At 40.6% G+C, this 139,818-nt stretch overlaps 4 protein-coding genes across 6 annotated transcripts in view; 3 read left to right on the top strand and 1 right to left on the bottom strand.

Annotated features, from left to right (window-relative positions):
- The first annotated feature begins 19,893 nt into the window (after positions 1-19,893).
- HABP2 (hyaluronan binding protein 2) lies at positions 19,894-43,288 on the top strand. 3 transcript variants are annotated; one of them, XM_084265005.1, is made up of 14 exons: positions 19,894-20,016; positions 28,099-28,135; positions 33,146-33,274; positions 34,329-34,439; positions 34,850-34,966; positions 35,290-35,409; positions 36,111-36,282; positions 36,714-36,808; positions 36,937-37,183; positions 38,040-38,182; positions 38,498-38,632; positions 40,161-40,306; positions 41,171-41,371; positions 42,918-43,288. In XM_084265005.1, the coding sequence occupies exons 1-13, from the start codon at positions 19,936-19,938 to the stop codon at positions 41,330-41,332; spliced, it is 1,695 nt and encodes a 564-aa protein (XP_084121131.1). In that variant the 5' UTR covers positions 19,894-19,935; the 3' UTR covers positions 41,333-41,371; positions 42,918-43,288. The 3 variants fall into 3 exon arrangements, with proteins under 3 accessions (XP_084121131.1, XP_084121132.1, XP_084121133.1); XM_084265006.1 differs by having other exon boundaries at positions 34,332-34,439; XM_084265007.1 differs by having other exon boundaries at positions 33,146-33,236.
- NRAP (nebulin related anchoring protein) lies at positions 42,556-92,942 on the bottom strand. The gene is made up of 42 exons (XM_084265004.1): positions 92,706-92,942; positions 92,353-92,447; positions 91,582-91,669; positions 88,442-88,546; positions 87,841-87,945; positions 87,068-87,175; positions 86,205-86,309; positions 85,532-85,639; positions 83,918-84,022; positions 81,128-81,232; positions 79,125-79,241; positions 77,266-77,370; positions 76,258-76,365; positions 75,452-75,556; positions 73,310-73,408; positions 72,699-72,803; positions 71,039-71,146; positions 70,130-70,231; positions 69,520-69,717; positions 69,226-69,330; positions 66,905-67,003; positions 64,989-65,093; positions 64,441-64,548; positions 63,497-63,808; positions 62,339-62,443; positions 60,099-60,197; positions 58,187-58,291; positions 57,697-57,804; positions 56,814-56,927; positions 55,661-55,858; positions 53,719-53,823; positions 52,189-52,287; positions 51,315-51,419; positions 50,845-50,952; positions 48,845-49,156; positions 47,566-47,670; positions 46,823-46,921; positions 46,602-46,706; positions 45,389-45,496; positions 44,461-44,772; positions 44,087-44,239; positions 42,556-42,977 (listed from the first exon to the last, which is right to left on the bottom strand). The coding sequence occupies exons 1-42, from the start codon at positions 92,775-92,777 to the stop codon at positions 42,876-42,878; spliced, it is 5,214 nt and encodes a 1,737-aa protein (XP_084121130.1). The 5' UTR covers positions 92,778-92,942; the 3' UTR covers positions 42,556-42,875.
- Positions 92,943-100,634: 7,692 nt separating this feature from the next.
- On the top strand, positions 100,635-120,056 carry CASP7 (caspase 7; the record flags this gene model as incomplete). The annotated part of the gene is made up of 6 exons (XM_084264816.1): positions 100,635-100,747; positions 116,046-116,191; positions 117,032-117,160; positions 117,652-117,827; positions 119,238-119,376; positions 119,704-120,056. The coding sequence occupies 6 exons, from the start codon at positions 100,635-100,637 to the stop codon at positions 119,925-119,927; spliced, it is 927 nt and encodes a 308-aa protein (XP_084120942.1). The 3' UTR covers positions 119,928-120,056.
- A 6,477-nt stretch (positions 120,057-126,533) lies between these two features.
- Positions 126,534-139,818, top strand: part of PLEKHS1 (pleckstrin homology domain containing S1) — a gene marked incomplete at both ends in the record, with an annotated part of 15,928 nt that continues 2,643 nt past the window's right edge. Inside the window, 11 exons of the mRNA XM_084265119.1 lie at positions 126,534-126,564; positions 127,819-127,910; positions 128,016-128,122; positions 129,415-129,549; positions 130,886-130,961; positions 131,608-131,715; positions 132,393-132,488; positions 135,996-136,106; positions 137,417-137,532; positions 138,779-138,988; positions 139,072-139,173. Of these exons, the coding sequence (XP_084121245.1) occupies positions 126,534-126,564; positions 127,819-127,910; positions 128,016-128,122; positions 129,415-129,549; positions 130,886-130,961; positions 131,608-131,715; positions 132,393-132,488; positions 135,996-136,106; positions 137,417-137,532; positions 138,779-138,988; positions 139,072-139,173 (1,184 nt within the window). The remainder of the gene's footprint in view (positions 126,565-127,818; positions 127,911-128,015; positions 128,123-129,414; positions 129,550-130,885; positions 130,962-131,607; positions 131,716-132,392; positions 132,489-135,995; positions 136,107-137,416; positions 137,533-138,778; positions 138,989-139,071; positions 139,174-139,818) is intronic.

Below are 139,818 nucleotides of genomic sequence, written 5' to 3' on the forward strand. Positions count from 1 at the left end.
GCTAGGCATTTTTTTACAGCATTTGAACTGAGTGCAAGCTGTAAGTCTTGTCTGTGCACCATGTCTTTTATTGCTTCCTTGCTTGTACAGTGCAGCTTGGGGATTTTAAGACAGAGGAGGGTATATAAATTGTACAGCTCTGTACTGCAGGTGAAACTGATCCCTGCTGTAATACTGCTGAAGGTAGGAGAGCTGTAAATGAAAAGGACTTTTGCTCAGCGATTAGTATAACCGTTTCACGGAGCAGCACGTTTGCCCGGCCCCTGAAGCCTTGTGCTGAGAAAGAGACAGCAGGTGGAGAAGGCTTGTTGCCTTTTAGAAAAAAATAATTGAGCAAGAGTTGTCTTTCCTTCCTCTGTTTTTCAGGTCTCAATCTTTGTGAGATTGTGTAGTCATCACTTTTAATTTTGAGGGAGAAAGCAGGTCTGGGAAGAGTGTTTCCTCGGTTGCCCATGTCCTCCAAAGGTGTGGGAATTTCCCAGTGAGATGCTGTTGTATGACTGGCTTTATATTCTGCTGATACTGAACTAATGTTCCTGGTGTGGGAACATTTCTTATAAAGGTCTTTTTGTGAAGAGAAGGAGGAGAGGTACTGGGACTCTCCATGCCTATGCTGATTTGTACTAGTCAAGTATTATAATGTATCCGTGGAACTGAGTCAGGGCTGGAGGTATACTTGGGTGGTATCCTGACAGCAGCAGTGACTTGCAGGTAGCTGCCACTTTTGCCTACTTTCCCCAGGGAAAACTCAGTTCCTCATGAGGTGACCAAGGAAGGGGTCCACAGTCCTGCACTTGTGACCCACACCCACCTCTGCTCTCCCGTGATGTTCAGTGAGAAGGTTCAGATGACTCCACACAATCATAATCTAGACTCTCTGCTAGCACATAGTTACACTCCTCTGCTTGCACCTCAGGATGCAAGAACCGAGATTTTAGGTTAAGGTACTAAACAAAGCCCTACTAGTAACTTTGCTATGTTCCCCTCTGGCAGAAAATTGCATGACTGGTTTGCTCCTGGAGACAGAACCTCAAGGTGCCTGGTGAGGTTAGGGGTCACAGCAGAGATGCAGACTGGAGTTGGGAGCTGGGGCCCGGCAGCACCCATCTCTGTCGCTGCATGAGCTGCTGAGCAGAACTGGTGAGGGGAGCATTGTCAGGCAGCTTAATGGTCTGGGCTAATGTAGGTCAGAAAAGAGGAATTAGCACCATCAGGTCTTCTGTTTTCACCAGCCCTGAGTCTTGGCAGCCATGTTAAAAAGAAATTTATTTGGGCTTTGAAGAGCGCAGAGGGGAACAGATGGGCCACAGGGACAGGACCATCCAACAAGCCTGGCCAGACAGCTCTGCTGCAGCTAATAATATTAAATAATAATAATAATAATAATAATAATAATAATAATAATAATAATAATAATAATAATAATAATAATATGCACGAGCAGTTATCAATCCTGTATTCTGTGAATCATAATACAGGGGGACATACCCTCCTAGGTACATACTAGGGTACCTTCCTTTGAGACATCACTATTTCACTGCCTCTAGTGTTGAATCTAGAGTGGATGTGGCTGGAGCGAGGAGTTGCACCTCTGCATTGTGAATGAAGTCCCAAAAGCCCAATGGCTAAAAGATGCTGAGCACCCATTCCAAGAGGTCATCCCAGTGCAGACCAGGCAAACTTGCAGGTCATGTCACTGAAATGTCAAGTGTGTGCCCTGTGATGGAAGAGCAGAGGCACTTTGTGGCCACAGCCCGTTCCCATGGCTCTAAGCTGACGTGCAGATACACCATTGCCCTGCCAGTCCCTGAGCATCTCTCTTCGTGCAGATCAAGCCATTGAGAGGGAGTTTCTTTATTTGCCCAGATGGGAGTGAAGTCTGTCGCCGTGACCTTGCTTTTCTGCGACTCCCGTTCTAGCGAGCCCTATCTTGTCGCTCACTGACATTTCCTTGAATGCAACTGTTATTTACAGAACGAGAGGTGAATGCTCAGAAATGTATCTGGGAAGCCAGCAGCAAAGGCCAGGTTAATGGTTACTCGTGTGCTAACACAGACTCTGACCCACGCCGTGCAGCCAGCGCGGCGGAGAGCGTCACTATCGTCTGCTCACACAGCGCAGGATGGCACAACACAGAGACTACCTAGAGCAGTGCCGTCTCCTCGCTTTGCCACATCTCTCATTAGCAGCAGCCTCTACAGCAAGAGACGCTTCTTTCAAAACTTAAAAAGTGAGCGTGAATGCTGTTCAAAAGCCTGCTTGTTAGAAGACTAGAAACGAGTGGCAGCCTGAGCTGGAGAGATATAGAGGACTTAAAATACATATATATGAATCATATATGCCAGCCTATAAGCCAGGGTGTATAGAAAATGACCTTTCTCTTTCATCACCAGAGAGTAAACAAACTGCATAATTTGCTCCATCCCACGAGTACTTGTCCCCTTGCTGCTGCCTGTCCCCATGTCACGCGCTGCAGCTGCATTTGGCAGCTTCACTCCCTCCCTCTTCCCTCTATTCCTCCTTCCGCCAGCACAGCGGGACACCCACTTGTCCATCTTCACCGTTTCTTCACTGAAAATACGCTCCAGTTCATTTGGGTGCAGAGATGAATCCTAATCAGTTGGGCAGAGGCAGTGTAGATGGAAAACATAGGAGTACCTTGTGAGAGGGTGGCCAGAACAGTTCTGTATCACTGTGTGTCTGACTTAGATGCAGAAATTTAGGTGGCTGAATGCCTATCTCAAAGGGAAGAGTTCCTGCTTTTGGTGGAGGAAAATGAAGCCATGTCTGAGTGGAGAGATGAATGCAGTGGTCTACCTCTCAAAAAAAAAGCATGAGAATGGAGCACTCAGACCTGGGCTAGTATGTGTTCAAGTACTCAGCTTTGAGTTCAGACTCAATGTCATCACATTTTCAGAGTCTTTTCTGAGGATGTGTCTGCTCCAGCTTGAAGAAAGTCCTCAAGAGTAAACATGCTTCTACGTTTGCTGGCTAAATTGCACAAAAAGTTAATGTTCTCCAAGCTGACAATCTACATTTAGTTTGTCCTTGAGGTAGGCAATCTCTGTCAGAAAACCTGTGTTCTTCACTTATAGAAGGAAACAATTATTTTACATGAAGCTGATGCATAAAATAAGCTCAAAAAGCACCCTTCTGCAGGTACAGCAGCCTGCTAGAAGTCTTGGGTAAGCAGTACTAGAGATCTATTACTTCGTGGAGGCTGGAAAAGATTTGCCTAGTGTTTTTAGCCCAGATGACAGTTTTGCTAACCTCTCTCCCTTTTGAACATTTTTCATGTAAATATTTTTCAGTAGTAAGTGTATAGAAACAGTGTCATGGAGGAGCAGGGAAATGTAAGAGGAGCACGTGAGACTGGCGATGCTGAAACTGAGACCTGCCATAAAATACCAACTCTGCAGCCTGATATCCTTTTTCTCTTAGTTTCTGCTCTGAAAGACTTCAAAGTTCCCCCGTGTACAAATGAATTTGATATCTGCTGAGCTGCACACGCAGACTTCATACATAATGGCAACACATAGTCCATCTCAATGGATTTAGCTAGGAACTCCGTCCCTCTAAACATGCCTACGAGTGGGTGCACGTGCTGGAGACATGCACCTCTGTGGTGCCTCTGAGCATCAGCCCCATGGTGCCTTTGTGGTCGAAGTCTGAAGGGCCCCGGGTACCACTGACTTCAATGTAACACTGAGATCTAGACGTATGAGCTCTTTATCTGTACTTTACTGCTGATTTCAGGCATTCACTAAGGGATAACCATTCTTCCTTTTCTCACATACCCCAGAGGCCAATGGGCAGTTATTTTATCAGCCTTTTTCTTGTTGTTCCAACAGACAATTCTTCCGATAAATTTCCAGATGAAGATGAAACCATGACCACAGAGAATTACAGATTATAGCAAGGTCAGCCTGCAAGAACGCTCTCACCTGCATGCCCTGGATCCTATGCAAAATATTTCCTAAGCCTAAAGAGCAGGAAGAACAGTAAAGACTTGCTGTAATGGAAATACTGAAAGTGTACTAAACCACCAGGTGTTAAGGGACCTTTTGGTGATGGGATTACAGAAAAGTGTAATTTGTGGGGAAGTTATGTCATAACTGGAAAAAACATCCTTGATCCTTCCTTTGTGCTGAGGTCTGGCATTGAAGGGAGATCAGAACTACTGGGTCTGTGCTGGGGGGCTGCAGAGCCTCCACCATGCAAGGTCTGTTAGAGCTGGATAGAGGAGGCTCCAGCAGGGATAGGACAGGGGACAGGTTGATGAAGACTGCAGGAATTTGTGCTGCTCATTTGGGTGGAGATTAGATGACCTGGTACCCTCAATTCATGAAAGAAGACCCATAATATGTGTACATTTGTTCTATGTTCATGGAGATCATTTCTTTTTGGTAAAATGTGCAAAGAAGCAGAAATCTTCCATTTTCCTTCCCACTGCAGAGTCACTGTCCTGCAGGATTGCCTCCTGCCTCGCCTCGAACAGCCGGGGCTGTTTCAGCTGCTGGAGCGGTCCTTGGCCTCACTGAGACCAGCAAAATGGTGCCAGCCCAGTGGTAGACTTCACAGTTTCCCCTACCTCCTCCCAACCATAAATCTGGTGGGACAACCAAATTTGTCTCTGGGGAACTATAGAGAATCACAAGTTGGTGGCTCATGTCTTCCCCTTCTTGCTGCCCAGTTGTAACTCACAGGCAGAGGACTTGCTGGCTTCAATACAAAATTAAAAGGTTGTTTAAAAACCAGTTAGCCATCCTTCTTACAGCGGGAACTATCCCCTGTTTAATTGTGAAACTTAACACCATCAGAAAATCCTTGTTTATCCCACTTGAGCTATTATGCAACTTCTCAGAAAGAAACCACATTCATCACTGGGGGATAATAAGTCTTATTTATAGAGTAGCCCATGCATGAAATCCTCTGGGCAACTAACAAAATATAGTCTGGCTTTTTTTTAAAAACAAAAAAGGTCTGAAAAAAGGTCTGAAAAAACCACCTCTGTGCAGTCCAATAAATGCCAAGAGGGATGAAATAATTTCTTAATGTTTTTAGACCAAACGTGTTCAGTGGTAAAGGAATGTCAAAGGGATTTTTAACAGACATTTTCTGGAGTTGCCTTGCTATCCTCCTCCAAACAGTTGGTAGCTGTGGGGGATGATGAGAAAAAGAAGAGAGAATGCGGTTGAAGAGGTGACTGTGTCTTGACCCTCAGCTCACCAGAGCACCCCTTCTGTCTCTAAGCAGCTTTCATCTAAAACTACTGAAAAACCTAATATGGAGGTGGCTCTGCTGAACACCAAGCGACCTTAATTTTACCCACAGATGTGGCAAATTAGGAGAAAAGGCCTTGGGTTTAAATTATTCCCTGGTGAAGCCTGTATGTCCCATCAGGGCACAGCTCAGACAGGACATCTTGCTTTGTCCCTTCAACCCATGTGAGCAGGACAGTCTCTTCCCCCAGAGTGGCTGAAGCCGTGAGGGCACCCAAGGTCTGCTGTGTCACCCTTGAAGATCTCCTGGTCCCTTACGTCAAGGGTCAATGTCACTGAGCATTACCCAGCCACAGCACTGGGGAAAAAGAAGGACAATAGTATCCTTCCCTGTTTCCCCCTGGCTGGAATGTGTGTGAAGCCCAGGGAGGAGACTGGGGACCAGAGCCAGCGTTGGTCTCCATGCTGAGGTTCTCACTGGTACTGGCTTTTTTAAAGGGAAAAAGAGAAAATTCAGGATGCTGTTGAAAACCAGGTAATAATTTATGCAGGTACAATATATCTCTTAGTATCTTCCTTCCAACTACATTTCCTGTATGTTGCAGCTTTTATTTTAATTATTGCATTCCAAATGACTTGCCTTTCAGTCAGCAAGACTGAAAGATCTTGAAAGACCCCAGAAGTAATTTATGAGCAATTATCTGATTTTCATTTTTAGCAGGCTGTACTGTTCCAGTTCCTGTCACCTTGGAATATTCTTCGCCACAGTCTAGATAATTTAACTAATAGGAGGGACACCCGTTTTAAAAGGGGGCTTTCTAATGACAGGCCCTGCTGAGCCTGCTGACACTGGTGAGGGTAGCTGGAATTATTATGGTGATTCTCAGCATTTTCATTAATCTCTTCTACATTCTCTGGGGTTTCTGAGCTGAAACTAGCCAGGCAAGGTCTTAGCAAAGTAACAATTTTTATTCTCTTTCCTTAGGGTCTTTTTTTTATTATTGTGAGAGTCTATTAAAGAAGGTAAAAGTAGTTCACAAAACTACAAATGAAGATGGTGACAACAGGCTTAAGGCATGTATGAATGCAGTGAGCGGTGAATTCCCCCTTTCCCATGCCTTCAACCAGACAATCAGGGTCCAGCAGGGAAAGACAGGGTCATTTTTTGGATGCTGAGCTGCTACTCACTCAGGATTATGGGTTTGCTAAGGATTGCTCTGCTGGCTCCACAGGGAAGAGACTGCAGAGAAGTGCCATGTCCCAGGTCCACATGTGTGGCTTGTGACATGGTCTGACAGCAACCGTGCTTACCCTGGGCTTCTCAGAGGCAGAGGAAGGTGATGGAAAGGCAGTGCATGAGAAGAGAGGAACAAAAGGCATGCAAAGATGCAAAGCACCATGTGAAGGCCTATCTGCTGTGGTTCCACCCCTGGGCAGGACACGATGCAGATGACACACCTTCCCTTTGTGCTTGCCCAGAAACTGCTGAAGTTTCCTCCAACATGTGTGGGCAGCAGGGCAGGTTTGCATAGCCATGTGAGCTCCCATTTTCTCTGTGTCCACTAAGCTAAGGAAATGATCCAGTTTGATTGCATTTGACAAGCTCTCAGAGGACAGGGAGCTCATGGAAGAGCTGGTGGAATGGATGATCTTGCGTTCCTGAAGCACAGGGTCTCCAAAGGGTTCCCTTATGGATGGCAGTGGGATCCAAATATCTCTTGTCACCACGTCAACAGCCAGGGAAAGGGTGGCCACAGCTCTTGCAAACACCCTAGCAAAACAAGCATTTTTCCTCATTCTGGTCACTGTTAGAAATTGCCTGGTTTCATCCCCCTTGGGTCCAGTTTTACTGTGGAGACTGTTTGCTCTTCAGAAGACTAGAAAATCCCACTATTTGCCTGTACAGCACTGACTGCAGGAGGCCTCGTTTTTGTGTGGAGCATTTGGGCGCTACCACAATCTGAATCACAAACATCATTTTGTGTTTAGGTTCTCTTCTCTTTGATCTTTCCCACACTTTGATTGCTGGTGGATTCAGCTAGCTCAGAAACAAATATTTATTGCAGCTACACTCTTCCATAAATAGCGATTGTATACTTTTAATCAGAACAACTTTTATTGGGTTTTTTTTTAAAGCAAGTATCTGGAAGCTAAAGGGAAGGAAGGCAAAACCATTTAGAGAGACAGAGGATGTGTCCCAGTCCTCTGCACTACAGTGTGCAGAGCTGAGCATAAAAATGACTGCCGTTCTCAGCAAACATCAGAGTCTTTAGACGTTTAAACATCCAGCAAGCAGAGGAAGAAAAGACATGGCAGCTACCAGTTAGCTGGGAGGTTTTGTTTTATTTCTCTCTGTGTTCCTCTTGAATGCACTTAGAGGGAATGGCTCAGGATTCAAACTTCATGGCTTGCTTGCAGGGAAAAAAAATTGTCCCTGCTTTGGGAACCCAACTTCTCTATCCAAGCAGGAAGTCACAGATCCAGCACATCAGTGGGTAAGAGCAATGCTTGCCTTGCCCCCACCCCGACACATCAGAAGTGAAACCTAGGTCAAGTCTTTTCATGTGTTGCTCATAGCTTCTTTAAAATAGTGTTTCCACTGATGCACACCAACGTGATGAACATTTTTCATGTATTATTAATGCATTTCTTTGTACCATGTTCCCAAAAAAAAAAAAAAAAGTTTTGATTTATTCCACACCTTAAACCCAATGTGACAAACTAGCGAGATGGCAGCGGGCTGTCTCTTTCTTTCTCCAAGATTTGAAAACTGAACTTAAAAGTCTGGAATTATACTCAGATGCATTCCACTCTTGTAATATTAACATTTTTTTTATTACCTGAACTATTTTCCCTGTCTCCCTTGACTCCCACAGCAGGGACTCTCATATTATTTCCTGCAGTGTTCCACCCCCACTTTCAGAGACCTGGATTTGAGGAGCTGCCCTACCGTTTATCAAAGCTTTTCCCTTGGTCATCAGAGAGAGTCTTGTCTGGTTTGGGCTCTATGAAATTGTCTGCTTCTACTTTTTTCCTTGCTTTTTCTTCCTCTTCTTTGTATCGAGTTATCTGTTCACAGCTGAGTAATCTCAGTAGAACTGCGGGGATGGAGATCTTCTTGCCTCGCGTCAAAGATACAGAACCTTTTTCAGCTGAGCCAGGGATTGGCGATACGGACAGGTATTTATAAGTGCACACACAAAGTAGGTATGAGGTGTCCTCTGTGGCAATTCCTGTGCAATATTGTATTGATCATATATACCTCTGACCTTATTTTCTGCCCTCTAACCGTACAGTTCACCTCCTCCAAGACTAACTACTTCCAGCCTTCTTTACTGCTCAGTGCCTCTCAAGCAGCAACCATCTTTCTGGAAAAAACAAAACCAAACCAAGCCCCAAAAATCCCTTCACTAGTCAGAGAAAGAAAGTCTTTGTTTCTTTTCTTCAAGCTGTAGGATTTTCTCCCAAACCAGACCTGTAAAATTTATATTATCCTTTCTTAGGCAAGCTGACATGTTTAAAGCTCAATAGGTTGTCAGGCAGATTAAATCATCACCATGTTTATCCCACAGAGATTTGGGAATCGTTTATTTGAGAAGAGAGTGAAAACTCAGTTTTAAAACAAAGGTGGGTTGTGAGATAATAGACTTTAAATTGTCTGTGTTGTTACACACAGAAAAATCACCCAGCGAAAATACCCTGGCACCGAATTTGTAGATACACTCTGTCATCAGCGGGTATTTTAAGTATCCAGTATAAATACAGGTGACCCAACTGCAGACTGGTGGGGTATGACTCTACGCAAACATTTGGTGGGACATGCTTGGGCATTAAATTCTTTGTGTGCTTTCAGCTGTCCTGTTCGTGCTTTCTTTCTCGCAACGTAAAGCCTCTATCCTGCCTGCACTCTACTTCTTAAGCTCTTTAAATACATTTCTCTGCAATCCTTTTTGTAGTGCAGTGGGTTCACATATGTAGATACTGTCAGTTGTCCCTAATCTCTGTCCATTTGTGTGACAGTCCTCTGAGTAGGAGCCTCTTGGAATAGAAATGAGTCTCCCCTTCCTGAGAGTTTGGAAATCATCTAGCCCAAATCAGCATCTATGATAAAGATGCTGACACCAGTGTAGCGGGTGGCTATTACTTATTTATGTTCTCATGACTGGGTAATGGAGTTCTCTCACCTGATATTAATAGAAATACCTTTTTTACAGCACTGTTATATACATGAGTACAGATGATGGGGGCATTTTAAACTTCACTAATCAGTTCCATGAATATTTGCTTGTGCAGAAATCTAAACCTACTTTCTCTGTTTTTTTTGGTTATTTGGGATTTTTTTCCCCCCCCAAGCATCATTGCCACATTTTCCTCAAAAGATAAAATAAATAAGAAAGAAAGAAAGGAGGAGAAAGAGAGAGAAAGAGAGAGAAAGAGAGAGCAGACCTCTCTTCTGTTGTGTTTGCATGTTGCAGCCCTTTCTGTGTGCATGCACTTGTGGGGATCTAATTCCTTTCTGTGGCGACCCATGCTGATAACTGTAATCATGAAAACATTGATGTTTGCTTGAGATCCTGGGCTACACACAGAAAGCAAATTTTGAATGTTAATGTGGAAGTAAGGGATCAAAATATCATTCTAAGAGAAACACTCATCAATCTGCTTATCAGGCAGCTCAACGGAAAGTCACACGAGCTCTATAGACCACACCAAGATTTACCAGCCTGGCTTAATCCTTACCAGAGGGTTCTAGGAGACTGTTCTGCTGATGGGTACAGAACACAAAACCTGTAAGGTATTAATGCACATCTTGTAAACAGAAAAGTGGGCGAATCTATAGAATAAATGATACACAATTTTTCCCCACTTCTTTTGCCTGCCAGCATAACTATGCCCATACTGTGCTGAAAAAAGGGTTTTCATAGATTTGTGATGTTAACCGTTGAATCTATATTTATAAGTTTCCATGATGTCTCTGTAATAAGAAGATTATTAAAGTCTTTTTTACTTAGTATGAGGCAGTAAGGCAATCAATGCATGAAGCTCACCCGCCTGTAACAGTAGCTGGTTCATTAGCAGGGTTCACTGCTGTAAAGACTGTTGTCAACATTAAGGAATTTGCATTTATTTTTTATCAGGCACTCGATATTCTGTGCAAAGCCAGCATGGGAAAGAAGAGCATTTATAAACACCTCATTGGTAAAGAATCCTTTCCAGAATAGTACCACTCAAACATATATAAATGTGTGTATATATGTACACGTGTGAGTATATATGTGTGTGTGTGTGTATGTGGATATATAGAGACACACACCTCTTCTTTCTAGACTTTACCCTGAGGTGCTGGTGAAAAAACATGAATAGTGCAAGCCTTAAGGCAGACCAAGAGATGGGTTGTTGGTCAAACGGGTCCTCCATTTTGAGTGTTGTACCACCTGCTGTGCCCATATAATATCTCATTTAGTTCCCATTTTCCCAACCAAGTCATAAGAATGACATGTTGGTCTCTTCCAAAAGCAAAAGCCTCATGCCATCTTCAGAGACACCCTCTGTCTTTAGTATCTCTTTCAAGTGAGACCAGGTTGGGTGGAGAGGCGGTCCTTGACATGACTGACAGAACCTGCATCTTGCACGCCTCTGAGAATCCCCAAATGTGATGACAATCCCAATCCTTTGGTGGGGATTTGGTGGCCTCACCACTCCTCTATGGTCAAAGAGGCCAACTTCAGCACCCAAACCAAACCTTGTCACCATGAGGAATAGTTGCATACTGACAGCATAGTGCTGAATACGTTGTTTCGACTAGGATGGTGTGTGAACATATTCAGCTCTTAAACTTTATTTAATCAGACTGGAAGTCTCCTTGCTCAACTGAAGAGCTTGCAACAGCATGTGAAAGTGACAGCTAGGGAAAATGCCATCATTAGGAGTATTTCTGCAGTGTCTGTGGCTCTCCGTCAGCAGGCAGACATGCTGAAGCTGTGCACATGGTATTTTCAAATTAATATAAAGTGTATATGAGTGGCTTTTGTAAGTTTGCTGTGTATTCAGGGGAAGCTCAAACTGAAGATCTGACCTGAATTTGGAATTGAGTGGTCCTTTCAGTTAAGGAAAAGCTCATTTTTCATGACAAGAATCCATTTATTAGGTGAACCAAAAACCCCATAAGCAGACAGTTTTAGGATTTCAAAGTGCCTTCATACAGGTTCTAGGAAACAACTTGCAAAACATGCAGGAATTTATACAGAGATGTTTAATAAATCAAAGAGACACTTACAACAATGAACATCACTCAGTTTAGGTGATTAGTTCTTTGCAGTCATTAGGATTGGAGACCAGAGTGTGTGGACTAGTCTCTTTTTATAGATGATTGATGGGATGAGAGAGATCAGAAACAATATTGTAGACAACAGATGAACAGAGAATATTAAAAAAGCAATGGGGGGAGGATTGAAGCCCTGCTGAAAGATTAAAGAATAGAAAGAAGTACAAATGAGCAAATCAATTATTGTGTGAAGATTTCTAGGATGTTGTTTAATTCATATTGGCCTGTTCTATATTTAGTTTCCTCACAGTTTCTCTTTTTATTGATGTTTCTTTTAGTTCCCTCTCTGGAATCTGATTCTAAGATGCATCATTGAATGATCCTTTGAGGGGAAATGTTACAAAATGAGACCCAATCTAGCAAACATTTTCTGACATGAGCCGTCTTGCCTTAACTAAGCAAAATTCAATGATGTTCTTTTGGAGTATGAAAATCACTGAAAGAAGCAAAAAGTTTGCAAATGTGGGGCAGGTACATCTGCTTGGGGAGGGAAGGAAAGGGAAGTAAAGGGAAAGGGGTAACTTTATACATGTGTTGCCCTTCCCTGGGAATTTATTTTAGCACTGAGTGTATGGGATGGGTTGTTGGAAGGATGATCCCAAAGACACGTGGAGTAAAGGGGGTTTATGTGCAGTGCCTGTCTGTCAGACCCCTCGCTGGACGGATCTCCCATGGGAACCTTGGCTTCAGGAACAGCTGCAGGAACCAGGGCAACTTGTTCTCCTGCCTAGAGCCTCCTCTCCCAAAGCATCCTGTACATGAAGTGAAAGCTCCTTCCTTCATGGAGGTCATTTGCTTTGACTTTTTGGGTCCCAATCCACCAGCTGCACAAGCAAAAGCACTAACATGGGCAAGGACAATACCTGACAGGTCTCCTCTGGGAGCTGGAGAGGTAAACTGGATCTGTTGCCTCCCCTTGGCCAGTCCTTGAGACAGCCCAGTGAGGACAGCTTCAGAGCAAGGTGTGGGGAGCAGCAAGGGGGACCCAGAGGAGAGGGACTGAGGTACTAGTGCTGTAGCAGAGGTACAGAACTGTGCACAGGGGTGTGTTTGGGGAGAGGAGAGTGGAAGAGAGGATGTTTCAGAATGGGTGTCAGGGTGGAGAAACCTTTGTGTTTATGGGATGCACCATGGGAAAGGGAAAAGAGCAAATAAATGCACATTTTAGAAATGCTAAAAGCACAGGCCAGAGAATTTAAAATAACTGTATTGCTTTGGTGGATTCAGGATGTAATTACAGAGCTGAGCTCAGGCTGTTCAGGAATCAGTTCCACTTTGGAGCATGTTTGACTTAAGTTTAACAATAAATTATTCAGTTTCGCATTGCCTGGCTTAGGGATGATTATAACATCACTGTAATTATTTTTAATGTAAACACTGATACATGCTGCCACCCATACCGGCACCTCAGCATTCAAAAAGTTAGGTGCCTGTCTAAACATACTGCCTGAAAAGTGCTGCTTTCCAAACAGAACCTCAACTCCTTCCCAGAAAGATCTTTTTAACAACAGCCATAAGGATTCACTGATACTCTTCCTGCGAAGCATTTCATATGAGCATGGTGACTCCTACCTCTTCTCTGAGGACAGCTGCCCTGTACAGTGTCTGCATCTCCCTTTATGAACCCCGGAGACTGATTTTTCATGGTGCCAAGTCCATCCCCTCCCAGTCTGGCCCTTTGGAGGCTGTGCTGGTGACATGAGCACAGAGGACCTCTGGGATGAAGGATCTTGCTCCCATCACTTTCACTGTCTGGCTTCAGGTACCTACCATCCACGTAACTTTAAAGCCCGCGAGGTGGCTCGTTTGGCCACAGTGAGAAGAAGAGAAAGTGGAGAGTGGAAAAGGGAACAAAGAGATTTGGGAACAGCTCAGTCAAAAAACGGTTGGCTAAATTGGGTCAGAGGCAGAGTGTAGGATGCAGTGAACAAGGGGGAGAAATGGTGGTTGGGGTTGTCAAAGGAAAGTAAGGGGGAATCAGTGAGAATGGGGCACAAAATCCCTTAGGATCTGTTCGCGGTTCCGGCGACTGGTTTACAAGCTATTAGCCCTGCAGTTATTGATCTGGAGCTCACATTTAGCAATGGTGCTCAAACTACAGCTCGCTTATCCCAGACAATCTTATATAAACCATAATCAATTTTACTTGTGGTTACCACTGCTACATGGAGAAAAGTGCAGACATTGCTGTGCTGCTTCTGTTGTAAGTTTCAGACACTTCAACTAAAAAAAAAAACCCATTTGTTCAACTTCAACTATGTAAAAAATGAGCTTGAATAGTGGATCAGTGTCCATAGAAAAATTGCTTTTCAGGAAGAAAAAATCCAAGGTCAAAGTATAGATCTGAGATGATGGATCAAAAAGAGGAATTGTATCCTGGGGAAGCTGGGCTTGAAATGAAATAAACGTCTTTACGCTCAACCAAATGGGCCCTGCTCATCACGCCAGGCCAGCCAAGTTAAACATGAAGCCAAGGTAAACATGACATAAGTACTAGAACTGTTACACATTTCATCACCTCCACATACAAGAACCAGGGAGGTAAGGCAGGGGCTACAACTGCGTGCTGCCTCAGCTGTGCATCCGTTCGGCTGGCTGTGCAGAGGGCTCACTCTGTCAATGTATAGCAATGGAAATTGAAAATATTTTGTGTCTTTTTAGTCAGAGTGCTGCAGAAGGAAAAGTAAACACCTAAAGAGAGTAAAGTAAGTGTATAGTTATTACTCATGTAAGATTTGTTGGCTCTATCAGAACTGCATTGCAGTATTCGTAACACCCATGCATCATCACTCCGGAAACTATTTTTCTCTGTTATATTTAGTCATTTAGATAATTCACTGACTAACATATTAAATTACTCTGCCATAGAATTCTCAGATTTCTAGTGTATGCATTACAACTGCCCGCTGGATTCCCCCCTGGAAACAGATATTGCACTGAACAATGAGTGACTTCTGCTTAAAGTAACAGCACTGCAGTGAGTAAGGAGGAAAAGAATAATCAAAATATTACAGTAGGTTTATAAAAAAGACATATTTTGGATGCACATTTTTAAAAAATTGCAATTATTTCCTAGTTTGTACTTCTTTCTTATTGTCTTCTTCAACAGGAAAAAAAGTAGTTGCCACAATATTCATTATATTCAGCTTGGGGGTTGTAGAAATGCATTAGTAATGACAGTGGTGTTGTCTACACTGCAGTGGGAGAGGATAAAAAGACATGGATGCTGGCTGAAGTGGTACTAAGATGTGTGACAACTCCTGCAAGACTGCAGAAGCTTTTCCTTCAGGAGCTCCTTTGCTGCTGCCATTACAGCTTTGTAGCCCAAGGTGGCCTCTGTGCCTTTCTCAGAGTACAGACAGGGGATGGACACTCCCTGGAAGTTCATGCACCTATTTCTAAACCCATTTTTTGTCTCCTGTCCTTTCCATGTAGTTCATGAGTCTGCGGGCTAAGGACCAAATCAAACTGGCTATCAAACGCAGCCCATGACAGCTGTTCTATGCCACTGCGCTAGAAGGACCACCTTTCAGGAAGGTGTCAGAGGCTCCTACTGTCAGCTGACTTGCCAGCTCTTATTTAATGTGTTTTGGGGGTGCCTGGCTCTGACCAGCTCAGAGTAGGTCCCTGCACCTCTGCACAAGCTGCTGCCCAGTGACTTGCTGAGCTCTGCCACCCCTCTGTGCTGCTGCTCCTCCTCACACCCTGGGAAGAAAACCCTCATGGGTGTGGTGTTGAGCCCTTCTGTCAGTGACAGCCCTCCTCTGACTCTGCTCCCATCTCTAACCTGCCCATCAGAGATGACCTTACAAGTGCACAGCTTGTACATATTCCCTTGGGCTGACTCTCCCTGCTCTCCACTTTGTCTGGAGAAGGACCACCAGAGGCCATGAAGGAGGTATTAAGCAACCAGAGCAGAGACACCACGTTAACTCTATCTTTGCAGTGCAGGAATATCTCTGGTTTAAGACAGTTGGATAGAATTTGGCCCTTGGGATTTATAGCCTAGGCAGGTTAAATGAGAACTGTGCACATTAAATGCAGACTTTGAGGTAGGCCATCACATCTTTCCTAAAATGATGTTACCCTATGGTCAGATTTTGTTTGTTTTTAATACTCTATAAATTTACTGCAGGGGCTTTGATGCACGTTTTTCAGCTTGAAAGCAAAACTGTCTTCCTTCGTTCACCACTTTACAACTTTAATGCTTTTAGCAGACAGCTCTGAGACACAAAACTGGGCTCAGAGAGCTGCACAGCTAACAAGAATATCCGGAGCTGTTACAGAAAAGATTTAAAAGAACACCCAAGAGGCCAGAAGGGGACAGAAAACCTTTTGCCCAGGGCATACACCAGTCCCTGGACAGGAACAAAGTTCTGCCATGGCAAGGTTGTTCTTCAAGGCCTCAGTGGTGTTTACACACCTTCGGAGGAAAAGTCTGGTACCAAATCAGTGTCAGAGAGAATTTGCTGGTCCTGGTGTGTACTGCTGGAGTGGGATTACCTCTCTCCCAACCTAGCTGAGGCTTTTCTTGCACTTGCTTTGAGTTTGCATAAAGCTTTTGAAGAGTTACTTCAGAGTTATAGCGGTGGAGATGAGGGAAGAGCCCTTTTGCACGTCTAACAGTACTTTCTGCTGCCTGCACTTATTCTGGTTTTTGTTTGTTTGCTTGTCTTTAAATTTTTACTGTGCTTTTGATCTGAGCCCAAGAATTGAAACCATCACTGGGAATGTGCTGCTAGAGAGAATTATGAAACAAAATGCAACCGCAACACTTTAAATGTTGATTTAAGTGGTGTCTAGACCTCATGCTGGTTTTCTGCACCAAGACGAATTTCACAAAGAGAATACCCCTCCTCCCCTTCCCAGATTTTATATTAAAAGTCAATTCCCTATACTCTCACTCAACTCTGGTCCTTCTGTATAAAGAGGAATAATAGCGCTTCTGCTTTCTCACTTTTATTTGCCATTTGAAAAAGTCTTGGATTTAATGGAAGTGGAGGGAACACTAAAAAGGAAACACGAACATGTATAGGGGTTTTGAGTTATTAGGTTAATTAAAGAAAGCCACAAAATGGTAGCAGTGGAAAAGGCCAAAGTCCAAGCATTGATCTTTGAGTATTCCATGGCATCGCTGTTGGGTCTGAAGAAAGATTTCCTGACCCTCAAAGAGTCTGGCTTCTGCTCTTGTGGGCATGGTGCTGATGGCTGACACAGGCAAGTACTTCCAGAATCACTGGTTTTATTAAAGTTGAATGGTAGATGGGTTTGTTTTCCTTTTACCTTAGGAATTTTCTCTCTTCACCTGCAGCTGTGGTGATTTCTTTCCTCTGGTGTTAATAACTTGATCTGCAGCTAGGGCGTCTAACACCATAATAACCCCCCGGCACCAGACACATATAGGTAGATCCAGCACAGAATATTCTTCATTCATGTTGTATGACAGAGATGAGTTATCAGCCAGGAAGGGCTTGAAATGCTTTCCAGGATCAGAATTCAAGTATTGTGCACAGTGGCAGAAAAATATGCACAGGAAATATTTTTTGAGCTGAAATTCCCATCTTAGGGGGAAAAAACCCAGTGAAACAAAGGACAATGTAATGTTTCTGCTGTTTATGTTGGCAACAGAAGCTACTCAAGCATTGTAGAATACAATACTTGGTAATAATTCCAAATAAATCATTGAGAGCATAGTCTTTTGGGCTATTTTTTTCCTTCTTTTATACTTGACATCACAGCCAAGACAGGGCACCTCTTGTGCCTGGAGCTGCTCAGTAATATAAGAAAAGAATACTGAGCTAGAAGCGTTTATTATCTAAATAGGCAACACATACTGAAAGGAGCTACTACCCACACTTTTCTAGTGGAAATGAAGGAATATTGAGAATAAATGATTTGTTCAAGGCAGTATAGACAATTATGAAGACAACACACACCCCCAGTCCAGTCCATCACAGTTCTCATCCACTGCTTAAAACATTTGTTTTCATATATTTATTCTCAATTAAAATGACTTAATGGTTCTTATCCAATTCTTCCTTCATATGCATTGTTTCAAAACACCTAGACTGCCATAGAGAAGTGCTTACTGTCTGATGAGCAAGCCATCATCACCAATATGGTCCTGGAGATTTAAGGAATGGGCCCATTCTCAAAAAAAGAACATCTGCACCTAAATCCTGTGCTGCCTTTGAAACCTTTTGGCATGCACTGCAATGCACTTTATGCAGTCCCATGCCCTGAAAGGATTGGCCATATCCTGATGGAGAAGGAAAGCAAGATGATATATGTGGGCTTGCAACTTTTAAGAATCAAAATTGCTCCAAAGCTTCTTTTCAGTTTCTTGAAGCTCCTTAATGACAAGACATTTCTACGTATAGGAAAGAGATAGATAGAACAAATTACACTTGTTTAAACTTCAGTCCATCTTCTAAAGTCAGCAAAAGGTGAAGCAGGTTTGCCTTTGCATAGGGTCTAATTTTGCCTCAGGGACAGAGTGAAACAGATCCATACAACATTCTCACCAGTCAAAATTTTCCTAGGAACAAAGAGACCAGCAACCTTGTCACTTCCATCTCATTTTGTAGATTTACGTGGCACAAAAAGATATGAGCATTGTGCTAGCCCTCTACACGTGGTGAGATTTCATTCAGAAGGTCAATTAAATGTTAAATAGCACCCAGGATAGCAGAGTAAAATGACTGTGCCATGTAACAATTTTAACATATCATGAGCTGTGCACAAGGGCATATCTAAATAAAATGCATAGGAAATAGCATCACGCAAATATGATCTACATTTTTTCTTGATCAAAGAGGCTGAAGGAAAAAAATAATTAAAAAGTAAAAGCCTTATGCAATGAGATTTAAAAGAAAACTTTGCAGGCTGACAAGATGCATCTGGCACAACTTCAAAGTCCATCAAAGTACATATAATCAATGTTTGTCAATAGCAGTTTTGCATCCTTTAATTTATCTTTCATGGATATAAAGCATGATGGTATTAGGATCCAGACCATACCTTAATTCTGTTTGAGATTTGATGAATCAGGACTCTATTAAAATTCAGTGCAAATCAGCTTACTCAAGGACACATTACATAAAGTCGTGCGTTATCTAACTCCTTTCATCTTGCTGTCTTTCTAACTAGTGAAAGAATCTGGGATCTCTTAAACTTGTATGTGTGGCCACCAACACATTTTGCTTGTAGGCACCTGCTTAAATTATGCACATGTGGCATAATTAGCATACCTGAATTCTTTGTGTATTTTTATTGATGTATGAAATCTCCTTCAGGATGTTCAGGCTCCAAAGTGAGGAATCATCAGAAATAAGGTTCCCTGACATCCAAATTTCAGCACTTGTCACAGAGTCTGTAATCAAGTGCTCACATCTTATCTTTTTCAATAGAAAACCCCATTCAGGATGGGAAATGATGAGGCCCTTATGATTTCACTGTTTTCCTCCTCATATTTCAACATGAGGACACCCCACCCATCCGTTTTATTTACTTTACACTCTTCAAGGCCTCCTGAGCAGACAGCCGTATCCATTTTCATCCTGATGTTGTGTAATGTGCTCAGCACCATCCTATTTAACTGTTTTATATCCTTAGAGGAAACACATTGCTAGGGAATTCCTTGTGAATTTCTGCTGGGGTGTGAAAACACCGTATTTCTATCAACCTCTTCCTTCTTCCTACTCAGGGTCTAAACTATCTGGGAGAAAGAATATGTCTTTTTACTTGTTTTTGTAACATAGCACAAACAAGATCTGGTCAGTAAAAGTTTGTCAGTATGTCTGCAATAGAGGGTCGTTTATTTTTTGCAATAATATTGTGATTTTCTCCAGTTGCCACTGTTGTTACAAATGCTTCAGCTTCTGGAATCGGGGGGTTACTCAAGAATTTCAATTTTTGTTTGAAAAAAAAAGATACCAGGCTCTCCATCCATGGACTACTGCTTGTGAATATGAACCGTGATGTCTGAAACTTAGAAAATAATAAAAAGCACACTTCACGTTTTAAAAAGCTTACATTTTTTAACTGTATCTCACTGGTTTTTCAGGTGGGAGAGAGCTATGTCAGATTCCTACCTTTTTCAATTGACAATCATTGAAAAATAACTCTAATGCAAGGAAAATTATTTGTTTCATTGTTAATTTATATTATCCCCATCTTCGATGCTTCCTGATTTGAAACATTTACCAGCAGTCAGTGCAGTGGTTATCTGGACAGGATGCACTTATTTGATCAGGGCAATCTGTTGAACATTAAACAATATTTGAAACACAGTTAATTATTTGCACTGCATTAGCTAAGCCTCAAATGATTGTGGCTTGCCTGGAAAAAAAAAATAAGGCAAGAAGAAAAAGCTAATTTGAAGAAAAAATGAGCGTAAGGATGGTTAACAGTGGTTTGACCCTTCAGGCTCTTCCCCTGGTCTTTCTCCTAGGGATCACACACTTGTGCGTGAGTATGATTTTATTTTCTTTCTCTTGCCAGGTACCAGCTCTGCCCCTTGCTGAGCCCTTCCTGGGCAATCAGAGCATTTAGCTGACCATCTGCATTTCAGGGCAGCGAGGTGCCCAAGTAAATGCTGCATAAGAGGAAAGACCCTTGGGGTTTTGGGAGCAGATATCTACAGTGACAAGGAATTGCTTGTTTGGGTGTGCTTGGTGGCCAGCCACCCAGGGGCCTGTGGGGAATGGGGGGAGTGCATTGCTCCCCCAGACCTGGGTGCTCCCAACTGCTGGGCTGCAACATGGGCAGCTCATTGTCACGCTGAAGGGACTCGACAGGACATTAAACAGCTCGGGGGTACGTGTGGCTGGGCAGTTTGGCAAGCTCTTTTGTCAAAGGTAAAATTAACCCCGGCTATACATTTTGGATGGCCAAATTATCATTGCTGCTAAAGTGGAAGGAAGGCAAATGGCAAAATATTCAATGTGGCTAGAGTTGGCCAGAGCCCTGCTCCAGCACAGCTCAATCTACTTTCCCAAACCCATTTGTGTCCTCTTTAAAGAAGACTGAAACAGTGACTCATAACCAAAGCAAAGTTAAAAGTCAGCTTTAAAAACATTTCTTTTGTTTATCCAAGCACTGCAATGAAATAGATATTCTTATGAAGGAATCTGAGGTTCTTTCAAACCTCTGCTTTTTCAGTGATGGTCCCTATGCAGGTGGGTTCGTATCTACTGAAATGTGTTGCAAAGTTTCAGATATTGACACGTTTACATCGAGTCCTTTGAGAAAAATGGATTGTAAGGGATCTTAACCAGTTCTGTGTCTTTTTGAAGAGCTCCATGAATTTATGATCAGTGATTTCTCACAACACAATAGGGTATTTACTAATTATTGTATCATCAGGAATATCTATCTGCTGGTAGCAGTGGATATGGCACACTTGATCCACCGGTACCTGTGGCAGTTTACTGGGGAGGTCAGTTCCAGTGTAGTTCAGTGTCAGTTTTACAGACATTGTGGGAACCCAGCCTTATATAAATCAATTAATTGACTGTGTTAACACTCAGTGAGGGAGATGTAGGGGCAGTCTTAGACAACGCAAAGCCTTGCACAGACTTTTCCTCGCACGTCCTAAGTGCTACATTCATTCATTAGTTTTGACAATCCTAATCTGACTGTGCACTAAACATTGTTGTAGAAATTACAGGGTATATTCAACACCACCCCCCCTGAAAATTCATTAACATTACTAAAACGCAAACGCAATTCTGCTGTCACTGAGAAGCAGCACGACAGAATATTCAGCAGGCTAGTTTTTAATAAAACATGTTTTTTCTTCATAATTAATCTAACAAGGTTTTCTGGCTTTGCACTTGGCATGGATCCCAGGAAAAAAAAAAAAAAGAGGGGAATGAGTTGCCGTGACGTGACCATTGCATGACAAACATGCTATGAGGGGAGGTTTTTGCCTTAATAATTTGTTCCAAAGAAAAAGTTACACTGGAATAGTTTGAACGAAGAAAGAATGGACTTTGCATTTTGCTGAAACCACAGAAAACACCCTTGAAGTGCTGTTTCCATCCTCTCCCAGAACCATCTACCTTCATCTTTCTCAGTTTTATTTGAATCTGGTTTTAGGAGTTTTTATAAGTAACTTATTAATAAAAGTTATTGGCAAAACATAGCAGACATCAAACACAGATTTAGGCAGCAGCTCGTATCGAGTCAGTCGAAACAGAACAGGAAAACACTCAGACATTCATGGACCTGGTGGTTTTGGAGCAGGACCCTAAGGCAAAAATTTCCGTTTGGTTCTTTCATATTACTCAGAGAGAAACCTGGTTTCACCTGCATGAATCCAAACTATTTCCATAAAAGGCAGGAAGCTCCATGCTGGGTGCAAGGGAGAACAAAATTTGGTCCTTTATTTTAGCACAGATGATGGAACAACACAAAAGCTTGTCTTCAGACATGACAGGTCTTCTCAGGCTCTTGCTTTGTTTTGTTTTGTTTTGCTCTCTTTTCCCCCTGCTTTTAATTTCAGCAGGTCCTCACTGATACACACATCAGCTTTTTATGAAGAGGAACTTTTAGAGAAATCAATATGCTTTTGCTCAGCAAGATACTGAGTAGAAAGGTGCCTGCCATACGGTGTTGCATTAACTATTCCTTGCTTTGCCAAAAAGAAATCCAAAGAGCTCTGCTGCAGCAGGTTGTGTCGACATCCAGACACAGCACTTCGGCTGCCTATTCTCCCTCACTTGGGCTTGCAGCAAAGCAACTTCTCTGAAACACAGATTTAGATGGTAAGCTTAAACATTGTGCTGGGCTGGGCTACAGAAACCTGCACCAGACAATGTCCACAACACTTTGGTGACAAAGCTGTGCCACAACTCCTATTTAACAATATTCTGAAGTGCTTAAAGAAAGGTGATTTTTAAACAAACAGGTGTTCAGCTCAGGATTTTTTCCCTCCAATCAGTGTTCTCTCCAAACTCAACACCCCTGGCAGCACGGAGGAAGAAATGCAGGATTCAGAGAAGCAGAATAGCTCCTCACTGAATATTTGGGAGCTTCAGAACACTGATGCATGCTAACTTGTGATGGGAAGTGGTTTCAAGTCACTAGCCATGTCCAGTCCAATGACCAAGGGCACCAAGCAGCAGAAAGGGAAGGATGAAGATCAGGCAGTTGCAAAGAAAACTTGCTGTCAGTGCCCTTTCCTCAGCTGGCTCACGGATAGGCAGCTCTTACCAGCAGTACAGGTCTGTCCTTGCCTCAGGTGCTTGAAGACCGACATTTTAAGGTGTCAGACATCTTTTTTCTACCCACTGATGCATCTATGCCTGAAGTAAACTCCCACTTCAGCTCCTCTCACCCTGTCTCCAGAGAGGGCTCTATTCGGGATGACACCACAAGGGCTTTATGCTCCATCGCATCACGAAGGGAGCACTGCAAAGAGAAGCGAACCCTGTCAAGCCCGTCTCAATTTGTGGCCCATCAGGGGTAATGCCCTTCTGCAGCTCTCACCAAAATTTGCCTGATGCAGCAGGAAAGCAACAAAGCCCTGGGAGCGCCCCCAGCTAATTGTGCACCGCGCTCTCGGAGCGGGAAACCTTCCTCGCTGACCCCTGAAGGCAATCAGCTTATGCCCTGAAGCGTGCAGGTTGATATCTCGTGTAACTAAAGGGACTTAATGACTTTGCATAAGCTTTAAGTCGAGCAGTATAACCTGCATTCCCAGCACTGGCTGCAGAAGTGTTTGATAGCGTGCGGAGCACCTGTGTCAGTGTGACAAGGCTGGCTCCTGAAGCTCCCCCCTCCCAAACAGGTTTTGTAGCTTCCCCTCGCTGTGGCGTCCAAGGCTGCCCCCGTTTTCCACCTGGGAGCACAAGAGCACCTCATCCATTTGGTGAGCAACTTTAAAAAGGGCCATCTGCTACCAGGCCACCTCTCAGGGTGCAAAGATTAACTGGGAAACTTTGATCTCTTGGAAAGCAGGAGCAGGTAACTCCTGTGCAAAGAACCAAGCTGGTTTCAGCACCACCTCCAGGGGCTGTTGCTTTTTTGCCTGAATCCCTGTGGTTTTTGTATCAGGTGGGAAAGATTCATAGCTGAACAATCAGCCAAATAAAGACTTTAAATGTAAACTTCTCCCAGTACCCTGGGACCGGTTGGTAAAGAACTTGTCGTTCATTGCCTTTCAGTGTGAAGGAAGGAGATGTCTTGCTAGCAGAGAGGTGAAGAACTCTGAGGTTTTGGTGGAATCCTCTCAGAGGATGGTTTCCCAGGCTAAAAATACACCACGCGTTGCATGTGTGCTCCAGATGATAATATGCCCTGCTTTCATTATACTGCAACCATGGCCTTGGCTGAGAAATACAATGTCATTGCTGGAAAAGCCACTTTCCCTTGAAGTTCAAAGACTGTCGCTACCCAAGATGGTTGCAGGCAAAAATCTGGCCGATTGTAAGAGCATCAGAACTGTCGATTCCCTCCTCCTTTGGCGAGCAGCCCAGACAAAGGTTCCCACTGAGAGCTGTCAGCAGGATCAAGGGGTTCACTACGGAAAGGCACTGGTTGTGTCTGCCCTCGTGGCTCCTTCATGCCTTATGTCAGTCGTGGATGGAAGTTGATCAAATATCCATCCTTGTTCTCCAGTTCTTCCTCATCCCACTTCCTTCTCAGCTACAAAGCTGTGACCGCTCAGAAGAACAAATGAAAAAGGCAATATTTGGGGGTTTTGCTGTCGTGGAGGCCACTTCCTGGCAAGTTGTAGGAGAATTTGCATGACTTAGTGCAATTAGGTGAATAAGCCAACTCCTACCAATGCAGTTTAATGTCTGAAGTCCCGTGGTGCTTTGTTGCAGAGAGCGTGTACATGTAGAGGTAGTTTTCACCCCTCTGCTCGCCCCTCATGGCAGCTTGAGCAGCTACAGTCTTTTCTCTGGAGTTACTTCTGATTTGCACACATGTAAATTCACAGCCTAACCCCTAGTTGTTGCTTTTTTGCTGGCTGTTTCTCCACCTGCTTTTGAGTTTTTTAATTATTCATTTTGATTGTAACAAGGGGTAGCAAATATACCTGAGCCACGATCAACAGTTCAACTGCAGAACGTCCTCGGCAGCTGTAAATAATTTCCCTTGAATTTGGGGTCAAGTCTTCCCAGCTTTATTCAGAAAGTATCACCAGAGATTAACTGGACATTTTTGTCTGAGAAAGAGCTGTATGATTCTGTCCTGAGACCAAGAAAGCTCGTGATTCTGGCATTACCGTTTGAAATCTATTACATTTCATTAGTCTCCCTTTCTTGAGGAGTCGAAATGGAAAAATGCAGAGTATCATGTATCTGCAGCGTTTAACCTTGGTACAAAGCCTAATTAGCAAAGTTTTGATGGTTCTTTGGAGAAGCAAAGCTTTAGTGAAGTGCTAATCATCACGAGGATGTCGACAACAAAGGTCAGGTGAAGTTAGGATGGTTTGAATTTCTGCCATTTTTCTGTGATTTTTTTTCTAGGAGCCCTATAAATGCAATCGGCTCCACCAGTACCCATAGAAAATGTCTCTCCCAGATTTTTTTTCGGGGTTCTTTTTTTTTTTTGCACTGATTCTTTTTTATGAGCCCAAAGTAATAAAATTTAAAATTGCTCTCCACAAATTCTTCCAGCTTCATCCCCCGTCTCCGCGGACCTGCTACGAACAGGATCCAGCGATTTTATTCCCTCTTGAGAGAGCACACAAAGTATCGGTGTCGAGCTGCAGCAAGGAGACTTTGGTGAAACCAGCCCCACAGTCTCATTTCTTCTCTCTCTTCCCTCCCTCCCCCCCCCCCCTCCTCCTTTTGTTCCATTCCTGCTCCTGGCTGGGCTCGGTACTGCTCCTCGTCGGAAGGACAAGATCCTCCTCTGCTGGCCATGAGCAATACGGCAGGGCAAGCAGGAGGCCCTGCTTTCACTGCCCTGCCTGTACCCCTCCCTGCAGCCCTCCAACCTGCAGCCCCCTTCTCCATCCCACACCCTGCAGCTGCCATTGCACATCCTGCATCCCGCATCCTCTCATGGCACGGGGGAAAGGGCGAGCTCCAGCGGGCAGGCGGGAAGGAGTAAAGGGCTTCTCCCTCCTCTGCTGCACACTGGAAAGCTCCATGCAGAGAGCCAAAAGGCTGAAGTTTGGCCCTGTGCTGGTTAGTGTGGGTGAAAAGGCTTCAAAGCCAATGTGGTCTGGCAAGAGGTCCAGTGGACCTTGTAAGGGAGGAAGAAAGTCTCCACACTGAGAAGCCAGCTCTTCCTAGGGCTTGGTCCCCACGGCTCTGCTGCTGTTGCAGCTTGTAGGAGAAAAGCCCCATGACAAAATGGGGCACCAGAGCCTTACCTAAAGGTAGGGTTTAACTCTTTGACTCTCTGTGATGCTGGTGGAGGAGATTTTGTTCCCAGTAATGTTTATGCAGTTGCAGCAGATAGAGGCCTTGATCCAAAAGTGGGAAGCAAAATTTGGGACTCACCCTAGAGTGCAGGGTACTGCCTGCTCGGAAGCATGTTACTGGAAACCTGCACGTTTTCTGGGTCACCAGTATACTGCAAGATGGAGTTCAGAGTATCTGCCCTCTTGCAGGCAGCTCTGCCACAGAGCAGCACTCGGGCAGGAGGGATAGGTGGGTAGCCTGGAAAAGAAAGCAGCATAGCTAAGTGATAGAGCCTTCATCTTCCTTCTTTTCTCGGTGCATGAGCCATGCCCTTGGGCACTGTGAGACTATCACCTCTGTTCTACAGCGAGGGGAAACTGAGGCACAGAAGCACATGATGCTTCCAAGTCCTGCACCCTGCTCAGCCTAGGCTGAAACCCTCTGATGTTCCCATGTGGTGTCAAGGGCAGCCCCGAATGTAGGGACAACCTCACTGAAGGCAAACCCTTCTGCTCCCAAAGCCCTGCCGAGCACAACAGGCAAACAGCACAACAGGGCACCACATGGAGCTGGGGAGGGAGACAAAATGTTTCTTGCTTCGTCCTCCTCTGGTTGCTGCCTCCTTGCTCTTTGTTTCATCTATTCCTCCGAAAGAAAGGGGCACGCTGGCAGGGTTTGTTCCGGTCTGTGTTTACAGCTGAACACTACCACTAATTGTAAATGGAGCAATTAGACCTTTTCCTTCTACAGGCTCCACTGCATCCAGGGTCTGGCAAAGGATCTGACGAACCCTGTTACCTGCACTCTAGAAACATATACACCAAGGGCAGAGCTTTTACAGCCTTCTCATTTACCGTCATCTCTGCTCTCATTCAGGAGGGGCAATTGCGTGAGTGTGCATGAGTGTGTGTGTGTGTGTGTGTGTGTGTGTGTGTGTGTCCTTCCAGCTGCAAAGGATTTAGTTATGTATGTGTGTGGCTCACTTAAGTGCACCTGGAAAGGGGATCTGCTGAGCGGTTCAGGGGACATCGCTCTCATTAAAGTCAGTGGGAAAGGGAGTGCTGGAGTGTCTGTTCTCCCTGGCTCAAACACAAGAGGGACGCAAATGTGCCTGAAGCAAAAACTCATTTGTATATTCCAGATAATATTCATAAATACGGATTCCGAGCTTTTCTTTTTGTCCTACTTCTTATTCATTGTTCCCATAGCAATGTGTGGGTGCACATAATAATCACATGTGAGTGTGTATGTATACTCTCTTGATTATGAATGTTAAATTGTGTGGAAATATGTTTTCTTCTGACAAATCATGTGAGGAATGAAGAACAGCAGCTCCAAACCTCCTTCTTTACACCCACCGTCAGCACACGTACTCTTGTCACAGGCAGGTAATCCTGTCCGCAGCTGGGATTTAAGAGCAAGGAGGAAAGCGAGCTGAAATCTTCACACAGGGGATACATCCCAGTGTGGAGTCAGTGCATCCCCTTTCAGGCGAGCCTCACTCACTCTCTTCAAAGGCTGAGAGCTGTTTTCCTTCTTCTGCTGTTCCCTTTTTGTCGCTTGCCCTTGATCATGAGCCAAACAGGAAAGGCTGGAGCCCCACATCGGAGGTCAGACACATGGCATTTCCTCACAGGAAGTGCCAGAAATGTTGTCCTCCATCCAAAGGTCGTTGACAGCCTTCCAGTTTGGAGGTCCGGATCCCACCAGCAGCACCAGGCATGGGCTGCTGGACTGTGCCTTGCTGCCCGACCTCCGCTCTGTCCTGCCTGAGCACGTCCCAGCTTTGGCAGCCAACTGGAGTGCAGCCTCTGCCTGTATCTCAGGGGAGTTAGACAAATAGTCAATGCACGGTCACTTCATAAGCAAAAAGGCAATTTCACTTGTCCAAGACAAGTTTTTTCCCAAAGCACACCAGGCCTGCAGCTTGGGCTGGATGCTCGGAAAAGCCAGAGCTCCCACTCAGGCTGTTGGGAGCAGTGGGCTGCCTAAAAGACATTGTGTTAATCTTTTGAAAGGACCTCTTATAATCCAGCCCAGTTAGCTCCAAAGTGGATACCAAACTTATCTGGGTGAGTATTCAGCACTAAGGCAAACAGAAACTTTGTGCCATAAGCCAAGCTCTATGCTGACTTTTTCTTTTCTCCCCAGAAACTGACTCTTTGCCCTTTTTCATCTCATGCAGGCTTCCCATTTCTTCTCCCTGGCTGACCTGCTGCATGGTAAGTGGTTTCTATGTCTTTAACTTCTGCATACAAAACTGAGAGGCTGGTGATCTGGTCCGCCAAGAGCTTTCGCTAGTGCCCAGCACTGAGTATTATTAACTCTGTGCCCAGTTTTGCTGAGCTTAAAATAAAACCTGTGATCAAGTAGAAAGTCTGACTTTGGACAAGTAATGCAGTGAGCACTTTCAGATCTGTACATGTGCTCTCTGTCAATGAAAGAGATAACAGTGTGTCAGGTGCCAGCCAGGAGCACATCTGGCACACTGGAGCCCAAACCAGAGGCACACCAGCAGTACCGATTTGCAGCTGATTGCGGGGTACTCCTAGACTGTACCTGCATCTCACAGCTCTGTTCCAAGCTGGGATTTTTCTCCTGCTCTGTGGCCTATTGTGTTCCACACAGCTTTGGGGTCATGGGCTGGAGGACAAGTCACGGTGCTGGGCTGCAAACCTCACAGAAGGGTAAGAAAAGAGTCTACCTGTGCATGTAACCCAAAGGTTAAATAAATGACAACTAACTTTCCCTTACACCTAACTCTGCAACTTACTCCTACAAGGCTTTCTCCAAACTGAGAGAAGGTTCAGAAAGTGTTTACAGGCTCATGCAAGCAGAAATCATTGATGTGGCCTTAAGATGTTGATAAGAGAAAAGCTGTGATGAATGTTGTGTGAACATCTGTAGATATTGTGTGAGGATTTGTACATCCTTTTGCAGTCTACTTGGACTCTGTAGAGGATTATGGTTTTATTGCTAAGTTTGGTGCTTTCACAGAGAAGCCCTGCACCTCTTCAAGTGGCTTTTAGGTCTAAGTTTATCTTATACAGCTAACAAAGTCTTACATTAATTTTTCTCCCTTTCCTGGGAAAGGAAAAAAGAAAAGAGCATGATTTTCACTATGCACTCATAATTTAGCCACATTCCTGTTCATTCCTGTGGCATTTGGGCTTCCAGGTCAAACCTGCGAGTCCAGCAGCCTGGTGACTCCTACACCCCAAAGTCAATGTTTCTTTACTAACAAGGTGTGTGAGGAAAACTAATGCCCAAACCATACCTGCCTCTGAGCTCAGTGTTTAACTTCTGCAAGCATTTGGCCATGGAGCCAGGTCTGGATCCAGACTTTACGCAGAAACCCCTTGCAAACCAGCAGATTTCCTTTCCGATGGTGGAGCTCTCACAATTTCTTAATTCATTCCCTCCACAATGTTTTGTGGTCCTTACCTCTGTCCCCCCCCTGCTTCCCATTCTCCTACAAGTCCCCACTCCTTCAGCTGCCACCATCCACCTTTGCCTAATGCCTGTCCTTCTTAGGAAAAGGAGCTCTGAAACTCCTTTTAAGTAACAACCCCAAAACTATTTGAAAGGCTCACTGGCTTTTGGGTTTTTTTTGTTAGCTGGTCTCACTTCTTTTGCAATTCCTTTCTGAAGCCTCAGCTTCTCCCAGCCACAGCCTGCTTGGAAGGGAGGAAATACCGTGAGGTCTCATCTCTGCAGATGTAAAGGTGGGGGGGACATCTCGTTATTTAACCAGGATTTCAGCCTCATAAAAATAACACGACGTTAATCTCAGAGCTGGAGACAAAAAGTATTTCGAAAGGTGGTAGGACAACTCATCCTGCTTAAATTAGGCCAGATTTCAGTCAATCCCCAGAGGTTCAGAGAGCTTGAATAAACACTGGGTACTCTCTGGCGCTCTTGATGTGTGTTGGCAATAGGCTTTAACTTCGCACATCACTCATCCTGACAACTGCAGCCCTACAAAGTTACCTCGCGATTCAGGTCACTCGATGGCAACCTAATGCATCACTTTCCCACTCGGAACATTAGTCATGACTCGATCCAGTGAAGGTTTTGAAAACAGTGTGACTGCCAGCACTGGGATATCTGTTCTCCCCGTAACAGAGAGCCCGGGTAAGCTAATGAACAAGGGGATATTGATCAGAAATCCATCGCTTGATTGGCAGGTCTTGGCAATGTGAAAAAACTGCAGATGAAAGCTGGAGCAGTTTAAAAGATCACCCAGACCTCAAAGCTGATTTGAAGCTTTAAAAGTCAATCTCTGTCTATCAGTTATGGGGGGGATTTTTTTTGTACTACACAGAGGAAAGTTATTCTTTGAAAATTTGCATGCAGGATGTCTAATTTAATTTCATGTAATAGTCACATTTCAGTGACAAATGTCAGATCACTGCTTTTTTTAAGCATGTTAAGGTTTTCCAGCACTTACAAAGAATGAGCACTCTGATTTAGTAATATGTTTAAATCAATCAGTGTATCAGACTTCGTGCCTTAATTATGTGCTCAGATAAAAAAAAGTGTTGTTTTTGCTTTACTAAACCTATGGCTTGTTATGAATAATTAAAAAAATGGAATGGGAGCACTTCTTAAATAAGAGATGTGGAAGCCAAATAGTTATTTAGTGTCGAAGCAATGATAAATAGGAAGACATCTTTTAGTTTGATGTCATGTACCCAAGCCAGGGTTTTCTGTTCTTTGTTTTTCACTGCTTCATGCAGCTGGGGAGGACACGGAGTCATTGGGAGAGGTGAAGCATCATTCACGTGACCCGTAGAAGCTATTTCTGTTTCACAGTTCCATAAAGAGGGATGGTGATGGAGCAAGCAGGGATGCTGGTGATTTCTCAGGTCGGCTGCACTCTAACAGCACCTTGGCTGGTGTCCTGACCAGGAAGCTCAGTTTCCTGACTCCCTCTCTTCACCCGGGGGAACAGGGTACCCAAAAGGATTTGCTGATGCTTTCTGAGCCCTTTCCTCATGCACCCTTAACTCCATGGCTTGGTCATAAAGTTTCACTAAACGATAATAGCCATCTCATGAAGGGGTTGCTGGGTGCCGTCCGCTCGACCTCAGGCCTGGCCACCCAAACATGCCCTCCTTGCAAGTTGCCCGGTGTCAGCCTGGTCTCAGGTGTGCATTAGTCTGTCCCAAAACTGCCAGTGGCTATCTGTCCTGTCAGTGAAGATGGGGGGTTCTGCTTCTCTCTCTGCCTGGCAGAGCCAACAGCATTAGCCATCCTGTAGAATGTGAATTGCACCTTGGCCAGATTGGATTTTGCCACAGTGATGCCCTTAAAATAGTCCATAATGGGTCAACAAGTAAATTCATAGGTATTGCTAATGAACAATTAACCTATTGCTAAGAAATTATGCCATTGTCACAAAATTAAGTGGCAGTATCATAATTTCTTAGCACCATACGTAACACTGAGCAGTTAGTTTAAAAATCACGGTAGATACTTCTGCAATGGCTTAGCTATTTGTGGTCATTTTGAGCACTTCTTTTTCCTATATTGACTCAAGAAAGTCCTCACCAGCCTCTGTAAAGCAAACTGGGCATGTCTGCTGTCTGCTTTTGAGAGCCCCAACTCCCCTGTTCATCCTTCATAACTTTTAACAGGTATATCTTCTCTATACAAAGGGCTACTCCACCCCTCAGAACACTTCTTCAACGCATCTGTGGAGTAAAAGCACACGTTCCCCACTAAGATATTTTGAAAATAAACAGGGGAAACAAAAATCAGGCTCCTCTAGACAATTCCCTCAAACTCAAGTCCCCTTGCAAAGTCTCCCCTCTGACAAAGTGAGCTTGCAGGCTGCATTTCAGGCAAAACCCCTCTTTTTGTTTTTCTTTCTTAACTACATCACATTAAATTTAATTTTGTTCGCTGTAGACAATGTCCTTATCTTCCAGCGAGATCCTTCTGTTCCCCAGCAAGGCACACACTTCTGCAACATTTGCACACTGTCGAGACTCGGCTCCTGTGGAAATAATGAGCTGAGGAAAAGGAGTCTTGACTTGACATAGCAATAAATGAGGTGAAACTTTCCTCTCTCTCTTTTTTTTTTTTTTTTTTGGTGAGAAACGAGAGTTGGCATGTAGGAGGAATAAAAAAAAAAAGAAGAAGAAGAAGAAAAAAAGACGATTCTATTTTAATATGAAATATAAAACACCCATTGTACAAAAGTGGAGTTTCTTTTTTTTTTTCTTTTTTTTTTTTTTCTGAAGCAAAGAAAGAATAAAGATAAAGGCTGCAAGCGAATGAATGAGGAGAGAAAACTAAGATAATGCAGTCAATAATCAGTTCAAGGCAGAGCATTATCCATGGGGCCATCGGTCCGGCCCTAGGGGAGAGCTTTTAAAAATGTCTCTGTGCGTAGCTCAGCTTTGCTCATTACCATAGCGTGTCTTTGAAACACCGGAGTGGCTTCCACCAGCAGCCGTACCTGTGCGAGGAGCCGCCAGCCCCACTTTAATCAGCTGTGTCCCCCCCAAAAACGTGGGCTGACTGAGCTGCAGGGCCGGCGGGCGCTGGGCTGCCAGGAGGCTGCAGGATCCATGGAGGCAAGAACGGGCTTTTCAGCACTTCTGCTGCACCAGGACCTCAAAAAGGGTCTTTGTGGATGGGAGCCACATAGGTGTGCAGGCACCTTGGGCCCCTGCTCCCCTCCAATTTGCCCCAAAATGGGTTTCTGTGCCCCACAGGCAGCAGGCACCCATGAACCAGTGAAGGTCTTGCCTCGCACTGCAGCAATGGTGATGCTGGTGGTCAAAGCAGCTGGAAGAAGCATTTTTCTAGGAATCCAAATCCTCTTCTTCCCAGCCAGCATTATCTTCCTTGGCCATGGTGCTGCATGCCCATGCCTGCAGAGCCCCCAGCATGTGTTCCCTCTGGGGTGTCTCGGCTGCCTCCACAGGAGCTAACTGGGTATCCAGGGCCCCAGCACCTCTGGAAGCAGAAGCGAGGACAGAGCTGGGGCCAGTGGTGCTCAGGGGTGGCTGTGCTGGGTGCTGGGCAAGCTCTGCCACACTCAGGAAGAGCTGAACGTTCAGTCCTCAAGGTGATGCAAGCTCCAGACCCGCTGGCATCCCAAGTGAGCTGAAGGAGAAAAGGCCTGTTCGTCCCAGAGAACAACTTCTTTCATTCCTTCTCTCTTTCTAGCAGTTTTTAACTCTTCTGTTCCTCCACCCTCTTCTCACCCCTCCCTGCAGATGAGGCTGACAACTACGTGTATTATGATGAGTACACGCAACCAGAGCAAGACCCCTCCCTCCAGCAGCAGACCTCAGAAGACCCTGACTGGTTTGAGACATTTTTTGGCTACAGCGATACCAGAAACGGTACCTGTAGAGGGGTGGGGCAGGGAGGGAGGTGAGGAAGGGGTAAAATCCCAACCCTGTGCTTGCAGCGTGAGCATGGCAGGCCTCGGCTGCCAGCCTGCTCTCGAAATGCCTGCATCAAAGGGATGAGTTAGGAGGATTGTTTGCAGTGTTCTCCTTTGTATTTCTCTTGTAAGGAGCCTGTGTTTTATCTCCAGGTTTCACAGGATGGATTCTGATCATGCAGAACATTTCTGATTGCTACTACAAAAAAGCACAGGCTTATTTGTCTATAGACACTGTAAGATGTAATTGCTGTTTTCATGGGATATATGTTCTGTATTTATGCTGGGAAGCAAATGTAGAGCAGGTTTCTTTTTCTTTTTTTTTTTCCTTCTCTTTTTTCTCAGTTGCAGGGTTTTTCTTTTCTTTTTTCTTTCTGTTTTGCCAAACTTCAGGAGAACAGGAAGTTGCTTGCAGCATCCCCTGGGTTATCCCCTGGTACAAAGAGAGCAGAACTGGTATGGGGCTGTCCCCACTACCAATTGCTCCTGGCAACCTGGAGTGTAGTGGAGAGGTTGAATGTGGTGTAAGAAGGAGCCCTCAAATGACTGTCAGCAGGTGCCACCCAGGTGTATGATACAATATACTGGTGTTGGATGGCTTTTCCAAGGGACCAGGGCAATGAAAAATCACCATACCTCCACACTAAGTGCTTGAAAGCAGATGTCCAGGGCCAGGTCTGGCTTTTAAGGCATCTGTTTCTGCTGCTGCCATAGAAGCAAATGTCCCTGAGCAAAGGAATGGACTGACACTGCTAGTATCCACTGTAGGTGTGGCAAAGGGAGCTGAGGAGCTCCAGACCCAAAGCTGTGAGCTGCTACAGCTTGCACAGAGCTCTGTAGCAAATCTGCTCCTGTGGCTGCTAAGGTGATCCATGGGCATGGTACATGTGACATGGGATGCTGTGACCAGGAAGGCAGCCTTCTGCAGTCAGAAAACACAAGAAGCAAAAGCAGGTGATGGAAGCAGAGATGCTGAAAGAAAAACTAAAAGATGTCCACCTTTACCCCAGCAGACCCATGTTCCTCCAACCCCTGCAAGAACAACGGTAGGTGTGAAAACAGAGGAAGCAACTTCAGCTGTCTCTGCCCTGAGCCATACACTGGGAGAACCTGTGAGAAAGGTAATTGCTCTTCTGCTTCCACTCCTCATTGTCACACCTAATGGTACTGTCACAGCTGTGTCAGTGGAAGCGGACACAGGGCTTTGTAAACTGTTTGCTGGGCTGAGGGTTTTGGCAGCCCACCACAGTCACGTTCATAGGTTTCACACTTAGCTCCTTGCCTGTAGCTAACTCATATCGGTAAAATAGACCTCAGATGTGCAGGAAGTGCTCCTCTAGCCCTTGCCAGGCAGGCAGTGAGAAGCTACTCATTGGTTCTGCAAAATTTTTGCCATACTGTGAAGTGAAATCCCAAGTGAAAGCCTCCTCAGAGCATCAGGAGAGAGAGCATCTTCCGATGATCCCTGCAAGGGCAAAGCTCTTGTGCACGTACAAATATTGATCTGTACCTCATTTCTCTGTTTTCACAGTGCAGGACATGTGTCTGGAGAAGAGGTGCCATGGGGGGGACTGCCTGATTACATTAACCCCACCTTATTTTCAGTGCAGCTGCCATCATCCCTACAAGACACCCAGCTGCCAACTTGGTGAGCATTCAGCAGAGCATGGAGTGAGGCACGGTGGGGCCAGCATGGAGAGGTCACCTCACCATGGCTGGTCAGTGGTGGGAAATTTCATGCAGCCCTGGCAGTCCAGCCTAAACATGATGCAGGTCCCATCTGTGGGGCTGGTCAGCGATCAGTCACGCCTGATTTACAGGGTGGTGGCTCAGTCACCGGTAAAACCACTTTGTAAGAACCCAAGGCCAACAGGCTAAATGGAAGCTCTCCCCAGTTTCCATTGGCCATGAGAGTGGCTGTACAGTGTTCAGCAGAGTGACAAGGCTCTTCTGTGTTTTTCATGTTGACAGCATCTTCACCGTGCAGGCCAAACCCATGCAAAAACGGAGGTAACTGCATACGGCACAGAATCAGATCGAAATTCTCCTGCAAGTGCCCCGAACCTTTCAGGGGGAGATTCTGTGAGATCGGTACGTCACCGCTCCGGGGGAGAGGGTAGGGACAAAGCCTCCAGGCAGTCAGTTGCACATCGAGCTCCGTGTACCACTACATGCTCCACATTGCACCTTGCCTACAGGTTAGGTTCACAACCCCACAACTTTCCTTTTGGCACATCCATTGCCCCAGCATGATACAAGCTCTGTGCCTGGTTCTGTCTCATCCTGCTGATACCATTTCTTGCCCAGACCACTGATAGAGAGATTCTGCTTTGGTATTTTTCACTGTGAGGGTGATGGAGCACTGGGACAGGCTGCCCAGAGATGTTGTGGAGGCTTCTTCTCTGGATACATTCAGATCCCCTCCTGGACACATTCATTTGTGATTTAATCTAGGTGATCCTGCTCTGGCAGGGGGGTTGGACTACATGATCTTTCAAGGTCCCTTCCAACTCCCGACATTCTGTGATTCAGACACTTCCCAGCTGCTAGGTTTTTACCATGTAAAGAGGTTTCAGGCATTTGAAATTATTCAAGCTTCAAGATGGACAGATGTTGGGACACTAATCTTATTTCCAGCCTATGCAGGATAAGGGATACCATTACATAACCCAGTAGGTCCTCCTGATCCTCAATAAAATGAACATAGGGCAAGGAAGGGATGGAAGAGGAACCACTTTGGGCCAGGAAAACAAAAAAAAAGTCACTTTAATGTCAGCATTGTCTTCCTACAGGGCCGGAGGAATGTTATGAAGAGGACTCCTCTGAGTACAGAGGAAGAGTGAACCAAGCAGTGAATGGCAAGACCTGCCTGCACTGGAATTCCCACATTCTCTTGAACCACCCTATTAATGCCTTTATGGAGGATGCTGACTCTTATGGCGTTGGTGAACATAACTTCTGCAGGTAATATTTTGAAGAAGCAACTGTACAGGTCTACATCAAAGAGCACTGACAACAAACTGCTCATTAATTTGGCAAACTGATGGTGTTAATATCTTGCATCTCCCTAGACACTGCCTGTCTATAACTGGATGTTAAGAGATGCGTTCTCCAAGTCACTGCACTGATGTGATGCTCCCAGAAGTAGCCGTCATTTCCCTGAGTCAATCCCTCATTTTTCTTAGAGTTAAGATAGGTATAGGGCTAGTAAAATGACAGAAGCCCCACTCTCTTATCTTAGGCATCTTCATCAAATCTCAGGAAGTAATGTATTGGGAAGTTTGACTCTCATATGGGAGCATGAGGCTGCTCCCCCAAGCATCCTCAGCTCCTTCACTGGTTTCAGGGAGATTTCCCCATTCCCTGTGGCTGATGCTCTGAACTGTTCCCCTCAGGAATCCTGATGAGGATGAAAAACCCTGGTGCTACATCAGAAAAAATCACGAAGTGGAATGGGAATTCTGTGATATTTCACCCTGCTCAGAAACAGGTAAAGAATTAGAAGTGAGCTGTTTGGCAGCATGTAGGTAGTCCAGAGCAGCAGGTGACTCCCTTTTACTTAACTCCTCCAGTCTGATATATCTCTGCATCATACATGTGCTATCTCTTCTAATGCAGCTGAAGAGACCCCACAGCCAACAGACAGCCCAACAGACCCACCTGAATCAAACGAAATGTTCAAAACATGTGGACAACCAGAAGTCCAAAGAACACTCAAGAGGATCTATGGTGGAGCTAAGACTGCAGCTGGCAAACATCCCTGGATGGCATCTCTGCAGATAAAGACGTCACACAGGAGCAGTCATTTCTGTGGGGGAGTGCTAATCAAGGCGTGCTGGGTTCTTACTGCTGCGCACTGCATTGAGTAGGTGCATGTCCTGTGTCAAGGGTAGATAAACGTACAGAAAGCAAGTTAGTTATTAAAGACAGCTGGGAATCCAAATTATATGCAATCCAAATGATTGCTGGGAATCAGATTGAAAGGAAGTCATATGTGGGAAAAAATTGGAGGCATACATGAAAATACATATATATATATATATACACACACTTGAAAATAGTGCTTGCTAGAAGAATAACAAATTAAACTTACCCCCACTCACCTAAATGAGCTAAAATAGTTGTGTGAGAGGGAAAAAGGAGGGAAGTAACAAGGTTCTGTAATGTTTAAAAGGACCCCATGAAAACTTGAGGGGACATTAGGGTACCATAAGCAAAATATTGCATCATAACTAGTATCTGCAGAACAGCCAAAATACGCGTTTTGCTTTCAATTGCTTACAGGGCAGCTAGCTTAGAATATGACATTTCCACCAAGGTTTTTGTTGAATAGGTTGGAAACCACCCTCCTTGGAAACTCCAGCGCAGATGCTTATCAGTATGCTCAGACAACAGCAAGCAGTTGTACTCGCATGCCTCCATGAGTTGCTACTCATCATCACAGCTGCAGTAACTGTGTGCATACTGCTGCACTCCCCTAAAAGGCACAGAAAACCATGTTCTTGTGGTTTTAAATCACTTTATTTCATGACTGAAACAAGTTAAGAGCGTGTATGTTGTCTGGCACCACCACTTGCCTGACTAAGCCCTCCTATAATTATCTTTGGAAATCTTCTAGCCATGCAATATCTTGACTTGCAGGTAATTAAGGTGCAGGTTTCCACCACCGCTCATAGACTATGTCTAATTTATTTTGATTTTGGTTTTGGTTTTTTATCCAGACAAACAGCAGAAAATCTCCAAGTAGCCCTTGGAAAGCAAGACCTCAAGAAGAGAGAACACCATGAGCAAATATTTGATGTGGAGAAGATCATTGTACATTACAAATACAGAGAGAGGGATGGTGTCCCACGCAATGATATTGGTAAATCCCTTTTACTGAGTGTTTATGTGGCTCAGCTCCAACCTCAGTTGTTTGAAGCACCTCTCTCCAACTGAAATCAGTATAAAATTAGGAAATAATCAGGTCAAATTGTGGCTTGGACCCATTTGAGTCTTTGAGCAGGCAGAAAACACCATGTGGGAGGAGCAAAACAACAGGGACAGGTCCAGTGTGCAGTGCAAATAGCACCTCAGGTACATGCAGTTCTGTGCAGGGTTGTGTTGCAGACCAGTAATGATGGTTAGGGATTGCAGTGACTTACAAATACTTTTCTGTTGTTGTTTTTCTTCTCTCCAGCACTACTTAAATTGAAGCCAGTTGATGGTCACTGTGCAGTGGAAACAAAGTATGTGAAAACAGCGTGTCTGCCCAACTTCTCCTTTCCTGTTGAGACCGACTGCTTCATTTCTGGATGGGGCATGACAGAGACAGGTATCTGTGGGCTAGCTGGATCTTGGTGGGTACTTCCATGGAGAGGTAGGCTGGCACTTTCAGTAGCAATTACTAGATTCAAATGTGGACCCTAGGCACTTAGTGAAAACAAGACATGGAATACATAACTTAAGGACAGCTAAACCCTGCCATGGAAATGACTCATTAGCAGAAATCTCCAACTGCTAGACCAACCAAACCTTTCAGAGCTCTGAAAGAAATCCCCAAAGCATCTTTTTTTTTTTTTTTTCTTTTCCTTGCCATCTGACACACCGTGCCATGGTTTCATTCGAAGCCAGCAATAGAAGCAAGAAAGTACCAAGAGAGAGGCTATTGTATAGTTTGTGTGTTTCAAGACAGGACCAAGAAAGACAGGAACTTTCACATGGTTTTCCAGCCCATTGGGTCAGATAAAGCTTTTCAGAAGCAGCATCTGGATCTTCAGATGCGCTGAAAAATAAAAAATAAAAAATCCAAAGCTTTTCAAGTTCAACCAGCTCTATCCAAAACCTTTCTTGCCCGTGGTAAATCCTAAGGGGAGAAATTACTATGCTTAAAAAAAGATAATGGCAATTTTCTGAAAAATGCATTTTCTCATGTTCTGATTGATGTGTTGCTGTAAAGCAGCAGAAGGAAAATGTGTCACTGAGGCTGCAGTAGGTGTCCTAGTGCTTTGTGACTGATACAGCCTGATACGATACATAGGACCAAATTCTCCCTTCTGATGTAACTCTCATTGAAGTCCACAAGAGACAAGCGTGTTCATTTGATCAGAATGCAGCAACAGAATTTAATGGACATTTTTTAAAAGTTCCAAATAAAAAGTCTCTCTTAAAAAGGGGACAGGGAATTTTTTTTTTTTCCCCCAACAAAGAATATCAAGTACCCTGTACGTGTTCAAACTAGATGGCTCCTTCTTTGAGCAGAGCTATTATTAGCATTTCAGGAAATCACTGCAGAAATGGAATATTTCCTGAAACTCAAGCAGAACCAAACTTATAAACCACCTTTAATTATCTACAGATGTAGTGCTTTGAAACTCTGGCTATTGCCTTTAGATGTCAAGTTATGTCTTTAGATTCACTGTAATTAATCATTGCCCTTAAATATTGTATGATTTTCAGTTTTCATCTGTTTCATTAGCTTGCGTGTTAAAGCATCTAATGGCACCAGTCTGAGAAGTGCTGAGCAGCTCGAGGTCCCACTGGGACCCGTGGGAGCTGCAGCCAGCCAGCACCTTTGAAGAGCAGGATTACATGGGTAGAGCTGATCAGAGCCAAATTCTGAATCCCTGACTTTGCTTTTGTTCAGGCAACAACTCGGTGTCCTGAGTGAAGCTTCCAGGCTCCGTCTCTAACCCTTATCATTTCAGAGAGATACTTCTTTTCTTCCCAGGCTAGCCCATGCATCCCCCCCAGCTCTTCCCCTTTCCCATCCAAATGGCAAGCAAGCTCCTATGTTGAACAAAGACAACATGTAACAGGACTGGGAGGAAGGTGACTCCATTTTTTTGGTGCACATCCCATAGATGAGCTGTCCCGTCAGCTGTTAGATGCCAGCGTCAAGCTGATTTCGCAGAGGAAATGCAATGCACCCAGAGCATATGATCACAGTCTGGATGAAAGCATGTTTTGTGCGGGAAATCTTCAGAGATCTGGAGTTGATTCTTGTCAGGTCTGTTGCTTCTTCTGTATTTGAACACTAATTTTTTGTGTAAATAGTCAGCCTGCGGAGTAATAGCTTTGGCAGGGTGCTACATATGCATCTGTTTCTCCCATCACTGTATTTCAACAGCCATCGTCTGTCTTCAGTACAGTTTGAGATGTGTATCCCTAGAGCTAATGATGTCACTGTCAGATCTATGGAAGCTGGAGACTAGCTTGGAAAGTTTGGCTTCTGATGCAGTTTGTCATAATAACCTGAAAAATTGCCTTTTTTCTCTCAATTTTGTTATGGCCTTTTCTACAAGCACCAATTTTAATTTGATTTTTACTATTGAAACTTGCAGGGAAAGTCAGGATTGATATTTCTTTCCATTACAACCTGTGAAAATGGGAAGCAAGTTCATATTTATACTATTATAAGACAGGGAAGACTTTGAACAATACACTTGAGGTGCAAACTACCACTGCAAGCATACTTTGCAATAGAAAAAACTGACACCAATCAGCTCAGAAAAAAAACAAACCCTATTTTGAGGGATGTGGGAGAGATCAAGTCTTATCATTTATGCCAAGGATCACGTCTTTACCTTTCTAAGCTCAGGCTCTGAACACCTGGTACTTTCATGCCTGGGAAATTTGATGTGATGTTGTCAGGCACATGTCACAGACTTGAACTAACACAAAGTTAAATCCAATAAGTTTGGTATCATTTGACCTGGTTCCAAACCTACTCAGGAACTGAGTGGCGTCTGATGGTACATCTAATAGGAAAAAAAGTTATTGCAGGTTCAAAGTCTTATGATGGCAGAGGAGCATTCTTATTTTGGTTAACATTTTGCTTCACGTTTTGAACACATGTGCTCTTTCTCACCAGGGAGACTCTGGAGGCCCACTAACTTGTGTGGAAAACGGCTCCTATTATGTATATGGCCTCGTGAGCTGGGGTGATGAGTGCGGGTTAAAAAACAAGCCAGGAGTTTATACCCAGGTGACAGCATTTCTCAGTTGGATTAAATCCAAAATTCAGTCTAAGTAAAGGTCACATCACCGGGAGACATCTTTGGAATGACTAATGGTAAGCTTGAGATATTTACCTATTTTTACCTTTTCCCCAAATGCCTCCTCTTTGACCAAAACCATTACTGATGTTTCCTTATGGCCTACATTGGGCATCCTTCATCACCACCTTCAAAATATATTCAAGAACATCTGCTACAATGTCAGTGACAGTTGTCCTGTGGGGTCTTTGAAATAAGCCCACATTTTTTTGGCAAAACAGACTAGAAAGTAAAGCAATTCCAGTCTGGCTTTCCAAGCAGGCCCAGCCGCTGCCACCCTTTCCCTCTTCCCCTCACTCTCCTGGCTGTGGTGTGTTTTTTCTGCACTTGCTGGGCCCTGACACCTTGCAGCCATTGGTGTGTCTCCTAATAGCCAGCGTTGTTTTCCACACACATAAAAGTCACCCTGTGGTGATGTTTGCAAGGCTGGATTTAGTAAATTATCTGAGGAGGGCAGCAAGAGAATTGTTTTAAAAGCACTTCTATAGGGCAAATAACCACAAATTCTACCAGCAGTGCATTCCAGATTGAAAAATAATAATGAAAAAATCACTAGTAGAATTATCCACTTTATTCCTGATTGGACCATAATTATTACACTCCAGATCTACAACGGTGTATATATGGGCTTCACTTCAATTCCTACCAGTGAGACATAAGGCATACTAAATATCATTTATCAAATGGGTCTAAAGCTATTGGATAATTCTTGGGTTTTCATAAGCTTTACAAGTTGAATTGTATTTTTCCCCCAATAATTCTGCAACCCTCTACAGAAATTTGAAAGACAGGGAATTGTTATTTCTATCAGGATATGAAGAACACGCAACTTTGTGAAGAGCCAGTTCATTAAAGAGTAACGTCCCTTTCATCTGAATTCCAGGGTTTACAGCTTTCTCTGAGCAGCTACCTAATCTATGAATAGGGTATCTATGAACCTACTGCCATAATTCCTAACAAACTAATTCTGATTTTTTTTGCTTTGGAAGCTTTTAAAAAGGCTGAAGAACTAACTGTGATCTGAATACATCCTGGTGACCACTAAAAGACGTACCTCTGATTAGTCAATGCTAACTTTGCTTCCACCATCCTTTGTCTTGTTCATCTGTTAAGCCACCTGAATCACGTTTTTGTATTGTCTCAGGTCAGAGGTGACAGTAATCCAAGAACATAAAAATCTCCAAAGATTACACGTATGGAATAAGATTAGTCTGATTTATTCATTACAAATTATTTTATATTCTACCAATCAGGTTCATTTATCTGTAGTACAAAGCTGAGCCTGCCAGTCACCTAATACTAATTTCATTTACAGCTTTAAATAAATATCAGATTCTGGAATACATACAGTGATAAAATATCCACACAAAAATAGAAAGATGTTATAAATTGCAGTGTTTAGTTTGCTTTTTGAAACCAAAAGTTCTTAGATGCCCTCTATCGTGCTTCTCAGAAAACTAGAAAAGCTACAGAATTTGCAGGACAAAATGAAAATCTACTCATGTGATGGCACATTTCTGTTTACTTCTGATACAGCTGCATTTTCCTTCTCTTGACTTGCAGAATTTCTGAAGCATCAGGGTTGACTGTGACCTGCCGAGATCCTTCCGTCTCCGATTGATCCTGTTGAATCAAAACCAACTCAGTTGTGAGGACAGGAAAGGGTTTTAACAATTATTCTATAAGAATATGTGTATATTAAAAATTACTTCAAGTGCAAATAAGCAAAATGTGAATCACTGCTCTGCACTGAGCAAATGACTACAATGGAAAAGTGCAAAAACCGGAGCCATTCACAGAGCCGTAGGGGCTGGAAGGGACCTCAAGAGATCATCGGGTCATCATTCATGTTAGACACTACATGTATCAAAGTACTAAACGTGCTCAAGTCCTCTTTTCTACTTTAAGCCCTAAATAAAGAGAAAACCAATGAACATCTGAGTTCCAGGTGCATTGCACACCTGTAGATTTCCCTGGGACTGTCAGATCATTATCATATGTAGGACTGAAGAAGATACTGCCTGCAGTATTATCCTACTGCCTACATTCCTCAACCACAGTTATATTTTATTTCCTGAGTAACTTTTCAGATGGGAATGTGAATCACAGGTATGTCCTGTTTCTCTTGGGCTGGTGCATTGTTTGACTTGTTGCCAAAGTTAAAAATGAGATGAAAAAAGTATTTAAAGTGCAGAATTTCTTTTTTATTGTAACTTCTTCCTAATTGTAGAGTCTACAAACTCCCTGTATAGACTTTTGCTCTCTTGTACTGGGACACTGCAGATTGAGAGTCAACCCTGTGGAGGTAGGGAGAAGAAAAACCTGGAAGATCCCTGCTTGTATTTTCTTCCATCTTGGGCTGGGCAGAGATGGAGGAGCTGGTGCATTCCCCCTTTGCAAAAGCCTCCTACAGTATTGGGGAGCTGCCCACAGCATGCATTATGCTGTTAGGAGTCTACACTGTTTCCAGGGAAGCAAGGGGAGTTGTGCAGGGAGTCTGTTCCACCTCTACTTCTGCCTTTCATGGAGGTACCAGGACACTTGGAGATCTGACAACATCCGTAAGTTAAGAGAAACTTAACTGATGGAAATATATACATGTATTCTGTTCAAACAACGTGCACTGTAGACTCCAGGGAACATTCAAGAGCATTAAAGAGGCTGTGTGACTGTCCACCTCCTATAGAGCAGAGCTCTTGGGATTTGAGAGAAGAACAGTTTACTCTACTTACAGCTCCAGGTCCATAATGAGCAAAGGCACCCTGCAATCCCATCTCCCGAAGGTACATCAACTCAGCAGCTCTTCTTGCCATTTCAACTTTGTGAGAACCTGGGGGAGTCCAGCCAATGCCTCTGAGCCAGTTCAAGTCAGACTTATATTTTACCTGAGGGAATGAAAAGTACTTTGTTTGGATCTAATCAAATCACATGTCCGGGGTATTCAAGAGAGCATATACAGAGCAACAGGTTGATAAGATACAAATCATTCATTTTCAGCAATGAGACTGTAGTTCTTTCAAAAATGTGATTTTGTTGATAGGTGAGATCTGTGAAGCACAGGCAGGTCCTTGCACTTGGAAGGACAGTGTCGCTCAGCTATACTTACATCACTCTGCAGCTTGTAGGCCTGCTTTGCATGCTTCACATTTAGTTGCTCAGGATCACAAGTGTATTGGTGCATAGGCTGCTTGTAGTTAACATTGCTTGCAAGCTGTTGGCTTCTCTTAGCATGGAGGAATCCTGGCTGGTTGAGGTGACTCTGGAACTGTCCCCTGTTTTGGGCATATTCACTCCTGTACTGGTTGTCACTCTGGAGTTTCCCCACTCTGAGGACATGCCTGATTTTGGGATCATCATTTGCACTGAGGAATCCAATCTGCTGGCCTCTGTCTCTCAGGAAGGCTTCTCTGTATTTGTACTGCAGGAAGTGCAGAAGAAAATCTCATTTTCCCATTCATATTTTCTTCAAATTCTGTTATGAAATAACTTACCCTCCCCCTAGCTATCAATAATGCTTCCTATATTGCTCAAAGACCAAGGGTTTGTTTGATATCAAATTACATCTCCTAATCTAACAAAACACTTCAGAAGAATGCCTCTTGGGCTAATTTTTAAAGGATCTGGAAAACTTAGAAGCCCCAATTACTCAACTCTCAAAAGCAATCAAAAGTCCTCCTGCATGCCCAAAGCACAACTCCTCCATCTTTGGTTTCCTTGCTGTCGCCTCCTGCATTTCAGATGACCCACTTTATTCTAGATCATACTTTAACTACTCACAGCCTAGTACCTAGTTTATTTAACTACATCATAATATGTTTCCTTTCCAAGAATAACTCTTCCAAGTGAAACACAGTGGCCTGGTCTTGAACATTACTAATGGGAGCCTCTGGTTGGAAATCTTTGCAGTTAACCAGCAATTGGTTCACTGGGTCACCAATTTTCCAAAGCAAGATTCACTTACATCAGAATTCACCCATTTTTATAGGGTGGCATGGGAAGAGGGTTGGGAAGTGTTGAAACAGAACAATTCTTACATCACTAGCAATCTCTCTTGAAGCCTTTGCTGTCTGGAACGGGATGGCGTCAATCCTAAAATCATAGCCAGATGCCCTTGTCTGTTCCCAAGATGTTTTATACAATTTCTGTGTTGAAAAGAAAAGAACAAAACAGTCATTTCCCCCTGCAGTTTCTTAAACGCAGTCCCATAACTGCAATAATAAATGTTTTACCCTACTGGGTTTATTTATATCAAGAGTCATCAGTACCATCTCCAAGGTTTTGATCCAGTTCTATAGCACTTCAACTTCTTTTCTATTCACCATAATGATAAAATGCCTCATCTGAAAAGTGCCACCAGGGTTTTCTTTTGTACTTGAATGTGGTTGTTTTTGATGTGATTTAATTTCTATTAGAAACTGTGATGCATCAGTCACATCAATATTGCATTGATATTGCCCTTATTCTCTCTTTTGATGCATCCACTTGCAGTGTCTTGGGTTTCGTGGCATCATAATTTCAATACCAGTTATTTCAAGCTTTTCAACTGATCCCTGTCTCTATCCCCAGCCACATGTGGCTTCATTAACTCATATGGAATAACAGCCGGTTCTAACATATTTAATGTGACTTTGAGGATGTGAAATACATTTACATCCTGAAGAGAAATTGCTCTAGATTTGGTTCTTCTTCCATTAGTAGTTTTCTTAAAATATCTTCCTGTCTGCAGGTCCTGCTACACAGCCATGGCATCTAAGCTGACCCTTTGGGCTGTCCTTTTCTGATTTTATCCATTTACATTCTGTAAGACTTCGGTTCACACTTTCTGCTGGTTGTCAGTATACGAAAACAAGCACAAAATCCACTTCACATTTCAAAAGATATTCTTCTGTTTCACTTGTGAATTTAGCACTAGGTGGTGCTTAATTTGAAGGTAAACTGAGATTCCACAAATCTTACAAGACAGCCTGGGTAGAAGCAATGCAAGCATCACTGTACACCCTGCTAACCCATCTAGGTCTGATCTTTCATTTGTGTGCAATCACCCCTTTGCCTTTTTACCATCTCCTCAATCACTTCAAAGAATATAAATTCTATTTGTTTATTTCACCTACAGAGCAGGTTTTTCAGTTTTGCTCAGGTTTAGAGAACCTGGCTTTGACATACATGAAAGTTTTTCATTCCCACACTAGTCTCTTTTCCTTGATGACAGCTACGAAGTCAACTCCCCAAAGTAAAAGACTGACTTACATCACTGATGTAAAGTGCATTTTGGCGGGCTCGGATAAAATCTGGATGATCAGGAGGCAGGGTGTACCTGTGCCTGGCTTCGGAGTCTCCAGCCTTGTACAGTCTCTGTGGAGTCAAAAGTCATTGAATGCAACTGATGCTGCAAGCAATGTCAAGATCAATTATTTTATGCACTGTAATACAACAAAAATCAAGATAATCTATAGTAAAATGAAACCTACATCACTGCACTGGAGGTAACTGGTTTTAGCATGAATCAAATCTGGAGAGTCAACCACAGAAGTGAACTTCAGACTTTCCGGCTTCTGACGGTACCTTATCTGAGAGGGGGGAAAGGCAAAAAAGACAAAGGAGAAACACACAGGATGTTTCTGTTAGTGATACCTTACAATTCCAAGTGTGTGAGAACTGCAGTAAAACACAGAGGCCATCTTTCTGAAGCCATATTATAAAAATCTTTCAGCTAGGGAATGGGGATGTATCATTGCTGCGGTGCCCAGGCACCAAACTTCTTACTTTGTGTGTGCAAGAAGGACTTCCCACTGAAAATTCACATGCAAAAAGCTTTTGAACACTACACTTTTGACAGCTCCTGATTTTTTTCCATTAATGCATGATACTGAGCAGGAAAATGTCCCTTCATCGTGGTTGTCAATGCTGCATCTTTCTATATCACTTCCATAGCCACCTGCTTAGAATTTCATAATGGAGTTTACTGCATTTATTTATTGCTACATGTTTTGTTTATGCTCTTGTGCTTCATTCGGAATGGAAAATATTCAGCAGGTGTCACACAGTGGACTTGCATCTCCTGTACTGCTTCTTGGTAACTTACACCTTGTATAAACAGGCTCCCACATCAAAAGGAAATGATAAGCTACATTCGTAAGTGTCATGTAACAAGGAGCCTTGATGGTAAACAATTCCTACAGACGTGCTATCCCATGAAAGATTTATCAGTTACCTCGCTGATGAGCTCTCCAGCCTTCTTTACACTTTCTATCTGCGGAGATCTCAGAGCCATCCAACCAACTCCTTTCATGAAGTTCAGGTCTGATTTATAGCGATGCTGTTAAAAATGAAAATCGTTAGCTATCCATTTTGTATCCACAGCTATTAAGGTTTTTTAGAAAGACTCCCTGATTCATATTAACATTTTGAGGTTTTTCATTTGCCATGCACATATCACATCGTAAAGCCAAACTGTTTGCATTTGTTCATTCCACCAGGAATTAAATAATGTATCATATGCAAGTTACAAGAGAAGGCCCCACGAGTGAATTAGTATGACTCAAAGCAATGAGTAATAACCTGTTTGTACTGGGCGTAAAAGAACCCCTTTTGAAATCATTTTCTGAGGTGAGTTCAAGTCAGGAATACTAATTATTTTATCTGGTGCACGCTTCCTCATTAACCCCATTTGTAGGGGGACATATTACTCTTTCTTTACTCACATTAAAGACTTGCTCTACCTCCCAATCCAGTAAAGAAAACAAGGGAGACCAAATAAAGAGTGAAAGCCAATGAAGTACCCAAAATCCCAACAATTCTGACTTCTGCTCCAGAGTGAGTGCTCACTGCATGACTTTAATACAATCATCCATCTTTTCAGGGTTTTTTCCCACCTTATATGCAAAAGAACAGCTCTCTCAAGTGTGTTGTAAGTTACTCTGTTACACAGTAAGGTTATCAGACCTTCATGATTTCTCTGGATTCCTAACTTGTGGAGTCTGAAGGCAAAGACCCAATTGCTGAGGTTCCTACTCATCTCCTATCCTGCTCCTTTGTAGGCAAGCACTGAAGCACACGCCATTAGGGTCTAAGCACATTCTGCAAAACACATCTGGGCAATTAAGTTATTTGTGATGACCATTGCTGTTTGCAAGGTGACCTTCTAACATAACCCTCCGAGCATTTAAACATCTGCTCAAAGGATTCTGCAAGTAGAGCAGTGGCTGTCAAGCCACTGACTGGCTGTAAGCCAAAGAGCTGAGAGATGATTATGGATAGCCCTCAGCTCTAAAATAAGTACCATGGACCACAGTGGTTTTCCATCAGGTTCATAACATTCACACATATTCCATATGTGAGGAGCAATTGGATATCTTGCTGCTATGAATACATAAGTTTACAAATGGTCTTTCTAAAAACACTGCCCAATGTCAATATACAATTTGTGCCAGTCACTCAAAGCTTTGTTATTGCCAAATTAAATTTGCTCTTAACAGAAGGAAAGCCTTTACCTCACTCTGTAGCATGTGGGCTCTTTTGGCCCACTTCATCTTCATGTCCTCTGGGAGTGCTGTAAATTCATGGAGTCTCTTTCTGTAATCTTGATCACTTGCTAAAGCCTGGGCTTTTCTGGCATGGACAAGATTCACCATGTCCATGGGCAGATGGTACTGAGACCACACTTCTTGGGATCCCTTCTTGTACTCCTGTTCACTCTGTAATTTGGCAGCATGCAAGCAATGCAGCAACCTGTAGTCATCCAGAACACTTCTGGCACCGATATGCTTTCCTCTCTCCATCACAAAGTTGTGTTTATATTGGTACTAAAAATAAAAAGGGGCAAAAATGAAAAAATGCCAAACTTAAGACCATCTACTCTAGATAACTAACTTAGGATAAGTCACCAATATGTCTATGCTGTCTGTAAAAACAGCCAAGGTATGCAGCACTAGAAAGTAATTGCTCTCAAGTTTAAATACCACAGTAGTTGCAACATTAAACTTAAGCACATCTCAATACATTCTCTGAATATGCCCAAAGCATTGATCATGTTTAACCTCAGATGATGTACTTTTATTATCCCTCATAGAATTTTATTCCCATCACTAGGAATAAGAACATAAGAGAAAGAAACAAAAGACAGAAGAAAAAAATCCATACACAAGACAAACATCATGCACTCCATAGCCTTCAGATTTGCAAATGCCACCCAGCTATTTGAAAGAGTAAATTCAGTCTTCCTGGATCAATAACTATGTTGAGAAGCCTAAGATGGTGGTCTGAGCATAAGAATAAGCACCAGCAACCCTTCATTCTCATCTTAGCTGGGACTATGACTCTCCCTATGATCTTGCATTTATCCTCTCTGTGAAATAGTGATGATGATGATAATGATTATTTATACAGCATCAACAGGGTGCTTGGAACTTTAAAGGGAAGGCCTGGGCCCTGAAGAGTTCATAATGTAGTTGAAATGGGATAATAACACTTATCTACCACACAAGAGAGTTGTGGGGATTAAATTACAGTAGCTAATGTTTATAAAGTGCTTCCAAGATGAAGGGCCAAATTCAGATCTGTTGTAAGTGGATGTAATTCTATTATGGACTTGTACCCTTTAGAGCAGATCTGAAGCTGTAACCAAAAGCACTCTGCAAAACATGGTTAAGTATATGTTATAAATTACAGCTAGAAATACTTGCTCCATAAAACAAATACACATGAAATTTTTTGCACATTTTACACATTTAGAGATAAAATATATAACTAAATACTACACAAAATGAAGACTTCTTGTACTAAACTTAGCTTAATTGTCACTTGTTCACAGGACTACACAAAATGAAGACTTCTACTAAATTTAGCTTAATTGTCAGTTGTTCACAGGATTTATTAAATTTCTCCAAAGGAAGGGATGAACTCAGGCTTTCTGAGAAATAGATACCATTGTGTCTGAGTGTTTTGCAAACAACAATCCAAATGAGAGGATATTTTTAAGGGTAAGAAGATTTATTTCCTCTATTTCAGAAATTAAGGGGACATATATTTACAGGAGCATCCACTGATTCTTCTTCAGGCAACTCCTGGTTTTCAGAGATTGAAAGAACGTTCAGCTGCTTCTGACTTCATTTCAATTCAAAAGCACTTCCAAAAGTCAGCTCAAGCAGGCTGGACAAAATTAGTGGGCACTTTTATAATATGAGGAGCTGAAAGCTTGGAAAGGAGAGCAATCCCTCTGATTTGTCTGTCTGCAAATACTTTAATTCACTGGCTACTTCCCACTGGAAGTTGTTTAGCCAAGCTTGGTTCCCAGTTAGCAGCAATTCCTTCTCCTCTTTTTTTTTTTTTTTAATTCACACAAAGAATCTCATTCATAAGTAATATATTCTGTCTCACACTTGTCTCACATGGTTATGGAGTTGCTTTAATTCAGTAAAACCTGCTTTAGACATTGTTTTACATGAAGTTAACAGAAATTAGGCAAGAAGGAAGGTTGAATCATTCAACTCACATCACTGGCAATTTCTCTGGAGGCCCTGGCAGTCTGGAACGGGAGTGCTTCCGTTGTCAGCTTGTAGCCTTGAGCACGTAGATTATGCCAAGATTCTCTGTATTTTGCCTAAAGTAGGAAAGGCACATGTAGATTGCTGTTTCACTTTTAAATGCACAAAGGAACAAACAAAGGAACCCTCTTTCATTTGTTATTCTGTGTTACAGTCTCATTCTTCATAATCAAAGGATTTTTTGAAATTATCTTTGGGAAATCCTACTAACTCAGACAAAACATGTCTTATTCTTTATGTAGATTTAATTTACTCACTTCCACATATATGCTAATGGAGATAAATATCATTACAATCAAATCAGGGAAAGCATAGATAAAATACACTTAGAAAGTCCTCTCCTTCTCCATCTTCCTTGCCACTGCACAATTCATCTTCCATCCCAGATAAGTCTAAGGAATACAGAACAAACTCTTACATCACTGAGGTTGGCTGCATTTATTCTTGCCCGTGTAAACTCGGGCAGACCCAGCGTGGGTGTATAGTGATGCTGACTGTCCTCTCCTGCTGCTTTATACAGACGCTAGGAAAGAGATCAAAAAGACAATTGCAATTAATTTTCTCTATTGTTTCAATAATCTAACAGCAGTACTTAAGTTGTTCATGATGATGAAAACTACAGTCAGCTAGCACAAAACCCAATTCAGAGTATAGCACTGTAGTTGCATGGGGTATTTTACCTGGGCATAAAAACCTTTCACATTAATTTTTATACATGTATCATGATGTCAACCCACTACTTTCTTAGCCTTGTATTTATATGCTCCCATAAGGCAAAAAGTGGACCTAAGAATATTAAGGGCACCAGAAATGTGTGTTAAATAAAAGGCCAGACATTTCTGGTAGACCAGCCATATTTTCTAGCTTGTTTTTTTCCTCATGTTATTACTGAGGATTTTTGATAATTTGTCTTGTTTTTAAAAAATTAGAAAAGTGATTCTTTTTCTTTTAGGAAGCCTCTAAAGTGGACCATACTAAGCAAATGAGCTCCCTCAAGAACACCCCACGGACCTTATTTTTTGAGGTTCTGTTACTTGAAAAAAAAGCCCTGATCACAGAATGCTATCATACAGGCACTACTTAAGCTTTCTAAAAGAGACTGAAAGGAAAATGTCATAAAATGTTTGGAAATAATAAAATGCAATCTAACTGCGAAAAAGCACAAATCAGTGATGCTTTCTTTCCTTTTTGATGCATTTTGCTTTCAGAACAGGGTTGTCTCTTCCCCACTCCATGCCTAGCTCACTGCATTTTGAAAAGCATATTTTCTGATTCACGTTAGGAGAGCCTACCTCATTAGCAATCATATTGCTGAATTTTGCATGAAGGAGGCCAGGAGAGTCTGTCACCGACGTGTACTTGAAGGAATGTGGCTGCTGACGATATTTACTCTGCGTTCACACACAAAGAAAAATGAACAGAATAACTAAATTGTCTTGTCAGATAAGGAACTTTTTCTAATATCAGTGGTCTAGTACATGCTGCTTTTGCTTAAAACTTAACTTTGCAAAATTGCTCTAACCACTATACTCATTTACCTTTTGCTAGTCTGAATCCGATGCGTTCAAATCTCACAGGGGAAATGAAAAGTAAATAAGGAATAAGGTGTAAAAAAATAAGAGAGAAAAAAAGTGCTACTATGCTGAATACAGCAATAAGGTTGTTTCACTCCTTGGTATCATTAGTCCTGGCTAGTGGAACTACAGCAAAGGCAATCCAATCCAGAGTGAACCTGCTGGACAAGCCTGCTGAAATTGTTTTGTGGGGAAAATGAATTTCCACCTGGCCTGTGTCCCTATGCCAGAACTGTGAACAAAATTACTACAGGATCACTGCAAGCAGGGATCCATCCAGTAGAATACAACTAGGAAGACCACTTTTTAAAATTTTTTTTAATTTCACATCTATGTGAATATGTGTATATAGGTCCAAGATTTGAAACTAGCAGAGACTGTAAGAGAACGCAAGAATCCCTTTACAGATGGGGGGAAACCAACAGCAAGAGAAGGCAGCAAGTAAAAAACAAAGAGGGTAAAGCAGGAGCAGAGCTGAGGACAGTATAATGTACTGGGGACTCTGCAGGTCAGTCTAAGTTTGGAGAAACGGTACAAGGTACTAATTAGAGTTAGCCACAGCCTTATTTTTCACAGAATCACAGAATTATTAGGTTGGAAAAGACCTTTAAGATCATTGAGTCTAACCATTCCTGTCCTCTACTAAACTATAACACTCAGTACCCCAGGTACCCATCTTTTAAACGCATCCAGGGATGGTGACTGAACCCCCTCCCTGGGCAGCCTGTTCCACATCCTAACTCTTTCAGTGAAGGATTTTTTCCTAACATCTAATCTGAACCTGCTCTGGAGCAGCTTAGTGCCATTTCCCTTTGTCCTATCTCTTGTCACCTGGCCAAAGAGACCATCGCCCACCTCTCCACAACCTTCTTTCAGGTAATTGTAGGTGGCGATAAGGTCTCCCCTCAGCCTCCTGTTCTTCAGGCTAAACAACTCCAGCTCCCTCAGCCACTCCTTTTAATTGAAAAAGCCCATTTTAAATTTTAAAATAAATAACATTAAAAAAATCCACCCCATTCTGGGTCTGAAACATGGGAGAAAAGATTTGTGAAACCAGTTAGCAAAGTCTGCACAACCTTGAACTCCATCAGGTTTTCCCATCTGCAGTTAGGACACAAATGCAATGATCAAACGCAAGGGGAGGGAGCCTAGCATTATCCAGTGAGTCACTTTGCCAGCCCAGTTTAATAGAAAGACATCTGGCAAACTCTTGTTTGTAGTGGAGAAATCAAACCCCTCTTTTGTTACCTCGCTGATGAGTTCAGAAGCTTTCTTCTTTCCTTCAATCTCTAGAGCCCCTGGAGTAATACATCCAACTCCTCGCATAAAGTTCATGTCAGACCGGTATAAATTCTAAGGGAAACCAAACAGAAGTAATAACAAGTTTGCAGTTGAGATGCCCTATATTTATTAATCCAAAAATATACAATAATGGTATTTAAATAAATCCATTAAAATTTGTATTGACCACAGAGAGTACACATACATTACCCAATGTTCTTCTGTTTACATATGTGTCCCTGTGCATACAGCCCAGACAGATTTACAGAACAGATGCTGAGGAGTACCAAGTCTCATGAACAGCAAATGGAAAGACCTCGTAGAAACATGAATTTCATTCATATATAATACCCAAATCACAACTATATATTATTTATTTATTAACATATATAAAATAAGGCCATATAATAATGTAGAAAAGCAAATGAAAATATTTTTATATAAAAGCTGGTAACTTTTTAATAAGTGGAATTGCAGACAAAACACCCTTGCTTTTAAACAGTTCTGTATGGTCATAATATAAGTAGGGAACAGTAAGGAAAAATAGCACTGAGTCACTGTACAGATTTTGTTTAAATATTTTCTAGACCACCCAACCCAGCAGTGACTCACTGTAAATATTACCTTTTTCAGAAATTACCAATAGGTTACAGGTAGATACATCCTGACAAATACTATTTCATTTGATGATGAGAATAGTGAGGAGGAGGATCATCTTATTTTCTGCTTCAAAAGAATTATAAAGACCAATCAACTAGTAAAAAGTAGATATGCCTATTCAATGGATATTTGAAAACTGCTACTGCCTACTGAGGGAAGAACTAGCTCCAGTTAATGAGGTGTTTTGGTTCAGTCAACCACTTGTAATGGAAACAGACGATGCCTTCATTTTACTCAGCCACCCAGAAGAACATAATCAGATCCCCTTCTATTTATGTCTCTCCATTGCTAATCTCTAGATTTAAAGGCATTGCTGTGCACAAGAAATACCCTTGTGAGTTGGAAGGGAAAAGATGACAGCGCTAGAGCTTGGTCCTCACCCCTTGCCAGCTATTAGCACCAGCTGGTAAGTGAGTTAAATTCTGAATTCTGATACGTGTTGCTGGCAACCAGCATCTCACTCCCAATTCAAAAGAGAGGCATGGATGGAAACCTGCTTCACAAGCTCTAATTACATGTGTTTTCACCTGAGTTTGGGCAGCACAACTAGCATCAGATGTTTACACTTGTTTGAACACAGTCCGCCCTCTTTGGGTGAAAGCGATATATAATAGCATTTGGGGGCCAAACTTACTTGTTATTAAGGTACAGCCTCTCCAGAAGTCTCCAGAGGCAATGTAATCTATTAAAAGCCTTTTGCTCAAGGCTCTGTGTACAGACAAAGCCTATCCTTGAATTTGCAAAGCATTATCCAGTCAATTTTACTCAAAATTATGTAGGGAATTAATCTCATCCTTCTTAGAATATCAGTGGTTATGTCTTGGACCAGAGTTTGTAAGTCTCCTACAAATCAGTTTTTTAACAGGCATCTTTCCTGTGGAATTATACATGAATTTCATCCAGATGCAAGTCAACTCACATACCAGTTGGTAAACAGTTTGCATGGTTAGCAAGATCTCAAAAAGAGTATTTCACTGACTGTGCAGTCATCCTCACTTGCAAACACTTCTTTGCTCGATTATCAATGACTACTGTATTTTATCTCTCAGTAGGGTGATCACACACGTTGTTCAACTGCTCAATAAGATAAATGTCTCATTCCTGAACATAATCAAGAGGGAACAGCCATTGTTTGTCCCTCAACTGCTGCTCAAATACATACTGACAGCTGTCATGATCTGGAACAGAACAAGCTTGCACCAGAACCAACAGGGAAATATTGCTGGAATATTTCTTTTGCTGCAATTACCTCACTCTGCAGTTTGTACGCATTCTTGGCACATCGCAATCTCACATCATCAGTCAAAGAAGTGTACTGATGTAGCAGCTGTCTGTATTCTTGCTCACTGACCAAAGACTGGGCTTTCCTGGCATGTACCAAGTTTATCATATCCAGCGGCAGGTGGAAGTGAGTCTTTGCATCCTCAAAACCTTGCTTATATTTCACCTATCAAAGTAAAAACAGGCCACAGAGATAACACAACACAGCAATTAGAATTCAGGTTTTGATCAGAAGAGACATGATCCATATTCCTTCCATTTTCCACTATAAATTATTATTTTAAAAAGTAAGTTCCATAACTTGTTTAAATATCTGTCAATAATCTCTACTTATACAGAATATGTGGCAGACTTATTCTTCATCAAAATAGCAATATATAATATTATATTCAATTAAGCTGAGATATTATTTACACTTTAAAAAAATGGATACGTTGAAAGTATTCAATTATCAAACTGAAAAGTTAATTCTTAATTCATAGCATTCTAGAAAACGCAACAAAAAGGTGAAGCTACTGTCTGAGCATCAAATACAGTCAGTCATTATGGACAGTTTAGGTAAGATAAATAGTTCTTAGATTATTTATGTGTTTAAAGACAGGCAAATATGTCACCGCTTTCTGGATCAAGCCACAGTGTTCAACACACAGAGAACAGTTACAATGAACAAATTATGTGATTCTCAGCATATGCCAGGACCAAGTGGGAACCATTCCCCAAACAAAAATGTCCAACTTAGATTTTCATCACTAACTTTGTGTCTCTACCATAGTAGACTTCTGTACAAAGACCACTTCCAATTCTCAATTAGATCTGCCTCTGAGTGATACTTCTGCACAGTAAAATACTCTATGCTAAGCAACAGTGGTGTGCAGCTGGGAAATGTGCAAGAATGCACAGTCTTCTTATATTGTCAAATTAATGTTACTGTAAATTCTGTAAAAGAATGGTAGGAATATCATTATTATATCAAAGTAGCTGGAAAGTGGGAGAGAAAACCCCAAGTTATAAGTAGTATGCTGTTCCACAGCTGTTCCACAGTTAAGGGCATCTTCTATGAAATGCTGCTTGCTGTTAGGAAACCAATTGCACAATGCCCACATCTTCTTTCTTGTACTTACATCACTCTGCAGTGATGCAGCATGGACTGAATGAGCAATATGAATATCACCATCCAGGCCACGTGAGCCAACCATCTGTCCTTTCATTTTCTGAAATGCCTCCTTATACTTGTACTAAAAAAGAAATAAGAATAGAAATGTGAATAGAAGCAAAGTGAGTATTAGTCAGTTTGTTAAAACCTGGATAAAAGGAGTTTCACATTACAGAAAGAGAGCTATGGACAGTAAATTCTGGCTATAGTCAATATGATAATAAATCTGAATGAACCTTAAGTGGATGCTAGCAAGACCTCATCTATTCAAACATTTTAATATTTTGTCCCAATTAGTGAAAAGCATAAAAAATACACACAAAGAACACTTACAGATAGCTTGGCTTAGTTACCTGCTATTGCTGAGGTGGTGCAAGACAAGAATCTGGTGCAGGTGCTCAGAATCAGCCTCTGAGAAGCCTTTTCTCTACCAGCTCTCTAGCAAAGTCAGAGCAACTGCTCTCCTATGCTTAAAATTAATCTGTATATCTTTACAACCTTTAAAGGGCACCAAAGACAAGCTCTGAAGGGTAGAACATGCTGAATAAACTTTCTTTTCCAAAGCTAGCTTAGTTAAGTGGCTGACAGCTGTTAATTCCTGCAGTTGTCTGGTCACTGAATCAGGTCAGCTTTGCGACTGGATGTTTGCTTTTGCAAACCTTCTTTTCCTCAGTTACCAGTAACACTTCATTGTGGCTTTGCCTCCAAAAGCACAACTAAACAGACTGAGGCCAGATGTCTCCTAGGCATAGAGTTGGCTGGACATGCTCTTTCCATGAAGAGTCACACAGCAAAGCAGAAACAGTGACTGACAGATCCTACTGGACAGTATCAGCAGTAAGTTCACGTACATCACTTATGATTTTACCCGAAGCCTTTGCTGCCCGGAAGGGAATGGCATCTAGTTTCAGTTGATAGCCACCGTCTTTCATCTTTCCCCAGGACTCCTTATAGCGAATCTAGGAAATATGGAACAGGAATAAAGCAGAGTGCTGTTCAGAGGCCTGACACTGCAGCATGATTGCTAGCCTAACAATGTTACCACAGTAGTTTCATTCTATTCTAACACAGCAGGCTAACATAAATGAAACTACCAATACACAACATGAATAATCACATTACAGATGTCCATTGTAAAAATGTATTTGTCCATTCTTTAATCTTTCTAATTTAGGAGAAGTTTGACAAGAAGTTTGATGTCTCATATTACTTGAGAAACATTTAGACCATAGAATGATCATACACCAGGGAAAGGAAATAAATTTGTCCTGTGTGGGACAAATAGCAAAGCACTATCAAGTTTTTCACTTTCTTTTAAAATATTAAAGGTCAGATACACACCTCACTGATATTCATAGCATTTAATTTGGCCTGAAGGATTTCAGGAAGATCTGTTGTTGGTGTATACTGATGCTTTACACTCTCTCCATGCTCCCTGTACAGCCTCTGCCAATAGAGATGAATTTCAGTAGCAAGTACTCACAACACATTCAATCACTAATTCAGAAAAAACACTGACAAATAGGCTTATGGAAAGCAAAGACTACAGAGAAGTGACAGAAGCATTAATAAATATAGGCAATTGTATCAGTCAAAAAGTATTCAAAAAGCTTTGGGAGTCTGATACACCTATCAGATAGAGCTTGCTAGAAAGGAACTCCTTGATGTTTTGAATGTATAAATCAATGTATATGGAAAGTCTTTATTTGAATATTATTTTGATAAGACTTCCAACATAAGTGAATAGGGAGAAGGAAAATAAACATCATTTATGCAGGATGTGCAGCCATGAGCGTCCCACCAACACTGAAATTCCAAAGACATCTAGGAAGCTGAAATTCCCAAACACATCTCTCCTAAGTTGTTCAGTTTTAGCAGATAAATATGATGGTAATTATATGTGAAATTACTCCAAATTTATTTCCAGAACTAGTTGTAAGGCAGTGCTCAATAGTCAACAGGAAGAGAGCAAAAAAACCTCATAAGGTGACTGATCCTGGCACAAAACAGGTGTCTGTGTGGGCTACTCATATCAGACCTTGGAGGAAGAATATAGGGTTGGCCAAGGACCCCAGGACTAGCTAGCTTTGGGTATCTGCAGACACGTAAGAGGAGTTCTGTGCAGTTAACTGGAACTTCCCCTATAATGGCTATGCCAAGCTCACCTCACTCACATTATTTTTCTCTCCCAGCTTCGTTCCTTGTTACATTGACACCATAATTTTCAGATGAGTACAGGTAGCCACCATATATATTTTTTGGCCTTAGATATGACCCATGTCTTGACCATTCTTTCTGTGTGAGGGCTTGGGACCTTCTAGATTAGAATGCACCTCTCCATTTCACCCTGCTGCCACTTTCTTTGGCAAGGAGGCCCACTTGTACTGCAGCTCCAGAAGAGGAAAATTAATGAGAACTCCACGTGTTAAGAAATAGAGCAGCAGACTGATTTTGACTGTGGCTCAGTGGAACAAAATGACTTATATTTATCCTGCCTGAGATGTAAGCCTTTTGGATCTTATTAATTAAACCAAAGACATAGACACTATAAGTATTAAAATAGCATGTGTTTTACATGAAGTCTTTCATCTTCTTCTTCACTTTAAAAATATCTGTTTTCACAATAAAACATCCTCTCATATTTGAAACTTGTCTTTTTTGAGTGACTTTTGCTTATTATTCACTACTGTATTATCCCAGTTAAGTCTACAATATTTTTAAATCGCTCTTCTATTAAAAATAAACATGTTTAAACACCAAACAGCCTCAATTCTTCCCTTTAAGGTTTCCCCTCCTGGATTTCTCTCTCAGCAGGATGACAGCTTGAAATAATTTGTTTTTTCTTCCTTGTCATGCTGCCTTACATTTTGTTTCCAAAGAATATGCAGAAACTGAAATTTGAAAGATCTGTTTGACAAGGGTAAAGAACACCAAATGTGTTCTTCCTCAACAAATCTCAAAAGGCCAAATGTCTCTAAAGGTCAAAGGTCAGTCTTACTACTGAAATTTAGTTTTGGAAAAGAAAATTTGGACAGAAAGCTTTTTTTACATGAAACTCTATTCACTTCAGTGGAATCTTTATGACTTCCTAGTTCAAGTTAGAAACATGCTCTTTGTGAGATACACCACACCAGAACACAGAAGTTTCATGGTTCCCAAGGATAATCTCAGAGAGAGAAAGCCAGTGCTTCAATCAGGTCGTTCAAAGAGGATACCACTCTTATAATCATAATGTATATACATTATAACTTACATCCACAGCCTGGTTATAACTAATTCTAGCCTGGATCATCTCAGGAGTGTCTTTAATACTGGTAAACTTCAAAGCATATGGATGCTGACGGTACTTCTTCTGTTGAGCAGAAAAAGATCAAAGCTGTGAATTTTGTGCTGCTCTTTCATGCTATTTGAAAGAGAAAAATCATAGGTTGCTAGAGATTAGAGTGAATTTGTGAACATAATTATTATTCCTCTTTCCTCATCTTTATGTCCTAGGTACTTTCAGATTAATATTTGTTTCAATTTAACAATAACCTTTTGCCGATTAATATTAAAATATTTCTCCCTAAATATAAGGAAAACATTTCAAGATCAGATTCTGCCTACCTAAATACTCCAGGACTCAGGATTTGAAAATCTTTTTCAGATTATTCTGACTGCAGCATGACTGATTATATTTTTATTTATTCTTTCTTTAAGCAAGAAATTACACACAAGTGGAGCGTGTTAATAATGGCAACTGTTACAACTTATTATTTCAGGGGTAAGTCTTCTTCCTAACACCTACAGCAAATATATGTAGCCATTAACACTGTGCCTAATTGTTATGATATATCTTCTGGATAGTAACATTAATACTGCTTGTTTGAAAGTATGGATCATAGCTTCTAAGAGATCTTGTTCTAATAATAATAATTAAGATGAAGACTGATGGCAAAATTACACTTTTTCCATATGAGCCAGGTCACTAAAAGCTTCCCTTCCTGCATGAGTTCTCCTATACCAATCAAAACTCTTATCTCTTCTCCAAATACTGCATACTAAATTCCTCCCATGCCTGTGATGAACTTCCAAGGCAACAAGCATGTTCCTGGCACTTCGGAAATTGTTTCTATCTCAGTGTCCTAGTCTAAAGGCTCCTTTAAATGAGCTGTGATCCACAGAGGTTTATTTAAGGGAATATATTGATTCTTTGGGGACTCCAATGTAAAACACGTTAAGATATTACAAGGTTATGAGCAATGTTTTGGTTTCAGAAACAAATCCCTTAAAAATTATGCAATCTCACTGAGTTTAACTGGGTACAATAGGCTGCTCGGAACAAAAGTGGTTTACGCTTTGTCCTGATCAGCTCTAGAGTCAAATAAGAGTTGACCAGGTCATCTCCACATAAGATTCCTAGAAATGTAATCATGGCAATTGCTTTTTAACAGTATTACAAGGGCTAGTCACTGTGTGTATTTAAGAATGGAGGAAGCTCATAGCCACCTAAATTATTTAGTGCTCATAAAAAGGTTAAGATGGACAATCTAGCAGAGCTAATTTCTATTTGGCAGTTTTCACTACTATAACATCAAACTGTTGTACCTACATGGATTCACAGTTACTATCCCAGCCAGCGTGGCTGTACTAGCTTTTATGAAATTACCTTGCTTTACATTAGCTGAGGATCTAGGTTATTGTGTCCAAAAAAAAAAATCACCCTTCTTCATATCCCATTATGTGGGAAAAAATAGATAGCAATCAGGCACATGTGAAAGGATGACCACATTTTTCTGTTATGCTATTATTGTCATTGAGTGTATGGACAGATGACTCATGCATCACCAGTGGTTATCTAAAAAAATCACAGTATTCAGTCTCCTACTGTAGCAAATTTGGCCAGTAGGACTGTCTATGAAATGACAGAAACAGAATACTATGAATGTTTATCCATTTCCACCAGAACCTCCTTTGGGGGTTCCATGGGACTGGCACAAAGGATTCTAGAGTTCACCTCTTCCTGTAAGTGACACTGGTTATAGGGAGAAATATGGATGAAAACTAGCTGGGCCGACAGATAGCTACAGACAGAGACATCTATATGAATTTCAATAGGTAATGTGAATATATATGAAGAAGGAGCCAGGAGGAACGTGCATCTGTTACAAAAGAAGGTTCTGGGTCCAATGACTGCATCTTTTCATCATCTCTCCTGTTTTGCTTCATTAAAAAGGTAGGCTAGTGGGTAGCAATTGAACACTGTTTGATTGCCATTATTATTCATAATATCATTTGTCACCTACTTTGTTTTTGCAAAGGCTATATGGACTCCTACTGGTGTGTGTTTGGTATCTGGTTTCTCTCTAATTACCAGTCCTATCCCTGGTTTTGAGGGCTTTCATGTGGTATGCCTTTTTCTTTCCCCTTTGAGTGGAAATTATTTTAATTTTATACAGACATTTTGAACGCATTATGCAGCAAATTCTGTTACATGCTGTCATGAAATCTCACCTCACTAATGAGTTCTCCTGCCTTCTTAGCCTGCTCCACATTTAATGACCCAGTGGCTATCCATCCAACTCCTTTCATCCAGTTCAAATCTTCTCTGTATCGGTTCTGACAAAGGAAAAAAAAAGTATTATTGTTGGTGTTCGTACACTTAAAATGCCATTAAAGGATTCAGACATCTCAGGAACAACAATCAAGTCAAATTAGTGCCTGCTTTTGTTTTATTCACTATTGCACAGTTGGAAGGAGAGCATAAAAATAATGGAATGAAATAGAAGTATCAGGACTCACCAGCACTTGTGCAATATGCTGTGCAAGGAAACTTTTAGAAGTGGTCTACAGCTCACTGTCATCTGTAATTTTTATTCTAATGTAATAAAACCTTCAGTTTTTATTGTACAAAGTGCACTGCTTAGAATATCATTAATGATTTGCAATGATAACAAAATTATAAATAGCATTTCCTAACCTTTTGTTATACTGGAAGGAAAGCATTTTGTTTTGTTTTGTCCATGTATCTTTAAGGAGGAAGATTGCTTCTCACTTTCCTCACAAAACCTCTCCTACCAACAGTCTACTGAACACCAAAAACTTGTGCAAGCACTACAGCTCAGTTTCTCAAAGAAGCCAGAAGGGTTTCAGAACTTATACTTCAACAAAACCTGTACACATACCTGTCTTAGTATCCTTGAAGAGTTCTGACTTTAAACCTCAGAATGGTAAGTCTGACTCTAACTATTTACAGTATCAGACAGTTCACCTGATGGTTACAGCTGAACATGTGGTCTTCTCCATAAGGAATTTTATCACCCATTTTATTACTATAAATTATTTAACCTCCCTGCATATTAGAAAAAACAATAATAATTGTACATCCTATATGAATCCTACTTTTATTAAGATTTGAAGTAGGCTTTGAAGAAGCCATGCTCATAAACAGGATTACAGCTCCCTCAAAAATATGACACACCTTAAATATATCTCTTGGGCAAATAAGTGGTTAATATTTACTGGTTTAGTATTAACTGTTTAACAGTTGAAATATTAAGGTGCATAAATAGGTCATGTCATTAAAAGCATAAACATCTGATGAAACTCAGTCCTGGGTGCTGGAAGGGGCTGAATGAAAGGGTGCTGAAATACAGTGAAGTCTGGACTTACATCACTTTGCAATCCATAGGCCCACTTGGCCCATGCCACCTTCATGTCAGTAGGCAGAGCTGTGTAGTGATGGAGTGATGTCTTGTATCCTCTATCTGTGATCAAATTCTGAGCCTTTTTGGCATGGACAAGGTTAACCATATCCATGGAGACCTGGAACTGATTCTTTGTGTCCTCAAATGCCTTCCTGTACTCCAGATCACTCTGCAACTTTGACATTTGAAGGGAATGAGCCATCTGCGAATCGTCCTCCACAGCTTTTACTCCAATCAGTTTACCCTTCATCTTCTCATAACCTTCCTTATACTTAACCTGTGAAGAAAAAGTATAGACCATGAGTAAATGGTCCAAGCTGTCAAGCTGACAGCTCTGCTAGTAGTAAAGCAACGGTGTTTAAGTGTTGTGACATGCTCAGTCCTCCACACAAGCAAGGAAGAAGTCCATTCACATAAGAGAACTGGAATGCCTTAAAAATTAGTAAGTGTTTATAAAGAATAAACCCTTTCTCAATATTAACATGTTCACAAAAAGGTATAAAAAATCTTTTCTTTTTGGTTGTCTCTAAGAAAAACAACATTCTTCAAGAGCTGAGGTCAAAAAGGTTCTTTCAGGTATTTTCTGGCCAGGCATAGTTAGTTTAAGTTATGATGTATCACAGGAGATTTCCACTTCATTCTGAGTTCTAAAATTCACCCTCAGGTCAAAACAAGAATAGGAAAACACAATCAGCAGGTGGGGGAAAACTCTGAATTGCTCAGAGCAAACCTTCTGACTAATTACAGAATGTCAATCACCCAAACAAGTTCTCCGTTGCTCCTTAGCATGAATCCAGTGAGGGTGGCTCAGGGCACTGAGACATATGTGACTTGTCCCCAACACTCTAGTAGCAACCTGGACTGTCAGCTGTCCTAAGAATAAAGAAGACTGATGGAGGCCATACTCACATCACTTGCTAGATCCCTCTTTGCCTTAGCTGACAAGAATGACAAAGCATCCAGACGAAGCACAAATCCTTTTTCCTTCTGCTTTTCCCAGCTACTCTTGTAGAGCTTCTAAAGAGATGAAAATTACACAGCGTCATTATTACAACCAGTATATTCTATTTGTTTTACAGTCACAGTGAAAGCTCTCAAGTAACATCAGAGCAGAATACACTCCATGCAACCATATGTCTAAGGATCAGATCCTGGCATCATCACCTACTGTAATTGTGGATACTCTAACCCCATTATCTCAGTGATTCCACTCACCTGGAAGCATGTGGAAAATACACAGCTTTGAACTCCAAAACTGACGAGTCTTCAGAACAGCAGATGCAATTAGTATTTCATTAAGACCAAGTAATAAAATTTAGACATAAAGTTTTTACATCTAAAACACTTGGATTTTCTCAGAGAAGGACCCTAACTTTTACCTACAGAAAACACATTTCAACAGCAGCTGTAACTATTCACAGGGGTGAGGGAATCCAAACATCTATCTCGTGCAGTACCTCACTGATATTGGCAGCATTTGCTTTGGCCAGTAGGAAGACAGGATAATCTTTGCTGATGGTGTACTGATGAAGAAACTGCTCTTTTCCTGACCTGTAGGCAACCTGTCCACAGAAAGCAAAGCATGGGTAACAGTCAGTAGTCCATGTTCAGTGTTGAAGGAATGGTGACTAAAACACCTCAAATATTCAAGGATTTGTTAATTTATTTGGTGAGTTAGTCTTTAGCATCATGACTTTCCCCACCCCCCCTCCAAATCTGAACTTAAAAGCTGTCTTGAATCAGGTTGACCAAATTACTCATGGTTAAATTTTATGGAAGCAGTGAAACAACAGGATACTTTAATTCTCTTTCCTAAAGTAGCTAGTTAACTTGCTATAAAGCTGGCATTAATTCATACTCAGTAGTAAATGTATGCAAGAATATATTTCATCCAATATTGAACTGCAGATACTTTTTAGGATTTTTAGCCATGAAACAAAGAAAACTAAGCTGAATCTGCAGAGAAAAATTGTAACCTAAATGTAATTGCTGAAATAATATTCCAGTGAGGAATAATATTCCAACTTTAAATGAAAATATAAAGCACCTTTTATGATCCAAGTAGCAAACATCAGCATTTTATATCCCAGGGCAACGCCAACAGAGAAATAAACTGCTCTGTTTCAGAAGCCCATAGAGCTGTTGGAGAAGCTGTTGAAAAGCTATGAAAAGATGTCCCATTTCACAAAGTGTTACATTTATTACATCTCACAGAAAAAGAAAAAAAAATATCCCTACTATCAAGCTCTAAATCCACAGTTACTTCAACACACATCAGAAAGGCAGCATTGTCCAGTACACAGGGGCTAAGTATTGGGAGTCAGGAGATCAGTGTGCTCCCCTGAGTCAGTCTGGTGTTGTCTTTGAGACACACAACACTCATTCAAGTGCTAGGTTTTTATTGATTCAAAAGGGCCAAAAGGAAACATGGTAGCTGCCTGAAAAAGTTCAATTGAGAAGCAATGTGCTTCATTCACAGTACAACTGAAAAGCTGTCAGTATCTTCAGTGCAAGGCACGATATATTAAAAGTAATAAAAAAAATATCTTGGCAATGGCAAGTCACCATTGTTCCATAATTAATTGGTTGGCAATTTTAACAAGAGTTAAAAGAGTTTTTGTAAACTTAGAAGTGAGTTGCTGTCAGCTAAGACCTGTCAAGGAGTTCTGGGTCAGCCAGCCCCAAGGAAGAATAGGGAGCATTCTAAAGGCATCCAGTTTGGGAAAATGTGTCTATTTTAGCATTTTACTAAAAGTACCTTAACAGCAACAGCTGAAAAACATGTGGTCTAATAAGGCTGATGCAGCTTTAAGAGGTCTGACAGAGCCCTCAGTGGAGAGAAACACAGAATCTGGGGTCTCTGTCCTAACATCTAACTTGCTTTGAAACGCAGCATGAGGATCAGCTGGGAATACTGTTTTCCCTCCATCTTCCTCAATTTTACTACTTTGTGGATAACCAATTTTCATGCAGATTATGTTCATGTCTCAAGAATATTCAGGTATCCTCTCATGAATGCATTTCAGCCATACTTGAATCCAGCCTACACCACCTGCAAGTTTGGCATCAAGGTGGTCTTGCAGAGGCATCCCCCCTCTTTCTGGCCTTGACATCAGTTGTAAGAAGCCTTACTTGGATATTTCCTTTCCTACTGGGGTTTAACTTTTGTTGTTGACCTAGTACAGAGCATTCAATGAGAAAATTCCTAAAATGAACAAATAAACCCCCTTAGAAGTAAGTTTGAAGAACCTTCATACATTGAAGGGTTTCATGACTAGGTTCTCTTCCACCACCATGTCAATGCACATATCTCAGGAATGATGACATTATGAGTAAGGTACTTGGAAAGACACAAATTCAGTCAGGGACTCACATCACTTTGTAGTTCCTGGCTTTTCTTGGCGTGCTTGATCTGAGAACTGTCAGCCACACTGGTGAACTTCAGAGCATCAGCCTTCTGTCTGTACTTTGTCTACATCAAATTAAAACAGGTTATACAAAAGTTTCTACAATATTTATCTTCCCCCAAAAATGCAGTGCTTTCAAAATGTTCATGACTGAAAGAGCCAAAAGTACCCTGTAAATTCCCAAGTCATTATTAGCACAGGTATCATATCAACAAAATAAGCTTCCAAATACTACCCAGTGCTGGCATTTTCTGCTGGGAGGACCCCAGTGCAGAGAAGGGTAGTGTAGGAGTAGTTGCTGACACTGCAAGCATGGATACTCTTTGGTGCCACATGTACTAGCTACGTATTTTACAAGATCTAGGTTGCACACCAACCAGTGAGTGTCCTTCACAAACTGGGTATGACTTAAGTCAGAACCCAAGAGACCTCATGAGCTACACAACCAATATCACCATCTCATTTTCTTATATGAGACTTCTCAAGCATATGCCTGTGCTGTTCAAATCACTGAACACGTTACTGAGATATTTTTAAATTATTAAGATACTTCCAAATTATTAATTAAATTAGAACTGGCAACTTCAGTGCCCTGAAAATAACAAATTCAAACTCCCCACCATCTATCTCCCAGTTCTATTCAAAGGAGAGCTCAGTATATTCACTGCAGTTAAGCCTCCCTGGGAGTAACAGCTATGAGAGCCCCCCACAAGGCTCAAGTCTTGGATGTTGGAAAAACCATCATGCTCCATTCATCCTCTGGTATCAGTACTTATATAAAATCTATTTGAACAGAAAAATTTGCATAGACTCTGTTTCTGGTTCATTAAATAAGATTGCCCTTACTTTTATTCCAGCTTTTTCTCACATCTGAAACACACCAAAGTGAATAGAAAACTTCCATTGACTTCATCAGGCTTTGGATCAGGTCTGTTTTGAATCAGTGTCTAAGCATTTTGCATCACTTATTTTAGAGCAAGCTAAGCATCTATTTCTATCTTTTAGATAGTACAAGGACACGTAGCACTCTGTGTGAAGATCACAGTATGATGGGGAGACCAAGCAAACAGTTCTTGTATGCTTTAGCCAAATTCTTACTCTAACAGTTCAACCATGAAGTGGGGCATTCCACCCAGGAAGAGTGTAAATGCAATTTTTCATTATCTAGCATTTCAGGAGAGAAATCCTTCTGTTTGAACTGATGGGTGAACAGATCAGTTTACACTGTGTCTCTGCTGGGGAAACACAAAATAGAAGTCAAACAAGCATGCAGCACTTCAAAGAGGTGCTCATTGCTTTATTTTAGGAACCTGGAAGGGAGGGAGGCAGATTAAACCAGCATGTTTTGTCACATTGCACAGAACACAACATAGTGACATTCTGCAAAGAAATGACAAAATGCCAGGCTCTCTATGGCACTAGAGATCTCTAAAATAATATCCCCAATCTCCAGTTTAAGTGACTGTCAGCCATCTCATGGCCTTACACAGCACCAGAATGAAAAGGCAGATTATTATGAATCTTGTGGAAGTGATAATTACCACAGCAGCAGATGTCAGTCTATCTGTAGCAACACATTGGATCTGAGAGTACCTGCTCTTCTTTTGTTTCTAGGGTGTATTTTTTCCCACTGCAGGAGTAGTGAGAACATATCAGAGACCTGAGGTACCAGAGATTGTGATCTCCAGTAACCAGTTGGCTTCTGTTCCTTCCTCTGGCACTAAGTGGGATTTCATCCTTCTTGTCAAACTTCACCTAATTTATTCTTCTGTTTGCCCTCTAATTTTCCTAACACTACTGAGATAACTGTAACTAAGCAGCTGAGTAAGTATACTTCCATAAGGTTAATGGCAGTGGGAAACCATGAATTAATCAGGGGAAAGAAAAAATAAAAAAATCAGCAAAAGCTGAAGTTGCCAGCAAAGTCACAGCCCTTATCTGCTGAAGAGAAAGGAAATTTCCAAACATGCCTCATGAATATCCAATTTTTCAGCACTGTTCCTTAAAACTCTAGGCACTTTATGTAGCACGTACCATAGGAATTTCTGATACCTTTCAGTGCTACTCTGCAAAATGGGCAGGTGGAAAGTGAAGAGGTGGAAGCACATATTTTAACCTCTAACTCGGGATTTCCTAAATTGCTTAATGACTACACAATGTCCATCTGTTCCTCCATTTCTCAGATTTTCTGTATGAGGAATTCCTCAGCTATTCCACATGATGTAGTGGAGTAAGTGTGCATAAGATTTGAATAAACAACGGACAGAAGTCTGAGCACTTTGCTTACCTCACTGACCAAATCTCCTGCCTTTTTGGCTTGCTGTATGTTAAGACTTCTTTCTGTGATACACCCAGCTCCTTTCATCCATGTCAGATCTGCCCTATATCTGAGCTGTAGAGGAAAATGAAATTTATTGGGATGGGGAACAGAGGTACAATGTTTGCATGTAAGCATACACACATTCTCCAGTTTCAAAGTCACAGTACAAATCAGTGTCCATATGAAATGAGAAATAATGTCAAACTGAAATAGTCTATAAACACTCATACTTTAACAGTTAAGCTAAATATATAATCTTACATCACTCTGAAGACCATAGGCCTTCTTTGCCCATTTGGTCTTCATGTCTTCTGGAACCACTGTGTATTCATGGAGTCTCTTTCTATAATCTAGGTCACTGGCAAGGGCCTGGGCCTTCTTAGCATGTCTCAGGTTTAACATATCCATAGGCAGGTGGAAATGGCTCTTACTCTCCTCAAAATCCTTTTTGTAGGCAACCTACAAACAGAAGGAATGAAAACAAGCCATCTGTATTAGTGTATTGCAAAGCCAAAAGGATCTTAAATTTCTACTCTTGTGGAGAGAGAATCTTCTGTGTTACAGTCCATCTTACCTTTAAACCTACATTTATCTGCTGGAAAGTTTTATGTACAAGTGTTCATACTGGGGTTTAACAGGACATTATGTTCCTGTTCCAAAATAAGGACACCCCCAACCCAAAATTCCCTGTGAGAACAAAATGCTGTGCAGTCATTGCAGATTAACAGGCTGAGGAAGGAAAACAGGTATTGTTAAATGCTTCCAAGAATTTCTTCCAGTGAAAGCAGTAACAGTGGTAGATTGTATATCATTGCTGAAAGATGAACAATTATGAAAAACATCTTTTGAGTAAGAGAAATAAATAACTTACCTCACTGCTCATCTTGGCCACTTGCAGAGAGTGCAAAAGTCTTGAATCTTTGCTCCCAGTTGCTTTTCCTTTTGTTTTTTCATATTCTTCTTTATATTTAACCTGTGAAAAATTTAATTAAAGTCAAAGAGCATTTCCAATTACCCAAGAGATAAATATATTTTTCACTGCTAATTTGGATGGTCAGAATTTACAAGGGCTTAGTTTGATTCTCACTTCGTCACTTCAGGTTGCCCAATTTTCTCAGAAACTCCCAGAAATGCAAAGTTGTTTTCATTTATATTGTCTCTAACATCATTTTTAAGGCTCACTCCTCTGAGGTGGATGTCCTCATAAACTTTAAGTCTTCCAAATAGCTACATTATCTGGTTCTTAAAGCAATCACCTAAAAACCAAACATGGAATTCAAGATTTGATTTTTTTAAATAAATTGGGATTTCAGAATCACCCTCACTGCTGAACACTTTCCAGCTTCAGGAAATGTTTCTTCCTTTTCTGCCCATCTGCCCAAGGTTAAGAATTGTGGAATAAATTGTTTAAAATCTGTTTGGAATTTTTTTTATATACATGTGTTTATGTTAAAGAAGCAGACTAAAGAAATATGCATTCTCTTTGCAGTCAATGATAACAGCATTTTTAGGCTATAAACAATTCAAACCACTGAATTTCACTATGGGAGGTTCAAGCCATTATTATTTTGTAAATTTTGCTTCTTTCTTTAAAAAAAAATTCAGAAAGTGAAGTTTCACAGCAGAGTCTGAGAAGGCTTCCAACTGTTCACCAGCTACTGATAAAGATGAACAGACAAATACAGGACTTAAACATCTGATGAAGTGGGCTAAGCTTTATTTCCCTGTGCTATAGCAACTTATATAAAGAATAATTCCTAGGTAATTAAATATAACATACATCACTGGCAAGATCCCTGGAAGCTTTGGCAGCAAGTAAAGGCAGAGAATCAAGTTTCATTTCAAAGCCCTGGCCCTTACTCTTCTCCCAGCCTTCTTTGTACTTAACCTGAGAGAGAAAAGACAGCAAAATGTCACTAACATAAACATACGGGATCTTCAAATGAACATGAAAATGACCAAGAGCAAACCAAGTATAAATATGCTCAGCCCACAAACTGGAACCTTCTTAAGTCACAGTTCATTATCATTCTGAGCTAATTAATTGGCCAGGATTGATTCAAGAATTCTATTCTTGGAGTTTACAGGCACTTTAAATCCCAGAACATGCAGCAATTTTAAACAGGTGGAGGGGAGGGAGCTTTATTCTAAAGTGCCTGTGGGTATGTCAACATATGTAAATAGTGTGGGTCAGAAGGAGTTGCTCTATGAGGAAGAACAGCTGGTGACTGGAATCAGGCATCACACTACTCATTTCAGGAGTTTTTCCCCTTCCCCAACCAGACTGGAGCTAGTCAGGTCTATTTGCAGCTGCAGTTCTTTATGTGAGCTTCTGGAGAGCATCTTTCAGTCTGGCTTCATGCAAAAGGAATCCAACTCATTTACTCTCAGACCACCTCACTAAGTGAAGCAAAGCTCAGAGAAGCAACCCTTATGACCAGTTTTGCTCCAAAAGCATGCTCATGAGCCACACTATATCACAAACATAGATGAAATGCATAAGAATCACATGCTTACTTCTAAAAGTTAATGGAATTTAAAGTACTAACTGTTTAAGCTCTTTTTCAAGACTTCACTTGAAATGCCATTAGAACAGGATCAAATAGAACTTCATGCATACTGTGTATGCACCCAATGAAGTACCAGGAAGCCCTGATTTCTAAATTTGGTTTTTCATATTTTACTAGTACTGAACAATGACCGTGCATCCCAACACATTATAGACACAAAGAATTTTGCTCCACAACATTCCATCAATGCAGCTCAAATAAAATTTAGGGGAAGAACACAAGGTATGAATATGCCAGGAAAAAAAAAGTGGGGTAATGCCAACTCAAACCCATGAAAAATTATGAAACTAGCTCAAAAATAAAAGTCATATCAGTAATAAGTCTGGATTTTTTTTCTGGTTTTGCATTTATTTATCCTGTTGGGTTTTATTCCCTCCAAAACCATCTACAACAATGGAGGCCTGAAAAATACTTTAACAGTTAAATAAAACAAAGTTTTCCTGCAAGTGCTTGATTTTAACACCCAGGACTTTAAGTAATTTACTACATATTGTCATGAATTATGAATGGCAATGACAGTGGGCTTGATCCAAGTTCGCTGAAGTCACTGTGTTTCTTTGCATTGACTTCATCAGCCTTTGACTTAATAGAACTGTGCAAGTGTAGATTCTTTATAGAAATACCAACTTAGAAGCAGTTAATTTTATGAAGTGAACACTGATTTACTAGACAAATTCATGTCATCTGAAAAGGCCTTGAAAAAAAAGTTTAGTGGTTACACTGTAGTTGAGATTGTGTCACTATCTATTCTAATGATGTTGAGTAAAGGCTGATGATAAATGCTTCCCAAAGCAGTGTCATCATCTTTACATTCATTTCTCTCTACTAACAATATCACGAATACCAATATTTCCACATTGCTTGGCTTACCTCACTGTATAACTCAGCATTAGCTTTTGCCTTGACTAACTGAGGTACGTCCTGAGGTAGAGTGTAATTTGTTTTTGTCTTCTCATACTGGGCTCGGTAGTTCAGCTGCCAGATATTGAAAAAAGCCAACAACAAATTCAATTATTTTTAATTCACAAAAAAATGATGCTATGCTGATTGATTGCTGTTGCATCTCAGGTTAATAATGTCATATATTACAGGTACACTCATGGCTGACATACATATGAGGGCAATAAGGCAATTATAACTTTTACCTAGGTACTAGGAAGTAGAGTAATTATTGTATAAATAGAATAGTTACTGATTGTTTAAAAGTAGAAAATATCTGATTTTAAAAAATGCCTTAACATTTACACATAAAGTAAATGCCTAAAAAAAGCACACTAACACAACTCCAAAATAGAGGAAAATATTGTCTACTGGTATGCAACATTTTTGGAAAGGATTCCATGTAATTTGTACTCTTGTTTTGGTTGTAAATCTCCCAATGAACTATCAACAATAAGAACAGTTAAGTGCTACAAATGCTATGAAATACAATTATCCAGTAATTCTAATAAACAATTATGGCTAATGATGATAAAACTTACATCACTGAGCTGCTGTGCATTTATTTTGGCTTGAGCCATTTGTGGAGTGCTGGCAACAGAGCTGTACTTCAGCTTATCTATGCTTTGCCTGTAGTTTACCTAATTTAAAATAAAATTTGGAAAAAAGATTTAATAAAGGAAGAAATGTTCAGACTGGAACATGAGATGTTGTGTAGACAAAGTTTTGTTAACTAATACTCTTGAAAAATCATTGTTTAAACCTTAATAAATTGAGATGAGGAAAACCAACAGGGTCTCCTGGGTGAGATCTGAGTTAAGGCTCTGAAAATTTCTTAGTGTGAGGTCACAGTTTTTATATCATTTTGAAAATGAACTTCACCCCTTCCCTTAAAAAGCACAAATTCTTAAAAAGATGCAGTGTCAGCTGGTCCCCAACGCATTCCCATCAAACTGATGTCCTTAACCATCACTCAGACTATTTTTATCTTTATCAGACTATGTCTATAAAGGAATATTGTCTATTAAGAGGTCCACCCACTGTAATACTGTGCAGAGCAAATTAACTCTCTTACACTTTCTCTTTACTGAGTTTCCATGTAATAATTAATCACAGAATTTCCTTCAGCAAGAGTTTTGTGTGGATGATAAGAGAACAAAAATAGATATTTATGGTATGAAAGACGGCATTTAAATGTCAGCAATTAATAGGACTGGAGCCCACTAAATTCCAAACACATTAACATGGTAGCAGGAATAATAAGCTATAAAATAAATATCTTAAATCCCCAAATTATGCAAGATAAGAAATCATGAAGAAGCTTTCATTCAAACCTGTCACTGCCAAAGGACTCAGTGCCACACTGCAGGACACAATTATTATTGACTGCAGGCTGTAATTAATATTCACTGTAGTTAATCACCACTTAGCAAACGTTGCAAATCGTATTGCTTAACACTAGTTTAAGAACACTTTTTTCCCGGTAAAGTGGAGGATATTCCTAGAGGCTAAATTATTGAAACCATTTTAACCTTCTTATCTCAGGTATCCTCATGTAAACCTTGTTCTTTCTGTCGTAATAACAAAAAACCCAGGAAAAAAAAAAAGCCTGAATTATCTCACAGGTCCAAAGTCATCAAGGTACTTAAAGCAGTTCATTTACTTCTTTACAGAGACACTTTTACTTCCACAAAAAGGGATTTCTATTTAACTGAAACTGTGCATTTATTGCATCTTGTGATTGCTTGTGTATGAGAAACTTGAATTCTTAAAGAGTTTAAAGAAAGCGTGCTGACTGGCAGTGAGCAGACAAGCCCTGGGACTGTTCCAAGCTGCTGACTGATGGTCATGACTACTGCAACGGACTCACTGTGGCCAATTGATTTACATGCTCCAAAACCAGATGCTGACTATTAATTGTAGAGCCACAGGTAATGCTGAACTGTATAGAGCAGGTAGAACTGATTTGTCCACTTTGGACATGAATTCATGCTTCCTTGGAACTCTTTAAGAATATAACTGCCTCACACACTAAGCAATTAAACAGTGAACTACTTTTTTAAAGCTTTTCCAAAGACAAAGCTGAAATTACTGCTCAAGAAGCAATAGGGAATCTTAGAAGGATATTGAGTGCTTCCTCAAAAACATCAGGGTTCTCAATTCCACCTCTTCATGCTACTTTCTTTTTCTCCTGGAAGAGGTATTTAGGCCCAGATAAACTTCATATAATGTTAACAGCCTTTCTAAGGCATCCTGCCCCTGGTTTCCTGCCATTTTAGTGGAAAGAGAGGTTATGTATATATATTAGGTAGTCAGAAATGCCTTGCAGAGGTACTACTTTCTCCCTGTTAATTTTAGAAGTAATGCCTGGTGACTGTGCTCCTAACTAAGGCACAGGGTAAGTTCCCAATGGTAGATGAGATCAATCAAGTCTTTAATGCTTGTGAGAGGTGGACGTATGGTATCCTCTACAGTCTGACGTCTTCCATTTATCTGTAGAACACAGACAACCACAGCACTACACAAATTTTCTATCTCTCTGGACTCCCACCACTTTTTTGTTTCAACTTTTTAGCTGTTTGCTCCCATGATTAAATCATCATTTGACACATGCAATCTATCACAATCTCTACAGAGAGACGATGAGCCACACCAGTCATAGAAAAAAAACCCAAATTATTTACATCTTTCAAAGGGACCAACTTCCTTGTTGTCTGATATGAAGGAGTAAGAGTAGCTGGGTAATTGTAGTCAACACCGTCATGTTTGTAATCAGATTTATAGGCTATCTGAAACACAGGGAGAACAACAACAAAAAAATCAGTCTTTTTTTTTAAGCTGTCATTTGTTTGAATAATTATCAGTCAAGAGGAAAGGAGGAACAATAATATTAATATTAAATGCAGGAAACAAAGTAAGTTCAATGTCATGAGTGACAAAGAAAATGAAATTATTTGCATAGTTTAGCCACTAATTGATTCTTTTTCAGCTCCTCAATTAATCCAATGCCAACAGTGGGAGCATTAACTTAACTTCCACCTATGACACATCTCTTTTATCTTTCTGCTTAGTTCTCAAGCTTCTTACAGATTTGTAAATAATATACTTGAAGGAATGGTATGTAACGAAATAGCTTCTTGACTAACCCAGTAAATTAAATTGGAATCCAGAAATCTTCATTAAAGACTGTTTTTTCAGCAAAGGTCTGACCCTGGGGGTGGTGGCAAGCAACCTTCAGCATCCTACTGATGTCAAAGGAAACCGAAGGAGCTCAGTATGTCGCCAGATCACTGAATTTGCTTATTTTAACTTCTTCCACACAGCAAGATATAAATCAGTACAAAAGGGTATCCAAAAAGAATTTCCCTTCTTCTCAACATATCTATCCTTCAGATCCCCAGTACAATATGATCTAGTTTTCTATCAACTTAATTCTGCAAAAACTTAAAGACAAAAACCAACTACATAGGTGTGACTAAAAGAGACTTACATTGCTTGCCAGGCTGCCAACTTTCATGGCATGGAGCATTCGCTTGTCCATGCCAATACCTGCATAATGACCTTTCATCTCGTTCTGGTAGGTTTCTTTGTATTTAAGCTGTATAAAAAAGAAAAAATACTCTGAGAAAATATAGTTAGTTTTTCTATGAGTTTCCATGTGTTACAGCAGCGAGACAAATTATGTGGTCTGCTAGTGTTGCAACACTACAGAAACTCCTGAGTCCACAAGAACCTTAGTACTTCAAAAACTAAAAACTAAAACCCTCCATGAGTTTCCTATTTTAAAAGATGTCATTTACATATTCTTCAGATCACCTGGATGCCACATGAAGGAGATACCTTTGCATTCTAGTGCTGCACATTGTTTCATCAGAAATAAATATTAGAACAAAGTTTCAGGGAAACATTATTTGTATGTTAATAAATGAGCACATAATCATCTACCAAAACTGGACTGTTTTCAGCGAGCCCAGCGTAGGGAATTCAGTGACAATATAAATTAACCACTCTATCATCTCACCTGTCTGGTAAAGATTTCTTCCCCTTAGATTTCAGAGAATGATATCAAGCAGTATAAAGCATAATTATACTTCATCATCATGCTACACAAACAGTATTATTATTAATATTGATTGCCTTCACACAGTAAACATGTTCCTCCCTGACATTAACTTTGGTAAAGGGTCTTCTGCCTACCTTTTCAGTCAGGAAATGGACATACACAACAAAATAAGAAATTATTATGGTAGATAACAATAACAACTGCCAACTACTTGTATAGATTAAAAGTTGTCCATTGTAAGTAACCTGTTTTATCACAATAGTTTTTTTCCATAATCCTATATTAAATGAGCCCCACCAATCCAGGAGAGATTAGAATATGTGCTGTACAGCCTGGGTTAAAATCAGTTATAATCAAATTCCCAACACACATTTATCTGAAACACATACACAGCAGCTTCCAGGCTAAGCCACACATGAGGTACTGAAAACTTACATCACTGGTGAATTTTGAGATCTTGCTGGCGTTCTTGAACTGCGGAGTATCACAGTAGTTCATGCTGTAGCCTTTGTTGTTTCCAAGATCCTTCTTATACTCCACCTTAGTGACAAAAATGCACAAGGGAAAGGTATGGTAAAACCTTAACCTGCTCCATCAAGTTCAGCCACACACTTCTTACTAGCCAGACCCACTGTTCAGAGATTTTGATATGTGGTTTTCATCAGATGTCATATGATGAAAATGAATATGAAGATTATTTTCATATTCTCAGTTCTCACTTTATAGGTAAAAGAACTTAAAATCAATTTCAACCATTTGGACCTCAGCAAAGTGTATGAGACTGCCATAGGGAAAATTATTAATAAAAACAGGGATCTACAAAGGAATTTTAAGGTGAGTGTGGAGCAAATGAAAGCAGAAAAAGTGAAGGCTGATTTTCAACAGGAAGGATTGAATAGGGAGAAGTTCAGCAGCAGGAATCTTCCGAATAAGATTAAATTCAGAATTGGCTTAATATTTTTCTTATGTACTTTTGCTCTGAGGTAGGAATGTTCAGGGTGATATTAAAAAGATTAATAGTAATGGGGCTAAATTCTGCAGTGTAGAGGTTAATATACATAGGGAGTAACCATAAACATTTCAGCTATAGGAGCTCATCACCTGGAAAGGCTAAGAAAAACTGTTCATACATAGGCTGACCACAGAAAGATTGCAAGAGACCAAAGTAACAGCCATGAAAAAGACAAAGTCCAAGGCAGGAGAAAGAGGAGACTTTTGAGCAGGCACTGGGAAGTGTGTGTGCTAGGTACCAGGTTGCACCAAGACCTCATGAAGAACTTGCGTCCTTACAGTCATTCCTGTTTAAGGAACATGCCCTCAGCCTGTAACAGCTGCTGTGAAAGACTGTGAGAGATGAAAAGAATTTGGCTTACTTAGTCTAGGAAAACAAAGGCAGAAAGAAGAAAATTATCCGTTTGTAAGCACCTCAGAAAGATAATCATTAAGGGAGAAGAACTTTTTCAACTAAAGGGTAATGCTGGCACAAAACACAATAGTAATAAAGTGGACAGGAATAAATGTAGGCTAGAAATTAGAAGAAGAGGATTATATGATACTGTGCCGAAACAGCAGGAGCCAGAAATCATTGGCCCAGGAGGCCCCTTCCGGTCGTACTTCCAGGGGTTTTTCATTATTGAAGGTTTTATACTTTGACATCTCAAGAGTGTAAGTTTTTAAACTGCCATGGGGAAGCTCTAGAAACTCACACTTATTAATAGCTTTATAGCTGATATGACACTATAAATAAATTAATAATTCAGAATCTACTGAGAATTCCCTAGCAATCTTCCCTTGCCAGCAGAAGAAGAATGCATTATCAGTAACCCACAGTCTTGCACATGATGGAAGAAAACAGAAACCCACAGTAACAGAATGGTACAAATTTTGTCTCTGTTGGTGTTATTTTTTAATGATCAGTAGAATCTTCTTTGAAATGCTCTAAGGTATACACCCAAGTCATCCTTAAGCATTTACGATTATAACTTCACAGCACATTAGCAGCATAATTCAGGCTTTTGGGGGCTTTTTTAGATGTCTATTCTTCATGTGGTCTTAATTAGAATTATTCTTCCAGGTTTAATTTCCCATGCTTTCATACAGATCATTAGAAGTGCCAGATAACAGAACCTAAAGATTTTTTCTTGCAACTTTCTCTGTGCTACACACAGATCATTTTTGCTACATACAGGGCAATAAGAACAACAGCTTTTTATATTTGTAGTCCATACCCATCAGACACAAATGTTTGTATGAGCTGCTCTCAAACTTGTTAACAGATCAATTCAACCCCTTACCTCACTGACAAGCTTGTTAACACTTTGGGCTTGTTTAAGGACTAAGTTGTCTTCAGCCTTTAGGGAGTGAAAGTGAGCTGCACCTTTCATCTTGGAAAGATCTTTCTTGTATTTTATCTGAAAAGAAGTAGGGAAAATTATAAAACAGATGTCTACCTTTTAACCATTGCTATTTAGACTGGCTTCATGAGTTGGGATAAGATTTTTCCTAATCTTGCTTTGATAAGTAAATAGAACTTGCTAGGTTTAAGCACTGTGAGTTGTTACTTCCTGAAATAAAGCACATATAAAATCACAGCCCTAACAATCCTTGTCAAGCCACTTCACTACACAGCATTTCTTTACATCCATTTTTTGTATAGATTGAACAAATGGTTATTGTTCATAGCCTAAACAGATAACTAGCAGATTCTTGGGTATTGGCTGTTTGGAGCTTGTTTGCTCTTTTATTACTGAAGTTAATTCTCAGTACTTTAATTTTAGACTTCTAGACAGAGAATTACAGATAGTCATCAAATGCTCTGGGAACTTTTCCTTTTGTAGAAACAGGCTTTTTAGAAAAGCTGTATTTTTTTGAACTTATAACAGTTTTAAGGGAATTATATTTCTCTACCAAATCAAGATTGAATAAGGGATCTGTTAATTTAATTTAGATACCAGGTTATTGACTTAAATTGGGCTCAGATGCGTGAAAACAGATAATACTTGTATTTGCTTTTTGCCAAAGTCTGTCCAGCAAAAACCCTTTTGGGAATATATTTCAATATTCTTTGCAGACAAAGGACATGCTTATGTTACTGCTTCAAAAATCAGATTCATAATGTACAAACCAAGAAATTATTTTAAATATGCTGATGTGCAAAGGTTTTGGGTTATTTATTGTCCAAGCCTGCACACAGCTTCACAGGCTTTAAAGATATGAAGCAGCTTGATAAGTACTCTAGTGTTCAAATGTTACTGCCATGAACCAACCCTTCTCCTCACCTCAGGTATTACAAATCAATAAGGAAACTACTGGCCATTAGCTTTTGGAAGATCTACAAAACTGCCATATTTATCTGAAAAGGATAAATATTTCATGTTTAGACAGGGCATACTGAATTTGTCATCAAAATAGGGACTGGTAACAGATTTCAGGGGGCTTATAATCTCTGGGTCATAGGCTCACGTAACAGAATATGACTGATCCTTTCACTCTAGTTTACCACTTGTGTCTAGTCCAGGCAAGTACAAGCTGGAAGAGTCAACCATCTATTAGGTCCCCAGTAAAGAGACCAAGCCTGCCAGCACAGATAGCCCCATGTGGGCCTGGTGTTCACACTACAAAGGCTGTCACTCGCAGGAACTCTTCACAGCAGCCACAGGGTAGGGGGACCTACAGAGTGATTCATTTTTTTGTCACTACTAGAAACAGTCTCCTCAAACAGCACTGAGGCTCTTTAATCAATGGGCTGCATGCAACAATTGCACATCACCACCTTTTTTACCAATTCTTTAGATCACCACCTAAAACCTAAAAATCCCCAGCCTAGAAATAAGCTCAGTCTTGTAAAGTGACAGCATAGTTACTCCATGGATTCTTTTCCACCATATGACTTGCATTGTGCTAGAGGCATGATACATCAAAATATCAAAACCAGTTCAGCTCATTCATCCTCCATTTATTCACTACTGGGAATACCACAGTAGTCCACAGGATGATTAAGGCAGTTGAAGGTTTCATTAATAATACAGGTGCAGATTTGCCAGGAGGGTTAACCTAACAGTAGGGATCCCCATTAGTTGCTACATCCATCTCTTCCCTCATGTAAGTTGGAGCTGTGTCCCCTTCTATTAATGGATATTATTAATCCCCTGAGCCATCCTGTTCCCAGCAATGCAGTCAAATGTCATTGCTGTTTACTTCTCAAGTGTAATTTTAGCATTCTCCTCCCAGGCAGTGCTCTGACAAACTGCTGGTTTTAATTGTTTATGAATTGTATTGATTCAGGTTTCATACTTACATCGCTTGCCAATTCATTTGCTTTCTTGGCATTTTGATAAGCTGGAGTGATCATAGCAGGAAAGCTTCCTTTCCCTCTGCGTTCTTCATACTCATCCACATAATCCTGAAGAAAATTCAGAGTGTTTACTCATCATACATGAACAGGTGGGGCCATGGGTGATTTCACAAAGCCCCATAGTTCTTGTTAGTAGGAAAGTTCACTTCATTTTACCTTTTTTTATGAAAAAGGGAATAAAATTACCAACTATAAGAATAAAATCATCCACTAACTATGCCTGTAAAAACTATTTGTGTTGCATTGCAAGTAAAATTTAGGTAGCAATTAGCTGTGGTCAAGATAGTATTCAAGTATATAATGACATACATACTTCTAATTCCACCTCAGTTTTTACAAAGATATCTCCTACCACTTCTCTGCCAGTATGTATGTTTCCCTGGAAAACCATAAAACATATATAATGTTTTGGGCAGCCAGAAGATTTGCTTTAATTTTCCAAGTTTACTGTAGGGTCAGCCTTCTGTGATGCAACAGAAGTGTTTTGGTCACCTCATCACCATTTTGTATATCATAACTGACCAAAAATAACATTTCTCTAGTGCACTGATATATTTGGAAGAGGGATTCATTAATGAAGCAGGAAGATCTAGATATTAAAGTGGTAAACTCCTTACAGAACAAAACCACAGCATTTTAATTTGCTTGATTTAAAAAAATAATAGTTCTGGAATGGATAGTCTTAAATCTATCTACAGATAAGTTTGTGTGTAAATATTGGCAATTTGAAAAGCCTTTTGATAATTTAATAATAAAATACTGGAGCTTTTCTTAAAATGGTCATACACAATGATGATGCCAAAGCTTTATGTGACACAATCTGAGGAGAATATGGTAAGTATTCAAACAAGTAAGACATAGTATAATGTGTCTTCTCTGTAATGTTTTGTCAATCCTTTTTAGTTAAGAGCCAGTTTAAGTAATAAAATAATGTGTGTCATGTCAAAAATGTCATAGAGAGCATGGATAGAAAGGACTGTAAGTATTTGGGGTATCTCGCTTGTGACTTCTCAATGCAAAACAATCGTAGGTCATTTTGTGCACCATCAATGTCACATTATAGGATAGGTCACATCATAAGGTTGTGAACAATATAATGTAATTATAATTGTTGTATCTGTTCTATAAACAAGCATAAAAAATCTTTAATCAGCTAAGTTATTTCTTTAAAAATGTCATTCATGAGTTGGAATTCTTCAGACTAACTGGCCATTTTCTTTTTCTACTTAAATCATTTCTAGTGTTGCTCATATTAAAAATCAATGTTTTCAAAGTTCCAGATAATTAATTTTAGCTACTTCTAAGATTTTAAAACATGAACAAAACAGGTGTTCAGCACATAGGGTTTACAGTAGGATTCCTTTAAATTGTGTCTTGTTATATATTTAACTGTATGATGTACCCTCATGATCTCAACAGTTAGAAATCTAATCCCTTTACCCATGTTAAGTCACGCTTCAGTCAGAAAGCTCCATTAATTTTAGCAGCTCTATTTTATTTGAATAAAAATATCAGAATCCAATCTATGAAGATTAAAACTCAAATTAAATTTGGAGTCTGACTGAAGTTTCAAAGATACTTTCAAAGAAAAAAACTTAAATTAATTCTAAAGATAGCAGAATTTCAATGTTTGAAAATGCAATTAGCACTTTTTCAAACTCATTTTATTTGTTTATTCTTACTAAAACTTGTAGTAGTTCAAAAGACAGAAACTAATTGAAGGCTTCAATGCCACATATTCAAATCTCATATTATTCAGGGATGATTTGCTTTTCATAAACTACAAGATGTTCGTTTGGACAGAAGAAAGGAAGAAACGCAAAAGTCCCAAATGTCTTAGGACAATATATTCCCTGTTCCTTCATTGCTCCAAAGTATATGGGTCTCATGAGGAGCTAGGATGAAAAACCCAAGATTAACCATACAGTTTTACTTACACAAAACCACTATTCAATTCCTTTCAAACTCCCTTTAGCTGTATTCAGTTCTATTTAGCTGTATTATTTCCCTAACTTAATTGGAATAGAACTCTGGATGTATTTTGTGAGACAACAAAATAATTGCATTCCCTTAAAAATGAAATAAGAGCAAAACGAATGCCACAGACCAAAACAGAACTAAAACCTGATTGGTTCCACAAATGCAGAACTACAACTTGTCAAACTTACAATACCACTTTTGTAGAAAAGCTGAAATCTAAGAGATTGCGTGTGATCTTAAGTTCCACTTGTACATATTTAGAGCTGCAAAGCTTCTAAGAGTTCTAAAAATACTGTCTGGGAAAAGATGTGTAACTATCCACTAATTTTCTACCATTTTGCAGCCCTTTCAGTTTTTCTCCTAGCTGAATTTTCTTTCCTATGGAATGGGAAAATGTCTGCAAGTAAACACATATCAGGGTGATACGTGACAGCACCACAGCAGAAATGCATAGTGCATACATGTAGACAGTAAAACTTGCCAAGGTAAAGCTTAGCTACTGGAATGACCCTATCATACGGATCACGCAGTGACTGTGCCTGTACTCTGTAGTCTCATCTTGTAAGTGCCAGTGCCAAACATACTATACACATTCAGAGCATGGTGCTGTTGCACACCATCGTTTCCTTTGAGACCTTTCTTTCTCATCCAGGAAAGCAAAGTGAAAATAGGTCTTACTGCAGTTTCTAAAGTCTTGAGCAATCAGCCACTGTAAAGATCAACATCAGTACCTCAACCTCAGATGTTGCATACCTGGCCATATTGATCAACATTTTCTCTTGAAAAACTAACATTTGCTCCAACTGTATGGCTGGCTTTTCCCTTGATCTCTTTTTCATAACTTTGATGATACTTTACCTAACAGGAAAAAAAGAAAAAGAGAAGAATCATCTGAATGGGTTTAGTCTGGCACACAGATGCTACACAATAAATAATAATCAATTACATGCCCATGTTGACAGTAAAAATGGTCAAAATGTCCATTGACACTAACCTACAGAAGTCAAATATGCCACTTGAAGATATAAAACCAAAAATGGTGGTGTAGTTTTCAATAACACATTAGGAACAGTGCATTATTGTCAGTTGGACCCACACTGTAGTTCAGCTTGTTCAGTACTGCCTGCATGTCAGCGGTTCATCCCTGCTACTCCAGCAGGTTAAAAAATACAACTGATTGTAACATAAATTCATGGTTACCACAAAGCACTCTTTTTTTTAACCACAGGGTCATCTGAATGCCATTAATAAATGGGCTTGTTTCTGAAAAATGCTGATATCCCCAATGATCAAGGGAATTTTAGGCAATGAACCTTCAAGTTGAGACCAAGAATTACACTACTTCGCTGAAGTCAAAATGCCTATAACCTGATGCTGCCCTTTCATCACCATGTGTGTTTGCTGACACAAATGAAGGGTTTTCCACAGATCAAAGGCAAACAAAAACATTTAAATGCTTTAGTCTGTTGCTTTTGCCTTCAAAATTACAGATCTCTTATTTTCCTCAATGACTCTTAATAATGTTTTAAATTCAGTTCCATCTAGTTAGCACAATATGTTATCTTCTCCAACAAAAAGAGCTTTTCTTTCAGTCTCTAATGACAAAACACAATTAACTCTACATTTGAAGCAATACTGATGTCCTGTTGCAGTGATTTTTAAAGAATAGAGGGGTAGCAGAGGTTTTTTTAATGTCTGAAGAGGAAAAGGAAGCCAATAAAGATCAGTACACTAAGCAGTTTCAACAAAAACAAAATGTAGGGAGAGTAAAATGACTGGAACAGAAAGCTTTATTTTATAAATCTATACCTATGTTAAATAAATGCATGTGTTTGTGTATGATTTTTATATATAACTGCTGTTCAAGAAACTACTTTCATAAAAGCTTCATCCTGCAACAGCACAACAGAAGGACTCACTGGGAGCTTGGAAAGTTGTGGCAAAGCAGAGCTCTGCAAACACAGTCCTCTCCCAATACAAGGCCACCCAGAAATACTGTGGCTGTGTAAATTACAGTAGCACTTCAGCCCTTCTAACTCATACTGAGTTGGGCAGAATGAAAGACCTCCAGCTGACTCCTTGTTGTCTTCCTTCTCACTTTATGCAACAGGGGCTGGGTAAAGGGGATGCTTTTGCCCACAAAAATTCAGTGTTGATTCACAAATAAAACACCCAATTTTCTCCTTGTGCATAAAACTCAAATTTGTCCCTGCAAAAGTCAACCAATTGAAAATCTGTGTATGAAGTTCACTGCTAGCATAATTCCACCATGCTCATCGAATTTCTGCCAGTAAACATTTTAATCCAAAATTTGTGTAAGAATTAATTATTTTGTTCCCAAAACCAAACTTTGCTTTGGACACTTACATCACTGGCCAATTCATTCGCTCTCTTGGCTATTTGATAAGCTGGAGTGATCATAGCAGGAAAGCTGCCTTTTCTTTTCTGTTCTTCAAAGTCTTCTGTGTATCTCAACTATAAAAACCCAAGATAGTTGATGAGCAATTAGATCAAACGTATGTTGATTGCACACATAATCAGTTCTTAAATTTGCAAAGTCAGGCATTTGATGGCTGTCATCTGCCAAAAGGAAGATGAACCACAAAGTCTGAATTTTTACAATGTAGACCTCAACTATGTTATGATGTATCTTCTGTAGACTTCAACTATGTTATGATGTATCTTCTGCAGGACCTCTGTGTCTCATTCAGGGTATAGGATAGATCCTAGTTGTTTAAAGAAAATACTAAAATTGCCTGCAAGATGCCTGTTCTATATTAGTCAGGTAATTTCCTTCTTTACTTTGCATGGTACCCAAATGTCTTCAGTTCTGACAGTAAGTCCCTAAAATACTGAAAGTATTGAATACTCAATGGTAAAATGTATCAAGAATATTTCCAGGCAATACACATTTCAAGAGTCTGCCTTTCAAATATTCATTTTATACTTTTCTTTATGTTCATATTTGTAAATGTTTTATAAGTGTTCTAAGAGTCACTTGTGAAGTCAAAACCACATCAACCTATCTTGTTTTACTTACATCACTTGAAAGTTGTCCTCCAGCCTTTGCATGAAGTATATCTGGAGTGTCTACAACAGACGTGAACTTCGAAACTCTCTCTTCATGTCCCCGCTTATATTCTACCTGAGGGACAAAGCATATAAAATACATGTTACAAACAATAGCAGCAGGTATGCAGTTTCTATCAGAAGCCTTCAAGAGAAAATGAGCAACAGTAATCATGATTTAAGGCCTGATTTCCTTAAAGCAAATGCCAGAAGCAGACAGTAATTTTGAAATTAGACTAGATTCATGTGAGCCGTACATTTGATTAAAATATTGAGAATAGTGATTAATGACCCAAAACACTAAGATCATGCCACAATGATAATGCAATGTTTGCAGAAACAATTAAATACTTTAAAATCATTTCTACAGAATTTATTTTTACTTGATCTTTTTCAGTTAACTTCTTGGGTTTTTATACAAGCCATTTTCTCTGCATTTATCTGGTGTATGAATTAAATCAAATATCACTGTATTTTAATCAGTGTTGTGCTACTTAACTTCAAATAATGAAGAAAAACATTGGATGTAAATAAATAGATAAATAAATCCATAAAGTGGAAATAAACATTCACAATTTCTTTCAGGTCGTGATAAATCACAGCACAAGTTGCTACGGGTTTCAGAAAATATCTATATTGCCATGTAAGTTTGTCTTTCCAAGCCAAATAGTTTGCTAACTCTGTTCCCTGCATCATGACAAAGTTTCCCCATTTTGCAGAATTAAGAGTACAACAAATAGCCCTCATAGAACTCAACTGTCTAAAGTGAATGGCCTAAACACAGGGTTCTCCAAATTCAGAAGTCTAACATACAATTAAAAAACTGTGACTTACGTTACTGCTTAGTTGGGTGGCTCTCTTAGCAACCTGATAAGCTGGTGTGATCATAGCAGGGAAGCTGCCTTTGCCTCTCCGTGGCTCATATTCTTCTGTATATTGAAACTAGAAAATGAACATTTTTCATTCTGTTACAGAAGAACCCACTGTAGTTTAATGTTATTCCTCCTGTAATCCCTGCTTCCTAAAGGTGTGTATCACTTTATTGAAAAGTAAACAAATTAAAGAAAATACACTTTATACACTTTTTAGGTAGAAATATTTCCTACATACAACAGAAAACATTCCTTGTTAAGATCAATACCCACTGTTAATTGGCTATGTTGACTGAGTCACTAACTCCTTGTATGGACACAGACAATCAGTCCTAATTCAGGAGTGAATTTTCATCAATCATGGAAATACAGTCAGTGAAAGGTTTACTCTATGGAAAATAAAACATGTTTTCCATCATGAGTTCTGTTCTACTGAGGGAAACACCACTGCCTGCTAGATCAGAATATAATCAAGGTGAACTCAGATATCATTGGTCAGTAGTTGAAGTGCTTCTCAATTACAGAAGTATACAAACATAGGATTTCAAGGTTGGGCAATAGCATTGCTGTATGACTTTAATCATTTGCACAGTTAAATATTGTTACTGACAGAAGGAAATGTGTCAGTCTCTCCTTTGGTAACATCCTACCAAAGGTTGGCCATGATGCACTGGAAAGTCTTCAAAATACAATAGCTCATGAAAATAAAGTTATTCCAAACATTAGCCCACTTACATCACTCAGAGTCTTCTGTGCCTGTGTTATTCTGACCATCTCAGGATCTGGGATGGTTCCTGAGTACCACGATCTTCCCTCCTGATAGGCAGCATAGTAAGCATTCTAGAAAACAAAAAATTAAGTAACTACCAATCTTCACCTGAAAAAAGAAACACACACACAAAATGTGGTAGAAGTCAAATCTATTCTCTGCAGACACACAGAACAAGGCCTACACTCCACATCCCTTCAGAATACCAGGGCAGAGCTTGTATAACAAGAACTGACATCAAGATGCCAGGATCTGGGATTCTGGAGTGAGACTCAAATAATTCCCACTGGGAATCTGACCATGTATTGAAGCTTCATTTTCAGTAGAAAGAAGACACAGTGAGTTATGACTGTACATGCAGTGGACCAAACAGCTAACTGTATAGATACACCTTCCTCATCTGATGGTTAATCAAGGTACACTACCTTGAAAAGTTTAGCCAAATGACAAGCTATGGCTTTTTTAGCACTGCAATGCTGTCAGGAAAACCCCAACAATCAGACCGCCAAGGCTAGTCCTTGGTCTGCTGCAGACTAGTGGCCTGGAGACTTCAGCAATATTTCTTACCTGGGTAGCCAATTGTTGGGCTTTATAGGCAGCTTCAATTTCTCTGGACCTTACATCCCATTGAAATACTGATTTGATTTGTTCACCCTCTTCTTGATATTTTATCTATAAAAAAATGGACTTGGTATTAATAGTTCGTTAGTGCAGACTCACACACACCCCTCTTAGGGGAGGAACAAGGAGACAAACAAGGTAAAAAGAATCTCTTAGTCCACAGTGATACAGAGTCTGCATGAACTGCAGCAACAAAAGGAGATGAATCCAAGACATAACCAGTGCAATTCTCACCATCACTAATTCACTTCAGTGCCTGCTAGTTTTTGCTGCACCTTAAACCAATCTAAAAGAAGGCTACTTCCAAACACACCTCTGGCCCTACTAGGTGATAGTCCTTCTTGTCTATCACACAGACATCATCAGACAGGCAGCTGTGAGGTAAATTAGATCAGGAAATTAGTAGGTAGGCTTTTGTTGTGTTATCTTTCAGCTACGTCAGTTCCTTCATCTGCTTCATTCCAAAAGCATCAATACTAACACAAGAGGAGCAGTGTGGCTGCACAGAACTAATTCTCTGGGTGGCAGCATCAACACAACCCAGTTTAAGATGATTTACACATAATGCTTACCTGTGTCTGTGTGTTAGATCTCCAACTGCTATAGAATAGCCTGGGTTTTGGTGCCAAATAATAATTCCACCCTGAAGACACATTTATGTATGATATGAATGCAAAAACCAAGGGACTATGGGAAGCAAACCTGATCCACAAATTCTCTGCAGCCCACAAGAAAATACAAACCCCTTTCTGAGAGCCAGCATCTTTTCCTCCTTCTCCCTCTTTATAGCAACACCATGCTATTATGTACAAAAAGGACACACAGCCCATAGCTCTATGCCATGCAAAGATGACATAAGTACTACCTCCACACCACCCATTCTTGGCAAAGGTGTTTTCATGGAAGAGAAGATTGCATTTATCCCTAAGGTTAAAGTTCACACCCAGCTTCTGCCTAAAATTTCTGCTGTTATTGGAGCTGTTCATCTGTAAAGGAGGAGCATGTTAGACCTGAAATCTGGAATGAAGTTCTGAAAGAATAATTCAGTCTTTAGATACCACCTTTGGGGGAAATAATCTATGAGGATTAAATCCCTAAGAAATTTTAATCAGAACATATCGGTGAAGCATTAGATGAAACAACTATTATCTGGTGGGAAATATTCTCCTATTTCCCTATACAGTGTCCACAAAACATGACTGTGTAAATGTAAATTACTATTACCTTTAGTCCAGTACTTTCCTACTGTTACTTTTATTGTGACAGCATACAGAAATCCAACTGAAATCACAGCTCTGTTCTACAACTCACTCTACAAATGCAAAAAATAACATTCCCTCTCCTGAAGACTACAAAATCTAAACTGATTGGACAGAAAAATCCCCGAGCATGTGTATCGTTATTCCCATTTAATAAATTAAGTACAGAGGCACACAGAGATGAATGGTTTGTCTGCTTACATAGAAATTCTGTGTAAAGAGAGTGAGCTGAATTTTTATCTCTGCATTCGAGTCAGTGTCTCAACATGACTTGTATGAAAACATCATGTTAGGGCTGAAAAAACATGTTTTATTTTCTGCGTAAGACAAAAATCTCACTTTATAAAACCCAACAAACTAACAATTGAAACTTTTTCCCACGTAAGCATTATTTTATACATTTACCAATGAAAAAGTTTTCTTGCACTCAAAATTTCCACAGAAGTTCTCCCTTTAAGTATTGCAAAATCAGCTTCTTTACTACCCGTAGCAATTTTCTCTCTGGAGCAGAACCTCATTATGTGATTGAAAAGGACAGAAGGTGCTTTAGGTGTAAAAAACAAGGGAAAGTGATCTTCGAGCTATAATTTGTCTGGAGTGTATATTCACATGCACGGGAAGTATCAGAGTCTAATATCACTCCCTAAAACCAGAAATAGAACCTGCAGTAATCCCAAACTCATTCCTGACCAGATCTGTCACACACAGTTTAAAGTAAGTGTGATAGGCAGTAACTATTCCAGCAGCGACTATGATGCTGCAAAAACTGATGCATAAGAATACTGTATGAGCATGATAAAAGATACAGTGCCTGATAAAGGCTATTAATGTACATTAAATTTCTACAGAAAGTACAGAACTTGAATACACTATAATCTAAGGAATACAACTTCTTTTTATTTTAATGATGGCTAATCACATTGAAACACATTGGGGTTTAGTCATGCAATGAATAGTACTATTTTAGAGTATCAAAAGACATGACATTCAAGGAAACAACATTACAAATGGAAGCAAGATAGCTATCAATTCTTGGCTGTTTATGTGTTTCTCATTTAAATGAATCCTTAAAATGCAAGTTTGAAAGAAGTGCATGTGGAGGAAAACAATGCAAGGCAGAAAAGAATGGTATGTGAAAAGAAAGAAGACTTTGAGCACCCCTAGAGGTTTCCAGGGGCACAGCAGCCTTTTAGAGGCTGGATGCAGTTAATAGGGTATGGAAAGCTAGTCCATCCCGAACGCTTTAGCACATTTTCAGCAGAACCATGCTAAGCTCTCTGGCCTTCATGCTTTCCCACAACAGGAAATATCATCCCAGGTTTGTCAGAAATACTTGACAAAGTATTCACGAGCACTTTTGCCTACATCCTACTGAGATGGAATTTACTTTTTGTTTCATGTCCTTCGGTATCAGTTTCAGAACGGATCATAAAGCAAGTAGGTCATTCTTGTTTCAAATGGCTGTGTAACCCCCCCACGATTTAGTTACTAAGTCTGCATAGCTCTGGGCAGTATTTCCTGCAGTTAATATGAACAATTCATCCATGTAGATTATCGGGTATGGCGGGTGAGAAACTGCTATCCATTTTTCTTTCTGAAAGTAGAAGCACATTCAGATCTAACCTTTCTGTCCTATGAGTGAATGCATTTTTAAAATTACAATTCAAACCCAGGCTGAGATCTTACTGCTTGTTCTAAAAGAATACAGGAGGGTAAGTAAGGAATACATATCTTCACTATGTAGAGAATACATTTCAAAACCAGGATATGAATATGATATCAAAATGTGAAACAAAGCTAAATACACTTGGCCCTCAAGCTTCTTACCTCACTTACCACTTCCGACAGTTTTTTTGCATTTATGTTTATTGGTGTCTCAAATACACTTGTGAACGTATTGTTTTTTGGATTATGTCTAAAAAAAAAGAAAGGGTAAAAGGATATTAGGAATGTACCAGACAGCCCACCAGAGCAGTTCTTTAACGCTCAAAAACACAATACCAGCCTCCACCCCTCTATACATAACTTTTCCCCCACTCACACAGAGATCTCAGATTACATTCAAGTTCGTGCTATATGGAGTAGGTGCCTAGAGCAAAATTAATTTTAATGATCGTCATATCAATGCTGTGTTTCTAATAACAAAAGAGAATAATAGAATAAAAAACAACTGTCATCTCTCCTTTTTCTGCTGACAAATTTGACAGGAATTGATCATTATGAAATAAAAACTTCCTAGAACAAACCAACTCCAAAATCTGCATTTTATACATTTTCCTGATGATTAGCTCAACCTTGTTAACTCTTAACCACTGATTTGAAAAACACTGAATTTTATGGTTGGGTTTATTTTCTTCCCACAATATTAATTTTGTATCTTTTAACACACTGGACAAAATGAGGGAGTGTTATATAGAAGAGTTTACCATCATTTCTGAATCACGTAAATCCAAAGATATGTACAAAGGCACTAGCAGTACATAATTTGACATCACACATGGGACTGGGTTGAGTCCAAACAGTGATCTTCTATAACATTAAAATGACTTGGCATTTTAAAACTTTGCTTTAAAAAAAAAGGAAAAGAAACACACTTACGCTTGACAGTATGGCTTTTTCTCATGGCTAACAAAGTTGTTTACTGTTAACATCATCTTGCACACTTCGCAGTGAAAACAGGCTTTATGCCATGTCTGGAAATACCACAAAACATAAACCAAACAAACATGATTTGGTTTTCATTATAATTCTGATGAGTTTTAAATCTCAATATTGATCCTTAACATTCAGGAATTTAAAGAATTCTTCAAATACATGTCTATTACTAACTCGTTTCAGTTCCAAACCCAGATATAAATAAGGAATTTTTGGAACTAGGAGATTTGCACCATGTTAAAAGTGCCAATCTATACATTTATTATAGTTAAAAATAATAAAGAAAGACAACTGACCTGATCTATACAGTTAATCTTCTCAGCAGGGTAAACCCCATAGCCACATCTAGCACACGGCTGCACATTCATCTTGAAATCCACAGAGTGAAAAATATATATAGGTTTATACAAAAGGTTCAAAGAATATGAAAGTGACTTTTTGGCCTGTGCAAAGCACACTCTAGACACTCCAGTCAAGGCCTTTTGCTGTGGTCAATGGCTCCCATTAAAGCTCTGAACTGAAGTCTGTTGCTCCGTTTGCTGACCTTCTGTTTCAAAGTCAGCTGCAGGCTGGCTTTTAAAGCTGCCAGTTAGTAAGAGTGGTTATTTTGGCAACTGTGTCAGTGCGTAGGGGAGGGCAGCAATAGCCTTCTCTAAATAGAAGAATGAACTCACAGAAACGAATCATGTCCATGTGAACGACAGAGTCAGATCATTTAGTATTTCAGTTTTGCTGTAAAGCCAGTTGTCATAAGCCCAGGATGAAAAGTACATACAGCAGCAGCAGCAATTTATCATAGGCTCTTCTCACCCTGATATACAGCAACTGACCTCATGGCGGACTACTCTGTGTTTAGGAACTGCTTCATATTCAAAGGAGTTATCGCCAGAGACACAGGCTGGAGATGAGTTTGGAGTTTCCTGGCCTTTCACTGGATCTAGAAGAGGTACAACTGCCATTGTGTCAGCCAAATCATTCTTTTTTCCCTTTGGTGCCTGCTCAGTTTCACCTGGTATGAGGGCAGCAGAGCACAGGAGGCTTATTTCTCACATATTTCTGTTTCATCAACTCCATCTCCAGGTGTAGGACAATGCCCACGACAGAATGAAATGGGCTGAGCCTCTTATCTCAACGAGTCCTAAGCATGATGGGCACAAATCCAAACATGTATCTCCTACAGGAAAAATTTCAGAAAGGAACCCTTTACTTTTGAATAGAAAGAGCAAAGCACTAAGAGTGTTCACAAAGAGTAGGTTGGCATATAAAAATTCCTTAGCCAAATAACACTAAGGAATTATTATGAGTGGTACTAGGATTCAAGCAAGTTATTAGGGTTGCCAAGTCTGCTCTGAACAAAAGAAGCTATGAAATTCTACTGGCCACAAATCATCAGGATTTGAGATTTACATACCAGATAATCATACCTCCAGATGCAGGGCTCCATAACCCTAGGACACAGCTAAGCATTATCTCAATCCAAGTAAAAGTCTACTTAGTCACCCATGCATCTGCAGCGCTTCCTGTGCCTGCAGCAGTCCTGGGATATTGCTAAGCACTTTTCTGTAAATTACAAAGAATTCAATTAAAATTATTCCTAGTTAAACATCTTGTGTATCCTTAGAGAGCCTCCTATTCATCTCTCTATGGAGATATGCAGTTCTGCTTAATTTATTATTGCTACTTTTACTGAATGCTGACAATGTACTGGCACAACGTACTGTCAGCAACTGGTGTGCTGAAAATAGACTCTCTAATCTGAAGAGCAATGGGTATGGCACAAAGTCCTGAAAACACTTGAAGCCCTTTAAAGTAATTAACTTCTATCAATAGATAAAGAGAAACAGTTTCATTTAAGAAACAAAAATGTTCACAGAACATAACTGTGTGTGTTGAAGTTACAGCTTACTTACCTGATATTATTCTTTTTGGGATCAGATGTGATTTTATGTTGACCAAGTTACATCACAATATTTACCATGCCCACACCTGCGAACCAAAATAATTTGGAAGTCTTCCAGTTCCCTTCTCACACAGCTTTTCAGCTTATCCCAGGTTGCCATTCTGTTTATGCAAGTGACCTGTTTGGGGTCACAGTGACCAAGCTGTCTCCTCCTTATTTAACATGGAGCACAGTACCAGTTGCTGTCTCTTTGTGTTCATCTACTACAAGAGTCACCATATTGTGTACTTTCTAGACAGTCCTAGTTGCCTTCATTCCATCTGAAGCCATGCTAGTGCCCTTGTTTCACTTTGGCAAGAAGAAAAGTGCATGACCTGCTCCTGATCCAGCACCGACAATACATTGCTTAAGGCCCTCCTGAAATAAGTTCTGGGAGGTACTGAAAGCAGGACATCCCTGAACCACACAACAACATGAAGACTTGGCAACTACAGAACAAATCATTCATCCAAGAGCCACTTGAATCTAAAGATCTGGACAGGGCTGCAACATGGATCATGTGTATACAGCCAATAGACACTGTGCACTTAGAGACCATACTAGAGGTCCCTGAGAAGAATGAGGCCATGTGTTCCAAGAGACCTGTCAGACTGCTAGAAGCCCTTTATTTCAGATAAAACTTACTTAATTTCAAGATATATAAAGTATGTTTGTTTCTTTTCACAGCAATACTGATTATTTTCTTGGCTGGAAGTTGGCAAACACGTTTTTGAAGTTCTCCTGCTTCTCCCAAGTTACAGCATGCTCAAGAAGAGAAGCACAGTAAGCCACAATTCCCTATACAGTTGGTGTCCTTCCCAGCAACATCCCAGCTACTGCCCTCACATCCACTGTGCACCAGTTCTGCTGGAGTCTATTCAAGATTTCCCTGTTTCCCGAGCATCTCAAAACTGTGTTCTACACCACTCTAGAATAAAACTGAGTTGCTAATAGAAAAGAGAGTTTATTGAAAAACAAGCATTGTATGGTCTCATTACAAAGTACAGCATTGCATTTTGATCATGCAGGGAATTAAATCACAAAACCAGTGCAAGTTTGTTATCTTGACAAATCTTAGCAAGACATTTTCTCTTCACTTAAAAGCTCATTGTGGCTTTTTTCCTCCTTTAGTAAGGCCCATAAAGGCTTTTTGATATCAATGAAAATCTTAAAAGGCTTTACTTAACAGTAGAACCTTAATCAATGTGGTTTAAAGGTACTGCAGTTACAAGGACTCTGTACCTTGAAAGTGCAAATTAGTAGGAAGAAACATTGTCATGTCTCCAACCTCCTTAAATTCACTGAATTAACTGCACAGAAGCAGTCTTGGTGCATGTGTGTATCCTGAATTTGAATCTAAAAAGCAGAGATTAGTTATACAGAGTAACCTCCTAACCAGACATTCAAGTCGGGACTGCCTTCTGTCACTCCTGAATTGGTGGCTGTGCCCCTCCAGCCACGTGAACAGCAGGAAGCCAGACACCACAGATTATGGCAATCCTATCTTCCTTCCATTTGCAAAAACCAAGGTGCTGTTTCACTACAGGCGTTATTCACTGTTAAAACTGCCTGTAGAGAATGAAACACTAGCCCAGCCTCATCACCACCTCGTCTGAACCACAAGTTTCATTCGTTATCTGGTCTTGGGCATTTTGTCTCATACAGCCTCTCCATGCTAACCAAATACAGCATAGTAGCAAATCCAGCTTGCAAAAAACGTCAAAATAAAGCTGGGAAAAAGATTTAGCAACACCAGGATCTCCCAAGACTTGAAGAAAAAAGTCTAAGGGACTGTCTTCCAAACCCATAAAGCAGCTTTTCACGTTTTTGCTGTTCTGGAAACCAACCAACAACTGTCTACTTTTCATGACTAAAAGGATTTGTGCTGACAGTTTCCCTTTGTTGCCAGTGTCAGGAAAACTTGTGAGTGTGGGTATTTTTCAAATGCTTCTAATAGAGTGAAAGAAAACAAGGGAGTAGAAAGACATGGAAAAAAAGAATCAACAGGCCAAGAAGGCATTGCTGTTGCAGAGCAGAGAAAGAACTGGTGAGGATGTGCTACAGTGTAAGCTGAACGCTTGAAGAAATGTGTGCAAAGCATGCACAGCACAGCCCCTGTGCATAGAATGAGACCTCCAGTGGCCAAATATTCCATTTATCATGTCTAATAACCTAAAAATGACCTAGGCTTAAAACCTGTAAAACATGGCATGAGCAACAGACCATTCCTGCCTGATTACAGAGAAATCCCACCCAAACACATGCACCAAGTTGACCGAGATGCATTGTTCTACTGAATTTCATAAAGCTGCAGTGTACCAAATTACACTACACAGACCCCTTACTCCCCACAGCCTACCAAACCCAGTCATCCTTTCTTGCAAAGCTATCTACAAATTCTAACCACGGTCATTTAGGAGGGAACACCTAGTCGCTCAAATCCCCCATCCTGAATGTATCCCCACACCTGCCTCCCAGGTCTCAGCAAAGCCCCGTCCTTGTTTTCACAGATGCTGTGCAGAACACAGCACACAGTTATTATTCCAGACAGGTACTATTTAGTTGCCTCAAGCCTTCTAGTTTGTACCTGCCTTCTACCTTTCAATTTCCCAAAGGCACGCTCCATTGTCATCCTGCAGCTGCTTACATGGTAGTTAAACACTTATTTTCTGCAATGTAAATATCCAGTCAAAGGCTTCACCGTAAATGTTTTTAGGGGGTAGATTGAGTCTCCTGGGATAACAAAAGGAATGCTGATGCTATAGGTATCACACTGCTGGCTCTTCTCTTTGCCCAGTAATGCATACGGCCAGCTGTGTGATATTATACATGAGAATTTTTTTCCTTCCTGCCTCTTCCCCAGGTAGCAATCACTCTATGCCCTGAAGCAAGATACTTCCTTCTACTACCCTTTTAATTTCTCCCTTACTCATTACTGAAAATAAGCAAGATTTTCTGAAAAATCTAGCACCTGCATTAAAACCAGTTAATCTAAAGTGTAGTTGAGAAAGGTATTGCAGCACACTGAGGAATGAACCTCTCTCTTTGTGAATGCCAGCAACCAATGTGAAATATAAAACAGGAATGGGGGCTTCATGAACAGTTTGAGTCAGAAATTCCCCATACACAAACCTATTAGTAAACTCTTGAAAATTGGCAAGCATTATCATACAAAATACCACTTTTTTAATAGCAATACAATGATTATTAGAAAAAAAAGACATATCTAGGAGTGCTAATTTGGCTATGGGGACCAGATGGCAATGGATAGACGTTTTCTTCAAGATATAGAAGGTCACAGATGGCAAATAGCTTCTGGATTTTCTATGTAACCCCCAAACATATCATCAGGAAAGCACATCTGGATACCCTGAAGTTCAGCTGCCACTGCCAGGCATCGCTGGTGATGGCAGTCTCCCTCATGTTCTTGCCACACATTTACTTGAAGATTTTCAGTGTCTCTGTTGTCCATAATAATCCATTAGAAATTTGGAAGTGGGGCTGTCTTCTTGAAAAGAAGCAGCTAACAGATGGCATGAGAGCAACCATGGGATTCTGCTGTTAGTTTGATTTGCAGGAGAAAACTTTGGCCGTGTATCCAACCAGGAGCTACAGGCATAATCCCACGAAGCAGAGAACGGCCCCAGCAGCAGCACACGGGCCACACGGCAAGAGCCACTGCGCCGTTCAGCTGCTCCTCCACCACATCGAAGCAGTGACCTGTCGTGAAGCAAAAGGCTGTTTGTTACCATGCCTGTGTTTTGTGCCAATTACGAGGCAGTTACACTGAAAAATGTCGCTTTGATGTAAATCTCTTCAGGTAGTGAATGTTAAACACCACGCACTGCTGAGAAGGTGTATGATTTTGCAGGATCGGAGCCCCCATCCAGGAGCAATTAGCAAGACTGTGCCAATCTTCAGCCCGTGTACTGGACTGCTGGGCCTGGTGCAATGGGTGCACAGCAGGATATCGTAATTAGCGGAGATGCAACACACCGAATAATTGGAAAGATAAGGAAACGCCACTGAAGTTTATGTAAGGGAAAAAGATTCCTCAGATCTAGACAATCTTGTGTCACCATAAAACTTAAGGCTCTTCTTTCGCAGGGGTGTGACAGAGCACAGCTATTCAAAAGCCGCAATTTCCTTTTAGCTGCGACCAAGCCGTTACACCCGCAGAAGCGAGAAGGGCCCGGAGGCAGCACCCGAGGCCCTCCGCCGGGGAAGCGGGCTGGGGAGCGGGCCGGGAGGAGCCCTCGCTTCCCCCTGCCCCACACCCACCCCACCCCACCACCGCAGAGGAAGAGGCCGAGGCCCCACCACCCCGAGAGACAGGCCCTCAGTCCCGCCGCAGTTAGCTGAAGGCCGGGCCCGCCGGGAAAAACCCGAGTCGGCGGGGATCGCCCCGCCCCACTACCGGCTGGGGGGACACCTTTCCTTTCACTTTCTCTTCTGCCTCGCTGGAGTCCACCGCCAAGGCAAGCCCCGGCCCTTTCCTAATCATTCCCCCCTCCTCCGCGTCACGCCAGCCACCCACCCCGCTCGCTTCAGAGAACCCGCTCCGCTTCCCTGCACTGGAGGCCCGGTCCGCTGCCTCCTGCTTCCCCCCAACAGCCGGCTGCCGCCTTCCCGCTCCCCCGCACCTTCTCTCTGTCCCCTTGCCTGTCCCCACTGGCGGCATCCCGGGGCCCGGCCCGCTGCTCCTACCTGACGCCCGCGGCAGAGGGGTGGGAGGAAGCGGCTCTTCCTCAGCACTGGATATTTGGGCCCTTCGGGTGGCAGCGCTGGCTACAGAACCCTTTCCTGCGGGCGGGCACAAGTCCTTGCAGCGGGGTTTGGATGGGTGTTGGAGGTAGCGTTGGTGGTGCTGGTTTCCTCCGGCCGGGGCTGCGCCTTCCTTGGTGTGGGGCTGCTTCCCGGCGGTGGCCACCTCCGTGCCCACCTGCGGCCTGCATGCACTCTGGGTCTTGCTTGTTTTAAACGGCTAACATGTATTTGTCAAACCTGAATGTAGACCTCAGCTTTTGAGAACTGCCCGTGGTCTGAGGGGGCTCAAAACCCTCAGTGAGTGTCCTGGACATGGGCTGAGGTGGCACTGGCCGCCATGCAGGTGCAGGGCCCAACTGGCGCCCTTTGAGCTGCTGCAAGGTCACCAGAGTGGTTTTCAATCTGGGTGTAAATGCATACTTTTCTCAGTAAATGTATTGTAAAAGCAAGTTTAATCTGCCTAAATACGGGGAACAGAAGGAATCGCTGCTGCTTTTCCGCATTGAAACTTGGCATGTGACTTGGACAAGGCGGCTCTGTGGCCCATGGCGGATGAGGGTGAGCACGGTTTATGTTCTATAGGTTTTAATGTCCCATACGGCCTTCTCCACTGCTCTCCTCACCCTGTGCTGAGCTGGTGCAGATCATTGTGCTATCAGAATTATTCCTTTCTTCTTGTCATTTTCTGCTGGCTTAATGATCTAAATAAACTTACTGAGTAGGTAACTAAGTACATGGAAGAAGAGGAGAAAAAGGCCATTTTTTCATCAGGAAAAGGTCATTAGATCAGCTCAGCCTTGTTGTCTAGCAGTATCCCATGTCACTTTTGAGATGAGTGAAGATATTCCAAGCTTACATTGGAGTAAGTGGAAAAAATGTCTGAAATACAGCAATGTGTGGAAGCGGCGTCTCTGTGTAATGAAAATACCTTTTAATTTCTAAGAAACACTCCACAAATGTTTGTTTGTTGATTTGTTTTGGGTTTTTTCCTAACAACTGTATGCATGTATTAATCATTCTAAGAATATTGAAAACCAGAGAAATTAAAACCTAAGATCACATCTGTAGAAAATAATACAGGTTTTTTTTTCAGTTATGCACATTTGATGGTTTATATGCAAATGAAAACACAGGAGCTTTCTGGTTGTTGATTAGTACTGGATAGCATTGCAGTTACAAACATTTCAATATTAATTGTCCTGGCTTTCTTCCCAACTTGCTTCTTTCCAGACTATGAAAAATTTTCTGGGAATTAGTCATAAGATCTTTCACCATAGAATGATTTTTGAGAGCGGTATTAGACAAGTCACTTTGGATAACTGCCACGAGGTAATACAGACACCTGAGCATGTGCAATGTCATGTTAAGTCAGGGCCAGAAATCTGTAGCTTGACGGAGGATTAAACAGTATGACTAAAAACCTCACATGTATCTGGTTTAAAGGTTTGGTTTGTGGAAGTGTTTTTGAAATGATAGTGTTCATTGAGGGGTACTTACATTCTTGAATTTTTATTTGTAGATGTCAGGAGATCAGCATATTGATCACTCTGCTCAACAGAGTGGTGATGAAGATTACGGTGACGTAGTTGATGCAAAGCCAGACAGACGTAGCAGATTGTCACTTTTTGCCAAGTAAGTTACTACCTTTATTCCTGCTATTGTTCTATCAGCTCTGATAGTAACTTTCTAATGGGATTTTGGTGTTCAGTTTGCCATGTCCACTATGTCATACATGGTCTGGATAGGGAGATCGTTTATGTTCTATAGGTTTAATTTATCTGTACTGTAAAGAATCTCTCTACACTATCTTCCTATAGGGAGACCTATAGTTTCTCTCATAAACTTTATTTGATAGTCAAGAGACCACTAAGTTCATTTATCATCAATTACAGCCCCTCATCTTAAACATTGCCCTTTGGTGGAGCTGGGAATTAAATATGCCATTAATTATCTATTTTTCTGCATTCAGCTCAGCTAATCTCCTGTATCATTGGAATCCCCTGCTGACTATTTAAGTTAGTTTAAAGCCTGGATGTGCCATCTAGGTTGTAGCACAAAGAAGCCTCACTGAGTCTAGAGATGTAACCCATTACAGAATAAATTAAAAGCCTTTCATTTTAAGACATATTAGTCTCACTGAAGCATAAGCTTACTTTCATTAAATGTGTAGAAAGCAGGAACTATGTGCTGCTTGTCTGTACACCTGAAAACAGTTGCCAATGTAATAGAAAATGCAAAAGATGAAAACATGCAAAATTTACAAATACTGTTGAATGTCAACAAATGGCTACTCCACATTGTGAGCTTCAAAGATTTAGATAAGTTTTATTAGAGGTGTTTATAACAGAGACTATTGTATTTACAGAGAGATTTTTATTTTTTACTATTTAACATTTGCTTTTAAAAGAGTAGTGTAATTCATGAAAAATACATGGAGAATGTTATTTTATTTTTGCTGCTTATTATATGAATCTAATGGGAGTAAAAAAAATCTGTGAGAAAAGTGAAGATGTTTTAATCTTAGAAGACTTTTGATCTGCCGTTAAGCAAATCAGTTTACTTTGTCTCATTTTCTCATTCATCAAATATGTTTTATGATGTATGTGTGTATTTTGACGGAGTCACATCCTGCAAAATAGGCAATGTAGCATTTGTTTATAAATCTTGCCACACATTTCTCAAAGAGCGATTTTAAACTTCATAAAATGCATGTTTTAATATTGTCATATGGTCGCCTTTGTAAAAGGTGATATACTAATACTATTCTTAAATTATGCAACTCAAAGTTAATCACTCCTGAAGGAAAGGCAGTAATCAGCATTTCTAAAACTCATTTTTCTACAAGAAATTTTCCAAATAATTTGCCTGTGCATCAGTTTGAAGCATTCATCTTTTGGGAACTCCCTGAAGATACAATTTAAAACATTTTACAAGTAAAAAATGGTTCAGCTTAAATATGAGGTAATTGAAAACATTCAACTTAGGCTTCTCAGACACTTTTTTTTTCCCTACAAAATTAATCAGAGTTTCTTGATGAAGTTGATGATTGCCTAAAGAGGAATGAGTTGACAGAGAAGGTATTAAAAGTCCAAGCCCAGTGACAAGGTCCGTGTTTTATAGAAACTAAAACTCTTTGGCCTGAAGGAAGATAGGAGAAAAATGTGAGAGGATAAAGGAAGATGGGATATTATGTAAAATTGTGACTGTAATGGAGGAGAAAGTGAATAAAGAATGATTGTTCCCTGTGCTTCACAGGAAATCTAAGGGCCATCCAATGAAAAGTTCACACAGTAGGTTTAGAACAATCACTAAGATGCCATTTTCACATAGTGCAGGATGCAGTTATAGGACCAGGCCAGGTTATATATGCAGTTATAGGCCAGGTTGGATGGGGCCCTGGGCAGCCTTGTGTAGATCCAGGCCTGGAGGTTGGTGTCCCTGCCTGTGGCAGGGGGGTTGGAGCTCTATGATCCTTGGGGTCCCTTCCAACCCAGACCATTCTATGATTCTATGACCTAAAGTCACCAGATGTGCATATGTCAAGATTTTCTTTGGGTTCAGAAGAAATAACATGTTTTTATGGAGCAAAAGTCCAGTGAGAATATTGATGTTAACATCTTTGGTGCAAGTTATTCCACAGGCTGGTTTCTGTGAGATTATATTCTGTATCCCATTTCTTTTGTTTGTTTTCTTAAAATTCATTACTAGTCAGTACTGGATACTAGTCTAGATGTGCTTTTAGTTTCAGACAGCATGGGGCTGGGTCTTGATTGCCAAGGCTTCATTTTGGCAACATGAAATTAATACTTAGAAAATGCCTAGAAAGCCTTAAATTGACTACAATTTTAGGGTCCTTTGTTTTGTTTCAGCAACCCGATTTTTAGCAACTACGCGGTACTTTCAGTGTAATTGTACATTGTATTCTTTCGTTTATTGCTTGAAACATGTAAGCTCAATAGGAAAACAAATAACTTGTTAAATAATTGTTAAATAATATTGTTAAATAACAGTCATTTCAATTTAAGATCAGTGAGGAATTCAAAGGAATTCAAAGCCATGCAGAAAGAGTAGCTGATTCCAGTAGCTTCACAGCTCCAACTCACCATTCTCTGGCAGGGACTGGGGATTTATCTAGCAAGAGCAGTAAGAAGAAATAAGTGAAAATCTTCATGACAGTCTATTTCTCCCTGAGAAGTCTGTGAGCCTGCGTTACCACAGAGGGCATGAGGCTCAGAACAAGCTGCAGAGTGGGCAGGGTCTTCTGGCTGCACCACAATCATCTTCCGTGTATTTCTTTTTCTTTGAAAAAGTGCCTGGTGAATGTTGCTGGGAAGGAGAGTTGAACTCTTGGCGGGGGGGGGGGGTGGGGGTTGGACTCGATGATCTCTGGAGGACCCTTCCAACCCCTGCAATTTGATGCTGTGAGTTCTGTGAAAGACCGAAGCTTTGCACGCAGGCAGCCCGGCGGGGTTGGTGTGGGTCGGTGGGGTCTGTAGCCACTAGATGGCAGGCGGGGATCAGTTTTGTGTACTGCCGGAACGGGGGCAAGAACTGGGGAGAGAAGCTCAAACGGGGAAGTTTCTGAAAGCAAGAAATAGCAGCACACACTCTGGCAAGCCTGCACGCAACAAAATATTAAAACACGGTTAGAAAAGGATTGAGCTGAGGATTTCAAAAGTGTATTTTAAATCTTTATGTGACAGTTAGAAATGATCACAGATAGTTGTTTTTTTTTCCCATAGAAATGTTTCTTTTCTGTGCTGTATGTGGCCATGTTACAGTTTTGAGGCTTTAAGAATAGTCTCACTTCTCCACAGGATGATTTAATGTCTTCATTTGATTTCTTTTGTCTCTTACAGAAGAACTCTGTTAGGGAGATTGAGAGCAACAAACCTGTTTTAGCATCCTGGAAACATAGTGTAACGTGAAATGGAATAAAGTTGTGATTCCACTGTATTAGGTACAGCTAAGATTTCTCATACTACTAATGACAGGGATTTTTTTTAAAAAACAAACACAAACTGCATCTCAAAATTCCCAAGACTTGGTAGACTAGCACTTACACTGTCAATAATCATGATTGTGTACTTCAGTGAAGAAGCATAATGCAGAAGAAGATCATTGTTAGTAGCATGTAGATACTGGTTTTATTCTAATTTACTTGTATAGAACCATTTGTCTTCTGGTGACTTACCTACTCAAGCCCTACTGTCTTATTTTAAAATCAATGTTCCCCTTCTCATCTGGAAAGAGAAAACATCATTTAAATATATATTTAAGAGTTCCTGCAAATACCTAGTTAGAATTGCAACCACAGCATTCTGTAATGCCCTTACTGCAGAAACATGAAATATATTGTAAGAAAACCTCACTGAGGAATTTGAGAGGCTCGTTGGGTACACAAGAATTCACCAAGAATTACCCATTTTATAGCTTTTGGGCCATTTGAAAACACTGAGCTTGATCTTATAAATTGCTTGCTCTGTAAAGAAAGTATTGCTGCTAGCATCATATCCTTATGGAGAAACTGTATTGGCCTACACTGCCTAAATGTCAGCTGTTCAAATTAATGTGTTCAAATCCACATGATGCCTTGAATGATACCTTATCTTTTTATGGTACTTTGTACATTTTAAAAATCAAAAATACAGTTCTGTTACAGGTTTTTCAGTGACAGAATATCTCAGACGTTTCAAAAAGAAATACTGCTAGGAAAAGTGCCTCTTTTATCCTTAAATTAGATAAAATAAAAATAGCAAGTTACTCTAAAACAATTAACAGCTCATGAATCATCTGAAGTTATGCTCTAGGCTGAACTGAACTCGGGTTAGACTCAGGTTTCCTTTATATATCTAAGCAAATCACTGTTCACCTTAGTTGGTCGTGTAAATGAACAATAATCTTTCCTCTACAATCCTAACTAGCACAATATCATTTTAATTTTCTTTGGACTTTGGGTTTCACCTCACACAAACTAAATATCAGAGTGTTTTCCCCCAAAGTATTGAACATAAGATTTCAGAAGCAATAGGTTCTGGCATCTGTAACCTGTTAATTCCTACAAAGGCAACTGAGAGATTTTTAACATAGTGCAACAGGGATGTTTTGTTTTCATTATTCTTTTTAGCAAGAGGTTGTTTTTATTTTTTGTAATTGCACTTTTTGTTAGAACTGGGACTCAGCTTGTGGAGAAGTCTGCAGAAGTATTTAACAGTTACTGAAAATTATGATCATGCTTGTACTTTCCCTTGGACACTTACTGAAAGTACCATATAGGAAATGCCCACATATCTTGAAATAGTATCTAAAGTATAAGAAGTCATTCATTCACAGTCAATATTTGTTTCCAGTCTCCTTAGAGACTTTGTCTGGTGAAGCGCAGCAAACACTGGGTTAGCCATGAACTGTATCTGTAGCAATCACAGCAGTGAGTCAAGTATCCTAATCTCTTTTTAGTGTAGTAATTTATTTCTTCCATTACAACAAACTCTGGGCTGTCATCATACAAAATTTGGAGGAAAGCTATTATGCAGTGTTATTTTTCAACTTTCAAAGGAATCAGAAACAAATTAAGCCAAATTTAAAATAAACCAAAATTGTTTAGGGGTAAATATATAGGCAGTAGTTCTGTGAATTAGAATACAAAGAGGTTTTGTGAATGGCACCTGTTAATTTGCATTATTTTCTTAAAAACATTCATTGCATAAATATTGTATTAATGTTAGATCAGTGTTTTCCACTTGTCAGCAAAGGTAGATCAGGCCTGCATGACCTCAGCTTGCAGGGTGAGAGCTACAGGGGTTTGAATAGCCCCACAGAAAAGTCCAGCGTGACCCACTGCTGACACATGCGAATCTTTGGGCCTGAACACAGAGAGCATCCTGTGTCACTCTCCAATGTAGCCCTGAGCATGGTGGGATCCTAGCCTTAGCAAAGGAGATTAGACTTGCTCTTGAGGACAAGCTGAAGCCGTTTTCAGATGCAGTGTGGAGTGCCATTTGATGATGAGCCAAGGTACTGTACAATGCTATTTCCCTCCTTCCTTCTCTGCCACCTGTTTGGAAATCTCATGAATGAATGCCCTGGAAGAGTTTTGTTTCAGGGCTTATATCAAGCTAATTATATCTCTACTGGCATTTTGCAGTTGCCAATCCTAACTAGAGTGTTTTCTGAGAAATAGTATTTTGGGCAGGAGGTATGTTTAGTTTTGAGTCCTTTTCCAGGCAGTCCATATAGCAATATATACAAATACCTGTTAATTGCTCTTAGTGTCTATGATAGCTGAGAGGCTATCTCTTCCCCCCATAATTGGCAGTTGTCTATGTACATTTTACTCCCTAGGATATGATCATGCAAGATTTCAGCTTCCAGAACACCCGTGGAAGGGGTGTATGTGCAGGTTTTCTAGAAATGAGCAGAAAGCCTTTCAACAAGCAATATCTTTTATTTGTAAAACTTCACCTTTGGAATGTTGGTAGGAGTGTTATGTTGCATACAACATTGTGAGGCCTGCAGAGCAGATACCATGTAACTAATTAGGAAAATTAATTAAATTGATGGTTGAGAGTATAGAACTTCCTCTGTATTGGTCCTCTCTGCTGCAGGTGTTGCACCACAAAATTGTCACGTGGGCTGTAAACGATAGTTACAGTATTAAGTGCACAAAGACTAGGATAATGCTACTTGTTTCTTTTTTTTTCCTCTTGTCTTTTTTGAGCTGTTGCAAAATGTGGACAATATTAGATATAATAGTCTGTGCTGCAACTTTTTTTATGAAGTATGGCCAGCTTAACCGCAGTGCACTTCGTCTGCTTCATTTGTATGCAACTGAAATTGCAGCCATGCTTTTCATTTGGATTATGTTAAGGCCATCACTAACACATACTTAAAAAGAGAGGAGGACATATTTAGATATAATTATCAGAACTCTGAGGATATATAAAATAGACAAAATGTGCCAGAAGTTGTAGTCTGTGTCTTGTTCTTTCAAACAGATCAACTCCTTTCAGCTCCTTCCAAGAGTGAGTTTCCAGTTGTCCCAGACTGGGTTTCTCTGGTTTCCAAGTTTTTAGAGAAGATTTTTTCCTCCTAATTGAAGAAGGGTCTGAAGCTCAAATGGGACAAAAAACTACAGGAGTAGCACAGGGTCTGAAAATGGTCCTATAATGAGGCATTTAAAATATATTAGGCTTCTCTAGCTAAAGTTGAAAGATAATTTGCTTTTGCTATACAAATATATAATGTACTATACAAATATATAGGTGGTGGAAGGTCAGAAGATAGCAGGCACTTTTTATAAGCAAAGAATTCACAAATGGATCTAATGGATCAATAAATGGATCTTTTTTTAAAAAAGAGCTGTTCTGCAGCGTAACAGAAACTGCAGGTTTGTAGAAACTACTGAGTAAGAGTCTGTTTTGCAAGAGATCAAGTGAAAAGTGTGCTCACACTCAGCTGTGAGGAATTTGTTTATGGACTGAGATTGACTATAAATCTCCATTGTGGACAGTAAGAATGCCTTTGTTTCAAGCATTTTTTTCCAGGAGGCAGATGTCAGTAAGCTACTGCACACGCTCTGGGCCTGAACGTTGTACACATGTACAAAATAGTGGATTTAAAATTCATTGCCTAGTTTATTGTACAATATTCTCCCCCTAGAAAGAACTCACGAGATCTGCAATTGTTTTATGAAATAAGTTTGTTTAGGCTCCCTTTTGTAATGGAAAAAAACTAAGACCAAGAGATACAGAGTTACTTTCCCAAAGTTATTCAATAGCAGAAGCAAGGTTCACACTCAGTTCTCCATCCAGGGTGCAGCTGAGTGGCTCTCAGTGGATAACAGAACGTATTCCCCATGTGAGTATTTTAGTCATCAAGTTTCAAAGCATAGCTAGCAGAGAATATTAAATCCTTTTATAGCTTGTGTCCTGCTGTTGGAGGGAATACAGCATGCTGCAGGAAACCAAGGGAAATGCCAGGATTTCTTCCAAAAAAATTATAGAATTTTATTTTGCGAAGTTTCTGCAACATTTCTAACGGTACTGCTAGATATTATATAGCAAGAACAAAAGTAGGATTTTAATATGATACTATTTATTCCATGAATGGACTCATTCTTATCTTGGGCGAAGAATTTGTTAATGACAGCTCAGGTCCCTCCCAGCTCTATTATTATCTTTATAAGTTCAAGGAAGTAATTGCATAGTTTACCTAAGTCCTTTCCTTCAAGAATGCTACAGCAATATTTTCCTTTCAAAATTAGTCTGTACAGTTATGAGGAGGGCTGGGGACAGGGGTTTCCAAAGAAAGAAGAGGTGCTGTCCTCCTTAGCTTCCTAGTTTCAGGTTCGTTCAAGCAAAACGCTTTGCCTCTGGTAACTTTTAAACTGGCTTTGTTTAGTCAGCTGACAGTTGCATTCCAAAGATGTCCTTAAGAAGTCATGAATTGGAAGTTTCAAAACCTGGAGGCTAAATAATTATTTTGGCTCTGGTCTTCAGATCAGTTACAAACAGGCCTCATGTTCTGGCCTGACTAGTTCTGTTGCTTTTAGTAGGCCTGCTTCCAGGAGGAAAGGGGCTGCGTTCGTTACTGCCCGTGGCGTTCCAGTAAGCACACCTGCCATTTCCTTTTATCCCACCCCTTCCCAAAAATGACTTCTAAGGTTTAGGTACTTTAGCAGACTAGTATATGAAGATACAAGGGTTGCACAGACCTTTGATGTCACTGAGAAATATGAACAATATTAGCAGATTGGCATGTTTCACCCTAATTTAAAATTTCCTTAACAGACAAAATAAGACCATTAGAGGGAACAGAAATGTATGACTATTTGGCTGGTCTTTGTGTTTTAATGTATCATGGGGGACAGGGAGTTATTGTGTTGCTTATATTTGCAGCTGTCAGTTTTCATGCCTTTTGTGTACAATATCTCCTTGCCAAAGTAAGCAACATAGGTGAAATAATGTTTAGATGCTTTTTGGGGAACTTTTACGTTTGGTTCTGTAGGACCATTTTCTTCTGTATTATGTTGAAAAGATTCTGGCTTTAGTCTTAGACAATTTTTAAATTTTCTTTTGAAATTTATCTGGAGCATGTTGAAAATTGCCTTCTGAGGACTGGATATTTTGCTGGTGTCACAGTCAGCAGCCATTTGATAAAAACTTTCAGTATGGAAATTGAAAGAATGAGATGTTCATTTAAACTTTCTCCTATTTAATTAATATTGCCCCTTTTTCGTCGGAAGATTTTTGCTTCAACTGTTAAGCTGTTTATTGTTTATTTGCTGGGACAGATTTAGAAGCCTGAGTAATCTTTGTTTAAAAAAAGATTGTGAGAGATAGTATTTATTTTCTTGGTTTACAATTGTATTTGACCTCTCTCAAAAAGAGTCCTTGGTAAGGTGTTACCTGTCTGAAAGGAGAGAGGTGAAAATTGCACCTGCCTTTGGTGTATATTCAGGAGAAAAGGTTTGAGAGCCTATAGCATCTGACAGTCAGGTTGGAAACAGAACCAAGTGTCCCAAATGCCACTGTCTTCTGCAGTGGTCCAGGTAGTGTTTATCACAGGCCTCACTGCCACCACCATGTGGGACCCAGGCTCACACCACCAAATGCTGCGTAATAGAGTTCTAGTGTCTGGCCCTTACAGTTAATGCCTAGTCCTTATCCCATATAATTTATGCTTTGCTTTTTAGCAGTAAAGGAATATTCAGATTTATGAAAGACAATTCAAGCAGTGACACATTCTTCTTGTCCAGAAATGCTGCTCTGCCAACCTGATGCAATATTAATAGGAAAAGGCAACAGGATAATCTATTATTTGCATGCAGCTCTAAATCTGCATGACACTTTACCAAAACGGATCTGACAAAGAACAAAGAGTCTGCCTTAAAGAACTTAAGATCTAAAAAGCTTTAGTCTAGTTTAACAAGTGTCTTTTGCTTGTTATTGCCAATAGGTTTCAGGAGAAAAAAAATTCAAAGAGGGGTGAATGAACTGTAATTAGAGGTTCACTAAGTATGGTGATATTAAGCTGGATAAAAGTGTTAAAGCTGGATAAAAGTATTAAAGCTGGCAGTATAGCAAGAAGGTTATGTAGGAGTAAGATATTAAATGCAGGATCATCAGAAAGCATCAGACATATGAATAGACCACTAATTATTGAGATTAAGGTAGAAACATCGAACAAAACATTGAACCTGAATTTGTCTAAGTTAGGAATTCTGTGTCCTTTTTGCTTCTTTTGGGAGAATAACTCTGAACTGGACTCCAGCACTTTCAGGTTTACTACACACATCTTGGTAATGATTTGTGAATTCAAGCACAATCCTTTGCATTTTCATCATTTCCTATGTATCCTTTAATTACCTATTTAAAAAAAAAAAAAAAAAAAAAAGCATAGTCCAGGATTTTTCCCCAGAGGAGGAAACATAGCAGTTGTGATAAGCAGTAGTTGTATGCATCATTTATATTATGCATAGAATAATGGAAGGAGTGGGGTTTTTTTAAGATAGAAAATACAGCATTGAGCCACAAAACCTGCATAAAATTAAATCAGCAGTACAGTCTAAGTTTCTTCAGAAGTCTTAAAACTAATGTGTTGTCCCATACCCTTACTCCACAGTACTGTTAATCAATGGAGAATTTACTCAAGCCTTTAAAGATGTTCCCAAATATAAAAATCATGAGGGAAGCATCTCAGCTGTTTGCAATAGAATAAGGACCAATGAGTTTTAAGATACCTTACATCCCACAAATATATGAAAGTTCTATTGGTTGTTGATGGATTATCTTAGAAGATTTGTACTGTAGATTTTGTCACTGTACCACTGCTAAAATCTTCTTGCCTTGAATCAACAGAAATCCTGACAATGTGACAGAAAACAGGATAAAACTATTCTCCAATGATAAAAAGCATGGGAGCTCCAGAAGGGATCCTGAGATGACATGTTCTGTAAAGCTAGAATGTTTTTTAAGGCAAAGTCGCTTTTTAACAGAAACCTGTTATCAGCCATTCAAAAATTACGTATGATTGCTTGTCGTATTAAAGAAGCATATCAGAGTAAAACCTGTCATAATACTCTGTGATTTTCCTTATCAAGTAAAACCCAAATGTAATGAACTTCATAGACCGAGACAGAGTTCTCATCTTTTGTGTGTGTGTGTGTACTTCAAATAGAAATTAATATAACCAGTTTAGCCTCTTCCACCCACCTCTGAATGTCAATTTCCTTAAATACTATCACAATTGTACAGTTTCTAAAAATCTGCTTACATTTTTTATACCACAGCAACAAAAGTCCTTAACTTTCTTGGGACAAAAAGAGATCATAGCTGTTTTCAAAGCCCAGGTATCCCTCTCTAATATCATTTTTAAAGTTCATCTTGATTACAACTAATTTCCTCTTAGAAAAGCAAACAAACAGGAAGATCATCCCATCCTGTGTCTGGGAAATGAAGATTGTGAAATTTGTCTTTATTCATCAAATCTTCTGCTCATTTAACTATTTAAGTGACTGTTCTTTTCCAGGGAGACATGTTTTTTCTGAGTGCTAAGTGTCACCTTGCTTTTAAGGCCAAGCAGCTCATGTTTTCAGAAGCTCTAGTGTCTGTCAGTTACTATCATCCTCTTTTTAATCAATGTTGCTGTTGAGGTTTAGTAAATGGATTGGTGTAACGGTACCCTAGAGACTGCATTTTCTTCTTAACATTTGCCTTTCATCCACTCTTCTCTGGAGAACTTTCTGTGCATTATGCTGGTAGTATTCCAGATGAAGTCCATATAGTTACAGCAGCCCAGCTTGCATAGAGCACAAGATTTTTAAAGTCCCTGGCCTTTACACCTTGCACAAAGGTAGGCAGTGCCAGACTATACAGCTGACATGAATTGTGTATTGTGATGGAAAGTGAAGACCCTTCCCATGGAAATAATCACACTACACTTGAAGTTAAGCAGCTGGTTCTCACTGAAACACTTTGGAGGGCTGGCAGATCTGAGCCCAAGAGCTTGGCTGGAGCAGGTGGGAGAGATGATGAGAGACTGCAACACATAAGGAAGCCATTCTTCTGTACATGGACACTTAGTGTGTTGGTATGTCATGTTTGTATATGGTAGCAGAGAAGGTGTATGAAGATGCCAGTGCAAAGGAAGCCAAAGGAGAGGAAATCTCAGCTGCTAGGATGCATTGGTTTCAGTAAAGTTATTACTGAAAATGATCATTAGGTATAGTTAAGTGATATTTTTATCCTTAAATCTTGATACCTGTACATACCAAAATCACAATTTACCCAAAGTGTAATGGAAAAGAAAGTTTATTGCAATAAGTAACAGTCCTTTAGACACTCAGGGTCACTATTGGTGCAAGTGAGGTATCGCCATTGATCTTGACAGAATTTTAGCCACTCATGGTGATAAGAATCTTACCCTTTGCTATTTAAAAGTTGAATTAAAAAAATATAAACAGTATGGGTAGCTTTAATGTTATATTTGAAAAGTGAAGAGTTGATAATAATGATTTTCCCAGGCTTGTGTCTAGATGATTGAGTCTAGATGATGAAATCACAATCCCAGACTAAGTCTTGTCAAGCCTAAGGTCTGAGTTTAGACAGATAATACAGGTAAAAACATGCAAGATGAATGGTGGTGCCAGAGTGGAGTTTCAGTTTTGCTCAACTCTTGACAGAGGAGAGAGAATCAGGAATATGAGAGAGCACTGATTGGAAGAATATTTCTGTCTAAGGGAAAGATCAGTAACCACTGATGGAGTGAGGAGTTACAGCATGGTTGTAATGAAAAGCTAAAGAAATAGCAAACAGACATAAAATTCAAGTTTCTCTTTAGTCTGAATTTAGTCTGTTTGGTTTGAATCACAAAAAAAGGAAATGAAGACATTGGATGTCTTTAGAAACAGGATGAAATAAGACTGAGAGCACGTAGTTTAAAGCATTTTATAACAGCACATAACTAACCTGTAGAAACCCTTTTGGAAAATACAGTGGTGAAAAAGCTTAGTAAGAACAACAGCAGTAAACATCTGTATTAACATGTGTCCAGTTCAAAGCTTTGAAAATAAAAAATAAGCAGGAAAGGTTTAGGATCTCAGTCATAAGCCAGCTTCTCACTGATGGGGAATTTCCTGTAAGGAGTGATTATTATATATTTATTGCTTTATTAATCATTATTACAAGGTCTGATTTAGCGTGTTGAAACTGAAGAGCTGGCCCGTATCCTGTCAGGTTAATCCAGTCAGGCAATTCCCATATTGTGCTAAGTTGGCACAGAAAACAGAATCTTTAAAACGCAATTTCTTTCTGGACCACAGGCCCAGGCTATGTATACTGCACAACCTTTGCTTCCTTATTTGTTCAGATTGGGCAGATACCAAAAGATTTCTGGAACTTCTTGTTGTTTGCCAGTAAAGAGATGATAGGCGTAACCTTGCAAAGCATGCTGTGGTTGCCTGTTCAGCTTGGAAGGAATCACTGGAACAAACCCCTACTGTGTTCTGTAAAGCCATGGGGAAATGATGGAGTTGTGTGTGTGCTACCGTGCCGATGAGGCTTGTCTGTGACATTTGACATGACCACCATAGAGCTTCGGGGTACTTTGAGAAATATCAGCAGTAAACTGCCAGGTGTTTCTGCATGAATGAATAAAAACTTTATTGAACTCGGAAGTGCAGCAGTTTCAGAGAAGTTATGTGGCTGTGTTGTTATGTCACTTAGTCCCAGCTGCTATTTTTGGTGAGGTTTTTTGTGGGGTAAAGAGGCTGCGTGACTTCTGAACTAGAATTAGATCACTCCCAGCGTTTCAGATGGGCAGACAGTGCAAGCATGCTGCTGTATTGCTCATGTGAGTCTGTCCTGAGTGTCCACACCTGTTCAAGGGTTGGATGTAAACAGAAATTTGTGTACAATCCCCTTGAAAATAGCCTATTGTGTGTCACTGCCATGGTTAGTCATATGTCTTTTTCAGGAAATCAGCAGAGCTAGGTAGATCTGTTGAAATTTCCATCTGGTGTGAACTGAGAAAATAAGCCTCTTCACCAAACTGAGTGGTTATTTGTTGTCTTGAAATTTCTTTTCCTCTCTTTGCCAGAGAGCTGTCTCGTGATGTAGGACCGGGGGGAATTTTAGGCTAAAATAAGAAACCAAGATCTCTTTGAAAGTCAAATGTAATATTAACATCATACAGCTGTGGATAATTCTTTAAAATGGTCAAATTCTTTTCTTGAGGCAAATCATATTTAATTAGTGCTCACAGAGCCCTCAAGAAGCACTATGCAAGGAGAATACCAATTCTTGCAATTTGCCAGAAGAAAACCTTGTACTTCCAGAGTATCACACAAAATCCTCAAGTAGATATGACTCAATAACTTGTTTTGTAGTTTCTAAAAGAGGTCTGAGAGAGCAGGTGATATTAGGATGGTCACATTGAAAAGGAGTACAGAGAAAGCCTGCCAAGTGCAGCTATTTAATTTTGTCCCTTTATAACAGAACATGAGAACACTCAAAGGTAAGAAAAAGCTGGTTTAAAATTGAATTGCAGTAGCATTTAAAAGATGAGTCATCTAGAGAAGGTTTGTTACAGTTTCCAATTAGTCTTGTCCTTTAGTAATAAAAAAAGGACACTTAAAGCTAAAAGACAACAATTGTTAGATCAGGAAGATAAGAAAATAGATTACTGAAACAACATTTAATCAATTCACAGCAATCTCATGTCTACAGGCTATTATTGAAGCAAATAGCTTAGTAATTCTTTGGAAATATGTCAGAAAATAGTGAAAGTACTTAAATTAATTGAGATTTGGGGGGGAAATCTAATTTTGTTAAAACTGTGTTATACAGTTATTGTGCTGTGAAAGTAGGTTATTTTTTCCTCTCAGACACCAGCAATAAATACTGTTGGAGGCAGGATGGTGGACCAACTTACATGAGAGAGGTGCTGATAACATCCACCCCCTTTCCTGAGCATTGTTTTTAATTGGGCTTGCTCAAAAGCCTGTTTATAGTTCTGAGATGGAATCAGACCCTTTATAGGCTCTCATTGATTCAGTTCTGCTTGAGATCCTACCAACATCTAAACCTTGGACCAAAAAGTCCACGTGTAAAAGCAGATACCACTGAGTTCCTCATACTTAACACTTGATGTGTGCATGCTGGCTGTAATTGGTTCATTCTTAACACTTTGTTTAGAATAAATCAGTGAGTAATGTTTGTGTTATCCCTTGGCATCCAATCTAACAGAGAAAATTACAGAGAAAATATATAGCTTGTTTTGTTTGGGGGGTTTGGGTTTTTCTTTGTTTGTTTTGTTGCTTTGTTTGAGGTGAGATGCAGGTACCAGTGATTATATTCAAATGTGCTTAGTTTTTTGGATAGGTTCTGTTTGACAGACCAAACTAACACATGACCTGTTCACATCTATCACTTCTATCAGTAAAAACTACCTACTGCTTGATCTTACCCTTCAGAGAATTTAGGGATGATGGTGATTGCATAAACACATCCTATCATGCCATTGGGTAAACTACCTATCTTCTTGTGCCTGGAATAGTTATTAAGGGAGATTTCTATGTCCTTCCATAAATTATTTATAGTAAAAGTAAAATGTATCCAGTATGTAGTTTGCAAAAGTAACTGCCAACCTGACCTCATATTTGGGCCCTTTGTTTTATCTGTGGGTCAGGATCTGCACAAACTATGGTTGGCTGCAGTTCACTGTAGAGTCACTTTTCCATCATCAGGATCCTATCTCATACAGTAATCACTTCATGGAAATCACAAGATCTTTATGTCTCAATCTGAATTATGAAACAAATATTAGAGAAGAAAAAACATCAGGTTAGGGCAGCTCGAATGGTTTGAATTAAGATAAATAGGCACACTGCATGTGACTGGCCACTAACAGTAGTTTCATTTGGTTCACCTAGAAAAAAGAAGAATGGAGAAGAACAGCCCAAGTCCTCTCTCAGTAATCAGTACCGAATTGTTACACCCACATTCCAGTATAATATGGACTACAAGAAAGTTGGCAAATGTATTATTATAAACAACAAAAATTTTGAAGACAAAACAGGTAATTTTTTCCCCTTTGATGATATTTGTGAGAGACTTTAGAATTTTTTTACTTTCATTAATCAGTAAGCATTTTTTTGAGTTTTAATGAATGTGTTTACCTGTTTTGGAGAAATAGTTGTCCCTACAATTTATTCCTGTTCTTTAACACTTGTATTACAGCAGCAATTTGCAGTATATGTTTCAAAGAGCATGTCACCTTGCTCTACCAACTTCAAACTAAACCTTTGTCCTGGAGTTTAACGCTGTGTGATTAAAATTGGAATTTTGGCATCTGCACCCATGTTAGAACTTCTCCATCCTTAAAAAAGCTAATAGCTGTAGCAGTGCTCTGTTCACACACCTATATTTGAAGTTTTCAGACCATGTACAGTTTCAAAGCAGGCAGATACTTGAGTTATAGTCAAGATTATAGATCTCTTCCTATACACTAAATTAAGTGTTTTCTTAAACATTTCTTGAAGAAGTTGTGTCAGTTTCTTTCTTGTAGGTATGATATGGAGTGTTTTCAACAGTTTTCTCCTGTGATGCTTTGTGCAATGTATGTCACTGCAAAACAAAAATGGAGATAGAACCATCCATAGAGGTTGTATGGTGCTGGAGACATGCCAACATTTTTAGGCTATCATACATTTTAACATTGAACCTTGCATTATTTCGCACCGAAACAGATCTCTCAATTTCTCAATGCTGAGAATGCTGTTAGAGGATTGTTTTAAAATCATGTCACCCTGACACTGTTTAGGTTTAATAAATACAAACCTAAACATTTGCCTTTGAACAGGTGAATTGCTTTGAATTGTGTAATGCTCAGTCAACCCTATTTCGTGTTTTCTCACAGGAATGGGCACCCGCAATGGCACTGATAAAGATGCTGGAGATCTGGCTAAGAGCTTTGAGAGCTTAGGCTTTGATGTTTGCACATACAATGACCGGAGCCGTGATGATATGGAAAAATTACTGAAGAAAGGTAAAAATTTAGAATCATCAAATAATTTAGAGTGGAAAAGACCTCTGGAAGTCACTGGATCTACCCCAAAGCAGGTCAAATTAGAACAGATTGCTTAGTCACCACTACACGCAGTTTTCTATATAGAAGGATTCAGTTCCTGACCTGATTAGGTTTAATTCCCTACCTCTGCCTCTAACAGCAGTTCAGAAATACAGAGTTCTCCTGTCTTCTTATGTGAAGTGCCTCTCCTGTGTATTAGGTGAAGAGGCTTGTCGTGTTAGGTAAAGAATCCAGTCTGTTGACTCCAGTGAGCTAGATTCAGTCGAGTGAAGAAAGCGTTCATGTATTCAAGGTAGCCATAGCATAAAAGGTGGGTTGTGTCATCTTTATCATACCTTGTTATGCTTTCCAGTAGAGGTCCAATTTCCAGTTAGTCTCAGAATATTTTTTTTTGCCAAATATAATTTAAAATGTTGCTTCCTTTTGGCTAAGAAGTATTTCATTTGTAGCTGCTGAGGAGAATCATAGTGATGCTGCTTGTTTTGCCTGTATCCTTCTAAGTCATGGGGAAGAAGGCCTCATCTATGGCACAGATGGACCTATGGCTATCAAGAGTCTGACTGCGCTATTCAGAGGAGACAAGTGTAAAAGCCTCATAGGCAAACCCAAATTATTTTTCATTCAGGTAATAGCTGTAAGTATTCTGCTGTGCTGCTGTGGGGAAAACAAGCTATGTTGGCTGTCTGCTCTAGAAGAGCCTTATTGAATTTTGCTAGAGGTTTTGTGAAAAAATCTGTTGAGAGAAGTTGACTGTGGGTGATTTGTATTGTTTGTACTTAAAAGATTATCTATATGCAAGATTCAAGAAAGTAAAGAGCAGGTTGTCATTGTAGTTTTGTACATGGCTTCTCTTTGTGCAAAGTAACGTATGAACTTCAGAAAGATGAACCCCTTGTGCAGACATAGCTCAGGACAGTACATGCTTATCAATAGAAATAATACCATCCAGGTCTCTTTGAATACAGACTGTCTCTACAAATTGCTGCAGTCTGCTAAAACAATTTTGGGTTTTTTCTCTGCGCTGGTAGCCTAAAAATTTATATTGCATGATTGCATCAGCATATAATTAATTGTGTATTACTTAAGCTTTTAAAGACAGCTGTTTCAAACAGTATTAACTGACATAGCATGAGTCTGATTTCTCTTTTTTAGAATAGTATTATGTAAGTGTGAGAGTTACAGCAGATGTGGTTTTTCCTAAGCTGTTCCATCAATTAATCCTCAACTTCAAAGTGAAAACTGCCTATTTTAGATTCTTCATACTCCTGAAGTGATGATTCTTTTAATTATAAGTTTGGAATGGGGAGTTTGTTGGTATTTGTTTACAAAGGCTGTCAGTCAGAGTTACTGATTAAGACCTGAAAATTGCCAACCTGGACTGTGGGCTCAGTGTGCCCTTCAGTTAAACTGTATGATTAAGAGGAAATTCGAATAAAAGACAGAAATGGAAAAATGTTAAAAATACAATATACTTGAAATGGGCGGTGAAACACTGGAACCGGCTGCCCATATTGTAGTCTCCATCAGGGGAGATATTCCCAACCCAAATGGATGTGGTCCTGGACACCTGCTCTATCTGTCCCTGCTTAAGAAGGGGCATTGGACCTAGATGATCTTGGGATGTGATTTTGTTTCAGTGTGAAGTGTAGTGCCACAGCAGTGCATGTCAGGAACCAAAGCCAATGTATAGCCCACTGTAAAGGAAATGTCTGGAATTCATGCCTTGCAAGTTACTATGTAATAGCTGAGTGCTGAGGATGGCTCTAGGCTAGTAAAATAGATCAGAAAAAGCTAATGCTGAGTTGGGACTTTGACAGTCTACTGAGATCCACAGCCTGCAACACCATTACCTCCCTGTACTGTACAAGATGTGTATTTTAAACTGGGTAAGCTGGTAACAACTAGGTGTCCCTTAAGAATTGCATTTCTTCTCCTAGTACACACAAAGTACAGCTTAAAACTGTACCTGTTAAAAAATATTGATGAACACTTATTTTTATAACACCTTGTTTCTCTTTGCCTTCACTGCTTTTAGGCATGCAGAGGCTCTGAATTTGATGAAGGTATACAGACTGATTCTGGACCTGCAAATGACACTCTGGAAACAGATGCCAATCCAAGATACAAAATCCCAGTAGAAGCAGATTTTCTGTTTGCATATTCCACAGTGCCAGGTAAAGAAAAGGGGGTCAGGTTGGGGATAGAACCCATACTGACCTGATTGAAGACTGACTCCCTACTTCTTGCAGTTTCCCAAGAGCAAAAATCTAGAATGGCACTGTAATAATGTGAGGTCTGGCGAGTTAACAGACACTGTTCTCCACTTCAGTGAAGTATGATATGTGACACAAGTAGACTTTCTGTGTGTGCATAGTTACTCTTTGCTCAGAATGCTTCACACAAGTCAATACATACCTCTCTGCCATTCCATTCTTCAGCACAAGATAATAAGAAAGAGGAAAAATAACCCCATGTACTTTCTTATCTGTCTTTCCTATAAGGTTATTACTCCTGGAGGAATCCTGGAAGAGGCTCCTGGTTTGTGCAGTCTCTGTGCTCTGTGCTAAATGAGCATGGAAAGCAGCTTGAGATCATGCAGATCCTCACACGGGTCAACTACGTGGTTGCCACAAATTTTGAATCACAGTCTGATGATCCACGCTTCAGTGAGAAGAAGCAGATTCCCTGCGTGGTCTCTATGCTCACTAAGGAACTTTACTTCTGAAAGTGTATCTTAATGCAGCTGTTGATGAAAAATGAGGATATGATTTTGGGTGGAGATTTGATTATAAACTGGAGTAACACATTTTTTAATAACGGAAATGTAATTACACTAGACTTTTGCATTGTGTAAGCTGGGGTGTCTGATACGTGGACAATGTGCCAGATTTTAAAGAAGAACTAAATGCTGTGGGCCAGCATGGCAGCTAACACTAGTTACTGTATCTTGATTTCCTTTAGTGTGGCTGTCATGATTTATGGCTAGTGAAGATGTTCCAAGAGTCAGCTGCATGACCTATAAAGGTTTATTTCAGAAGACAGACTGTAAATTAAGAACAAAAAAATTTCAGTCTTGAGACTACATCTTTCCTTTCACTGCTAGCTCATGGAGCCATAACTTCCTTAGAAATTTCCAAAGATCATCACATTATGGGTATGTCTAGTGATGAAACAGTTTGTAGCTAGTTAAAAGGGTGTTTTTTAGTCTAATATATTAATTTTCTTTTTATGGCATTATTAGTGAAGACTAATGGTTGGTCTGCACTTAATCTGGAAGTCAGTTTCCTTAGTTACCTCTCTAGAGAAGACAGATAAATAAAAAATCAATGCTTGAAGTTGATTTATCTGGATAGTATGGAAATGTAACAAATAGAAAAGTCAAAATTACAATCTTTGTAAGATTGGCAAACTGTGATTGGATGGAGCCTTGTTAAAGCACCATGGTAAAGATTTTTACCTTGCAAATGACAATTAACTGACAGAACTGCCTGAAACAGTGGTATTGCAGGTTTTCTGCTTGCAGAAATAAGAGACGGCTGCTTGTTGATTCAGAAGTTTTGGACAAACAGAAGGTTAATGCCAAGGCTTTTTTATAAAAGACTACAGTGCAATGTTGAAATTACAGAACTGTATGATCTAGTAACAAATGTATGTTTAGATTCTATTTGTGAGGAATTTTACAAGACTGGAAATAGTTACTTGAATCAGAAACCAGAAGTGCCTCTTTTAGTTGCTGTATGGTCTTGATTTTGTATGTGGAGTTAAGTCGATGATGTCTATATTCCTGCTTTCATATTCATTTTAAAGTTGGTAGCTAGCTCAAAAAAAAAGTTTAATAATTTGGTTAAATTGGTGAATGAATAGTTGTTCACCACTTTCCCAATTAAGGCACTGTATTCTATTTTGAAATCTCCTAAGAACATAAATGCATATTATTAAAACCAAGTTAAAAAATTAAGTTTGTTTTCTTACAAGTACTGTGGAATAGTGAAGCATAGATTTTTCCATAAGTTGAAATAAATAAATAATTGTTTTATGGATGTCTTGAGCATGAAATCAATAAAGACCCTTTTTTTAATTTCCTATGAATATCTGCATGTTTATCACTCAGTCTGATGAAATGAAAACCAACCAAAATACATCTCAAAACCTTTCTCAGCCAGCAATGCAGACTGTCTTTGGCATCTTTTCAAGATGAGGTTTACAGTGTCACTTGAAAAGTAGTTTAGAAAAGTAAGATGAGATTGAGTGATTTGGGTTAGGCAGGCCACATCCTCTCTTAGAATAAACCTAAATTATTGAAAAGATTTTAGTGGAAATACCCTAATTTACCCCTACTTAATCTTGCCCTGTGTATAAAACACCTTTATGCAGTGAACACATTTATGCATGTTCAAATACCTCCATCTTAAACTACTTTCTGGCAGTAGATATATCTCCATTTTATCATGAGGAATGTGTCCAGGGCCCCTCACTACAAGGAAGACAGTGAGGTCCTTGAGTGAGTCCAAAGAAGGGCAACCAGGCTGGTGAAGGGGCTGGGGAGCAAACCTTACGAGGAGCACCTAATGGAAGTGGGGTTGTTTAGCCTGGAGAACAGGAGGCTGAGGGGAGTCCTTAACACAGCCTACAATTACCTGAAAGGAGGTTGTGGAGAGGTGGGTGTTGGTCTCTTTGCCCAATCAACAGGTGATAAGATGAGGGGGAATGGAGTCAAGCTGCACCAGGGCAGGTTCAGATTAGACAGTAGAAAAAATTCTTCACCAAAAGGGTTATCTGGCTTTGGAACAGGCTGCCCAGGGTAAGGAGCACATTTTCTCTTGTGTAGAGCTTTTTCCCTAACAGATCTTTGAGAATTATGTTTTATTTAAGAAAACCTGTAGCAAATTTAGATTCACTTAGAAGCATTGGGAAAATATAAAAATTGCTAGAATTTGTCCTGAGTCCAGCCTAGAATCACAGAATCACAGGGGTTGGAAGGGACCTCCAGAGATCATCGGGTCCAACCCCCCTGCCAAAGCAGCTCCCTAGGACATATCACTCAGATAGGCGTCCAGATGGGTCTTGAATATCTCCAGAGAAGGAGACTCCACCACCTCCCTGGGCAGCCTGTCCCAGGGCTCTGTCACCCTCACTGGGAAAAAGTTCTGCATGTTGGTGCGGAACTTCCTGTGCTCCAACTTGCAGCCATTGCCCCTTGTCCTGTTCCCACAGACCACTGAAAAGGGGCTGGCTAATTCCCCCTGCATCCCATACTTAAGATATTTATAAACATTAATAAGGTCCCCCCTTAGTCTTCTTTTCTCAAGGCTGAACAGTCCCAGCTCACTCAGCCTTTCCTCATAGGGGAGATGTTCCAGGCCCTTAATCATCTTCGTAGCCCTTCTCTGGACTCTCTCCAGGAGATCCCTGTCTTTTTTATACCAGGGATCCCAGAACTGGACACAATACTCCAGGTGGGGCCTGACCAGGGCAGAGTAGAGGGGGAGGATCATCTCCTTCCACCTGCTGGCCACACTCCTCCTGATGCACCCCAGGATCCCATTGGCTCTCTTAGCCCCCAGGGCACACTGCTGGCTCATGGCCAACCTGTCATCTACCAGGACCCCCAGGTCCTTCTCCACTGCTGAGGGACTGCTGAGAAAGAATCAGAGGAGTTAAAATTAGTGAGTCTCCTCTGAGTAGGAAAAGCTATTTGTCCTGTTGGACATAATGTGTAAAAGAAAAAACAAAGTGGACAGAGGGAGTCTTTATCAATTTTTGTTGTATATTTACCCTGATTACCACATAAGTACTGATAGCTTGGGAATTTCCAACTGGCAGGAGAAAAGGTAGGTGTCTGTGTAAGAAAAAGGCAAATGAATAATGTCATATGATGCTCTTTGGTGCTCTAATGTGGTAAGACAACAAGGCATCCAACATTTGCAAGAGGTGTCCAGGTAGACCAAAGATTTCCTGGCAAAAGCACTGCTGGTGTCTGTTTGCAGAGGCTGTGCCAGCAGCTCGAGAGCCTGCAGGAACCCATTCCAAATAAGGGAGCCTGGCCCCTTCACCTGGGCAAGGCCAGGTAGCTGCAGAGTGACTTTTAGCTTGTTTCCTGATGAAATGTATACCTGTTTTCTGTCTAAAAGCGATTCTCTTGCCATCTGCAGGATATGCCATATGGTTTAGCACGTAAAATCATTATCATTAGTTATATATTGGGTGTTTCTGGAGAGAAGCCAAAAAATTCACCTGTAACCAAGACAAGCACGATGAAAGTGTGTGATCATTACATGGGTAGCATCAGAAATCCTGTTTCACACTGGTATGTTTTAGTTCTTTAGCTGTTCTTTAAATCTGAACTTGGCTACATTTCGTGGTACTTTGTGATCTTTTCCGGTTCTTGGTGTTGCTTTACCTTCCAGCCATGCGTGGATATTACATTTTAGCTCAGAAGAAACAAAGGGACTGTTTAGAAAGCTGAACCCACAAAAAAACAAGCAGTCTCCAGGCTTTTTTCTGCCTGGGAGATGTTTATGACTCCCTCAAATGTGCCTTCCCCCCCCCCCCGCCCCCTGCTTGTACGTGAATATCAGTCTTCTGGATTTCCCCTTTCAGAACAGTCTTTAATTTGCATTCCGTGGCAGAAATAGGAATTTCCTTGTGGGTCATATTTCAGGGTGTTTGTATTTATACACGGACTGTAAGGCGGCAGTCACAGCGCAGGGCAAGGACACATCGTGTTTTGCTGGAGGAGGCAATACAGGGGAGCTGGAAATCCTTCAAGGTTTATTTCTCTAAAACCTTCCACACCACAAAGACATTTTGCCTGTAAGTATTGAAACAGTTTGTTTTCCTTATCTTGGCATTTGATTGTTGATGCTTTGGAATCGCCTGCACCTTAATCATGTGCAGCATTCTGACTGAAGTGCCTCATTGGGTTTCAAAAGGTTGAAGGCAATCAAATCTCTTAATGCATGCAAAGAATTTGAAGGGTATAATTACAGAGTTGGCGTTGTCTATTCTGAATTAGACATAACCTGTTTAAAACATTGCTCTCCATTGAAAAGACAATTAAATGCAACAATTAAAAGCTTTCTCCCCAAAATGCGGGGTGAGATAGCACAACTGTAATCTCATGGGGTTTTGTCTTCCCACCTGCAAATCTCGACTTTTATTGAAGCCCAGAAGAGACTTTTATCCTGTCATAGGCTCTTGAAAATATCATTTAGCAAGAATTGCATCGCTTGCCAGTCCTGGTGACTCTATCAGTCACGTTGAAGAGAATATTACATTGCCTTTCATTGCAACCCCAGGCGTGTGCCCCTGCTATTGACACTAACAATTTGACTTTCCTGTACAGTCATTTTTAGTTCTTGAAATTGCTTTTTTGTCCTTTTCTCTTTTTTTTTTTGGTAGGCAGTAGAAGAAAACCTTAGCAGTGAATTTTATAACAGCCTGTCACAGCATTTGTACAACAAATCTTTCTCCCAAAAAGGCAAAATCCAATATGTTTCCCTAAACTACAGCTCCCCTACCCCATCCACCCCCCTACCCCCCCCGCCCCCCCCAAAAAAATAGATACAGGAAAGCTCTGCAGAGATCTCCAGCAGACCCACGTTTGCAGCGGGTCGTTCTCATATACAGACAGTATGGTATTGCCTGGACCAGGAGGTGTGGATGTCTACAGCTTTAGCTATGTGCCAGAGGTAAAATTTTGTGTGTAACCCACCCCATGTCAGGCAAGTGAGGACAGAAAATAAACAACCCATTCTGACCACTGCTCCTAACCACCTAACCACACCATGTTTACCATGGGGTAAATAATTGAAGGAACAGCAGCAAAGGAAACACGGTAAATCCCTCGGTTGAGCCAGACAGCTCAGCAAAGAACTAGGGAACAGCGCTTGGCATCAGTCCTTCAGATTTCCCCAGAAGATGGTCTGCAGCTTCAGGTGGAAAAGGCTGAAAACTGTGTAATTTCACTGTAGCTAACAGACAACTTCAAGCCAAGTTACTAAAAGGAAGGGATTTGATTTTTCAAGGTATGAGACTTGCCTTACTCTTGGGGTAAGGGAAAGGGAAATTTTGGGAAAGCTTCCGAAATGCTGTTACATACAGACACGGTGCTACAAACTGGAAATGTGAGAGAAACTAGATCTGATTGCAAATAAACAAGGAAGCAATCATGAGATATTAAAATCCTGCCCGTTGTGCACCTGGTAGTGCCGTGCATGCAATGGACTGGGAGGAGTGCAAGGCTGGCATAGGGACTGCAAAGCAGTAGCAGGGCTTCGGGGCTCTGGACCCTGAGAGCCCACCGTGTTCTTCTCGAGGGAAAGCTCTGAAAGGCAAATGAGCTCCAACAGCCCCAATGGAACCCCATTAACCAAAGCCATCTTTTGCCTTCCTCGTGCTCCATCTCTGTGGTCCTGCACCGTTTAAATCCCACAGGCTGCTGGCTGCTGTTTGTTAAAGGCTTATTTAACAAAACTTCAGAGAAGTCCATGGAAATGCATCGGAATCTGCCTCCCTGCCAGCCTCTGTGCCCATCTCTGCCCATGGGCAGGTTATTTACCTTCTCCAGTTTACAGCCAGGTTCCCATTTCCCTGCTTATATTGGAGGAGACCATGCAAAAATAAATGGATGTAAATAAAAACAGATACTCTCTGCCCCTCTGAAAAATCATAATACTAATCCAGCTCTTAGAAAGCTGTGAAGTTTATTCATCGCTGCTTACAAATTGCTCTGAGGACACCATATTAAGAATGCTACATGCTTGCAAATTATTATAATTACCATAGGGTTATGACTAGATTTTCAAAATAGATTTAAAACTCCTTAGGCCAAGGTATGCCTATTTTATACCGCCAAGGGAGTGTCAGAAACAGATGTGGGGTGCAAAGTTCCAAGCTTAAAAGTGTTGTGTCTAGTGCAAAGGAAGGGGCAAAATGAAGTTCTGTTAGGAGGTCTCACCACTTCCTAGGCAAATCATCTCTTTGCCCTATGTAAATTTATATTTTTTGTTATTTGTAATTTCATAATTAGAATAAATACCATATTGTAGCAAATAATGTGTAATTTACCTTATGATATAAAATATGATGCATTATAGTTTAATTAATTGAATAACTACTATTATGTATAGTAATGATATAGTTTACTACAGATTTTTCTGTGCTTATTTTATATATTTTTATCATCAATATGAAAATAAATGTGTGAAGTATTTGTTATTTTCTCAGGCCAATGTGCATGCAGTGAAATGCTTCTCAGCAGCAAGGAAAACTAAAGGAATTAGATTCAGAGTTTTTGCTCTCTACTGTCTGTGTGAAAGAAACAATCCAGATGGCTTCTGCAAGTAAAAGAAATTCTGGAGGTACAAAATTTCATTCACTAGATTTGTCAGTCATAAGATCAAATCAGGTTTTGATCCATGCTTATCAACAACATATGATACCATTCTCTTTGCCTTCCACTTGCCAAGGACTGTGTGGCAAACAATAGGTGAAAAACAGGGGAAAATAGAATGCTGAAAAATTTGGAGTTAATTAATGCACTGCATATTAATTCTGCTTCTCTGCTTGCTTCCTTAAAGAATCTGTCCTAAGTGCAGCATTTCTCTTTATAACAGAATTTTTCTTGTCCTTGACATGGAGGTTGAACGGATATTTGTAAAAAACATCCTTAAAAAAAAAAGGACAAAACTTAAAAAGTAGCTGGGAACTGGAAGATAGAGTCAGTGTCTCCAGGGCACTGATCATGAAACCTTGCCTCCTCTGAAATCAAGCATTTCTTGCATCACTACACAATTTGGTCATGTTGTATTTCCCAGAACGTTCATATATTCTCCACTGTCCCTCACTGGGAGATCCAAACTGAGGTTGACTCTGCTCCTTTCAGTCACTGGGCTTCTAAGAGAGCACCACACATGGGACTTTTTCTATAAGCTCCATACATTTCCTATATGTGGTTTATATCTTAGAGAATGAAATAACACTCCTTTCCTTGGGTGTATTAATGAAACTGAGATTTTGACCACAAAACCACCAATGATAAGAAAATGCCAATGTTAAACTACAGCTGGCCAGAGAGTATGCAGGGTCATGAACAAATGCTTTCAGGCATTTTTTGCCCCAAGGTTTTAGTTCATATTTTGCTGTAGGACTTTTTCCTGCGCTCATATTATGATTTATATTGTAAGATGGTCTGTCCCTAGTCATGTTTACAACCTGTCTAAATTGAATGCCATTTACAGATCTCATTAGGGAGCTGGTTACTGGTTTTCAGAACACTAATTGTGAAGTTAAATGAGACCAGGCTCCAGAAGTTAAATGATTGGTTAAATATGACAAAGGCTCATGGTATCTTCCAAGTCCCCTACACTGTCACTAACATTTGTTTACAGTTTGGGCCAGTTGCCAGCAGTATCACTGGCATCAGGGAAGTATGGGCTGGCCCTATGTTTTATCTCCTTGATTTGTTTTTGTCTTCTCTAATTGTAATGTGCTTTGTGGCCATTTAAGCACAGAAACCCCAACACTTGGCAACAATTTCCAGTTCAGGCAGGTCTTTTTAAGAGATAAATTGGCAACAGATTAAGTAAAAGTGCTCTTCATTTCTCTTTGATTAGTGAGAACTCAAGACACGTTTTGCCCTGAAGGTGGAGTCTGCAAGCACGGATTCTTCATCAAATCACCACCCCTTCAACTTCTCAGCTCACAGGTATGCTAGCATAGATTAGTCATGTTCCAGGAATCCCTCAACAAGCTTCTGTTATTTCTGCTATCCTGAATTTTAATGGGAGACAAATTGCTTTCTCTTTGGCAGAATTCCTGGAAAAGGCGTTTTTTCATCCTGTCCAAATCCAGCAAGGGCGATTACATCCTCAAGTATCTAAAAGGCCAGAACATAAAAGGCTCCATAGCTGTCGATCAGTATGTAACTCAAATGCTTCACCTTTTTATTGTAAATCATGTATCAACACTGATTGTACAGGCACTTGTTCCTGACTGACGTTCTTCATCCAAATCCTGCTGAAGTCCAGAAAAGAATCCCTTGGGCTTCTGTAGGCTTTGGGTGCAACTGACAGTGTTTGATAGAAGTAGAAGCAAAAATCCTAAATTGCTTTGATGACATCTGATACGTTGAAGTGAGTGATTGTGGTGAGGGGGTATCTGCAAACCAGACATCTTGGCTCACATCACAACACTGTGATCCCAAAAGCTGTGTTCCTGTAGCAGAAGATATTTTATCTGCTGTGAGGACAGAGCTGTGCATTCACTCACATGCAATAAGGATGGGCTACACTACTCTTAACCACAGCACACAGCATTTCCTACCTGATGGCTTTGCAGAGTGCTTTGCAAGTTGGGCAGAGGTCTCCTGGCTTTCACATAGCCCTTTGGGCTTCTCCTGGCTGTCCCACTGCCTCTTATTGTGTTGAGGAATAGCTCTTGGCTCATTTGGGTCGGTTTTTTCATCCCTACTGCAGCAAGGCTGGGTATCATCAGCATTATACTACCACCCTCATGGTATACATACATGTAATGATTTTACCAGTCAGATCTGGAGCTTAATGCTCCTGATACTGTTTGGGCATGGACATCGCTGGACTCATGTTGCTTTTGTGATTCTTTCATTAAAAGGATTTATATTGTGAACCTTTTGAAAAACAATTCCAGTTCACTCAGTGGTATCAGGTTACTCTATTACCATTGTTGTTGCTATTACTATTTTTACTAATTTAACTTCTTGGAAATTAATAGAAGTAGTGCTTACACTTAACTATCCATTAAGAGTATTACCTGTCTGTTCCTCTTTCCCTCCATTAAAATACTATTAATGTACAATTAGTTTCAAATCAAAGTTATTGTTCTATAGTAGTTCAAGAGCAACTGACAGGAATTTTTCTTACTATCATTTATTTTCAAGATTCTGTGTTAGACCAAACAACCCCTTTTTTCAGACATGAGAATCCAAAATCTGAATGTGAGTCTCTGCAAAAGATGATTCCATGGTTTTGCTTGAAAGTTTTCTTCACTGAAAGGCCATCTGTTTTGAATGTGTGCACTTCTTTTCTTGAGAATAGTTTTTTGTGGAAAAATCTTTACCTTTTACCACACAGATCTCATGATATTATGCTGTGCATAGCGTAAAATACACATGTGTGTGAGTGCATGTGTGTATGTATAGATATATAGCACGTTTCATATGGTTATCTTAACAGAATCATAACTACTGAAGTTGGCATAAGTAATTCTGAAGTTATGGAAATGGTGAGGAAGATGTTTAAATGCCTTCCTGAACAGGTGATGTCCATCCGTACTGGAAAGAGATGTTACTACCTCATTGGGAGCAGCAGGTAGGCATAGAAAGATGTGCAAATGCAATATGACATTATATGACATTACAGCTAAGCTAATGTAACACAGAGTCACTGCCACAAAGCAAGGTCCCACTCCTTAGCAACTGTTCCCATCCCTTCCTGTGCCTCAGCTACTGGTGGTGCAGCTCTGGGATGAAACGATTCAGCTGGTTGATCCAAAGGAATACTGCTCTCTTTTTTTGGCTAATTTTTTTTTCCCCTGTGGCCAGGTTAATTTTTGTTCATTCCAACAGGTGAGCTAACCTTCCCTGCAGCCACACTGCTGAAACATCCAGCATGGGAAAGTAGCAGGATCATATGGCCGGGAAAAGGGATAGCAGCAGCAGTACATCAGTGTGGCAGTGCTATGTCAGACTGTACCAGTTAAGGGTCAAGGGAGAGCAGAGAGCTTTGTTGTCTCACCCAGCAGCTCCCAGGAGTTTGGAAAGCTTCTGCTCTTTATGGATTAATCACAGGAAATAATCTTGCCCTGGAAAGTAGGTTGTTAATCAAGGGAAGTAGATTGGAGGGGAAAATTTCCAGAAGGAACGACTAGGGCCTTTACTGCAGCAAGGTGGCATGCTCCCTGCTCTCCCAGGCTGCAATCCAGTCCTCAGAAAGGGCAGAAACTGCTTCTGTGGTGGTGATCATCCAAAGCTCAGTTAGATGAGAAAAGGACACTTGGCACAGTGCTCCTCTGTTGCTGCTCCCCAGCTTCTTCTCTGTGGTTTCCCAGTCACAAGTACATCAGGGATTTTTCTGCCTTTATGCAGAAGAGCAGCTGATGTGTGAAAGGCTGATAAGTGCAGAAGAAAAACACATACCTGTGTGTTACTTGAGCGTGGCACTCCACGCCTTCCCCCAGGGCACTGCTCCCACACCCCACGGTCAGTGAGAAGCATTCCAGAATTAATCCGAATAAATCAAGCATAAACCAGGGGTCCTTTCATGGTGTGTTTCTTATCCTGCTTTCCCAAACTCATTCCCAAGCCTCCTTTAACTGTCTTTGTGGCAGGACTCGGCAGAGCAGCGTTACGTACAGCAAATGAAGCAGAAAGCAGCATCCCACCTTTCAGTCTCTCTCCCCCTCTCTGTGTCTCTTGCACATACACACAGCCTCCCATATACCTTTTCACTCCCAGACCTGGGCTGTACCTCCCTGAGGTCAAACTTTGCCATCTGGCTGAGCCCTTCCTTGAAAGAAGGGTGCAGATCTTCCCTGTTGGGTTTCAGGAAGCATTAGTTTGGGCCCTAGAGCAGGAAGTGCTTTGGCAAATGGGTTTTCTTTGTGTTTTACCTGTGAGGTTTTCACTTCTGTGGTTCCAACCTACAGGCAGGAAACTGAGGACTGGGTCTCTACGATATCTTCAGTCTGCGAGGAGGCCAAGAGAGGAGGATGCTGCCCACAGGTGACACATTACTGCTCTTGATTTTAGACAGAAGTTTGTCATTTCACTGGAAACCTGTGCAAAAGAATTTCCACTGATTTTGGCCTTGCAAGCTGAGTCTTGCCTTGCTTAATCAGAAATTCATTTTCTTATCAATCCTGTACCCTGACTGTATGCACTAAGCAGGCATTGCTCAGTCTGCCTGCGCTGGGGGTGATTTTACATTGTCTGAATCTCTTTGAAGATGAAGCCACATGGAAATTAGGAGGTGGCTGACATTATGAGGCAATGGATCGCCCCTTTGATGCATCTGAATGAAAACGTGTGTTATTGTTACCTCGTGCCTTTTGGTTGTATTTACTTGCTGTTTCACAAACTGATCCCCATCTAGTCTGGCAGTGTAGGAGCAGCTGCAAGCTCTAGTAGTTCAAGCTCAGGCCCAAGTTTCTGCATCTTGTCAGCCTAGCAGTTCAGACTCAGTGCACTAAGCTACTTGCATCCCTGCAGCTTCATCTCAGCTCGAAGTGCAACCAGGGCAAATTTATATCTGCCTGAAAAATGCCATGTAGACAACTCTGAGCTACTAGAGTAGTGGGATGGGTTGGTGCCTTGTAGTCCACGCTCACTATATGCCTTCCTTCTTACACTGCTGTCACCTTATTCCTAGAACCGAGATCTTCCAAATCCAGAAGACAGAAGCCGGTCCTTCTCTCTGCCAGTTGCCTTGAATTCTGTAGATACAATCAGTTTCCTGGAAAGGCAAAGTTACCAGAAGGTAAACAGATTAGCCATCCTTAATAATGAGCTTGCTCCTAGGGGTGACGGTGGAATTTTATTTGTATAGCTGCTTTTTTCCATCAAAATTTGTTCAGAGCTTGTGCAATGGGTTCCCTGGGTGGTCTGTGCTCTCTGGTGGGGTTCCCAAGTAGGACTTGGATTATAACATCAGAGATTCCCCACAAAGGAAGAGCATTTTGAGGAAAGCCTATGTGTAAGTAAAGGCAGGTGTTGATGGCAATGAGAAACTATTCACTGGCTGTCTTAACTGACTGGTAAAGATTAGTGTGCATAAAACAAGCCCCTGCAGATCTGCTTTGTATGCCTTTGCAAAGCCATGTGATGATTCTTTTGACAGCTGCCTCCCACATTCCTCCTGTTTGATGACTGTGCTTTTCTTTATCTCTCTTCAGGCTGTAAAGCCTAGAGTGGAGTTAAGGTCCAGTTCCTCTGTGCCTTCCAGACTGTCACCCTCAATATTTAAATAGAAAGGGAGGGAAGCATTACTGCTGTCTTAGAGCAAATGCAATCCCTGTCCTCTGGTGACAGGCTGAATATAAGCCAAGGGAGTGTTGGTTTTCTCCAGTCACAAAGTTGTGTGTAAATTGACCAGCTGGAGGAAGCTGAATGCGGGTGAAGCACCTTTAGGAGTCAACTTTTTTCTATTGTATACAGGAGAATGGTGCCTCAGAAGACAAGAACAGGCCTAATTCAGATCCTGGCCTTCATCAGGCTCAGTGTGACCGACCAAGAGGAGTTTCTCTAAACCTGGTGAGAACAAATCAAACTGCTCTTGACTTGCTCAGTCAGCAGAAGTGACTAGTGGCTCTTATGTCACCTGAGTATCTCTAACTACAGGTTATTCATCTACTTCCCCAGCAGACTGAATTGGTTTTCACTATGAAATTTTCCTAAATATAGTCTGTTGTCTTGTTTAGCACTGAAAATAGCCTTCTGAGAACTTGTTTGGAAACCCCTTTTTTTTACTTTGTTTCTTAGAAGCAGATCCTTATTTCTTCTGTGCAGCAATTGCAACTTGTGGTAGCTCTCACAAATTTGATCAAGAAAGCTCAAGTTACACTGCTTGAGGATTTGCTCTTCCCATCACGTTTCTGCAGTCTTCCTAAATGGCTTTTTTCTGCAGGCTCTGCCAGCAGCAACTGAATAATGTAATTGAACTACAGGATAAGGGCTTGTTAAATTGAGGCACACCTCAGGACTGACCTTCTGTAAGCATAAATAACTTCAAGTAATTTAGCTTCCATATCTGGCACAAATGATGAAAAAAGCTAATGATGATGAATTTTCCTGTGTATTTTTGGCTAAGTGTTCTGACCTGCGTCCCCTCAACAAACACCTGCAGCAGTTTCAGATGGTTTGCACCCCTGGATGACTGCCTTTGCAGCAGAGTCAACAGACAGCACAACCAAGGCACTGCCAGACCAGTGTGCAGTTTGGCAGCTGAGTTTAAACCCTTCTTTATTAGCAGTTTATACATTGGACTATGATCTAGCATGGCTGAGATACAAGGAAAAGCTCTGTTCTGCTATCACAGGGTGGTAAATCATGTGCTGCAGTCACCATCCATGTGTACGGGCTGGCAGCAAGTATGACATAATACAGCTAAATTTAGTGGAAAGTAGAGAAAATTGGTGAAGCTGCACTGTAATGCCATGGGCAGTGAGCACAGCTCAGCTGATGCACGGTACTTCATGAAGCTGCAAGAGCTCATTTCTGAGTCTGACTTCTGCCATGCCTTGAATTAACTCATAGTCAGTTTTATCCAGTGCTGCTCTGGATGCACACCAAGGCTTTGTCTCTGTCTCTTACACATGCCTCTGCTGTCTCATTCATTAATTCTTCTTATACTTATGGTGCCTCAGATAGCATTTATTGTACGCAGCTGTTCAAACTGGGACAGGCTGACCAGAAGAGTTAAAAGATAAAGAATTTGAACTTCATCCTTTTACCCTGAAGCAGGAAGCTTATATTTCTGTTTAAGCATGTGTGAAAATAAATAGTTTGCCGTAGACCTAACACAACACAAAATTACTTGTTCATTCGACAGAAATATTTCCCTTGCCTCATAAGTTCAGCATCTACTAACATCTCTGGATCTATTCTCTGCTCAGTGACGTCTAGACAGCTGACTTCCACAGTAATCCCTTGAATTTGCATCCTGTTAGAAGTATGACTCTGCCTTTCTAGTACCTGATTCATTTTATTTTTATCAGTGGTTCCCTTGCCCAGGCTCAGCTCTCTGTCAGTAGCCATTACCCATGCAAACAGGCCTGTCAACCTCAGTTGAGTCCAGCCATGCAGGCAGGGACACAGCCACCCAGGAGCGGCCTGGGGACCTGACTCCCTTTCAACCCACATTTTTGAGCTACATGTGACTCAGCAATAGAGTATCAGCTGTTCTGACACACAGTTTTCAATACCTGAAATTCCCCAAAATAAGGAGCCCTGACATGTATCACCCTGTAATGTTTGTTACTCTATTGTAGGCACTGAGGCATCTTCACCAGGTGTCTGGCTTCAGTATCTGTTAGACACACCTAGGTTTTTGAAAAAGAAGTTTCTCTGTCCAAAGGCAACACCTATCTTTTGTTTGACCCTTTCCCTTAGGTGCCTAAAACTTAACAATCACTGAGTTTGAGCTGTTCTCCAGGTATCGTTTCCATCTGGTGCTACAGACAATTTTCTCCATCATCTTGTTCTCTCTCATGTAAATCCACACCTTGGTTCAATAGAGACTTGAAGAACGTGCTTAGCTGTATGTCTGAGAGTTATTGAACACTGAGGTTAGTTAACTGCATTGCTCTGGTTGGAAAGCATCTGGAGGGACTGAGATGTCAGCAAACAGCTGTAGGGAAATGCAGTGCTGCTGCAGCTTAACCTTTTTCCTGTTGTCCCAATAGCCTGCAGTGGTACCAAGAGGGGACACTGCATTTGGCAAAAGGTAGTAGCCACTGTCAGTGATTGGAGGCTCGGTTTGGGAAACTGATGAGTGCTGTCTCCTCTCTGAAAGTTCCTAGAAACTGAAGGATCTCAAAACTTCATAAAATCACCTTCTCTTCCCCCTTTTCCCTGAGTGTTTGCTCATTTGATTGACCCAAAGCCCCTGAAAAGTCACTAGGAAACCCATTCATGACTTTACATCGTTACCACAGCACCAGTCTCATTTCTTCTGGGGATATGTTATGCACTTCTTGAAGGACCATTTGTAGGTTTCTTCTCATTCCTACAGCAAGTGCTTTTTATGTCATTTGTACCAACAAGGAGCAAAAAATCAGCTCTAATTTTTATTCAATGCCAGTTTCTTCTCTTCATATGTAAGAGAGTAATTAATTTACCTTGAAAACAGCAATATATTCTGTGGCATATTTAGCAATTATTAAAACGATCACCATGGAAACCAAGGCTGTAAGTGGAGAGATAAAAACCAGTCGCATCACAAACATGGCATGGGGAATTGTATTGGGAGGCAGCAAAATACTAATGACCATACTCCTCATTATGGTGAAGTCAACAAGGAGACATAAAAACGAGTAGTTTATCTTTGTGGCTTAGAGAGGTGAACTTGGCAGGAGGATTAATTTATCCTTGACTGACTTAATTGCTGCAAACTTAGTATTTCAGTTATTTGTGAAGGCAGAGAATCGCTCAGGATGCAAAGGGTTCAATGCCAGTTCTTGATCCCTCTAGGGTATGTTCTAGTTCATGGGGAAGTATGAGTCAATAGACTTTTCATTAGTGAGGGAAACCCCAAATTCATTCTTTCCTTGATAGCAGTTAAACAGTGCTTGAAAAGGACAAATATCTCCAGATCAACTTCTAGATTATCTACAATTTTTTTTCCTGGTGTGAGGATTTTAGAACTGAGTGCAAAAAGAAAATCTTTTCAACACAAGTGACCCTAAATACAGACAGAGTCACACATGAAGTGTTTAACCCACCTGAGTTTTAAACAAAATAACAGGCAGTGAATATGCAGTTAGTTGCAACTGCCTGGTTGCCACAAATTCATCCATGAGAAGTACCAATATCAGTGGCCAGTTTTGTCCCTATGTGGTGGGTCTCAAAAGTACAAGTAGGAGCACAACTACAGAAACCTTGTTTCTAAAGCAAACTGGCTCTGAGAACATCTTTCTTCAAGAAGAAACACGTCTTCCAATGTTTTCTCTGCATATTTGCTGGTTCTGCTACTTCTCCATGTAATTGAAAAATACATGTTAAAACAATCTGTAACCTGCTAAATACCCATTCTTTTAACAGGACAAGAATCTGAGGAAAAGTGAGGAAATTCAGCTGTCATCAGATACAGATGAAGACATTAAAAATGACGAAGAAGACTATTACCAAACTCCCAGCAATATTTTAGCAAAGGTAGTTCATCAGTTGTGAGTTCTGCTGGTTTGTTAATAGCTCCAAGGACACATGAGACATGTAATGAGCCAAAGAGGAACTAGTATCTTGCAAAAGAAATCCATAGATAAAGCAGTAGGTGATAGAGCTTTCATTTATAAAAGGAAAAACCACTAGACTCATTCAGACAATCTTTCTGGTAGAAAGTGGCATTTTGACAAAAACATTGCTGATTTTGTTGACATTCCCCAAGTTGACTGTTTCATTGTAAATGGCTTTTGCCTATTGTATTATAGGACATCTTTTTTCAATTTCTAAAACTTAATTTCTAAAACATAGCTGTAAATTATTTTTATTTAAATTGGGTTTTTTTAAGTTGCCAGGAGTTGGACTTGATGATCCTTATGGTTGCCTTCCAACTCAGTTGGAATTCCATTATATATTCTAAAATACAATTTTATATTATATTCCATTATATATTTTAAAATATAATACTGTAGAAGCACCAGTAAGCTGCATAAATCAAAACATGGCTTTAAAAATAACTGTGAAACATTTTGGTATTGACATTTCACTGTGAAGGAAAGGAGCTGGAGGAATATTGGTAATGTTAAATTTTGGCATCTAATTTGGGAGGTGATTTCTCTAGGCTTCCAATGCAGTTAGTGGTCAGGGGAAGCTAACTGGTCGGTCTTCTGCCTCTTTCCAAAGCCTGTACAGCTAACTGAAGTACATTAGCCATATGATTTTGTCATATAACCTGAGTGATTTAAGCACATCCAAATACAAGAGTCTTTTTCAACTTGCTTAAGTTAAAATGACCCAAATTTTGGTGGTAGTACTTTAGAACGCAGCTGGTTGTGTCCTAGCCTTAAAGGGAAGCAAATGGTAGGGGTAATAATACCAGATAACATTCACTTCTAAGTTTCAACCACATTTCTAGCTCATGGTTTCTGGGAAGTGACTTACACAGGGACAGCCAAGCTGTATTAGCCAATGTGTTTAAACAGCATAAGCTCTAAAAAAAAAAAAGAAATTAAGATTTTTTTTTTTCTGTAGGCGAAGCTAGAATAGAATCACAGGCTCATAGAATGGTTTGGGGTGGAAGGGACTTTAAAGCCTATCCAGTCCCAAACCCCCTGCCATGGGCAGGGACACCCTTCACTACCACAGGGTGCCCAAAGTTCCATCCAACTTGGCCTTGAACCCTGTCAGGAGTCTGGGGCAGCCACAGCTTCTCTGGGCACCCTGTGCCAGGGCCTCACCACCCTCACCAGGAAGAATTTCTTCCTAAGATATTTACATCGTATGTTGCTGTGTCTTTCCAACAGTGCAGCACTGAAGTAGCAAAGCCCGAAACTACAGCTGAGTCTGATGTCCCTGTGCAAGAGAACCCGGTGCAGGAAAACCCATTTAAGGAGAACATTTATATGCCAATGAAATCCCTGTAAGTAACAATTTAATTAAATTTTTTCAAATTAAAAGTGACATAGTGGTACAGATAGAGCTGCTCTTTGTGGTATTCACGTAACAAGATCTAGACTCTGCATCGTGTTTGAATGAGTCCTTCTGGTTCACAAAGTTCAGAACTTGTGGGAATACCAGAGTGAAATTCAAACTCATCATCATGAAATTTTAACTCATGTTGCACACTCATGCATTTAGACAGGCTCTGACTATAGGATGCTGACTATTGTTGACTCATACTTTCTCTAGACTTGACGTAACGGTCCAGCACTTTACTCAGATACTGCAGCCAAACTCCAGAAACCTTTTGGACAAAGCAGGCAGCGTTATCTAGTGGTTACAAGAGAAAGGCTGACATGGGGCATTAGGTCCTTGTTTGTCCAGTAAGAAGTTATGTGATCCTGAGGAGGTTTTCTTTCCCTTTTCCCCTGCAATGAATGTGCCTGATGCTGTGCACTGCTGCAGGCACAGTGTTTGGCATGTCACAAAGAAGAACGTGAACTTTCTGTCACGGTGGTAGTGCCACAAGGAAACTACAATCTCCACCGTACAGCATGATAAACTAAAGTGTGCTACCCAGTGAAACCAAAGGACCATCAATAGCTATGGCCTGCCACCTACAGACAGTCAAGTCCTTTGCCACGTAGTCAGAGGCAATTGGAAATGCAGACCCACAAACCAGTTTATTCCAATAGACTTACTCAGGCTCATCTGTGTCTTTGAGGGCCCCTGGAAGGAATTACTATAGAAACCTCACAAGTCTGTGCTATCTGAGTTAAAATATACCAAGAGCAGCTTTTGCTACTAACCCCAGTCCTGTTTGGGGTGTGGAGGGGAGTTGGCATTATAAAAGCTCATCAAATAAACCTAAAGAGCATTCAAGCATGTTTGAGTTGCATCTCCCAAGGGACAGAATTACATCCCTGCAGAAGCCAGTACAGCCAAGGCCAACAATCTGTACTCAGCTTCTTTGTCAAGGCATGTTGTTAGCTGAAATGTTTTCAGGCTTAATAAATGGTCTTCAAGTACTTAAAAGGTTTATTTTGGGATTCGTGGTCTGTTTTTAGAAGGAGTTTATTTTACTTAGTTGTACTTTTGTCCACTGGATATTCTACAAGAACTTGTTATTCCTTGCTTCACTGATGGCTGTTTGATCCAGCTTCAAACGCATCAAGGGTATGTGGAATGGCCAAACCAGTCCATTTTTTATCACCATTCCTCTTCAGTAGGTTGCTGGATGAGAGTTGCCAGCTCACATGTGAATGTGATGGGCTCCTGTCACTTCCCAAATACCAAGAAAATGGTGCATGTCCAAGAGACTTGGAAGCAAACAGAGACACACAGCTCCCAGAAAGCAGTACCAGCCAGCAGCCAACCCTTCAGAGAAGGCAAAATTCCTTACCACTATCAGTGGTGCAGTTGACTATATTGCTTAAGTAAGTGTCTTCTCCATTTCCCCTATGGATTTCCATTGAGGTACTGGTAGAGCATGACTGATCTCTGATGTTCTCTCTCACAGTCAAGTTACAGATAAGACCCAGCTGCAGAAGTTGGATATACTTGTCCCCCTGGCTGATATTAACAGTTACCTAAAGCTTATCGAAGCAGCAGGGCAGATATGGTAAGTTCTGGATGGTTTGTGATGGTGCCTGACAGATATTAATGAGACAATTGGTGTAGGAATGGAAGTGTGCAACCACACACAGTATTGGCAGTGCAGAACAGGGCAAGGTCAGTGTGTGCTGGTACTTCAGTGATTCCTTTCTGCTCTTTCTTACTCTCCCTGTGCTTGAGTTCCTCTTTCAACTGCTGTTGAAAATGGCTCTATGGAATTGAGATCCCTTGACATGCTGTGTAGTAATGAGTGTGGAAGTCCCACCCTAAAAGCTATTCTTCTAATATTGGTGTGAAATCCCTCATTATTGCTAGTCAATTTTACCTCTGATTTGGTGAACCACGGTGCATGTCTCAGAGATACAGCGAGGGGATATATCTTGTGATAGGGTAAATTGGGCCATTCGACCAAAAATCTTGCAGGCTTTAGTATAGGTGGCCATGTCCTTTGCTATTGGTGATAAAGCCAAATATTAGGAAGCACAAGGGATAGACTTCAAGTCCCATTTATTTGACTTCTGTACTCCTGTATGTACACTTAAGTCTTATGAAGGAAAAGGGGATTTGTGGAAAGAGGTGACAGTACTTAATAAAACCTGTCTGTCCTTGTGAAGGGTGACAACACAGAACCTACAGACAGAGAGGGACCCAT

Source organism: Gallinula chloropus, assembly GCF_964237585.1.
Source record: "Gallinula chloropus genome assembly, chromosome: 5".
NCBI classification, from domain to species: domain Eukaryota; kingdom Metazoa; phylum Chordata; class Aves; order Gruiformes; family Rallidae; genus Gallinula; species Gallinula chloropus.

What these genes read in the sequence shown, in the direction of transcription:
- NRAP (XM_084265004.1), bottom strand. Translation starts at nt 92,777, where the DNA reads ATGAATGTGCAGCCGTGTGCTAGATGTGGCTATGGGGTTTACCCTGCT. An exon ending in CAGGAGATTTGGTCAGTGAG is followed by an intron (nt 67,004 to 69,225) that starts GTAAGCAAAGTG and finishes AATTTGATGTAG; the next exon opens with ACAAAGTACAGACAGAAGGC. An exon ending in AGAGGGATCTAGCAAGTGAT is followed by an intron (nt 63,809 to 64,440) that starts GTGAGTATGGCC and finishes TTTTCTTCACAG; the next exon opens with GTTAAGTATAAGGAAGGTTA.
- HABP2 (XM_084265005.1), top strand. Translation starts at nt 19,936, where the DNA reads ATGAGCGTAAGGATGGTTAACAGTGGTTTGACCCTTCAGGCTCTTCCC. An exon ending in TGGGAGAACCTGTGAGAAAG is followed by an intron (nt 34,440 to 34,849) that starts GTAATTGCTCTT and finishes CTGTTTTCACAG; the next exon opens with TGCAGGACATGTGTCTGGAG. An exon ending in TGTCCCACGCAATGATATTG is followed by an intron (nt 38,183 to 38,497) that starts GTAAATCCCTTT and finishes TCTTCTCTCCAG; the next exon opens with CACTACTTAAATTGAAGCCA.